This window comes from Pristis pectinata, chromosome 1, assembly GCF_009764475.1.
Source record: "Pristis pectinata isolate sPriPec2 chromosome 1, sPriPec2.1.pri, whole genome shotgun sequence".
In the NCBI taxonomy this organism is placed as follows: Eukaryota; Metazoa; Chordata; class Chondrichthyes; order Rhinopristiformes; family Pristidae; genus Pristis; species Pristis pectinata.
This window is the reverse complement of record NC_067405.1, coordinates 135,502,806-135,646,984: the sequence shown is the minus strand read 5'-3', so window position 1 is coordinate 135,646,984 and position 144,179 is coordinate 135,502,806. Positions and strand designations below refer to the sequence as shown.

Sequence of the window (144,179 nt, the reverse complement as noted above, 5' to 3'; positions counted from 1 at the left end):
ACTGGATCTAAATTCTGGAACACGTTGTAGGAATACATTTACCTGGACTTCAAAGATTTAAATGATTGCTCACTACCACCTCTCAAAGGTGTTTAGGGATTGGCAATAAATGCTGGCTTAGCCAGTGACACCCTCATCCTGAAAAATGACAACTTTTGAAATTGCATCTTGTGAAAATGTAGTACTGTGCCAGCTATTGCAGTTGACTGGTTGCATGCTGCAGTTATTGATGAATTCACAAATTTCAGGTGTAACCTATTTTGTGCTAAAATGATGAGGTGCACTGTAATTCCAGCACACATTTTCTAGTGCAACCCAATTACTCTTAAAGATACGTTGATATATGCTGTAGCTATTTGGTGACCAATTTCAAAAAAGCATCTGAAACAGCTAAGAGGCCCCAACATACATACACACTAGTCTTGATGGCAGATTCAATTTTGTACTCAGGACACCAACTGAACAGCCTTAATTAATATGATGGAGCAGAATACATTTTACATCCAATGTGTATGCCCACACTGCTACAATATTTGACTCATATGCTTCCATTTTATGCCTGTAAAACAATAGCAGGATTATCCAGTTTTTAGACCAATGTTATCTTCAGAAATATTTTCTCAAATTAATTTATTGCTTTGCCAATCCTCACCATGATATAGCATAGTGGACTTCTTGGGTGATTTTCAAACAAAGGATTATCAAACTGCAATCTTTACTCACAAAGAAAATTAATTTTTGTCATTAAAATGTGCACCTTTTTAATTTTAGTTTAGGAGGCAGTGCTGAAATAACAGAAGTTTATGAAGATAGTGGGAATCGGCATTTCTTGGCTGTTGCCGTTGCAATGATTGTGGTTCCATATCATGCAGAACCTTTTTACAGAAGGATTTTAATGAACAAGTTGCTTATTGTTAAAAGAGGGGATACATATCATCTTGAACTGTTGGATGCTGGTAAGGAACTGTTTAACTAAACCTATTTAATGGAACTTTGCCTTGAATTTTATTTCCTTTACATTATTTCCTCCTAAAGTTTTGTTACACTTTGAACTGTTCTTCAGTTTGCAGGTAAGGCAAGAAGGACATTATCTTCTTGGTCACTGTAGAACTTTCAGGTCTGCATATGATTGTTCAGAATATGCTTGAAAAATAACAGCAAATTCATTTTTTCCATGGTTATTAGTCGTAAATGAGTAGTTCACAATGTTTTTCGTGGGGAATGCCAGATTGACAATTTGGAACACAACTGAGAACCACCTGTGCAAATTCAAAAATGTCAAAGTTCTTTGAAACTTCCTCAGCATTGTTATTATGTTACTATGCTCCAAAGTTGGTCTGCTCATGTAGTTTCCCAGAAGTTTTGCTGAGAAACCTTGGTGCTAAGCCGATGCCAGATGCAGGTTAAATGGCTCCATTCATTTCAAAGGAGTAGAATATATCCAAGGGAGATGGGCAGGTTTCAGGTACCTTACATTTTTGAAATTAATGAATTAATTTAAATGTATTTAATTGTTAATTAAATGTATTTGAATTGTTTCATGTGTTTTCCAGTTTATGATTGTTTTTGTTTTAATTAAGTGTTATTATTTTAAAAATTAATACTTTTAAAATATTTTAGTAGGATTAGTTTGTAATAACTTTTGAAGTTTATAATGTTTGAAAATGTTCAAAGCATTTCTGGGGACGATCTTGGTCTTTCAGTGGAAAGGTCTTGCACTGCACAGAGGGTTTCAGTGATTAGGAGCCAGTTTTGGAGATAAATGGTAGGGTAGATAGGGAAACGGTCAGTATTGGTAGGGGAGCAGTGAGTCTGGATTACTCATCTTTTACTGAGCAGGGCTGAATTACTCCACAGATTGGCCTGGCCCATGAGGCATACATTTTGTACAATCATTTTAAATAAACCGAGATTCATGGTGAGGAAGGGATATGCCATTTATTACAAGTCACTGCAAATTTTTGACAACTTGCTTCATAGGTCCTCTTACATAAATGGGAGTTTGCCTTCATATTTCCTGTAGCATCAAGGAACTGTGATGCAGCTGCCACTTAAGCTCATTGCAGAAGTTAGATCTGGCATTTCATGTTAAGATGAAAATGATTAATGATTAGAGTTATGATTAAATGCCCACTTGTAAATGATTGAAACATAAAATATGTGTGCTTAATGAGTTCTTAGCTCCAACATAAAGTCTATTACAAAAGGTACTGATTTACAAGCATGAGACATAAGGAGCCCAAAGTGTATGTAGTTCTACAGACTGAATTTAGAACTCTACAAAACATTATTGCAACCCAAAAAACAGTTAGTCATGTGACACAGTGCTGAAATAGGTTGGGTCTTAAATTAACAATCCTTGTTCTTCACCATTATTACATATTCTACGCTGCTTCACCATTCTATCAATAAAGGAAGCATAAACTGATTTAACACATTACAAATTTTACAAATTTAACTGAGTCACTGGATTCCGCATTCTTTGTGATCTTTAGGAAGGTGGCGGTGTTAATCACGTTGAAGTCATAGATTTACCAGGTATTGTTGGAATTTCATTCATCTCTGGACTTAACAATATCGTCTCACCTTAATTGTGACTGGGAGCATCATGAACGGTGGTTAGATTCACTTCAGAAGCATCTTTGATTTCACATTCTACTTTGCAATTCTCCTAAGTATTATTCGCTAGGATTAAATGGTAAACATGGACTTTACAGAATTCCTCTCCAATTTTCATACGACCTGTATAACTCTGCTTTCTCCCCAGTACCCCATCTCCTCACCTCCTACATGTCATGAGGTCTCAGTACACAAACTCAATCTTGCACACCTACTGGCTAAGCATTATGCATCTTTGTCAATGCCTAGCCAATGGACAATTTCTCTGGGCATTGCAGTAGTATTTACCCTTAGCAAAGTGTCCTGCATGTAGTTCTCCTATGATCTTCCTTTGCAATTCCTTAGATGTCACTACCCTGTCTCCACTTTATACAATCCTGTTTAGTAAACAATTCATGAAGTTTACATTGAATCAATTTCACATCTTCATTCAGATCTGTGTCTCAATCTGTTCATCCACCTAATGTGTATTCACACCCTTGTTTCAAAACACATCATTTTATTTAACTTTAGCTATTTCCATGGCTGGGACAGGAAGATCACCTTCAATTGACCACAGAGTATAAATTTTGTTTTCAATATTTGTCTTCATTTCCTCGACAAGACATCCACTGTGGTATATTGCTGAGATGCTTCGCATTCAATGAGAATATGATATCCCCGCCTAGAGGTAACCCTAAGATCCCAGCGATCATTTGCTTTGGCACAGGGCCCAGTGACGCTGATGCTTCAGTTCCGCTGTCATTCTATGAGTGGAATAGGCCATAAGTGCCAACCAAGCCTCTGGACGTCACATCCTTTGGTCCCACCCTCAGCACTATACTGACTGCTCAGTTGATACTATAACATCCAAAACACTAACTCTGTTTCTCCCTTCACAAATGCTAGCTGAACTGCTGACTATTTTCAACATTTTCCATTTTTAGGTGAGTTAGTACTATAATGTGTTCATTAAGATTACAGGGTTCAGGGTTCTTAAGATCACAGGATCTACAAGGGACTTGGTGGCAAATCAAGAATGGCCTGAAGTAATTTCAGCTATCTTTAGAACTTCAGACCTGTTCTCATCTTGCAGCAGTTTGGTAGATGAGATATATTAGAAGAACCTTCCAACATAATGGTTAGTCAGGCTATAATTAGTAATGATGTTACTGATGCTCTGGAGACAATCTCCTCTAGCAAGATGTGCCTTCATCAGCCAAAAAGAACTACAGTGGATAGAAAGAACTATTTCCTATGGTGGGGAGAGTGATGGCCATAATCTTAAAATTAGATCTACATAGGTCAGAAATGATAGCAGGAATCACTTCACAGAATCATGTAATCATTCAGCACAGAAACAGGCCCTTTGGGTACATCTCATCCATGCTGACCATGATGACCATCTGCACCAATCCCATTTGTTGCATTAGGCCCAAATACTTCTATGCCTTTCCTATCCAAGTACTTGTCCAAATACCTTTTAATCTTAATTGTATCTTTTAATTTTAATTGTATCTGCTACCACTACTTCCTCTGGCAGCTCATTCCAGATGTTCATCACCATCTGTGTAAAACACTTATCCCTCAAATCTCCTTTAAATTTCTCCCCTGTCACCTTAAACCTGCACCTTTTAGTTCGTCTCCTCTGCTCTGCGAAATAGGTTCTTGACTATTAGCCTATTTAAAAACCCTCATTCAGAAGGTGCAGTAGAGATAAAGCCAGGAAACTACAGGCCAGTAAGCCTTACATCAATGGTAGGAAAGTTGTTGGAGAAGATTCTGAGGGACAGGATTTGTATTCACTTGGAAAGGCAGGTACTGATTAGAGGAAGTTAGTGTTATTTTGTGAAGGGGAAATCCTGTCTCACAAACCTGTTGTGAGATTTTTGGGAAGGTAACTAAGAAAAATTCATGAAGGCAGGGCAATAGACTTGGTATATGTGGACTTCAGCAAGGTTTTTGACAAAGTCCCACATGGTATGCTCATCCAGAAGGTTAAGGCAAAAGGAATCCAAGGTATATTGGCAAACTGTATCCAAAATTAGCTTGGTGATAGGAGGCAGAGGGTAATGGTGTAGGGTTGTGTCCAGCAGTGTAACGTAGGGATCAATGCTGGGACCTTTGCTGTTTGTCATATACAGTATATATAAATGACTTTGATGAGAATGTAGGTGGTATGTTTAGTAAGTTTGGTGGAGCCGTGAATAGCGAAGAAGGCTGTCTAAGGATACAGCAAGACATAGATCAGCTAGAAAGTTTGATGAATCTGTGGCAGATGGGATTTAATTCAGGCAAGTGTGAGATGATGAACTTTGGGATGTCAAATTCTGGAGGAAATATACAGTAAATGGCAGGAACCTGATGTCTTGCATAGAAACCTTGGGGTGCAAATTCATAGTTCCCTAAAAATAGCAGCACAGTGAATATGGTAGTGAAGAAGGCATTTGGCATACTTGCCTTCATAGCTCAAGGAATTGAGTATAAGAGCTGGTACATGATGTTGGAGCTGTACAAAAACTGCACAAGCTGCACTTGGATTATTGTGCACAATTCTGATTGCCACACTACAGGAAGGATGTGATAGCATTGATCAAAGTGTGCAAAAGAAATTCACCAGGATGTTGCCAGGACTGGAGGGCTTTAGTTACAAGGAGACTGAGTCCTGGAGACTGGAGCATTGGAAGCTGAGGAGTGACCTTATAGAGGTTTATAAGACTTTGAGGGGTATCGAAAAAGTGGATGGTCATGGTCTTTTTCCCAGGGCAGGGGAATCTAAAACAAGATGGCATATGTTTAATGTGAGAGGAGAAAAACTTAAAGGAGATCTGAGGATCAAATTTTTCACCCAGAGGGTGGTAGTTACAGAGTATGAACTGCCAGAGGAGGTGGTAGAGGCAGATACAATTACAGTGGTTAAAAGGCATTCGGACAGGTACTTGGATAGGAAAGGAGTAGAGGAATATAGCCTAATGCACGAAAATGGAATTAGCAAAGATAGGCATCACAATCAGCATGGACAAGTTGAGCTGAAAGGCCAGTTTCCATGCTGTACAACTCTATGACTCTATGACATGGAAAACCTCCTGGAAAGAAGGGAGTACAACAGTCTAGCATAAATAAGAAGTATTAAGGAATTAGGATTTGTAAAAGAAAACGTATGGGAGAAATTAATGTAACTGAAAGCTAACAAGTCCCTATAATCTGGTGACTTGCCTTCTAAGGTTTTAAAAGAAATGACTATGGAGTTAGTCAGTGTACTGATTGTCAGCTTTAGACATTGCATAGATTCTAGAATGGTTAAAAGGTTGGAGACAGAAAGTGGTAAATACAGACCTGTTAGTTTGCTGTTAGAAATAGTGAAAATACTTATGTTATTGAGGAAGTGGTAACAGGTGACGTAGAAAGTAATAATAAGTTTGGGTGTTATCTTCATGGATTTATGAAAGGAAATTCCTGTTTGATAAGTCAGTCAGTTTTTTTTTGAGTTTGTAGCTGGTAGAATATGCAGGGGAAAACCAGTACATATGATGCATTTGGACTTTCAGAAGCCCTTCAATGCAACTTGCTGTTATACATAATTAAAGCTTGTGTTGGGATTGAGGGTTGGTTAGTTGAAAGTAAACAGTGTGCAGGAATAAAGGGATCATTTTGAGTTTGGAAGGGTGCTACAGGAATCTATTTTGGGGCCCCAGCTGTTCACATCTGTATAATGATTTGGATGAGGATGTCAGCTGTATTATATGCAACTTTGCTGATTACAAAGCTTAGTAGTAGAATGGATCTTGAGGAGAACACAGAGAGTTTTCAAGGGAATATAGACAAGTTAAGGAAAGGGTAAAGAAATGGCAGATGGCAAATCGAAACGAGAAGTATTCATTTAAGGCCAAGCCCATCTTTGTGGCACCACACATAGATGACACACTGATCCTTAACTGGACTCTCACCTCTTTATACAGGCTCTCCTCTGCACTGTTAGTCCTGATGCAGGGTCTTGACCCAAAACATTGACCATCCCTTTGCCTCTACTGATGCTGCCTGGCCTGCTGAGTATTTCTCGCCTTTCTGCTTCAATCTGAAAATAAGGGATTACCATTCAGGACTCAGAAGATAATTCTTCACCCAGAGGGTAGTGTACGTTTGGAGTTCTCTGATGAAGAGGTCTGTGGAAACTCAATAATTCAAAAGGTTTCTTCTCATCTCAGTCCTAAAATATCAACCCATAACACAGAGACAATTCTACCTATTTTATAATCCATGAAGTTTGAGGAAATAAATTAGCAACATCTATACAAGAGCCTGAGGGCACACACCACCAGGCTCAAGGACAGCTTCTATCCTGCTGTTATAAGACTATTGAACGGTTCCCTTATACAATGAGATGGACTCTTGACCTCATAATCTACCTTGTTATGACCTTGCACCTTATTGTATTTCTGTACTGCACTTACTCTGTAGCTGTGACACTTTATTCTGTATTCTGTCATTGTTTTTAGCCTGTACTACCTCAGTACACTGCATAATGAATTGATCTATATGAACAGTATGCAAGACAAGTTTTGCACTGTACCTCGGTACAAATGACAGTTATAAACCAATACCAATACCTTGTCAATCTCTCTCAGGACCTTATATTTCTTAATGAGATCATCTTATAAAAAGGGGTTTGACATTCAGGACAGAGAAGAGATTTTTTTTCACCCAGAGGGTAGTAAGTATTTGGAATTTTCTGCAAAAAGGCAGTGGATGCTCAGTCACTGAGTATCTTGAAAAACAGAGGTCAATAGATTTTTAGATATTAAAGGAACCAACTGGGGTTAGTGCTAGAAAGTGGTGCTGAGGTAAAAGATCAGCCATGATTTCACTGACTGACAAAACTGGCACTAGCAGCCCAATGACCTTTTCCTGCTTCTCTCTTATGTTCTCATGTGAGTGTTGCTATGGGAGTTGGGCTGAATTCAAAACGCTTGTTTCTTTCAACAGAATATGGCTTTATTGCTGATGATTTTGAGAAAACGGTGGTTGTTCCTGGATTCAGCAGTTTTCTGATAATTCGAGTAAATAGCACTAACCTTGTCTTAGCACATGCTACAATGCCGGAACTAACTTCAGACTATTTCCTAATTGAAGAAAGAAAATGGTTTATCTATGACTTTAGTTCAAAGAATGGCACATGGGCTATAGTTGAAAATAAGTGTGCTACCCGCATTGAAGATCTCAGCAATCTACACCCAAATCCTGTTATATTTCTTGATATTAACGATACAGTCAAGTTGGAACTCAAATCCACAAGCTCCAGATTAGGTTAGTAATTCTAATATAATTTATCATGAATGTTAAAGCGGTAGAAATTACTGAACTGCAGCCATGCTTTACATACAGAACCTGCAATTAATATGGATCTATTTTTGAAATGTGCTTAAGTGTAGCTCTATTCCATTTCAAACTAGATTACAGATTCCTATAATGCAATAGAGCCATTGAGTCATACAACACAGAGACAGGCCCTTTGGCCTAACTGATCCATGCCAACCAAGATTCCCATCTAAGCTAGTCCCATATGACCGTACTTGGTCCATATCCCTCCAAACCTTTCTTATCCGTGTACCTGTCCAAGTACCCTTTAAATGTTGTTAATGTACCTGTCTCAATCACTTCCTCTGGAAGCTCATTCCATATACTGACCACTCTCTGCGTGAAAAATTTGCCCCTCAGGTTCCTATTAAATCTCTCCCCTCTCACCTTAAACCTATGCCCTCTAGTTCTTGATTCCCCAACCCTGGGAAAAAGACTGTCCATATTCACCCTATCTATGCCCCTCATAATTTTATACACCTCTAATTCTCCTACACTCCAATGAAAAAAGTCCCAACCTGCTCAATCTCTCTCCATAACTCAATCCCTCGAGTCCTGGCAACATCCTCGTAAATCTCCTCGGCACTCTTTCCAACTTAATGGCATCTTTCCTATAGCAGGGTGACCAAAACTGAACACAATATTCCAAATGTGGCCTCACCGTCTTGTACAACTGCAACATAACATCCCCACTTCTATACTCAGTGCCCTGACTGATGAAGGCCAGCGTGCCAGAAGCCTTCTTTACTACCCTGTCTACTTGTGCTGCCACTTTCAGGGAACCATGTACTTGTACTCCTAGATCTCTCTGTTCTACAACACTCCTCAAGGCCCTACCATTGACTGTGAATGTCCTACCCAGATTTGTCTTCCCAAAATGCAACACTTTGCACTTATCTGAATTAAACTCCATTTGCCACTCCTTGACCCACTTACCCAACTGATCAAGATCCCTCTGTAAGTGCCAATAACCATCTTCACTGTCAATGGCACCACCTGTTTTAGTGTCATCTGCAAACTTACTAACTATGCCTTGTACATTCTCATCCAAATCATTGATATAGATGACAAATAGCAACGGGCCCAGCACCAAGCCCTGGGAACACTACTAGTCTTGGGCCTCCAGTCCAAGAAACAACATTCCATCATCAGCCTCTGCTTCCCACCATCAAGCCTATTCTGTATCCAATTAGCTAGTTCTCCCTGGATCCAGTGCGATCTAAATTTCCACAGCAGTCTACCATGCAGAACCTTATCAAAGGCTTACCGATGTCTACAGCCCTGCCGTCATCGATCTTTTTGGTTACTTCTTCAAAAAACTCAATTAAATTTGGAGACATGATCTCCCACACACAAAGCCATGTTGACTACCTCTACTCAACCCCTGTCGTTCCAAATGCTTGTGTATCTCATCCCTTAGAATCCCCTCTAGTGTTAGGCTTACTGGTCCATAGTTCCCAAGTTTTTCTTTACATCCCTTCTCAAATAAAGGCACAACATTAGTCACCCTCCAGTCTTCAAGCACTTCACCCGTTGCTAATGATGATGCATATATCTCAGCCAGGAGGAGTTTGGCAGAGCATGTAGTGCTTGATAGTGTCTAATGTGATCTAGCCAAATCTTGCAATGTATGCCTAAATATGTTGTGTATTATATGTACACAGTTCCACATCCCATGGACTTTGTGAGCAAAGGAGTGACTATATAAGGAAAATGATCAAGGTAGATAAGTGTGAGGGTTTTACTAGGCTCAGGGGGATTGTTGGCTGGAGCTGGGATGTGATTAAGTAGAGGTGAAAAGAGGAAAATATCAAAAGTTAATGCCAGAAGACATGTGGTACAATGAGGTTGATTTGTAAGTAGTATGTAGCTATAGCAAAGCAAAGATAAACAAATTCACAGACAGGTGTGGGAGGTGAATTTAGTAACACTGGGCACCCTTTTCCCCCAGCTGACAATATTACTCATGATCCCTTGACCCAATGATCTCCTGTCTTCCTAACCTGCCAGTCACTGTATTTATAATTCAATTCCTAAATCTATGTGACAATTGTGTCAATTAACAGATATTTCCATGGATAGATTGTTTGTGATGTGAAAATAAAACCAAAGTAGTGCAGAATGGACTGTTCTTCTGAGATGGGATTTGCAATATTTTGTGGAGGCAGGGTGAAGCTTTCCATCAAATTTTTCATCTTGATTTGAGAGTGCTTGATCCTAAATGTTAAGTGTTCTATTCTTTTCCACTGACTTCCTCTTCCCACTTCGTGTCAAAAGTTGCTAATAAATTTACCAAACGGATCTTCTCTAATTTTTTTTTGCAGTTGGTTCACAAACATTCGAAGTGGCCATTGGGAATCCAGTCCTGTTAAGTATAGAATCTGAAATTTACAGGGATAACTCTGGCACAGGTTTCCTAAATCTCTTTGTTAACAGCATTTTTAACGTCAGGGTAAGGCTATTATTTTGAAAGAAAGCAATCTTGGGAGGTTGTTTCAAAATGTTGTCTTCACTTAATTAGTTTAAAGAGAAAAGGGTTGCAATATAAATGAAATTATGCTTGGATGTTTGATGTTCCAGTAATCTATGGTAATGTAAAAACCTTTGTAATTAGGGTTGACGAAGCTGTCTGAGAGCAGACACGGATAATTTTCCATCAATTGTTTGGGAAATATTTTTAATACAGCCTCAGTTATTCACTTTCCCATTGTCTGTACATCAATTCATTCAGATTAATCCTGGAAGAGACAGATGAGACTTAGAAACTGTAGTGCACTATTATAGGCGCATTATGTGGTTATTGAACAGCACACCAACACTAGACCTTGGGAGTGACTGGACAACTTCTACTTTTTCCTTTGTGTGCTGCAGAACACATAATGGAAGAACTACAATTCAGAATCAAGGTCATATTTGGAGGAATCGGGGAGAGCCAGCCACCAAGGCCCATTTGACCTGAGTGTGGTGAGACAAGTCTAATTGGCCATCTGAGGTTTGGGGTCAGTGGTCTGAGGGCTAGAGATCAGGGCTCCTGTTGATGTTCTTGAGGTTGAAAATCTCATTGCAGATGCATTTTGCTTGTAGCAGTACTGCTGATATTATTTGGGAAAGTCTTACACCAGAAGAAGAATGCCAGGGAGAACAAAAATCTCATAAATAAATGAGGAAACAATCTTTTTCAAATGCAGTTCAGGCACCCAGAAATGTGCACAGAACTGGTCTACTCCAGCTTTGTCAATTTTCCTGTGCACATACAAATTTTGTTTGGAGTCGTGTGAACAAATTTCTAGCCCTTATATCCATAGTTTGCATTAAATCTACAGAGTTGATACTGGAGACCTGCAGCTTGCGGTTCTGGGCAGAGCTGTTGCCATACCAAGCTGTGATGAATCCAGATAGGATGCTTTCTATGGTGCATCAATAAAAGTTGGTGAGTGTCAAAGGGGACATACAGAATTTCTTTAGCCTCCTGAGGAAGTAGAGGTGCTGGTGAGCTTTCTTGGCCTTGGCGTCTTCGTGATTGGACCAGGACAGGCTATTAGTGATGTTCAATCCCAGGAACTTGAAGCTCTCAACCCTCTTGACCTCAGCACCATTGATGTAGACAGGTGCATGTACACCGCCCCCTTTCCTGAAGTTAATGACCAGCTCTTTTGCTTTGTTGACATTGAGGGAAAGGTTGTTGTCATGACACCATATCACTAAGCTCTATATCTCCTTCCTGTACCCCGACTCATCGTTGTTTGGGATACAGCCGACAATGGTGGTATCATCTGCAAACTTGTAGATGGAGTTAGAGCAGAATCTGGCCACACAGTCATGAGTATATAGGGTGTAGAGTAGAGGGCTGAGGACACAGCCTTGTGGGGCGCCAGTGTTGAGAATAATCGTGCTGGAGGTATTGCTGCCTATCCTCACTGATTGCAGTCTGTTGGTCAGAAAGTCAAGGATCCAGTTACAGAGGGAGGTGTTGAGTCCCAGGTCTCAGAGTCTGGTGACGGGTTTGCTTGGAATTATAGTATTAAAGGTGGAGCTGTAGCCAATAAACAATAGTCTACGTAGGTGTCTTTACTGTCCAGATGCTCCAGAGCTGAGTGTAGGGCCAGGGAGATGGCATCCGCTATAGACCTGTTTCGGCAATAGGTGAATTGCAGTGGGTCGAGGTTCTCTGGGAGTCTGGAGTTGATGCATGCTGTGACCAGCCTCTCAAAGCACTTCATGATGGCACTTAGGTTTTCATACATTCCAACAGCTTTCATAGCTACTTTCTTTTGTAGCTTTCCACAAATTAATAGATTTACAATAGATGATTTTCATCTTGTTTTTGGGAAGGAATATGACATAGGTGAGTTCAACTGGGGAGGAGCAAAGGTTATTTTCATTTTCAGTTAGAGCGACTAACATTTTGGTGAGGACATTAAAATAGTCTGTAAGTAGTTAGTAGTCTCATTATTCCCATGCAAATCAGGGTTCTAGGATATCAAGGAGCTTATATATTTTGAAATAACAGTAAGCAAATTGGGGGCTCCTTCACCTATTGGTACTTGACAACAATTGGCTCAACCATTGGCTTCTTAAAGAATCAGTTCAAACTGATCCAAAAAGACTTCTAAAATAGATTTTCTAATATTTCTTTCGGCCCCAGAAGTATAGATTTTGCCCCAGCCTTCCAGCACTTTCCCCACACACTCTGCTCTATTTTATGTGAATAGTTCAAAGATTCATAGAGTTATATAGCATGGAAGCAAACCCTTCCATGCCGAACAATGTGCCTTCCTGAGCATATGGCACATATCTCTCTAAGCCTTTCCTATCCATGAACCTGTCCAAACGTGTTTAAACATTGTAGTTCTACCTGCCTCTAGCACTTTTTTTCTGGCAGCTCATTTCACACCACCCTCTTGTGTGAAAAACTTTCCCCTCAGTTCCTCTTTCAATCTTTTCCCTCTCACCTTAAATCTATGCCCGCTAGTTTTAGATTCCTCTACTCTGGGAAAAAGAGTGTGATCATTCCACCATATCTCTGCCCCCTCACGATTTTATAAAGCTCTATAAGGTCACCCCTCAGCCTCCTTTGCTACAGAGAAAACAGTCCCAGCCTATGCAGTCTCTCCTCATAACTCAAGCCCTCCAGTCCTGGTAACAGCCTGGTGAATCTTTTCTGCACCATCACGTCCTCACTGTAGTATGGTGACTGGAACTGCACACAGTATTCCAAGTGTGGTCTCATCAATGTCCTGTGCAGCTATTACATGATGTCCCAACTCTTGTACTCAATGCCCCCTCCAGTGAAGGCAAGCGTGCCATATGCCTTCTTTACCACTTTGTCAACATGTGTCATCACTTTCAGGGAACTATGTAGTTGTACCCCCCAGGTCTCTGTTCTGCAACACTCTCCAGGGCTCTGTCATTTCCCGTGCAAGTCCTGCCCTGGTTTAACTTCCTAAAATGCATCACTCTACACTTGTCTAAGTTAAATTCCTTCTGCCATTCCTTTACCCACTTTCCCAGATCCCGTTGTAACCTTACACAACTTTCTTCACCGTACACCACACCACCAATTTTGGTGTCATTTGCAAATGTAATAATCGTGCCACCCATATTCTAATCCAAATCATTAATATATGTGATAAACAATAGGGGACCCAGCCCTGATCCTTGCAGCACACCACTGGTTGGAGGTCTCCAATCTGAAAAACCACCCTCCACTACCACCCTCTGACTCCTTCCACCAAGCCAATTTTGTATCCAACTGGCTAGCTCACCCTGGATCCCATGTGATCTCACCTTCTAGACCAGCCCACCACACAGGACCATGTCAAAAGCCTTGCTAAAACCTATGTAGACAACACTTACTATCCTGCCTTATCAATCCTCCTGGTAACCTCTTCAAAAAACTCAATTGAATTTGTGAGCCACAATTTCCCACGTTCAATGGGATTTCCTGCCCTCCCTTAATGGGGAGCTGCACTGAATGTATGAGCACCTTGTTGGTGGTATTTAATGTACAATTATAAAAATGGTTTAGACCTCCAATTATTTTTATCAGATAAGTGGTGGGTTCAGAACTCTTTCATTAGCATCACTTGAGTCATCATCTGGGAAGGGTGATCTTTGTTCATTGCGCATCTCCGGACATTGAGATGAAGTTACCTAACTGCAAATATTTCCAGCAGTTTGTTGAAAAAATAATGTCTTTTCTCACTATTTCAGGGATATACTACGGTGTCCATTTCTATTCCTGAAGCATCGTTGTTGTGTCCAGTCGTTAGCATTCCCATTGTTATGTATTGCAGTTGTCCAGCTGGAAAAATGATCCTCTATAAAGAACCTATATCAATCAGTCCCAGTGAGTGGTTGTATGGTAATCCAAAAGATGCAGATACTCAAGCTCCTCTTCTGAAGACCTTGCCTGTAAGTAGTATTTAGAAAACTAAGTCCTAAATGGTGCTTTAGAAAAATAGGATTATCAAAGTTGCTGTAAGAAGAATCTCTGTTCTGCTCTGAATCTTAAATAGAATCTTACTCGTTGGAACTTACAATAAGTATTATGAGAGCAAATTGTTTGCAAGTGATGTCATCCTCTATCTCACAAAACTGTGGGGCTGTTCATGGTATTGGATTCTTTCAGGACAGACACATGTGCCTACACAGAAGATCATTGTGTTCCTTTCTCCTGCATTTTCCTTCACCTTAATTGTAACTCTTAATGCGGTTGTTTTGTGGTTTTCATGGGATGAACTCGTTTAAGGTCTGATACTCTTCCTAGTGCATAACACAGCAAGGACATGGCAGTTGCAAACTTTTCATGCAATTCTTGTTGGGAGCTGCACATCTCCCTTTGTACTGCATGATCCTAGCTGTGTGCTGGCATAGTACTGTCCATAATTTTTGGCTAATTTCACTATTTTGTGGTGGTAAATCCAATTGTGCATTAGTGTTGTGCTTATTGCACCAAAAAAAATGAAATCTAATATCTGGGCTGCTGATTCATAGTATTATGATTGAACTTAAAACGAGCCAAATGAGTGATCACTGACGAAACCCTATGCTCAACCTTGAAAGCTGCAAGCGTATAAAAGTAGCTCAGATAAAGCAGTTTTGTAACACTGGAACTCTTTATTTTAAACCTGAAAAAGAAAGTGCCAAGATTAAACAAAATGGTAGTGAACCAATTTAAAATTTAGTTCCAAATTGATCACTAATTTTGTGGGAAAAAGTATACAAGCAATAAGTTATAAGCAGGAAGGTAATGTCTGGATAAAAGACAATTCATAATTGTTTACAAAGTTCAAAGGCTCTGCTTTTCTGAGGTTCACCAGGACATTGTCATTTAACTCATTGATACTAGTTTTAATAGGAAAGCAAATGTGAAGAAATTATGTTTCTGTAGCTCTGGTCATGTGTTATTAAAATTACTGAGGGTTGTGCACTGGAGACCAGTCCTAGAAAACGTTATCCTTGTGCATGAACCAAGGTGAGCTTTTGGTATGACTACGCTTCAACTGACTTTCAGGTTGTAGTGCATTTCTGTACTTGCTTATTTTCTGACTGGGAATGAAACATCTTTGTTACTGGCAGAAAAAATAATGTAATCTTGACACAAGACAGAAAAGTAAACCTGAAGCAATGTCTTCAGATATGTCAAGATCAAAGGACTAATTGAAATATTTTAGAGTGAAACAAAATTAAAATGTAAGGAAATATTTCTTAACCTAGAGGGTGATGAATCTTTGGATTTGGTAGTCAGGAAGAATTGTTGAGACTAGGACAATGGATACATTTAAAATCATATTAAATATCAGGGTGGCGACCAATCTGCTGAAGGAACAGTGTGTCAAGCAGCATCTGTGGGGGGGAAGGAATTGTCGACGTTGTGAATCGAAACCTTGCATCAGGACTGATGCAGTCTTGACCTGGAATGTCGACAATTTCATTTTCTCACATAGATGCTGCTCAACTTGCAGAATTCCTCCAGCAGGTTGTTTATTTCTCCAGATTCCGGCATCTGTAGTCTCTTGTGTCTCAAAATATCAGGGTGAGCAATCTGGAAAATATATGCTAAAGGGCTACCTTCATACAAAATGATTTTGTGATATATTCATTCTACTTATCCAATATACCAATTCTCAATTTACATTATACAAAAATACCAACATGGTAGTAGAAGTTCTGTTTTTTTGTTTATAATAGGTGAATTACAGACCACCATCCATGCTTGGAATCAACATTCCTACAACTGATAACATCTATAATGCGGATCCAAGTAAACCAAAATTTCGAAACTTTTACAAAGTCTCAAAGGTGAGTATTTTATATGTAGTAGTGTGATTTTAAAATAGGAGTCCTGAGATAATATTGAGCTACCCTTGTAACTGGAAGAGTATTGCAGCATGTCCCTCTAAGAATTGGCATAAGAGATTGAACCTTTTAGGATATGTGCTGAGAATTGCAAAAGTTTGTGTCACATTCAAAAGGAATGCTGCACTGAAACTGAAAGCTCTATCCTGTGAACCTTGCAAATGAAATTCCTGCTTTTTACATGAGTTTCATAAACCGTGTTGAGGTGACCCACAGGGCTGTATGAATGCAAACAAAAGAGGTCTGAAGGTATTCTGGTCCTGTAACGTTCACATTTTAAGTACAAATCTTAAGTTCCACATGCATATCAATATCACAATAGCCACTGTCCTTAGTTTGTGATACCCTGTATTTCTGAGGCTAACCATTTATGCTGACTATAAAGGAACACGCTTCCCATTTAGTAAATTAACTTGAAATTAAAATACCACACTTAGCCCTGATCTTAATTACAGGAAACTGGACGCTACAAGCAATGTGCAGGGAAACGTTCAATCCAGGAATGCGGCTGCACTGAAGCAATGAGGTTATCTTCCTTTGCTGAATATTCAGACTGCAGACAAAGGGTAAGGTTCACCTAGAATGGAATCACTTCAGCTACATTTTGTCCCTCAATTAAAAAAAGAAAATATTCATTTTAGGGTACAATAATGTACATTAAATCACCATGATATTTAGCAGTACCCAAATCAGTACCTAGATAATTAGTATATAGTTAACAGGACTTTGCATGCTGAACTAATAACATAGCAATCATTGAAAATCTCTATCATAATTAATTTTAAGACTGATCAGGGTGAAAAGCTGGTTAATAGTTGAGAGTTATCATATATTACCAATATTTAACTGCTTAGACTTAAACATTTAATGTAAAGCAATAACACTTTGCAACAAAACTACACATGTATTGTTATAAGGCTAAAATCATCTCCATGATCAAATCTTAAATGGTGCATTATAGCAAAAGGGAATGAGAAAGAATTCTGGCAAACCATGGCTTTTGTTTATTCATCGGTGGATGAAGGACTTTCTAGCAACTTCCTCCTGCTTCACTTTACTTCCAAATTATATTCTGGATTGTTTGTATTTGCTGAGTAATATTAGTTTAAGCTATTGATTTTCTGATCCTTACAGGGTGTTTGCTCCTTTAAATGACCCATTATCTTTTCAGGTGCTATAATGGTTGAATTTTGCAGCAGGCACTAATTGTCTCCTTCATAGCTGCTGAAAACCTGTTGTGGATCAGGACTATGGGGACATATTGGAGAGATAGCCGAACACTTGGTGTAAAACTCTGCCCCAATGATGATAATTCAACTCTTTGTGTTTACTTATTGATATCTTAAATTTTTACTTTACAGTCAGCGAGGTCTGAGTAGGAGTGAGTTAGGGAATTAAAATAACATGAACCATAATATAATGGTTATACTTGCAAACTTGAAGATATTCAGAAGACCAATCACCCAGTCCGTGTTTAGTTTGCACTGTAGAGAAGGCTATTACATCATTATGTCAGTGCTGGATATTGTTTAACATGACAAAAATTACTATTTCAACTAGAAAGAGTATTTGGGTCCCTGATTGGTGGGAATAGAGGGGTGAAACAACATGTATGGCATTTCCTGCAGTTTCAAGGGAACACAGCACAGGCAGGTGGGCTGGAAGTGATGGAAGAATGGACCAGGGTGCCACTGAGAGAACAGTTCCCTTGCAATGCTGAAAAGGAAGGAGAAATAAATATGGATTTAGTAGTGGAATTGCACTGAAGGTAACGGTGGCTGCTGGGCTGAAAGATAAGGTTGAAGAACACTGTATCATGTTTCTGGGAGAAGAGTGAAGGAAACAGTGAGAGGGAAAATATGGCAAATGGAGGAGATTCTGTGGTAGAGAAAGCCATTTCACAAGACCCAACATTATAGTAATGATTAATGAGCCTAAATTCAACAGAGACTTGGTTTCCATTCTGGATATCTTTTTCATGAGTATTATGTGTTATATTGTCATTCTGTGGGCTGCCTATTCTAATTGTAATAATTCTTTACTTTGAAAAACAATAAAACCTATCTTTCACATTGGAACTCATGCCTATTAATATAATCTTGTTTGATCAATAATAACTTTTTCTGCCTAATTGCACTCATCCTGTTTGTCAATGATGCACCTTTAGCAATATACTGTAATTGCTTTTTCAACTATGTCACTATCTCTATTTCTAAAGGTTTATCGGGTTTTATACCCCATCTATGATTTAAACATCACTCTTTTGCTGAGGAAGTCAAACCAACAAGATCAGATTTTAAGTTCTCCTTTCTTTGTTACGATCACTGAACTGAACAACCGGACTAACTGGAGAGCGACTAGTAAGTGAAATATAAGCATATCAATCGAAATTCATTCATAAAAGTGGAAAATGAAAATAAAAAATAATCCACAGATACTGGAAATCTGAAATAAAAATACTCAGCAGGTCAAGTAGTATCTGTGTAAGGAAATAACAATTCATGTCCGATGAAGGGTCCCTCCCCCAGCCTCTCACAAACTTCAAATCCTTTGTCTGATGAACAGATATTACACTAGGATTTCAACAAGACCCCATGCAATGGGTGGATGCACAAGGCAGTATTTGTTATACCATCGGTTGATTCAACATAACTGAAACTGGCAATAGTGGCCACTGACCAAAACAGTTACTGGCACCATGTTGTAGCAAACCAATTGGAATGCACTAGAATCTCTAGGCCTATATTTCCACTGAACATACTGACCTGTTCTGCTATGATTCCTTCTCAGAACAATGACTAGAAATGCAGAAAGAAATGTTGGATTCTGGCAAATGTCTCTCTATTGCTTTTTTTGCTCAGCATTGTGCTTGGAAAATAGACACATACAAAATGTAGTGGAAATTTCACTTAGAACAAACAAATCATTTGTAACCAATCCAATAGATTTCTTCTTGAATTGTGAATGAATGCCTTCTGTTATGGAAAGTTTTAGGAAAGTGAAGGTTTTGAAGTGAATCGCCCTTAATCATGTCAGAGGGCCACAAAGGGATCAAATTTCACAACTTAGAATTCTTTAACAGCAGAGAAGTTACTTCCAGATTGTTCCAGCTGAGGAAAGCACACAGACCTCATGGAATATTGAGTAGGCAACATTTATCTTGCTGGATCATTGACTGACTCATATGGGATAAATCTTGACCAAAGCAGAGACCTAGAACCCCTTATTCCCCAAAAGTGAATTATGAACTAGACAGAGAGGATAAAATTGCCTGTTCTATCTATTGATGGTATGTCACTTGCAGAGGTGTATTACAGGATGGCCTTCTGAAAATAATATGGACAATAGACGAGTGCTACAGATTATTGAGAAAATAGTTGAAATGATCATGTGAAAAATAAGTTACATTATATGTAATTGAATCTCTATATCTGGAAATAAGGATGACCTAAAGCAAATCATGGTAATTATATGATAAGATTTCTTTTGTTTTTGTTTAGGTACGAAAATTAATCTAAGCTTTACCAAATTAAGAAATTTCTATAAAAACAATTTAACCATTCACAACCCAGACGGGCTCGTCATTAGCTTATTTGTAAGTAAATCATTTCGACTGTAAATCTTCATCAAAATGCCTTTAAGTTAGAATTTCAATGTTCAAATCCTTCAGAAACAGAAAATTATTTTTATAAATTTATTCCTTTTTAATCATTTATTCATTTTTCAGGATGCACCAAAACCAACGACTATTGCCCATCATTAACTGCCCTTGAAAAAATGCCACAACAGAATTTGTGCTGGGTCTTAGCTGGTGAGGCAAGAGACAGAGTTTCCAGACAGTCCTACAAATGCTTCCAAACTACTGCATGATTATGTGGGATGGATCAAAGGTGCACCAAAGTCACTGCATTAGTAATTAGTTGAGTCTCAGGCATGGTAGTTGGGGGTGAGGAGTTGGTATTGTATTATCAGTACAATGATAATATAGGGAGGATATCCTAGAAGGCTTTTCAAATGATGCCACATTGGTAAAGAAATAAAATCGGAGTGATCACTTTGCTGGGATTATACTACAGGCCTCCGAGTGGTCAGTGGGAGACAGAGGAGCTGCTGTGTAGGCATATTACAGAGAGTTGCAAGGAATAGGGTTGTAGTAGTATGGATTTAAACTTCCCCAATATTAACTGGGATTGCCTTAGTTGAAAGGATTAGACAGGATATCATTTTTAAAGTGCATCCAGGAGATCTTTTTGTGCCAGTACATAGATCTGATGGGGCAATGCTAAACCTAAACCAAGAGAATGAAGTTGGGCAAGTGCATTTTAGGGATAGTGATCATACTTCACTATGTTTCAAAGCAGTTACGCAAAAGGATAAGGATAATTTGGAAATTATGTGTCTGAATTGGGGGAAGGCCGGTTTTAATATCATTAGACAGGACTTGGGAGTAGCTACTTGCAGGTAAATCTTCATTCAGAATGTTAGAGTCTTTTAAAAGTGAAATAATGAGAGTTCAGGGCCAGCCCATTCCCATAAAGGTGAAGGGTGAGGAAGGCAAGTCCAGGAACTCTGGATGTCAAGGGATATTAAGGGTTTTATAATGAAACAAAGGAAACATGTGGTAGGTAAACATATGAGGGAGGCCCTTCAGGGGTATAAAAAGTATAGAAGGGGTGCTTAAAAAATAGGTCATGGAGGGGCCATAAAACATCACTGGCAGATAAGATTAAAGAAGATGCCAAAGCATTTTATGTGTATTAAAGCAAGAGGGTAACCTGTGAAATAATGTATGTGGAGTATAGGGTAGTGGATATTGTATACATAGACTTTAGTAAAGCCTTTGACAAGGTCTCTCTTAGTAGGCTGATCTAGAAGATTAAGGCAAGTGGGATCCAAGGAGATTTGGTAGATTGGATTCAAAATTGGCTTGGCCATAGATGATAGAATGTAGTGATGAAGAGGTATTATTCTGTCTCGAGGCCAATGACCAATGGTGTTCCATAATGATTAGTGCTAGGACCTCTGTTGTTTGTGATATTGATTTGGATGGAAATGTAAGTGGGCTAATTAGTAAGTTTGACATGAAAATTGGAGGAGTTATGGATAGTGAGGAAAGTTGTCAAAGGATTCAACAGGATCTAGACCAGTTGGAGATGTAGGCAGAGAAATGGCAGATGGAATTTAATCCAGACAAGTGCGAGATGAATATGGAATCACAACAGGATTATGTTATTCTGTTAATGTATGAACATCATTTGCTTGCCTGCATAATTTCCAAGTCCCTTCATTTCTCCTTTCTTCAACTACCTGTCTAACCCATTCTTAAACCAGCAATTGCTTACTTTTAAAGAATTAATGCATGGTTTATGTGCAATATACATCTCTTTAAGGCAAAAAACTATGCAGAAAAAGGGTTTGGCTGTGGCAATCCAGGGAAATTAAAAGTTGTATTAGATCAAAGGAAAAGACTTCTAATGTTGCCAAAAAAAGCAGTAAGCTTAAGAAATGAGAAAGTTTGAGAATTTGGCCAAGGAGCACCATGGTTCTGATACGGAAAGATAAAAGTAAAATACAAAGATAGGCTTGTGAGAAGTATAAAACCAGATTGTAAGAGCTTCTATAGGTATGTACTTCCTATGTTCTCCTATTTCTTATGTACTTGTGCTTCTATTTTCAGGTAGGGTAGTGATGGCCAATAGGTGCAGTAAGGATCATTGCTGGGTTCAGATGTCCACAATCTACATCAATGAATTGGATGAAATTGTGGAAGAACGGGCAAAGGCTGGCAGCAGGTGGTTAAGGGTAGAGATATTCAGTAACAAATTTCCTTGGGGAAGTTCCAACCTAGGAGGAATCCTAAAATTCAGAGCATGTTATCTCCAAAAGCACCTTCCAATTTCTGCAATTAGCTGCAAATGCGTGGAAGCCAGATTTTTGTGTCTAATTTATAATGGCTGTTGGCGTTAGCCTTGTTGATATTCTTACTGCAAAATTTGACAGAATCTCACAAACTATTTTTTTCTGCAAATAGGGTTCGGAATTGTACCATTTCAGAGTAACAGTCATTCCTGGAGTGTCTCTCTGTGACTTGGTTACTGAATTTCAGGTAATATCACTTTGTTTCGATGCTTCAAGTACCCTTTGTTAGAGGGACAAAATATAAAGAAGGAAGGACTCCTTATGTAAAGTTTATAGAAATATTAAATTAAAGAGAATTTTTGACTGATGTTAACTTTTTTTTAAACTGTTTGAATGCCATCTATTTGAGTTTCTCTCCCGGTTAAATTATTCCAGTAGAATTAGTGATAGTAAGCATTTAGCAGTATACAGAAGAGACAAGAGACTGCAGATACTGGAACCTGGAGCCTGATGCAGGGTTTTGATCTGAAAAGTTGACAATTTCTTGCCTCCCCCCCCTCCCCCCACAGATGCTACTCGACCCACTAAGTTCCTCCAGCAGGTTGTTTGTTGCTTTTAGCAGTATATATTCCGGTGACCAGCACTTAAGCCACATTTATGGCCATTGGCTTGTTACAGACTCAGTGAATGTCCCTTTAAGATAGAGTGTGTGTGTGTGTGTGGGGGGCGTGCTTACGTCAATAGAAGATAAAGGACGTAATGACGTTGTTGAAGAAGGCAGAAGAAGAAGAGAGAGAGAAAGAAGGGAGAGAGACACCAGCCTGCTAGTTTTCTCTATCGATGGATGAGAAACAATAACTGTGTCTGCCACTAAAATCCATGTATGGAAGTTGGAAGTAATCCAGTGGAGTTCACTTTGTTGCTGACCTGGAGAAGGAAACAGGTATTTTTGTGTGGACGACCACGATTCGGATGCTTTTCGGGGTGAGGAAGTCACTACCGAGTAAACACTGAAGTGTCGTTTGGGTTCCATCGTGAAACATTTGGACTTCGTAATTACTCTCTCTCTGTTTCTCTACATCTACGTCTTATCTTCAGACAACGGTGGTTGTTGAAGAAGCCCTTGCTCATGTTTCACCTTATGGCTTGCGGAACTGAACTTTAAGAACCATTCCTGAACTTGGAGTTTGGGACTTTGTCACACACACACACGAAGAGTTTAGTTTTGGGGTTAACGTTCAAGGTTTAACATTTTTGAATTCTAACATACTAACATTTTTACTTTTATTTTACGTATTATCATAAGTAGTGATTAATAAAATAGTTTTTAACACTGAATCATGCTCAGTGTGTTTCTTTTGTTGCTGGTTCGTGACAGGCTTCAGTTAAAGTTTGTGACTTCATAGTTATTAGTCTGGAACGAATCAAATATTTGTTGTAAATAGTATTTTGTTGCTGCACTTATTACAGAATATTGTGACGGATTGGCATACGTACCAGACACAGAGTCTCTGGCCTTCATTAAAGTTCTTGTGGCTCCTTGTAAAGGGCAAAGCTTCTAGTCATCCAGTTCAGGGACAACCTAATCAGATTGAGTGGACTTGGAATGGGTCTTCTAGCATTTGGGATTTTCCTGGCTTAGTTACAGATTGGGGCATAAATAGTGACTGATACAGCCAGTGAGAAACAGCATACCTCTTGCCCTGCTCAGATATGTGTGTGGAAAATTGTCAGAAGTTGTATTCAATTTAGTTTGGTTCTGTCAAGAATCACACAGGTCTTGTTTTACCATATATTTCTGGGTGGTAACCTATCATATTGCACTTACTAATGGACTTTTAGTCAATTTTGCACTTTTTTTTGCAGGAAGTCCCTATGAAACCCCTTGAAAATCAAAGTGGGTGTTCTCTCCCCTCTTTGGAATTTGAGTATCTTACAATAGGGGTCATCCAGCTAATGGTGCCTGTACAGACCCTTTGAAAAGCTATGCAATTAGCTGCTCTTTACCTGTTTTTTTTTAACCCTGTAAAATGCTCCTTTTCCAGTAATTATTCAATTCCATATAGCATTTCACAAGGATGTTCTCCTAAAATCTGATATAATCATGACTTCTTCCAATACATAATTTTAAAGTTTGTAGAATGCAATTGAAAAAACTAGTATCTAATCAATCATTTCTTTGACACAGCCAGGCCTACTTTGGCCTTTATTGAACAGTATTAATTCAGCCATACATTTCTTCCAATGGAAATAAAAACAAGAAGGAATGTATAAAGGGCAGTTGAATCATTACAGATGACTATATATTATTCAAATTAAAATTGCCCTCATCTTTTTAACTTCAACAGATATTTTTTCTGAACCCTTTTTTACAATTTCTTCTCAATTCCCAAAATTACTTGAAAGAAAATATATGGACTGGAAACTACATATTATATTAGATCTGATTTGTTGTTAAGGCACATTGGAAAATTAAGCAGTACTTTACTCACTGATCCTCAAGTCTAATTTTGTTACTATCATAAATTCTGAACCTCTAACAACAAAGGTGTCACATTAAGAATAAATATTGTAAAATATGTATTTTCAAGTGTTAAGATTGCACATAAACCAATATTTGATTTCAGTTACTGACAAAAATAGCGTGCAATTGATGTCTTTTAGAAAACAGTGTTCAAATTATGGGAGCTGGTGATTTTGACAGTACTGTCATGGGATTGAATATTCTATTTTTAAAACAGGGGATTTGGCTTCTCTTAACATCTAAAATATGTCAAAATAATAATACAAATATAATGAGTTTTTATGACACTTGCATTCACTCTATCAAATTTGATGTAGAATGGATTGTTCAAATTATAAGTGCTCTTTGAGATCAAAAAGTCCCCATTAAGCAGGAGTGCTTGTGATAGTGTATATATATTTTTCATGTGATGTTTATCCAAACTAAATGGAAGTAATTCCAGCCTACACCATTTTACATTTATGTGCTCAATGTGGGAAACAGAATAGTCCATATTTCATAGTTAATAGTGAAACAACAGCATTCTTTGCTGGCCTCAAAGGAAGCTATCCACAAATATCTTGTGATGTCTGTACCATGATCTCCCCCTGTTCCATTAATTATTCCTATCAGGCATGAATTGAACATGGTCCTTCACATCCTGCACCAAATCATATTAAAGCATACATCCAGGCAACAAATCAGGAAGGAAAAGGCATAACTTTTAATTATCTTTTAAAATATTTTACAGAGTGCCAATTAAAGATTGGAAGGTACACAAATAATTAAAATAGAACATGAAATATCTTCAAAAATATATTTTGATCTATATATCCACATATCATTTAATATATTTAGAACATAGAACAGTACAGCACAGGAACAGACCCTTTGGCCCATGGTGTTTGGCCGACCATGATGTGAGATTAAGCTAATTCCATCAGTTTCCTCATGGTCAATGTCCCTCCATTCCCTGTCTCTTCATGTGCCTGTCTAAATGCCTCATAAATGTTGCTTCCACCACCTGAACTGGCAGCACGTTGCAGGCATCTTCCACTCTCTATGTAAAAAAACTTACCTCGCAGATCTCCGTTAAATTTTTCCTCTCTCACCTTATAGCTATGCACTCTGGTATTTGACATTTCAACTGTGGGGATAAAGACTCTGATTATCTACCTTGTCTATACCCCTCATAATTTTATATATGCCTATCAAGTCATCCCTCAGCTTCTGACATTCCAGAGAAAACAATCCATGTTTGTCCAACCTTTCCTTATAGCTAATACTCACTAATCCAGGCAACATCCTGGTCATAGAGTCACAGAGCAATACAGCGTGGATACAGGACCTTCGGCCCAATATGAGTCCATGCCCACCATGGTGCCCACCCAGCTAGCCCCAACTTTCTGCATTCAGCCCATACCCTCTAAGCCCCACCCCTCCATGTACCTATCCAAATGCTTCTTAAATGATACTATTGTACCTGCCTCAACCACTTCCTCTGGCAGCTCATTCCATATACTCACCACCCTCTTTGTGAAAAAGTTGCCCCCCTCAAGTCCATTTTACATCTTTCCCCTCTTGCACTAAATCTATGCCCCCTAGTTTTGGAGTTCCCTACCCTGGGGAAAAGACTGTTACTGTCCACCTTATCTATGTGTCTCATAATTTTAAACATTTCTATAAGGTCGCCCCTCATTCTCCTATGTTCTAAGGAATAAAGACCTAGCCTGGCCAACCTCTCCCTATAACTCAGGCCCTCTATCCTGGCCATGTCCTTGTACATCTTTTCTGTACTCTTTCCAGTTTAACCACATCTTTCCTATAACAGGGTGACCAAAACTGTACACAGTACTCCAAGTGCGGCTTCACCAATGACTTATACAACTGCAACATAATGTCCCAACTCCTGTACTCAATGCCCTGACTGATGAAGGTGTGCTAAACGCCTTTTTCGCCATCCTGTCTACCTGTGATGCCGCTTTCAATGAACTATGTACTTGTACTCTTAGGTCCCTCTGTTCCATGACACTCCCTAGTGCCATACCATTCATAGTATAGGACTTCTCCCCTCTGTAATGAATTGACCTGTACGATCGGTATACAAGACCAGTTTTTCACTGTACCTCGGTACAAGTAACAATAATAAACCAATACCAATACCCCTTTTATTCTGGTTTTTGCCCTCCTCTTTCTTTCCAGTCCTGATGAAGGGTCTCGGCCTAAAACGTCAACTGTTCATATCTCTCCAATAGATGCTGTCTGACCTGCTGAATTCCTCCAGCATTTCATGTATGTTGCTCCAGATCTCCAGCATCTGCAGTCTCTCTTGTGTCTCCACTTTTGCCTTCCATTCTATTTCTGTCTGCACATTTACACTTCTGGCATTTTTCAACATCATTGATGCATCCCACAAATGAATGGCATCAATCAATGGTTTTTATGGGAATATTGAAGCCATTTGTGGTATTCATGAGTTTTATAAGTGGGGAACCTGTTACGAACCAGCAACAAAAGAAACACACCGAGTCATTATTCAGTGTTAAAAACTACTTTATTAATAGCTACTTATGATAATAAGAAAAATAAAAGTAAGAATGTCAGAATGTTAGAAGTAAAAATGTTAAACCTTGAACATTAACCCCAAAACTAAACCTGTAGTGTGTGTGTGGCAAACTCCCAAACTCCAAGTCCAGGAATGGTTCTTAAAGTTCAGTTCAGCGAGCTATAAGGTGAAATGTGAGTAAAGGCTTCTTCAACAACCACTGTTGACTGAAGACAAGATGTAGTTGTAGGGAGAAAATAGAGAGTAGTTACGAAATCCAAATGTTCCACTTTGGAACCCAAACGACACCTCAGTGTTTATTCAGTAGTGACTTCCTCACTCCAAAAGGCAGTCAAATCATGGCCGTCCACACCAATACCTGCTCCCTTCTACAGGCCAGCAACAAAGTGAACACCACTGCTTCGTTCCGAAGTATCTGCCACCCTGAAAAGCATCCGAGACGTGGCGGTCCACACAAATACCTGTTTCCCTCTACAGTCACTGTTTTTCATCCATCGATAGAGACTAGCAAGCTGCTCTCTCTCTCTCTCCTCTCTCTCTCTTCTGACTGACTGCTTCAACACATCATTACGTCGTTTATCTTCTGTTGTCATAACCGCGCCAACAGAGACACACACACACACACACACACACACACACACACACACACACACACACACACACACACACACACACACACACACACACACACACACACACACACCACTATGCTCTATCTTAAAGGACATTCACCAATAGTAACCTAGTCCGTAACAAACCAAAAAGCAGTTCTTTAGATAATTATCTAGTGTATGTTTTGTTCTGGTTTTCTTTGGTCAAAATTGAACAATTCATGTCCTAAATGTATTTTATTGTCTACCTATGTCATTTTTTTTCATCCTGATCTATATTGGCATTCAGAACATGTTTTAAAAAGTACTTAATAATCCTGAGATTTAGAAATCTTATATGACATAAAAGGACGACATTTAGCTCATGTGCTGGTTTTCAGACCTTTCCCATGTCCCATTCCCTCACTTATTTCCCTAAAACATTCTCTCTCATATGCCTATCATCTCCTTCCAATTCTCCTGCCATCCATTTACAGCAGGATAAATTTATAGTAGCTAATTAACCTACCAACCACCATGCCAAAAACATACCCAATTAAAAATTAAAGTATTAAAATTTTTGAAAAATGAAGATTTTAAGAAAAAAGTTGAAATACTTAAAACACTTAAAAATTAGAATTTTAAATTACCTCAATTAGTTAAAACAGTTTTTAAAAATATCAACATTTATCTTAATGTTGCTTTCTTCCATTGAATTCAATGAAGGTTGTTTGGCAGATTCCCCTGAGGAAATAATAGGATAGCAGGGATCCATAGGCTATCCATAGGGATAGCAAGGACATAAAAAAAATTGTACCACAGTATCTGGAAGTTTAGACCTTCCATGTTTGAGGACATGTGTTCAATCCTCATCTTCCTGGCACCCATGTGTGAATTTGCTCTCAGAACTGCCAACAATTCCCAGGAAAAACACAGAGCAATGGTCCATATTTTACAGGGAAATATTAGTGAAGCTGATGACATTTCTCTATGTGACTGCCAGCGATTTGGAATTTCTGGGCTTGTGATATGAACAGAGAAGATCCAAAGTTGCAATCATTGTTTTCCTGCAGCTTTGCTAAGAGGGCAGTGTGGAATGGAAAGCAGTGAGATTTGTCTGAAATGTTATGAGTTTTTACATTTATATATGAAAAAATTGTTAATCATTTACAATAGCTTTGGAATGTCTGAAACAGACATTCATATGTTAAAAGTCCTCTGCACTCAATAATGCTGAAGCTACTTCACGGCATTGTTAGGGAGTTGTATTCTGAGTCTGAAATTCATTCCATTGACTTCAATTGATTTAATTTGAAAGAATTTCAAAGGCAGAATTCAACTTGCTAATGCTGCCAAACAGTGCAGTTAGTGCTACCTACTGGGAATTAATGTCTAGGGATCAAGTCTTTGACCATTCTAGCTAAGTAAAGTGATATAATTTAGGCCAGCAGACAAAGTATTTTTTCAATTCTATGTTTGGGACTTGTTTTGACTCCCCCATGATCCCATTATACAAGAGATGATTTTTTTTTAAATGGTGCAGGATCTCACCATAAAAGATTGGGCTGGCTTGTCCTTGTAAAATTGTTTGAGGTGAGTTTGTTACAGTCACTGGTGGGTGTTTGCCACTGAGTGTTTCCCATTACCTGATGTAATATATAAATTTTAAACGTCTTTCTTTTGAGGAGTAATTGTGCAACATAATCCACTTGTACTTCAGTCAATATTTCAGATCTTTGTTTCAAAACTGGACATTTTGCTAAGCTGAATTAAACTGTACACTCGGATAGCTTTTTAAAAGGAAGATTTTTTTTTCCTTAATTACCATTACCTATTTAGATGGTTTGTATTTATGGTTTAAGTGTATGTTATTTCAAAATGATTTAATGCAAACTGCCAACATTCTGGTTGTAATGTTATTTGCTGGTGTATTTAATTTTTCTAACTTTTCTTTTCAGATTTATGTTGATGACCCACCAATGGCATATCCATTCCACTATTTAGTCAGTATGATAACTGCCATCATTCTTGGAGCTATCATTATGATTTATTTCCTTTTACAGCATTACCATTGTATCTCTAATGTTAGTCCATGTTGGAAGTCTATCAGAATAACACCATTTTCAGGAAAGAAGCTGTTACAAAGAAAATAATAAATCTAAATTAAAGATGCAATTTTGCAACTTATTATCTATTTTAATAGATAACTAATTAAGCCATGACGGTTGGAGTTGAGCAGCCTTGACAAAATTAAAACCAAGCATTGTATTCATGAAGGAACAATGGAATAGGCTATTCTGGATCTTGTGCTGTGCAGTGAGAAAGGGTTAATTAATAATCTTGTTGTAGAAGGGTCACTAAGAAAGACTGATCATAATATGATAAAATTATACATTTAAATTTGAAATAGATATCAATCTGAAACTGGGATCTTTATACTGGCTATCTTCCCTCTCCATTCTCAGTTCTGATGCAGGGTTGCGATCTGATATATGCCAACAACTTGTTTTCCTCCACGGATGCCTCTGGACCCGCTGAGTTCCTCCAGCAGATTGTTTGTTGCTAGAGGTGTATAAGGACTGGACATCCATTGTGAAGATGAGGCAGTGGGAGTTAGTGTATCGGAAGTTGTCAAAATAGTGGAGGGCATGCGTGGTGTCCTGGAAGTAGGTGGGAAGGGGCTGGACCACTGGAGACAGGATAGAGTCGAAGTATGAGGAAATAAGTTCAGTAGGGCAAGAACAGGCAGAAACAATGGGCATACCAGGACAATCCTGTTTGTGGATCATGGGTAAGAGATAGAAGTAGGAAGTGCAGGGTTGGGGCACTATCAGGTTGGAAGCCGTGAAGGGGAGATCTCCTGATGTGATGAGATTTGCGACAGTATGGGCAAGAGTGGCCAGAACACCAGAACACTGGGACTGTTTTCCCTGGAGCGAAGGGGGCTGAGGGATGACCTTTAAAGGTTTATAAAATCATGACGGGCCTGAACAAGGTGGATTGTCACAGTTTTTTTCCCCAGAATAGGGGAGTCTAAAACTGTAGGGCATAGTTTTAAGGTGAGAGGGGAAAGATTTAAAGGAGATCTGAAAGGTAAGTTTTTCCAAACGGAGGGTGGTGGGTACAATTACAATGTTTAAAAGACATTTGGACAGGTACATGGATAGGAAAGGTTTAGAAGGATATGGGCCAAACGCAGGCAAGTGGAACTGCTCAGATAAGCACTCAAGCTAAGGAGGTTGTGCGGCAGGGAGGGCTTCAGATTTTTGGATCATTGGGCTCTCTTCCAGGGCAGGTGGGACCTGTGCAAACAGGATGGTTTGCATCTGAACTGGAGGGGGGGGACCAACATCCTTGTGGGATGGTTTGCTAGTGCTGCTTGGGGGGGGTTTAAACTAGAGTTGCCGGGGGTTGGGAACCAGAGTGGCAGGACAGCAAGTGGAGAGGCCGTGGGGAAAGTAGATGTAAAGCCTACAAGCAAAGACAGAAATCAACAGGTTGATGAGCACGGTAGGACTAAGGTTCTGAGATGCGTCTATTTCAATGCAAGGAGTATTGTAGGTAAGGCAGATGAACTTAGAACATGGATTGGCATGTGGAATAATGATGTTTTAGCCATTAGTGAGACTTGATTGCAGGAGGGGCAGGACTGGCAGCTCAATGTTCTGGGGTTCCAATGTTTTAGACATGATAGAGAGGGAGGTATTAAAGGGGGAGGGTTGGCAGGGAAAATGTCACAGGAGTGCTCAGAGAGGGCATACTGGAGGACTCACCTACTGAGGCAATATGGATAGAACTGAGGAATAAGAAAGGGATAAGAAATAAGGGATAAGAAATGAGGAATAAGAAAGGGATCACCATGTTAATGGGACTATATTGTACAGTATTATAAATCCCAATATTCAATGGGATTTAGAGGAACAAATTTGTAGAGAGATAGCTGACAGCTGCAAGAAAAATAAGGTTGTGATAGTAGGTGATTTTAACTTCCCACATATTGACTGGGACCCCCATATTGTAAAGGGATTAGATGGGATAGAGTTTGTCAAATGTGTTCAAGAAAGTTTCCTTAATCAATGTGTAGAGGTCCCAACTAGAGAGAGCGTGATACTGGATCTCCTCTTAAAGGACAAGACAGGGCAGGTGACAGAAGTGTGTGTAGGGGAACACTTCGGATCTAGTGCTCATAATTCCATCAGTTTCAGGATAATTATGGAGAAGGATAGAATTGGTCCTCGGGTTGAGATTCTAAATTGGAGTAAGGCCAATTTTAATGGCATCAGAAGGTAACTGGCAGGCGTGGATTCAGATCGGCTGTTTTCCGGCAAAGAGATGCTTAGCAGGTGGGAGGCTTTCAAAAGTGAAATATTGAGAGTACAGAATCTGTATGTTCCTGTTAAAATAAAAGACAAGGCTAGCAGGTTTAGAGAACCTTGTTATCAAAAGATATTGAGGCCCTAGTAAAGAAAAAGAAGGTGGCGCATATCAAGTATAGGCAGTTAGGATCAAATGAGGCACTTGAGGAGTATAAGAAATGCAAGAGAACGCTTAAGAGAGAAATCAGGAGAGCAAAAAGAGGACATGACTTTGCTCTTGCAGACAGGGTGAAAGAGAATCCCAAGGGTTTCTATAGCTATGTTAAAAGCAAAAGGGTAGCAAGGGACAAAATTTGTCCCCTTGAAGATCAGCATGGTCATGTATGCATAGAGCCAAGAGAGATGGGTGAGGTCTTAAATGGATTTTTTTATACTCTGGAGACAGACACAGAGACTACAGAACTGAGGCAAATGAGTAGTGAGGTCATAGACTGTATTGGATCATGGAAGAGGAGGTGCTGGCTGTCTTGAGGCAAATTAAAATGGATAAATCCCCAGGGTCTGACAAGGTGTCCCCTCGGACCTTGTGGGAGGCTAGTGCAGAAATTGCAGGGACCCTAGCAGAGATATTTAAAACGTCCTTAGCCACAGGTGAGGTACTGGAGGACTGGAGGATAGTTAATGTTGTTCCATTGTTCAAGAGAAGCTCTAATAATAAGCTGGGAAATTATAAGCTAGTGAGCCTGATGTCAGTCATGGGTAAATTATTGGAAGGCATTCTAAGGAACAGGATATATAAGTATTTGGATAGACAGGGCCTGGTTAGGGATAGTAAGACATGGCTTCGTGTGTGGTAGGTCACATCTAACCAATCTTATAGAGTTTTTTAAGGAGGTTACAAAGACGGTCGATGAGGGAAAGGCAGTGGATGTTGTCTACATGGACTTCAGCAAGACTTGACAAAGTCCCACATGGGAGGCTGGTCCAGAAGGTTAAGTCACTTGGCATTCAGGATGAAGTAGTCAATTGGATTCAACATTGGCTTAGGGGGAAAAGCCAGAGAGTAGCAGTGGATAGTTGGCTCTCTGACTGGAGGCCTGTGACTAGTGGTGTGCCACAGGGATTGGTGTTGGGTCCATTGTTATTTATCATCTATATTAATGATTTAGATGATAATGTGATAAACCGGATCAGCAAATTTGCGGATGACACCAAGATTGGGGGCATAGTGGACAGCAAGGAAGGCTATCAAAGCTTGCTGCGTGATCTTGACCAGATAGGAAAATAGGCTGAAAAATGGCTGATGGAATTTAATGCAGACGAGTGTGAGGTGTTGCACTTTGGGAGGACAAACCAGGATAGGACTTACACAGTGAATGGTAGGGCTCTGAGGTGTGCAGTAGAACAAAGGGACCTGGGAATACAGGTCCAAAGTTCCTTGAAAGTGGCATCACAGGTATATAGGGCCATAAAGAGAGCTTTTGGCACTTTGGTCTTCATAAATCTGGGCATTGAATACAGGAGTTGGGATGTTATGCTGAAGTTATACAAGACGTTGGTGAGGCCAGATTTAGAGTATTGTGTGCAGTTCTGGTCACCTACGTTCAGGAAAGATATCAATAAGCTTGAAAGAGTGTAGAGAAAATTTACAAGGATTTTGCTGGGACTTGAGGACCTGAGTTATAGGGAAAGGTTGAATAGGTTAGGACTTTATTCCCTGGAGCGCGGGAGAATGAGGGGAGATCTCATAGAGGTATACAAAATTATGAGGGGTATAGATAGGGTGAATGCATGCAGGTTTTTTCCCCTAAGGTTGGGTGAGACTAGAACTAGAAGATATGGGTTTAGGGTGAGAGGTGAAATATTTAAGGAGAATCTGAGGGGAAACTTCTTCACTCCATGGTACGAGTGTGGAACGAACTGCCAACGGAAGTGGTAGATGCAGGTTTAATTGTAACATTTAAGGGAGGTTTGGATAGGTACATGGATGGGAGGGGTTTGGAGGGATATGGTCTCGGTGCAGGTAGTTGGGACTAGGCAGAAGATCAGGTCAGCATGGACTAGATGGGCCAAAGGCCCTGTTTCGGTGCTGTACGACTCTATGGCTCTTTGTTTGTGTTTTGTTTGAATTTTATAACTGTTTTAATTGTTTCTGTAGTCATAGAGTCAGAGTCAAAGAGTCATACAGCACCAAAACTGGCCATTTAGTCCAGCCTGACCATTAAACGCCCATTTACACTAATCCTATACAAATCCCATTTTATTCTTCCCATGTTCCCATTGAAATACACCTACCTCATGCCTGTCTCTCCACTAGATTCTACCATTTGCCTACACACAAGGGACAATTTAGAGTGGCCAACCCTTATATCTGGAATGTGGGAGAAAACTGGAGCACCCAGAAAAAAACAATGCAATCAAAGGGAGCAGAATCAGAATCAGGTTTATTATCACTGACATATGTGGTGAAATTTGTTGTTTTATGGCAGCAACATACAAAAATTACTATGTCACAAAAATAAATAAATAATGCAAAAGAGGAATAACGAGGTAGTGTTCATGGACCTTTCAGAAATCTGATGGTGGAGGGGAGCAAGCTGTTCCTAAAACATTGAGTGTGGGTCTTCAGGCTCCTGTACCTCCTCCCCGATGGTAATAATGTGAAGAGGACACGTGGTCTGATAAGTAACAAGTAACGTGTGTCACAGAAGTGCCAGGCAATGGCCATCCCCAACAGTGGAGAGTCTAACCACCTACCCTTGGCACTCAATGCATTACCGCCATCAACATCCTGGGGTAACCATTGACCGAAAACTCAGCTGGACCAGGCATATAACTAAAGTGGCTACAAGAGAAGGTAGAGGCTGTCTATCCTGTAGCCCGACAGACCAAAGCCTTTCCACCATCTACAAGGCAAAGGTCAGGAGTGTGATGAAATACTGTTCAGTTGCTTGGATGAGTGCAGTTCCAACAATTTTCAAGTAACTCAAACCATCCAAGGCAAAGCAGCCTGCTTGATTGGCACTCAATCAATCATACTAAAATTAATTCCCTCCACCATTGGTGCAGTATTCACCAACTTCAAAATGTACTGCAGTTACTTGCCTAGGCTATTTCAACAACATCTCCCAAACCTGTGACCACTACCAACAAAGATAAGGGCCCTTGCATATCAAAACACCACCACTGCATGTTCCCTTCCAAGCCATACATCATTTGGATTTGGAAATATATTGCTGGCACTTCTTCATTGCTGGGTCTAAATTCTGGAATTCCCTATCCAACAACACTGTGGGAATACCTTCACCAGAAGGACTACTGCAGCTCAAGAAGGTGGTTCAAGCACAGTTAGAGATGGGCAATAAATGCTAGTGCTGTCAGTGATAGTCAGATCCTGGAAAATGTATTCTAAAGAGCTTAAACATCCTCAAATACTCTTGCTATCAGACCACCACTGCAAACTTCAGTCTTGGATAGGAATGTAGAAGGTATGATGGTAAGTTTACAGATGACACAAACATTGGTGGTGTTGTTGATAGGAGGACAGTTGAAGGCTACGGAATGATATCGATCAGGTAGAGCAATGGCAGCTGGAATTTAGTCCTTAAGAGCGTGAGGTGATACACTTTGGGAGGACTAATAAGGGTAGGACATACAAATCAATGGTAGATTTAGAAACAGAGGACCCTAAGTGTACAAGTCCAAAGATCTCTAAAGGTGGTAGCACAAGTAGAAAAGATGATGAAGAAGGCATACAAGGTATTTGCCTTCATTAAGTACTGTCATTTAAGGATTATCTAGACAAGCACTTGAATCACCAAGGCAAAGAAGGCTGTAGCCAAGTACTGGTAAATGAATTAGTATAGCTGAGCAGGGCTAGTCAATTACCTAATGGTTGGCATGGACATAGTCGGCCGAAGGGCCTGTCTCTGTGCTGTATAACTATGACTCCAATCTAGATTAGCTAATAGAGTTCAGATTAAGTATCAAACCTGATGTTTTGCTGTCTGTGGGTTTGGGTGGTGGTTTTCCCAGGCGTCTGCTGCGTTTGTCCTTCTTGATGGTACAGGATGTGGGTTTAGGAGCTGCTGTCAGGGCTGAGGACTTTGATGGTGCAAGGTTTGGGGGAGGAGTGGGAGGGCAAGAAGGAATGTTACATATGTGCTTTCATTTGATTTAACTGCTCATTCTTTTCAATGTGGGTTATCAATTGATGATGCCAGGATCTCCTTTTGCCATAGTTTACATTCCATTTCACAAGGAGCACAAATTTGGCAATCTAAATTGGCAAATCTTAAAATGACATTGATGCAACAGAGTAAAACACTATAATCATAGCTGACGTATGAAAGCTCCAGTAGATCCGGCTTGAGTAAGACTTGAGAAGTGAACTTTCATATCTCATGATCACAGTACAAAGCTGAATGCCATCCCCTCCCTGTGAAAACAAACCAACACACCCATGGTAACATCCTTATTTTGGCCTGGCATTTGTGTTGCACAACTTGAATATGTACTGCACTAATTCAACTGGAAGCAACAACTGAATTGAGGCAAAATGTAATCAAAGTAACGGTATGATTGGATTAGTAATGGAAGGTTTTCAGGATACTTCTGGGTGAGTTACCTCCAGAATTCTGCCTGCAATCAACTTCAATTGTCACTCTTAGGTGGGTGGTGGTTAACAGTAGGATCTGTTTTCAAGTATGTAGATTAAGGTTACATTTCACTAATGGGGCCCAAGTACAATTTTAACTCAGGCCTGAGCAGGTAAAGGAGCAGAGAAAGGATCTGAAATCAGAGTAGCTATCTCTGGTTAGCTTTTATTACTTGCTTTGTGGAGTCCGGGGAACCAGAGCACCACAAACCCACAAAATTCTCTATGTAAGAATCTCTCCCTTTTGCAACTAACTGTTCTATCTCACCCTCTAATTGTACAGATGGTACAGTATTGATCCTTCCTTCTGGGCTGGACAGGGGCAACCTGCTGGCTAAACTTCTGTCAGCAGCCAGCAAGTGGCTATTGCTGATCACATTTCATAGCTCAGCAGCCATCTCTGAGTGAAATTGGACATCAGTGATGAAATTCGCCATTACCTCCTGTGTGCCAGCTCAGCCTTCTGCCTGAGGAAAAGGGTGTTCAAAGACTAACATCTCAAATCTGGCATCAAGCTCACAGTCTACTGAACAGAGATCCCTGCATCCTTGTATGTTTTGGAGTCATGGAGAACAAACATTTGGTGTGTCAAAGAAATGCTACCTCTGCAAAATCTTCCCAATCCACAGGAAGGACAGGACAATCAATGTCTGTGTCCTCCTCTGGGACAGCACACTACATTGTCCCACATGTCCAGCACCAGACTGCAGTAATAAGCAATTTGCTTTGAGCTCTATCGTGGGAAGAGAGAGACAAGGATATTCTTTCTTCTTTCTTTTTCAATATTTTTATTAATTCCAAACAGAAAATACAAAGTACACGAAACAAAAGAAAAGACAAAATGTTACAAAATACCTTGTATTGAATCACACTTGAAATCACAATACTTCATATTGATAAACAGAAATGATAACTAATTAATATTAATAAATTGGAATAATTTTATTATAAAAAAATCTAACCCCACTACCAAAACCGAAGCTGTTCGGTAAGAAAAAAAACAAAAAAAAACACCCTAAAGACATAATAGTATTGGCCAATATCTGTACTTTAAGCACCAAATCAGTGGTTTTGAAAGTAGTTCAAAAAAGGTCCCCATGATATTTGAAAGTTCAGAATAGATCCAGAAATAGAACAATGGATACAAGGATATTCTTAAAGTTTACTCAGAAAACTGAAACCATCTCAGCAATTCTTGAAAATTCCCACTCTGGAGATGAGATGCTGATGGAGCACTTGGGGGGCAACTGAGCACCTTACATCACATTCATCAACAGTGGGAAGAGCACACAACTTTCTGAACTATCTATCTACGTGTTCCATCAAGCACCTATTGTCCATCTATGGCAGAGTCTGTGGATCCACATTGGCCTTATCAACCTCCTCAGAAGTTACAGGGGTGGAGTGGAAGCAAGTCATCCTCAACCCAAGGGACTGCCTAAATAAAAAAGATTATTTCCCTTTCACTTTGAACTCTGGCGTCTCTCACATTTCTTCACCTTACCCACTGTATCCTACTCTATGGAGGAATCTCTCCCTTTTAAAACTAACTGTTCTATCTCACTCTCTAATTGTATAGATGGTACAGTATTGAGCCACATACAGCACGCTTCGTATTGAATTTGCTGATTCCAACTAGGATGTATTTTGGTGGGGTCTTGGGCTATATCAGCTGGACTCCCTAGCTTAGAGCAAACTTGTCCAATGTTCCTACATGGATTCCTAAAGTCAAGGTTGTTGGGAACTAGATTGCAGGCTTTGTTTGTTGAGATCCACGTTAGTCTGTATCCAACTAAAAGAGATTACACAAGTGAAAGGGAAATGTTTTTCAAGAACCTAACAAAGTTTGTACTTGTCTTAATGAGTTTTGTCTTTCTGCTTATGATGCCAATTGCCACATCACTGCAATTTAGCCAACTTCTGGGTGCTTGTGGTTTTACTTCAGTTGACTCTGTTTTGGGTGGAAATTACTGTTCATTGCCTTGCAATCTTTTACCTCTTTCATCACTTACTTTGTGTGTACAATAACATGTCCAAATAAAAACAAACTCTAGAGTAAAATTGTTTTACAAAGCAACTGTTGCCGCAGGAATGTACACACACACACAAAAGCAACAAACAAAAGAGAGAATAATGGTTGGTTTAACTTAGATGTGGGTGAGACAACAGGGGTAATTTGAAAAGTTCAGTGAGGAAAGGGAAGTAATGAGTAGATTTTCCTGATCTGTAGGGCCCAATGCAAGATTACTTGGTTTTACTTTTATTTGTGTATGGGATAAGGATATTAGTGGGAACACTGCCATCTATATCTCCCCTAATTATGCCTGTACTAAGGAAACAGTCACCTTGGTCAAAACCAAAATTAGATTTATTATCACTGGCTTGTATGATGTGAAACTTGTTGTTTTGCAGCAGCAGTACAATGCAAAGACATAAATTTACTATAAATTACAAAAACAAATAATGCAATAAAAAAAGAATAATGTGGTAGTGTTCATGGGTTCATGGACCATTCAGAAATCTGATGGCGGAGCAGAAGAAGCTGTTCCTGAAACACTGAGTGTGGGTCTTCAGGCTCCTGTACCTCCTCCCCGATGGTAGTAATGAGAAGAGGGCGTCCCGGATGGTGAGGGTCCTTAATGATGGATGCCACCTTCTTGAGTCACCGCCTCTTGAAGATGCCCTCAATGGTGGGGAGGGTTGTTCCTGTGATGGAGCTGGCTGAGCCTATAACTCTCTAAAGCCTCTTGCAATCCTGCATATTGGAGCCTGCATACCAGGCTATGATGCAACTAGTCAGGATGCTCTGCACTGTATATCTATAGAAATTTGCAAGAGTCTTTGATGACATATCAAATCTCCTCAAACTCCTAACGAAGTATAGCCACTGGCGTGCCTCCTTCATGATTGGATCAATGTGTTGGGCCCAGGATAGATCCTCTAAGATGTTGACACCCAAGAACTTGAAGCTGCTCACCCTTTCCACCACTAAATCCTCAATGAGGACCCTTCCTGCAATCCACAATCAACTCCTTGGTCTTGCTGACATTGAGTGCGAGGTTGTTGTTGTTGTTACACCACTCAACCAGCTGATCTATCTCACTCCTGTAAGCCTCCTCATCTGAGCCATCTGAAATTTTACCAACAACAGTGGTCTCCTCGGTGAATTCATAGATGGCATTTGAGCTGTGCCTAGCCACACAGTCATGAGTGTAGAGAGAGTAGAGCGTTGGGCTAAGGATACATCCTTGAGATGCACCTGTGTTGCTTGTCAGTGAGGAGGAGATGTTACTACCGATCTGCACTGACTGGTCTCCCGATAAGGAAGTCGAGGATCCACTTGCAGAGGAAGGTATGGAGACCCAGGTTTTGAAGTTGTCTGATTAGTACTGATGGGATGATGGTGTTCACTGCTGAGCTGTAATTGATGAACAGCAGCCTGACATACATTTCGCTGTTGTCTAGGTGCTCCAAAGCAGAGTGGAGAGCCAGTGAGGTTGCATCTGATGTAAACCTGTTGTGGCAGTAGACAAATTGCAGTGGGTCCAGGTCCTTGCTCAGGCAGGAGTTAATTCCAGTCATAACCAACCTTTCAAAGCACTTTATTACTTTGGAGGCTTTGGCATTACATTTGGCCAGACCAGGTTCAGGTAATGAAGCAAAGTGATGAGGGTGTTGTGGTTGGGGCATTTTACATGGTTTTCAGTAGCGCCTTTCACAAGATCCCACATGGAAGATTGGTCCAAAGTTGGCAAGTTGACAAATTGGATCCAAAATTGGCTTAGTAGTAGGAGGCATAGGATGACGATGGAGGGTTGTTTTGTGATTGGAAGCCTGTCACCAGTGGTGCACTGCAGGGATCAGTGCTGGGACCCTTACTGTTTGTTGGTACAGTAATGGTTTGGATGTGGGTGTGTAGGAGGTATGGTTAGTAAGTTCTCAAATGATACAAAAACTGGTGGTGATGTTGACAATGAAGAAGGTGGTCATAGTCTCTAGGACAACATAGATGAGTTGGTAAGATGGACAGAACAATGTAAGATGGGATTCAATTCTAATAAGTTTGAGGTGATACGTTTTAGTGGACTAACAACGGTAGGACACATTCGATGAATGGTAGTGCTCTGGAAAGTATTGAGGAACAGAGGGACCTTAGTGTGCAAATCCAAGGATCCCTGAATGTGGCAGCATAGGTAGATAAGGTGGTTAAGGAGCCACATGGGATCTTGCCTTGAGTAGCCAGCTATAAAAATATAAGAGATGGGAAGTTATGAAATAACTTTATATAACACTGATTAGGCCACAGCTGATATACTGTGTGCAATTCTGGTCACCGCACCATAGGAAGAAAATGATTCCACCGGAATGTTGCCCGAGATGGAATGTTTCAATTATAAGAGACTGGATAGGCCATTTTCATTGGAGTAGTGGAGGCCTAAAGGGGATCAGATTAAGTTTAACAAAATTCTGAGAGGCATAGATGGGTAGACAGTTAGAAAATTTCTTCCATAGTGGAACTGTATAAAACCAGAGGGTAAAGTTTAGAGGGGATCTGAGGAAGGACTTCTTCTCCCAGAGGGTGGTTGGAATTTGGAACAAATTGCCTGAGCGGGTGGTGCTGACAAATGCTCTCACAACACTTAAGAAGTATCTAGACGAACACTTGAATCTCCAAGGTATAGAAGGATACAGACCAAATGCTGGAAAATGGGATTAGCGCAGATGGTCAGCATGGAAATGTTGGGCTGAAGAACTTGTTTCTGTGCTATACATCTCATGACTCTAATGCCACAGTATCAAGGAAGCTCAATTTCAGGATGGGTTGTTTCCATCATTGTGGCACATGCTGATCCAGTGTTTGTTCCTTGGTCTGACTTTGCACAACTGGAGCAAGAAACTCCCTGATATCTTCCACACCCCTTCCCAGTGCACTTAATTCCATGTCAGGCCTGCATAAGTGAAAAGAGCTGTATTGTTGCTAAAAGTTGCAAATGCTAATGTCATTGAATTCACACTGTTCTAGAAACTGCTCTCCCTCCAAACAGAAACAGTGAAAGAATTGGCCAAAAGTGAGGTAATCACCAAATTTATCTTGCTAAAGACTTTTATTTTAAATGTTCAGTGATAATAAATCCATGCTTCATTCAAAAAGTTGGTAAAGCAAGTCAAAATGTAGCATTTTATATGATATTCCATATTAAACCTAGAGTTAATGAAATTAATTGCGCAGGCCATTTATATTTACTATGGGTGGTGCAGATGAATTGCCTGGGCTGTGGTGGTTATCAGCAGGTACACTGTAGGTTATCCTTGTCAGCTCCTACAGGGTCAGTAGCCAGTCCGGACTCTCCCGCCTGCCGTCTTCCAAAATCTCTGGGATGGCAGACAGGAAGGTCTGAGCGGCTGTGCTGTCTATGGGCTTTTTGTTGTTCAGACCCCCAGATAAGAATCCTGTGTCTGGCTGTGGAGATGTTACTGAGCTGTCATCTCCCTTCAGGCCGTAGATCACAGAGCTCCCCGTGAACCTTTTGGTAGAATAACGTGAGGACACTCATTCCTGTTCTACGATGATCATGGAGGATTCCAAAGCAAAGAACAAGGCTTTCATCTCCGAGCTACTCCTTCACATCTTCTCCTTTGACTGTAGCTTCTGCATGCTTTTCTGAAGTTGATGCAATTCCCTCTGACTCTGTCTTGCTTTCTGAACATTGTTGAGGATGAAGAAGCTCTTGATGTTCTCCCCAATTGCTTTCCACCAGTGCATTGGAGAGTCAAAGAGGGGCCTCACAGTCCTCTAACCTGTGTAATCCTTCTTTTAGTTGCTCGATGTTTTCTGGTATCAGCAGCTTGATGTTCAACTTGCATATCCTCCTGCCAGCCCCCTGGTGTTCCTATTGATGACAATGAGCCTGAAGGAGGCAGTGGTCAGAAAAGAACACCGGTGTGACAATGGTAGAGGTGACCATGACTGCCTTGGACACAAAGAAGTCTATCCAGGACCAGACTGAGCCACCTGGTCTCAACCAGGTGAATTGCTGCAAAGCTCCAGCTGTAGGGTTGCTGAAGACTTCACAAATTTGGTGTCTTTTACCATTTTCATCAGGACTCTGGAGGTGCATTAAAAGTAACCTTGTCCAACTTCTTCGTGTAAAAAATTTGGCAAAGAATTCCAGCACTGTGACATAATAGCACTGTAAGGTTGTAAAATTGTAGATCACAACACTCCTGCCAGAACAAGAGACTGAGTAATGTAACCATGTGTAGTATGAAAGGCCAGGGGTCAGAAGACAGTGATAACACTACTGACCCCCATGGTCGGAATATAGCATTGCCTATCAGGTCGGAGGCTACACCACTGTCAATCAAGGGTCCAGCTCCGCTCCATCCATTAAAGAGCACACCTGAGGATTGGCTTGTAACTCACCTTTGTTCTTGACCCTGAATCATTGGCTTGTTTCACCTGAGCGGGCTCCACCCCACTACAGCCCTATAAAAGATGGGCTCTCTTTCTCTTTTCCGATTGCTGCTGGGGTTGAGACCACAGGAGAGAGGCTGCACTTCCACAGGGGTCTAGGAGCATCCTGAGTAGATTTCCAGCAGCGTAGAGTTGTTGTTTGTCCCGATTCAGGGGGTCCAGCCAATGTATTTGTTCATTCTCTGATCGTTTTAACTAGTTTGTTGTGTGTGAGAGAGAGAGAGAGAGAGAAAGAGAAAGAGAGAACGTGGGCGCACTTCACCCCTGTTGCGACTCCCCTCACGTTTCGTGATCACCCTAGTGCGAGTGTGCATTTGTTCCTTCACATTCTGTTCCTGCATCGGTCTTTGTGAATAAAATCCTCCTTTTAAAGTACAAAGACTGTGTGTCCAGATACCTCTATCTTTAAGATTCCGAAAGAACCTTTCTTATAACACCATGGAAAGATGATTCTGACCTTTATATATTTCCACATGAAGTGGAGGCCTTCATGCAGAATCTGGGTGCAGATATCCATTAAAGATGATCACTTCACCTGTTGGCTGAACTCCTTGACCTCCCCTTCCAGTCTCTCCTTCATCACCCTCTCCCTGGATCCTGATGCAGGTTTCGACTTGAAATATCAACAATCCCTTCCCCCACCCCCCCACCCATAGATGCTGCTTGACCCACTGAGTTTCTCCAGCAGATTGTTCATTGCTCCAGATTCCAGCATTTGCAGTCTCTTGAGCTCACATCCAATTCCCTGCCATTGCCAGCACTTCTGCCTTTCCCGGCCTCCTCGGCTGTACTGTGACTACTTAACCCTATCCTGCCAGTTCTTGTTCATTTCAATAACCAGCCCTATCCTCCAACATTTATTAGTCTCACACCCACTTGCATATTATGCTTCTAACCTGCTTTTCATCACCATAGAGTACTCCTCCCAGAATCACCAGTTCCTGAATTAGTAGAGGGATAACAGACACAAATTATTAGACAAATCCTTTGCTTTAGTAATGTAATAGTTTTAGTAATGTAATTCCTTTGACTGGCTGAGATCTTCATTGATAGTTGAAAATGTTGATTTGAGCAAGTTTATATTCATGTTGTTTCTGCTTTGGGAATTATTTTTTTATTGTCAATGGTTTCTCAGCCTTAATAGTCAGAATCATCCTGGAAGTTCCAAGGTTTCAACTCAAGTCTGTTGGTAAACAATGGACTGCAGAATAATTATCACTTACAAAACTACTGCATCCAAAGTAAACACTGTGAAATCCTGTCATATTTAAAAAGAAAGGAAGGTTTGAGCTGTTGTTTGCTCTGGTCATTGACATCCTGGAACCCACAGCAGTGTGTAATTAATTCACAAAGAGAAAGTAAGAGCAAGTTCAATAGGAATTTTCAACAGCTGGTGTACACAATCAATCTCATTGTAAAACTATGAGAATCATCAATGGTACTCTCAAAAGTAGACAGCTGCTGCCATTAGAAGTCAGGCATCTCCATTCTTTCTTATGAAATCCTGATATAGTTGGGGGTGGGGAGATTTCCTCTGCTTTTCACTAGTAGCAAAATCAAAAACCAAAGAATGAAGAGCAATGGTCATTTTCTCAAAAGAAAGGCTTTAATGACTCCTCAATGTGGCAGTGCTTCATAGTCAATAATGTATGGTTGAGGTGCTGTTACTGTTCAAATGCAGGATATAACAGCTAACTTGCATCTGCAAGATCCCACAGTGACGTTACCATCTGCTTTTGATGATAGTTGGCTAGGTGATCAGGAAAAAATGCTGCCGCTCTTTTTTCATTAGCGCCCTGGCATCTTTTACATCCACTCAAGGGGTAGATATTTTTGTCTTTCCCTGCATTCCTCTGTGGTTTGAAGAATATTGTGCAAGACTTGGGTAAGATTATATTATAGGATAATTTGAGATCCATGGCTGCTCTTGGTGTTTTTTCTTGGTTTCCATTCAGCATTAGCTGTTGTGGAACAGAGACCTAGGGCCTAAGTTCATAGTTCTCTGAAAGGAGGCATATGACATGCTTGCTTTCTTTGGTCAGGGCATAGAGTATAAGAGTTGGAACATCATGTTGCAACTTCCCAAAACACTGATTAGGCCATACATGGAGCACTGCTTGCAGTTCTGGTCACCACACAATAGGAAAGATGTAATTGTACTGGAGAGAATGCAGGGGAGATTCACCAGGATGTTGTCTGGATTGGAGGACTTTAGTTTATGAGGAGAGATCAGAAAGGCTGGGCTTGTTTTACTTGGAGTGAAGGAGGCTGAGGGGTGACAAGATAGAAGCATGTATAAGATTATGAGAGGCATAGATAGGGTAGATAGTCAGGCAATGAGGGCTGGTTTGAGAAAAAACATGCAAATTTCAATGTACACCACCTTCAGCTGCTCTATTACAAGGTCAGAAGTGGGGATGTTCAAAGATGATCGAACAATGTTCTATTTCACTTGCATCTCCTCAGAAAACAAAGCAGTCTTTGCCTGTGTGCAACAAGATCTAGACAACATTCAAGCATTCGCTGATAATTTGCAATTAACATTCACATCACAGTTATTGTCTTCTATTTCCAACAAGAGGGAATTTAACCACTTTCTCCTGATATTCAAAGCATTTGCCATTGCCAACTCCTCCGTCATTAACCTCTTGGGGGTGATCATTGACCAGGAGCTCAACCAGCCACATAAATACCATAGTTACAAAGGTACTGATCAAGCAACCTGCAATGTTGTGGATTGTGACAGGCTTCTTAAGAGTTGACTTGTGCTTTGGGGTGTGAGGAGGCAAGTCACCCACCACAGGATGCCTAGCCTATGACCTACTCTCAACCACCACTGTAAACATTCAATCCTTTCACCAAAGTGCACAGTGGCTGCAGAGTGTACCATCTACAAAATGGATTGCAGTTACTCTGACAGCACTTCCCAAACCAGTGACTTCTACCACAAAGAAGGACAAGGGCAGCAGCTGCATAGGACCACCACCACCTGAAGGTTCCCTTTAAATCAACCAAAACCATGACTTGCAAACAGCTGGAGACACGAGGCTGCAGTTCAGATGAAGGGTCTCGATCCAAGATTTCAACTGTCCATTTCCCTCCACAGATGCTGCCTGACCTGTTGAGTTCCTCGAGCACTTCTTGTTTGTTGATTTGACACAACATGCTGTTCCTTAGAACCATAGCTGTTTCCATCTCTTGAGATGGGCAACCTCAGTAGGGACACAACCAAGTCATAACCTTACATTGGCCACAGGAACTCTCAGGACAGATGGTGCACTGCTGTTGCAGCAAAACAGCCTTCTCTGCACTTGTTTAAATTCACTGTAGAAGACTGGTCATGTGAATAAGGTATTGTACTTAGCTGGATTCAAGACCTCAGCACACTTAGAAATAAGGAGCAAAGCATGGAGGAAGAAAATATATTGTTCCACTTTCACCTACGTGGCAGGTGTTTGTAAACTGGTATTGTGGTAACTGTCCTAAATATAGCTTGTTTTATTTTATGTGTATGATCTTAATAGTTCAATAAACTCTTAATTGGGAAGTTTAAGGCCTCATTACATCAAGGTAATTGAAATCAGGAGCCAAGCCTGTGCTTTGCAGACACTTGGCAGGGCTAGTTATTCACAAGCCAAACACATTTCATCACAGAGTTTAATTAGGTTTGCTTTAATGCTTCAGACAATAACGTCTTGTGGATCAAGTTTCCAGCCATTTAGATCGACACAGGGATGGGCCTCTATTCTGTGAAACTGAAGTATAACCAGAGATCACAAGTACATAGAGTTTACTCCCTTGTTGTTCCAAGATTAATTAATGTTTTCCAAATCCAGAGGTGTACATATGAAAAATGCCCGTCTTTGACTCAAGACTGTAGAAGTGAAGCTTGCACATGATGTCACAGCTTGGTACAGCTTAGTGTTTCCCATCAGATCAAACGTTGCTACATCATCTTTTGGGGAGTGTAAATCCTTAATAACGTAAATTCAAGGAAGCTAAAAATTCCCTGACGCATCATCAACAATTGCTTTCTTGAATTGCTTTCTCAAGTGGTGAAACTGACTAATCCTGTACCTGTCAGACTAATGGGTGCACAAGCTTTCTCTCCTTGCAACATTGATATTTCGAGAATATAAAGGAATGTGGGGACACTCTGACTGGCACAGGACAGTTATTAATCTAGTTAGCAGGACTTTTGTAATAAGCAAAGACTAAATAAAAAAGGGGTTAAGTCACCATATTCAGGTCTGGAACTATTGATGCAGTAATTATGGAGAGACAGATACAGTATGTCTCTTTTCCTTTTCGCCATTAACAAACACTGAGGAATAGTTTATGACAGCCAATTAACCTACCAGCACTTCTTTGGGGTGTGGTAAGAAACCAAAGAACCCAAAGGAAATCCACAGAGAGAGCATGCAAGCTCCACACAAACAGCACCAGAGGTCAGGATTGAACCCAAGTCCCCAGAGCTATGAGGCAGAGCTAACTGCTGCACCACCATGCCACCGTCATTGTAAAACTGGCCATTGTTCAGGGTTTAATATTATAAGAAATAGAAGCAGAAGTAGCTATACAGCCCCACAGACCTCTCTCGTCATTCAATAGGATCAGGGCAGATTTGATTCAAGCTTCAGTCACAGGCATGTACAGAAATTTAAATTGACTGCTTTTGTCAGAGCATTTTATATATTCTATGTTCTATATCTATACTGTACAGAAAACATTTGTTCCTAATGCATATAATGACTGCTGAAGGGACTTGTGGCCCAGTTGGACAACTCTCTGCACACGACACCGTTTTAAAATATATGGATATTAAATTATATACTTTCTTTCTCTAAGATGCCTAATGTCATTTTTCTGCCTGGGCCCTATAACCCTCAATTCTCCTGGTGGACAAAATCCATCCCAGCCTTGAACATACTCAATGACTCATCCCTTGGGCTGGAGCAATCCAGAGATTTGTAATCATCCTCACCTCAGTCCTAAATATTATGAAGCCACACCTCACAGTACAGCATAATACAGGCCCTTCGACCCACAATGTTGTGCCGACCTTTAAACCTCGCCTAAGACTATCTAACTCCTTCCTCCCACATACCCCTCTATTTTAAATTCCTCCATATGCCTATCTAGTAACTCTTGAATTTGACCAATGTACCTGCCTCCACCACTGCCCCAGGCAGCGCATTCCATGCACCAACTACTCTCTGGGTAAAAAACCTTCCTTTGATACCTCCCTTGAACTTCCCACCCATTGCTTTAAAGCCATGCCCTCTTGTATTGAGCATTGGTGCCCTGGGAAAGAGGTGCTGGCTGTCTATCTATTCCTCTTAATATTTTGTACACCTCTATCATGTCTCCTTTCACCCTCCTTCTCTCCAAAGAGTAAAGCCCTGGCTCCCTTAGTCTCTCCTCATAATGCATACTCTCTAAACCAGGCAGCATCTTGGTAAATCTCCTCTGCACCCTTTCTAACGCTTCCACATCCTTCCTATAATGAGGCAACCAGAACTGGACACAGTACTCCAAGTGTGGTCCAACCAAAGTTTTATAGTGCTGCGTTATTACCTCGCGGCTCTTAAACTCAATCCGTCAATTTATGAAAGCTAACACTTCATAAGCTTCCTTAACTACCTTATCCACCTGTGAGGCAACTTTCAGGGATCTGTGGATATGGACCCCCAGATTCCTCTGCTCCTCCACACTACCCAGAATCCTGCCATTAACTTTGTACTCTGCCTTGGAGTTTGTCCTTCCAAAGTGCACCATCTCACACTTCTCTGGATTGAACTCCATCTGTCACTCCTCAGCCCAGCTCTGCATCTGATCAATGTCCTTCTGCAATCTTCGACAATCCTCCACACTATCCACAACACCACCAACCTTTGTGTCGTCTGCAAACTTGCCAACCCACCCTTCTACCCCCTCATACAAGTCATTAATAAAAATAACGAACAACAGAGGTCCCAGAACCGATCCTTGTGGGACACTGCTAGTCACAGCCCTCCAATCTGGATGCACTCCCTCCACCACAACCCTCTGCTTTCTACAGGCAAGCCAATTCTGAATCCACATGGCTAAGCTACCCTGGATCCCATGCCCTTTGACCTTTTGAAGAAGGCTACCATGTGGAAACTTGTCAAATGCCTTACTAAAATCTATGTAGATCACATCTACTGCACTACCCTCATCAATCTGCCTGGTCAGCTCCTCAAAAGAACACTATCAGGCTTGTGAGACATGATCTGCCCTTCACAAAGCTATGCTGGCTGTCCCTGATCAGACCATGATTCTCTATATGCCCGCAGATCCTATTTCTAAGAATCCTTTCCAACAGCTTGCCCACCACCGACGTAAGGCTCACTGGCCTATAATTCCCTGGACTACCCCACTACCTTTTTTGAATAAGGGGATAACATTTGCCACCCTCCAATCCTCCGGTACCATTCCCGTGGACAACGAGGACACAAAGATCCTAGCCAACGGTTCAGCAATCTCCTCCCTCACCTTGCGGAGCAGCCTGGGGAATACTCTGTCAGGCCCTGGGGACTTAACTGTCCAAATATTTTCTAACAGCTCCAACACATCCTCTCTCTTAATATCAACATGCTCTACAACCTTAACCTTACCAACACTGTCCTCAGCGTCATCAAGGCCCCTCTCCTTGGTGAATAATGAAGAGAAGTATTCATTGAGGACCTCACCCACTTCCACGGCTTCCAGGCACATCTTACCACCTTTATCCCTAAACAGTCCTACCTTTACTCCCGTCATCCTTCTGCTCTTCACATGTGAAAAATGCCTTGGGGTTTTCCTTAACCCTACTCGCCAAAGCCTTTTCATGTCCCCTTCTTGCTCTCCTCAGCCCCTTCTTAAGTTCCTTCCTTGCTACCCTATATTCCTCAAGAGACCTATCTGATGCTTGCTGCCTTCTTCCTCCTAACTAGATGTTCCACCTCACTTGTCAACCATGGCTCCTTCACCCTGCCATTCTTTCTCTGCCTCACCAGGACAAATTTATCCCTAACGTCCTGCAAGAGATCCCTGAACAATGACCATATCTCCAGAAACACTTCCCTCAAAAATATTATCCCATTTCACACTCTCAAGTTCTAGCCTTATAGCCTCATAATTTGCCCTTCTCCAATTAAATATCTTTCTGTCCTGTTTGCTCCTATCCTTGTCCATGACAATGCTAAAGGTTAGGGAGCGGTGGTCACTATCCCCCAAATGCTCACCCACTGAGAGATCTACCACCTGACCCAGTTCATTACCTAATACTAGATCTAATATGGCATTCCCTCCAGTCGGCCTGTCAACATACTGTGACAGGAATCCGTCCTGGACACACTTGACAAACTCTGCCCCATCTAAACCTTTGGTACTAAGCAGGTGCCAATCAATATTTGGGAAGTTGAAGTCTCCCATGATAACAACACCATTATTTTTGCACCTTTCCAAAATCTGCCTCCCGATCTGCTCCTCCGTATCCTTGCTGCTACCAGGGGGCCTATAGAATACTCCTAGTAACTGGGAGTAACTGCTCCTTTCTTGTTCCTAACTTCCACCCATACTGACTCTAGAGAGGATCCTGCTACATTATCCACCCTTTCTGCAGCTGTAATAGTATCCCTGACCAGTAACGCCACCCCTCCTCCTCTTCTGTGCCCCCCCACCCCAGCCATCCCTTTTAAAACACTGAAATCCAGGAATATTCAGTATCCATTCCTGCCCTGGTGACAGCCAAGTCTCTGCGAGAGCCACAATATCATAGTTCCATGTATTTATCCAAGCTCTCAGTTCATCACCCTTATTCCTGATGCTTCTTGCATTTAAGTAAATGCACTTTAGCCCATCCACCTTTCTACTTTTATACTCCAACTCTGCTTCTCCTTCCTCAAAGCCTCTCTATATGTTAGATCTGGCTTTACTCCAATCACTTCTTCCACTGACCTATCCCTCCGGCTCCCATCCCCCTTTGCAAACTAGTTTAAACCCTCCCGAACCACACTAGCAAACCTGCCTGCAAGGATATTGGCCCCCCTTGAGTTCAAGTGTAACCCATCCACTCTGTACAGGTCTCCAGAAGAGATCCCAATGATCCAAAACTCTAAAACCTTGCCCCCTGCACCAACTCCTCAGCCATGCATTTATCTGCCATCTCCTCTTATTCTTACCTTCACTATCAGATGGCAGTGGCAGCAATCCTGAGATTGCTACCCCTGAGGTCCTGTTATTCAGCCTTCTGCCTAGCTCCCGGACCTCATCCCTTTTTCTACCCATGTCATTGGTGTCAACATGTACCACGACTTCTGGCTGCTTTCCCTCCCGCACAAGAATTCAGTGGACCTGATCAAAGACATCCTGGACCCTGGCACCTGGGAGGCAACATACTATTTGGGATTCTCGCTCACATCCACAGAACCTCCTGTCTGTTCCCCTATCGAACCCCCTATCACTATTGCCCTCCTCTTCTCCTCCCTTCCCTTCTGAGCAGCAGGACCAGTCCCAGAGCCAGAGACCTGGCTACTGCTGCTTGATCCCTGTAGGTCATCCCCCTCAACAGCATCCAAAGCGGAATACCTGTTACTGAGGGGAACAGCCTCCGGGGTCCTCTGCTCTGTCTGCCCGTTCCCTTTCTCTTTCTCTCCCCTGACAGTCACCCATCTATCTGCCTCCTGGACCCTAGAAGTACCTGCTCTCAGGGGGGTGACTGCCTCCCAATGCACAGCATCTACATAACTCTCTCCCTCCCTGATGCTCTGCAGTGTTTGAAGCTGCAACTCCAGCTCATCAATTCTGAGCCGAAGTTCCTCCAGCCTCAAGCACTTACTGCAGATGTGGTAACTGTGCACCACAGCAGGGTGCACTAGCTCCCACATCATGCAGCTACAGCACATCACCTCGCCCTCCATCTGAACTACTTTTTTCTTACCTAGCTGTAGTCAACTAAAAAGTTATAACAATAACAGTAAACCTTACCTTTATTTACCAGCTACTCACCAGTGTTGTTACAGATGGCATCCGCCTCTTGATGCCGAAGCCTGTTGTGCCAAAGCCACTCACTCTGACTCTGTCCCCTCCGACAATAGCCCCTCCGCTTGACACAACCTCCTTTTTATTGGCCCTTCTGAATTAGCCCGGACCTGTGAGGGACCCCGTGCTCCTTGGTCTCTCAGCTCCTGATTCACTCCTAAGTAAAAAGCCCGCCTAATTCTATACTCAGCAGAGGGAACATCCTCACAGCGTTTCCCCTGTCAGTGTCCTCTCCAAATCTTCTGAATTTTGTCTGTAGATTTCTTAAGCCCAACATCTCCTTCTGTTCACAGACCAGCGGGAGCGGTACTGGTGACTAGTGAAAAGTGCAAACTTGGACTTGAATAAAAATAATAGAGGTATACTTGAATAGAGGTAAGTTTTTTTACTCAGAGAGTGGTGAGTGCATGGAATGGGCTGCCGGAGATGGTGGTGGAGGCGGATACGATAGGGTCTTTCAAAAGACTGTTAGATAGGTACATGGAGCTGAGTAAAATAGAGGGCTATGGGTAAGCCTAGTAATTTCTAGGGTAGGGACATGTTCGGCACAGCTTTGTGGGCCGGAGGGCCTGAATTGTGCTGTAATTGTTCTATGTTCTATAAGAGTAAACTGCTATATGATTTTAAATAACTTAGAACTTAGAGAGCATAAACAGCCATAAAATTATTATTTATAAAAAGACAGCAGCCAATGGCCCACTATCAAAATAAAACTAAAACGGAGCAATCAGGGTTATGAATAAATATTTAAAAATGAATAAATCAAAAGGAGGCTGATTCTTTTCATTCCAATAATAAGCAAGCTTTCCACCTCAGTGTATCCTGCTGATAATCCTTCGCCCCTCTACAATGCCAGTCGATGAGATAAATGATCAATACTTCACCATTAGTAAAGGCGACATGTCACATCAAGGTCATACCGGCAGTGAGGCCACATGGGCTGCCCATGGCCAATAAACCAGTCACAGGTCTGCCACTGACGCCGGAGCTGCAGGCCTTTGGAGATCGATGACAATAACTAATGGAGACTTTCCCCTCATCCTGACACTTCTGCACAATGGAGGGGACGCCACAGGATTGATGAGGTTTAGGCCGACGGCTGTGGGAGAAATTGATGACAAACTTCTTCAGGCTAAATCCAAAACTTACCGTGTCCAAATAGATACTCACGTTTAACTTAATAGCAGTGATATATTTTGGTCAGGTGCCTGATCGAAATGTTTTAGAGCAGGACAGCAACCATTGGCCAAATAAATCTGAAATGCCTTTATAATAAGTAACAAAATGGGCAGCTCAAGTGACAAAGTTATCCTGGAAACAGGAATAATATTCTTATGTTTTTAAATGTAGTGGATTATTTAACAATGTACATCTGTGCATTACTGGGAAGGGAATCATTACCGCTTTGCTTCTTAATGGGGGCACAATTTTAGTCTGTTTAACAAGTCCTCCAAGGGGCAGGCCCCTCGAGAGTTAATCACCTCACCAATCTGAATAGTGGCACAGCCCACTTCTTGAGCAGAAGGTACATGGAACTTGCAAGGTATATTCACTATAGCTTACTAAAATCCCCTTTGAATTAATGTACTGTTGTAGCGGTTGCTACCGCAGAATAAAACAAGACTCTACTCGGAGGATTGCCAAACAGAACTGGTTTATTTTCCCGCCTTGCGCGGGCCCTTTAAGGGAGAATGTTCCCGCCCAAAACAACTGGCAATGACGTAAGTCCTATGTCATCAGAACTTTCCCGCGCGCGGGTTCTCCCCGTCGCTCGGAAAGACGAGGCCCACCGCCATCTTGGGCCTCGTCGCTCCGACGCCGCGCGACCCGACTGCCGAGCCGGTTCGCCCGACTAGACGGTGAATCGCCACACAACCCCCCCCAGAACCGGCGAGACAGTCCCCAAGGTCTGTGGGCTGTGCCAGCTGCCGCTTAGGGGGGCGGCCTCTGCGTCGCGGCGTGGCAACCTCGACAGGCTGTTGCAGATCCAAATGGGCCGGTTTGAGGCGGTCCGCCGTGAAAACCTGTTCCCTGCCTCCAATGTCCAAAATAAAAGTGGATCCGTTATTCCGTATGACTCGGAACGGTCCCTCATATGGTCGTTGCAATGGCGCCCGAGGTGTGCCCCTGCGAACGAAAACAAACTTACAGTCCCGTAGTTCCTTGGGCTGGCAGGATGGGGCTTGACCGTGCCGTGAGGTGGGAATCGGGGCCAAGGCGCCAAGCTTCTCGCGCAGTCTTTGTAGGACTGCTGGGGGTTGTTCCCCTTGGTCCCGAAGGGCAGGTATGAAATCCCCGGGGACAACTAGTGGCGCCCCGTATACAAGCTCAGTTGACGAAGTGCGGAGGTCTTCTTTGGGGGCAGTGCGTATGTCGAGCAGGACCCAAGGCAGCTCGTCAACCCAGTTAGGACCCTTCAGGCGGGCCATCAAGGCCGATTTCAGATGGCAGTGAAAACGTTCCACCAACCCGTTTGATTGAGGATGGTAGGCCGTGGTGGTGTGCAGCTGCGTCCCTAGCAGGTTCGCCAATGCAGCCCAGAGACTGGAAGTGAATTGGGTGCCTCTGTCTGAAGTGATGTGGGCCGGAACGCCAAAACGTGAGACCCAAGTTGTGAGCAGCGCCCGGGCGCAGGAATCAGTTGTGATGTCGGTCGGGGGGTTGCCTCAGACCACCTCGTGAACCGGTCCACGATGGTAAAGAGGTACCGGGCTCCTCTTGAAACCGGCAGAGGGCCCACGAGGTCGACGTGTATGTGGTCGAACCTCCTACGGGTAGGCTCGAACTGCTGTGGTGGGACCTTGGTGTGTCGCTGGATTTTTGACGTCTGGCAGTGCGGACAAGTCCTGGCCCACTCACTGACCTGTTTGCGCAGGCCATGCTAGACAAACTTGCTGGCGACCAGTCGGACAGTAGATCTGATGGACGGGTGCGCCAACCCATGTACCGAGTCAAAAACCCGTCTCCGCCAGGCTGCAGGGACAATAGGGCGGGGCTGACCAGTCGCAACGTCGCAAAGTAGGGTCCGCTGACCTGGACCAACCAAGAAATCTCAGAGCTGCAGACCCGAGACTGCGGTTCTGTAGCTGGGCAGTTCGTCGTCGGCTTGCTGTGCGTCAGCTAGGGCCGTGTAGTCGACACCCAAGGATAGGTTGTGGATGGTTGGTCTGGAAAGTGCATCAGCAACGACATTATCCTTTCCGGAGACATGTTGGATGTCAGTTGTGAACTCGGAAATGTAGGATAAATGTCTCTGCTGACGAGCTGACCAGGGATCGGAGACTTTGGAGAAGGCAAAGGACAGAGGCTTATGATCGGTGAAAGCGGTGAAAGGCCTGCCTTCTAGAAAGTATCGGAAATGCCGGACCGCCGGATACAGCGCTAGAAGTTCCCTATCAAAAGCGCTGTACTTCAGTTTGGGTGGTCTAAGGTGCTTGCTGAAAAATGCCAAGGGTTGCCAGCGGCCTTCGAGTAGCTGTTCCAGTACCCCACCCACCGCGGTGTTGGACGCATCTACCGTGAGGGCAGTCGGGACGTCAGTCCTGGGATGTACCAGTATCGTGGCGTCTGCCAGGGCGTCTTTGGCCTTAACGAAAGCAGCCGCAGCCTCGTCAGTCCAGGTGATGTCCTTGCCCTTACCAGCCAGCAGCGAGAACAGAGGGCGCATGATACGGGCTGCTGCAGGGATGAAACGATGGTAAAAGTTGACCATCCCAAGGAATTCCTGTAGGCCTTTGACTGTGTCGGGGCGGGCAAAATGGCGGATAGCATCCACCTTGGCGGGTAGGGGTGTTGTCCCGTCGCTGGTGATTTTGTGGCCGAGGAAATCGATAGAGTCAAGCCCGAATTGACACTTGGACGGGTTGATCGTGAGGCCGAAATCGCGGAGGCGGGAATACAGCTGGCGGAGGTGGGAAAGGTGTTCCTGGCGGTTACGGCTGGTGATCAGTATGTCGTCCAAGTAAATGAACACGAAGTCCAGGTCTCGGCCTACCGCGTCCATCAGCCGCTGGAAGGTCTGCGCGGCGTTCTTAAGGCCGAATGGCATCCGAAGGAATTCGAACAGGCCGAATGGGGTGATAATCACAGTTTTGGGGACGTCATCCGGATGGACCGGGATTTGGTGGTATCCCCTAACGAGGTCCACTTTGGAAAAGATACGGGCCCCGTGTAAGTTCGCTGCGAAGTCCTGGATGTGAGGGATGGGATAGCGGTCCGGGGTGGTGGCGTCATTCAGCCTGCGGTAGTCGCCGCAGGGCCTCCACCCTCCGGTGGCTTTGGGGACCATGTGCAGGGGGGAGGCCCAGGGGCTGTCTGACCTGTGAACAATCCCCAGCTCCTCCATGTGACGGGACTCTTCCTTTGCCAGGCGGAGCTTGTCTGGAGGTAATCGTCGTGCTTGGGCATGAAGGGGTGGCCCTGTGGTAATGATGTGGTGTCGTACCCCGTGTGTGGGCCTAGAATTTGTAAACCAAGGTGCCAAAATTGATGGGAATTCGGCTAGGAGCTTGGCGAAATCGTCGCCAGAAAGGGAAATGGAGTCCAGGCGCAGGGCTGGTGGGCTGATTTCTCCCAGGGGATAGGTCCGGAGAGTGCTAGAGTGGACTAACCGCTTCCTTCGCAGGTCGACTAACAGGTTGTGGGCCCGAAGGAAATCGGCTCCTAGGAGTGGTTGGGCGACGGTGGCAAGGGTAAAGGTCCAGGTAAAACGGCTGCCGCCAAAGTGCAATTGAAGCGTACGGGTGCTGAAAGACCGTATCGTTGTACCGTTGGCGGCATTGAGTAGAGGACCTGGTGGCCTGTCACGAGTGTCGCAGCCTGTCGGGGGCAAAATACTGACCTCCGCTCCAGTATCAACGAGGAAACGCCGTCCAGATTTCTTGTCCTGAACGAAGAGGAGGCTCTGTCGGCGGCCAGCCGCCATAGCCATTAGCGGCGGCTGGCCCTGGCGTTTCCCTGAAACTTGCAGGGTGGGCGGCATCGACGGGCCTCCGCACCCCACCTCTGATGGTAGAAGCACAGCTGGTCACCCGTGTCGTCGTCTGCGTTCCTGGGGCATGGCTGCTCGGTTGCTGGGGCCGGGCGAGGCGGGCGTTGGGCTCGTGGCCTGGTGATTTGACTGACGGACGAACTGCTCTCGCGCTTGGCCCTCCACAGGACATCTGCCCGGGCGGCCACCTCACGGGGGTTGCTGAAGTCGGCGTCAGCTAACAACAAGTGGATGTCATCGGAGAGCTGTTCGAGGAAGGCCTGTTTGAACATCAGGCATGGCTTGTGTCCCTCGGCCAATGCCAGCATCTCATTCATTAGGGCGGATGGGGATCTGTCCCCCAGGCCATCCAGATGAAGCAGGCGGGCGGCGCGCTCACGACGGGAGAGGCCGAAGGTCCGGATCAAAAGGTCTTTGAAAGCCGGGTACTTATCTTCCTCCGGAGGCGACTGGATGAAGTCTCCAACCTGGGCGGCTGTCTCCTGGTCCAGAGAGCTAACCACATGGTAGTACTTCGTGGAGTCGGAGGTGATCTGCAGAAGGTGGAATTGCGCTTCCGCCTGGTCAAACCAGACGCTGGGCCGAAGTGTCCAAAAGGTGGGCAGCTTGAGGGCCACTGCGTTGGCTGCTGCGCTGTCGTCCATTTCGCGGGTCCAAAAGCTGTTTGGACCGTCGGGGTCACCAATGTAGCGGTTGCTACCGCGGAATAAAACAAGACTCTACTCGGAGGATTGCCAAACAGAACTGGTTTTTTTCCCGCCTTGCGCGGGCCCTTTAAGGGAGAATGTTCCCGCCCAAAACAACCGGCAATGATGTAAGTCCTACGTCATCAGGACTTTCCCGCGCGCGGGTTCTCCCCGTCACTCGGAAAGACTAGGCCCGCCGCCATCTTGGGCCTCGTCGCTCCGACGCCGCGCGACCCGACTGCCGAGCCGGTTTGCCCGACTAGATGGTGAGTCGCCACACTGTGGACATTTTCCTTACCATTGGTGATACTGATTCACCATAAAGGGCTCTTGAAGATGCTGATGTTAGATAAGGATGTCCAGTGGTGGAATTTATCATCTTCCTACTGTTGCTCAGGCTTCACCTCATGGTTCTGGGCCTCCTTGTTGCTCTTCCTAGGCACTGGCTGCTGCCTACAGTTTTTAAGATTGTGGAGCATGCACCACACACCAATGAAGTCTCCACACCTGCTGGGCATGGCCCACAGGATGGCCCAGACCGATGCTGGGAAGGAAACTCTCATCTTGAGGAGAACAACAGTGTTTACCACTGGCTACTTTGGAAGTTGCTATTGAATTGGCACTCAGCTGGCCTGGGAGGATCGCGAACTGGTGCGAGAAACCATAGAGTGGAAAGCAGCCCTTATCCCCCAGGACTCAGGTCAACGCTGCCTGTTGAAATTATCCCACAGTTTGTTTTCCCGCGGGGTGATGGAATCTGGGAGTTGCCATGAGTTGTGATCTTCACCGTCATGCAGTTGCACCCTCTGCAAGAGGGTGCAAGCCTCACCTATTGATAAAAATGTCTAGGTTATTAAAGGGACCCTTATTGGGTTGTGCGTGCCGTTAATGCCTGCCTTCACTCCTGGGTAACCAGCAATGTTGGCAAGTCCCAGTGCTCAAGATGTCACTCTCTCCTCAACAAAATGAAAAGAGATGAACTTACTTTCCAATCACCAAGTCTCAGTGGAATCTTTGCTACTGCGGAAACCAAGAACTAAGGCACAGGTCAGTAGCTACCATCTGAAATAATCTAGTGGACAGGAAGTTTGGAGTCACTATCACTATAGAGAGCAGTCCAGGAGAGAGCACTCGTCTGAAGGTTATCCGGCAAACTGCCACATGGCTCTAAGATGACACACTTTGGAAACCTGAGCATGTGAACACATTGCCATTCAGGCAGGTTTAGATAGGGTGGAGCGTTGCCAGCTGCATCACTGCTGAGACACCCATCAAATGAATAGCTCACCAGCTCCCAGTGAGAGAATGCACTCCCTATAGTTGTAGCACACCTCCTGGACATTGGAAGGAGTTTGAGCAGCCGGCATTCAGTTCTACATCTGCCCAGTCAAGTATCCCGATATCAGCAGAAAATCACTTTAAGTACAAGAGAGAGTGCGCTTCCAAGTAACTGTTGAAAAGAACTTTGGGAAGTACTGAAAGGTGTTAAATAAACATGTTCTTTTTGTATAAGATTAATGACTAAAAAAACTAAATTTCTACATTTTCCAGACAATGTTGGCAAAAGAAAATGAGATTGGCAGTAAGTATTTTCATAAGATTCATTTCCTCCCTTTTATTAGCATAGCAAATAGCACCAATACGGTTCTTTTTAATCCAATTTGTGCAATAAATTTAAAGAAAGAGGACATTTAATAATGAGTTTACAGAAAATACATTGTTTAGATCTGGTGTGAATGTGGATCAAGATTTTCAGCATCGAATGTGTGCTTTTATTAACAAAAGCTAATTGCTCCAAATCCTGGCCTTCACATTTTGTCTTGTCCATTTCTGAAGCATAGTGAGGAGGGTATAGTCTGAAAATCAGTGGTCAACTTCCAGACGTGTTTTCACCAAGGCTGTGTATCACTTCCTATAGATTTCCATCACAAACTCAGAGTTTGAATGAATGCAATTAGAAATTTATTTTTCATTAAGTAATTAAACACTGAAATTTACACAAGCTGAGATCTACATATAGATAATTTTTCCAAGAAACTTATGGTGCTAGAAGGTAAAGTTTAGAACTCACCAGATTCAATGAATGATGACAAAGATAAAATTCAACTGAAATCGGATGTTATGGTGCCTTGAACCTTCGAAGCCATAAGCACCAACTGTAATTGTACTGCCACTCCACTAGTATGGGTTCCCACAACCCACAAGCACATTTACACACTCCTGTTGAAATCTGAAACTAAAAGATTGTTGTGAATGACCAGGAGATTGGAGGTTGGGTGATCACCTGCTGGGGTGAGAGAATGGAGATTGTGGGCGTGTTTAGTGGGGGGAGGGAAGCCAACAAAGTTGGTGGAGGGGGCAGAATCATTGGGTTGGGGATGGTGGAAGACACCTTGAGATTGGGGGTCTGGGTGTCATTCTAAAGGAGGGGGGTGGTTCAAATGTGCCAGTGATTACTTCCTGAGAAATTGCACCAAAGAAGTTGAAACGAAATGGTGTGATTTACATCTGCCAGCGCCGTGGAAATCACATCAGGTTCACAAGTATAACAGGAATACAGTACTCAGTTGAATCTTCTAAGTGATGATAAAATTACCTGGTAAGAATTGTTAATATGATTCATTTTGGAATCAATGAAATTGTTTTTGAATTGCACAACACTGAAAAAACAGTATTATGTGATTGGATTTCCAGGCAAGAGGTAAGGGCATTCTCTGAAATTCAAATCACTTGTTGTCAAAGGTTTTTTATCACTTATCACTGGTTTTAACAGGCTAAGTACTGGACTAAAACTGCAATCACTTTAACACTGGAATAGTGGTGGTGGGGAGCGTGATGTAGTTAATGGGGTGGGTACTGCAATCATCTCAAGGCTCTTGCTGCTTTGTGATCATTAATGTGGTGGAAACTCTGTAACTTGAATTTGCGCAAGAATATTAAGGTTCTGACAAGGGTGTGTAAGGTGCCCTGATGAAATAGTTCACCTAATCTGGATCAAGAGTTCCTCAGTTGTAATCCTTGCAATTGCCAATCATAATTGATCCGATCTCCTGAGTGGGGCCAGAATTCACCCAATTGTAGACCCTGTGTGCCTCCATCCTAAAATGAGGCCCCCTCTAATCCCAGGTCAAGGAACCTCTATATCTGTAGTGAAAAAAAAAAATCACAGAGGCAGTGTGTAAAAAGTTAATTAGATTGTCAAATAAAATGTTGACCTTGCCAGACAGAAAGATCTGATAGTGCAGACATGGTTCCTAGGCAGCAAATGGAAACAAACAGGGAACTGAGATAATTCCAACCACCAATGCCAGGGGCTATAGAAACACAATGGTGTTGAACAAATTTAACTGGCACATCCAAGTCATTACTCAATCAAATATTATGCAATGGAGCATTTTCTTAATCCAGATTGTTTGATAGATGGTCTTACTATTTGCTGTTTGGAGGGAGGAGGACAGATCTTCATAAAGGGTGGAGATTTCATCCATAGCTCTCAGAGAATGGCAGGACCCTTTAGAGCACTGATGTACAGAGGGATCTTGGAGTGCAAGTCTATGGCTCCCTGAAAGTGGCAACACAAGTAGATAGGGTGGTAAAGAAGGCATATGGCATATGGCAGACTTGCCTTTAATTGGTCAGGGCATTGAGTATAAAAGTCAGTAAGTCATGTTGCAGCTGTATATAACTTTGGTTAGGCCACATTTAGAGCATTGTGTACAGTTCTGGTTGTCCCATTACAGGAAGGAGGTGGAGGCTTTGGAGAGGGTGCAGAAGAGGATTAGAGAGTATTAGCTATAAGGAGAGGTTGGATAAACTTGGATTGTTTTCTCTGGAGTGTTGGAGGCTGAGGGGTGACTTGATAGAGGTTTATAAAACTATGAGAGGCATAGATAGAATAGACAGGTTTTTTTTTCCTGGGGTGGAAATGTCAAATACTAGAGGGCATAGCTTTATTGTGAGAGGGGGAAAGTTTAAAGGAGATGTACAAGGCAAGTTTTGTTTTTACACAGAGAGTGGTAGGTGCCTGGAACAAGCTGCCAGAAGAGGTGTAGAAGCAGCTACAATAGCAACGTTTATGAGGTATTTAGACACATGAACAGGCAGGGAATGGCGGGATATTGACCATATGCAGGAAGATGGGATTAGTTTAAAATGGCATCACGCTCAGTGCAGACATGGTGGGCCAAAGGGCCTATTCCTGTGCTGTACCGTTCTATGTTCTAAAGGCACAATTGTAGTGAGAATATGTCAACTATTGATGTTGCCATTAAATGACCCAAAAGGAGGTGCATTTCCAAGAACCAAGCTGCACAACTGAAGGGATACGAATGAGATTCAAGAGGAGCTGAATAAGTACAGTGAAATTTAGTGGGGAAAATATATACAGGATCAGCAACAGAAAAACTGCACACAAGTAAAAAAAAAGAGCCCATTCTGGATTATTTTTTTGTCTATTTGGAAAGCTGGATGAGGAAGGGAAATGAAGATCATTCACTGAAACCTTCCCATTGATGTAAAGCATTGCTTTACCCTCCATGAACATAGGTGCAATCAGCTTTTTAGAAAAAAAACGTGCCAAAAGTCAGGGAGAGTTGAAGAAAGTTGCCATGGAAAATTAAGTGGGATTTCTCTTACAGGTGCCCTATGAGATGAAGTGCACAGTGGGTTAATTATTTAAGTATTGTGTGTGCTTGTGTAACTAGGAGGATGAATACAGTGTTAGCAGATATGAAATGACAGATCTATAGAATTATTGATTGGTTAAAACAGAGAACATGATTTAAGGCTACAAGAAAAAAAAACATGAAGATAAAAATCCTTTGAGGAATAATGTATGGGCTACTGGGATTATGCAGCAAATCTGGCGCTGACGAGTGTGACTGATGTGCAATAAGAAATCAATATCCTGGAGGTTTGGAAGATTAGATTAGGTAATTGTGGAGTGTTATCTTCATAAATGTTTTACTCAGTTAGTCATTTTTTTAAGCAGAGCAGCCTGCACAGTAAACTGTGTAAGGAACAATATCATAGGTCAAATGCAACCTGTTAATCTGTGTCAGTTATGTTATAAACCCACCCATCATACTCCATACTAACGTGGTCATTTTCCTACTTTAATTAGTGGCTGAATTTCAAAGTACTTCAATGATTGGAAAACAAATCCTTAGGTCATGAGATAAGGCTAATGAACATCTCAACAGGGTAAGGAGAAAGTCAACTTTGAGGGAGACTAACCTGGCACATGAGTAACACATCTTCCCACAGTGGCCTCTGCTCCCTTACTCATCTCAGAATTTAGAATGCACCCCTGGCTCATTTGCAGGCCCCATTCTGGGCTCTGATAGCTCTCCATAGCAACTGCACTAGCCTAGGCCCAACTTGCACAGAGGTGGGAGAGGGAGGGTTCTGGGTAGAATTTCACCAGTTGCTATGGGAATGCTGAATTTACTTAGACCTTGCTGTCAGATTGCAGCCTTAGCCTTCCTCCGCACTGCAGACAGTCCTTTTATTTTTGGGGACACAGCACACTTTTCAGCCCCACATGCCCCAGCCAGTTGTTGGTTCTAAGGACTTTTCTGAAATGCCTCTACTTACAGAGTATATGACCCAGTTTTCACAGCTGTAAAATACGAAGGTCACACACCCGATAGACAAATATTCTTGTGTTCAAGATAGGCATTCATTTGGACACAAGGTAAATTTATCAAACATGACAAAAGCTTTGTTGATTTTCACATTGGCTTGCTTATGAAGGCCAAGTGAGCTGGTTAAGAGTTGAGCCAACAAAGCAGAAATTGTCCAGCGATTTATTAAGTATTATTAGACATCAAGGAATATGAGGTTAGTGCAGGATAGTGGCACTGAGGTAAAACATCAGCCATGATATTGAAAGACATAAGGGGCCTACATCTATGTTCGTATTATTCAGTTACGAAAGAACTAATGTAAACATATCTACTTTCTAACACAAAGCAGTGATTAAAAATGCAAAAATCTTAATATTGAAGTTCCTCCTCTTCTACTAGAGATGGGAAGGACTTTTTATTGCTTTTCAAGCTAATCACAACTGAGGAATACCATCCGATTTACTGTAAATTGACTTGCAGGCATTTCTTGTTTTACATATTCCTGGAACATATTTCAGTGAGTGAAGTTTCATAAATCAAAAAGCAGGGAGGAAGATAGTGAGAGTCTGTTGGTAATGCTAATTGTTTATAGTGAAAAATGACTTTGTAAATTCAGGACATGTAACCCAGAGTCAAAGATATGAAAGCAAATATGTGTAAACAGAATGTCCTGTATTGTCAATTCAGATCAATAGAGACAGAGAAAAAAAAGAAATTGAAATATTGTGTGAAAAAATGACATTAGCAAGTAAAATAGATTTAGCTTCTTGTAGTGGATGTGTACCAGTATGAAGCAGCACACATTCAAGCCAAGCTAGTTGCAACAACTAAGCCTTCCCTTTCTTAGTGTATCAATACTGTCTGCACTTATTACTGGATTCCATCTGCCAGAGTTGCACTGTATACATGAAAGATGGTCTGGTGTAGAAACATGTGAAGTGTAAGCATATGCACATTAAGTTAAGTTATCTTGTCCAAAAGCTACGGAAGTCCAGTAATGTTGTCTGTGTAGCAGCCCGAAATTAAAACATACAGACGTATAAATAACAAATTCAGAAATATCATTTTCGATAGCTGGTATCAAACCTAAAGGGGATACATAATGGGAAAAAAGCTTCAGACAAATACACTTATATCACTACGAAACTACCATCAAGTTTAAAAGCAATTCCTACTTCAATTTACTTACAGGACAATGGTTATAACAATTTGGAGTGTATGCTGTTGTCAATACTTCATTTTCTATTAGGAGTGAATGTGCTAATACCTCAATGAACGGGTGACATTTTATTGGTGAAAAACATCTTCCTCATTCTTAACATGGAGATCCTTTTACCCTTCGTTAATAAATTTCGAGTCTTTGATCTCTAAAATTCTGGGGTCATGCAATAAATGCCCAAGTTGTGCTGAAAAGTGAAAACTCAAACTCAGGGCCTTCAACTCACATAAAAGATGCATTTTCAAAGCCATTACTTATAATAAATACACACTAACATACAAACTGCAATAGTCCCCTCTTAAATACACTGAAATTAATTAGAACATTATTGATATCCGTTGTTAATCAATTGGCATAATAAATGAAGAAAGCTTTAACTAGATGATGACCTTGAAACAAAAGAGACAATGGCAAGTATTATGACTTTGTGTACTATCATTGGAGCAGATTACAAGCCAGTTAAAATAGTTCCAAAGGCTTAGGAAGTGACTATCCCAAATCCCTGGGCAACTTCAAACACGATCTGTTATATGCTCCAAAGTTTTTTGTATTCCATGCTTGAACAAGTCTCAGGTTTTACAAATTAAGAATGCAACGTTATCATATTAATGTTTCCTGTGAACCTACTTATAAAAGACCCAATTCAATAATATTTCAGTTCCAGTCTAACCAGGAAAGGTACAGTTCAACTCGGTGTGGCGGCTTCAGGTGAGGCTCAGACTGTGCCACTTGATAACAACTTTCTCTGGGTTGGCACTTGTATCCTGCCACTGTTCCAAAGCCACTCCAGTGCTGTCCCAACCGATCACCATCTAAAAATAATTTAAATGCAAAAAAAAAGGCACCTTGGTCAGCCAAACACAGGCAACAGACAGTCAAACCCATCTCTTTGTATCAATTAACTGAATTGTTATCACAAAGTTGTTTCCATTCCAGTTAAACTGACCAATTTGGATTTCTCATGATACAAGGTTGTTTTTAAGAAAGCCTTCAAAAAGGTTTCAAAAATATGAGCTGAAGATCTCTTTACTCCCCCTCCACTAAAGGTCACATCTCATTACACAAAGATCCTTTCAGGACAGGGATTTGTGCAGGATGTTACTGCGTTTTGGAGCAATGGACTCGTGTCCTTATTTTATGGAGGAAGTACAATTGCTCACAGCTAATCTCACAGCTTTGAAATGACTTGTCTGGGTGACCCAAGCCCTGCCTGCCACCTGTTCTTCCCTCTGTAACCTAGACCCTCCTTCCATGATGTAAGACTGTATGGCCAGAATCCCTCAATTTTAGCAATGTTGTTTCAGAGGATGTTAGTGGAGACATGTGAACAGAGTAACATCTCCTGGCTTGGAGATGCAAGAAACTGCGGATGCCGGAATCTGGGGCAATGCAATCTGCTGGAGGAACTCAGTGGGTCGAGTAGCATCTGTGGGGACCTGACACAGGGTTTTGTCTTGAAACGTCGACAGTTCCCTTACCCCCACATGGACAATAAACTACTGCTTCCAACCACTTTCTTCCTAAACGTCACTTTTTTTCATTCTTAAATCAAATGAGAGGGGCTAAGTTTTCATCAGTTCACTTGTCAAGACTTTCCTTCACCTTCCTGCTCAAGTTTCACTGACATCAATGTCTCCCCCTTCACGGTCTGTCTCCCACGCTGCAAAAATCTGACCTTTAAATCCAAACATCCTGGTACAATCTCCCTTTGTCTGTCAGTCTTCAATGTTATCCCAGGCATATGACAAGTTCTAGTTGTGTTTCATTTGCTGTGGATCTTTTGTCTGCAGTATTTTTCTCAATTAATACTTAATAGTATTTCTGCTGACTGTTAAAATAGCAAACTTCTGGTGCAATAAAAGCTTTACTGCAAATCATTCTATATTAGAACACTTTCAACACACAAAAGAAAACATTAACCAACATGCCTTACTTAAGCAGCAGGGAACTACAGACATGGTTCATATTACCAGAGTCACTAAGATTTCTTTATTAGTCACATGTACATCGAAACACAGTGAAACGTATCTTTGCGTAGAATGTTCCGGGGGCAGCCCGCAAGTGTCGCCACGCTTCCGGCGCCAACATAGCATGCCCACAACTTCCTAACCATATGCCTTTGGAATGAGGGAGGAAACCGGAGCACCCAGAGGAAACCCACGCAGATACGGGGAGAACATACAGACTCCTCACAGACAGCGGCTGGAATTGAACCTGAGTCGCTGGCACTGTAATGGTGTTACGCTAACCACTACACCACTGTGCATGCCCTACAAAGGGAATTGGTGATTTAGGTCATCAATAAGCAGGACCAACAAGGGAACAGAGGCAGGAGAGTTGTGCAGGCTCAGAGTTCTTGCCACTTAACCAACTTTAAGGAAAGGAATTTTTTCGAATCTCCTCTAAACCTCTCCACCTTGCACATCCATCTGGATGCTCCTTTAATATTGTCTCCTTGATCATATTTCTAGCTACTGGCCAGAATAGTGGCAGCACCATCCATTACACTTATACATGACAGCATATTTTCTGTTACAATTGGGGGTAATCCCACAATATGAAGCACCGTCCACTGATGACTAGGGACTTGCTTGAATGAGGAAATACTGAAGAATCCATAATTCTAGTACAGTATAGTTCAGGCACAAGTTAGAAGGGTTAACTCATGGCTTTATGACGGATGTGATTGGGAACTGAATGTCCAGGGGTACACAGTGTATAGGAAGGATAGGCGGGTAGGCAGAGGGGGTGGCGTGGCCCTGATGGTTAGTAATAATAATAAAATCAATAGAAAGGAAGGACATTGGGTCAGAAGAAGTGGGATCCTTATGGGTGGAGCAAGGGTAAAAGGGCAATAATAACAGTTATATATAGGCTCCCTAACAGCAGTCAGGATATGCTCTATAAGTTACAGTTAGAAATAGAAAAAGCGTGTCAGAGAGACAACGTTAAGATAATTATGGGGGATTTTAACATGAAGGTGGATTGGGAAAGTCAGCAAGGCAGTGGATCTCAGGAGAGCGAGTTTGTGGAATGTCTACGGGACGATTTTTTGGAGCAACTTGTTGATGAGCCCACCAGGGGATCAGCTGTTTTGGATTGGGTGCTGTGTAACGAACTGGAGGTGATTAGGGAACTAAAGGTAAAGGAACCATTAGGAACTAGCGATCACAATATGATCAAGTTCAGTTTCAAATTTGAGAAGGAGAAGCTAATAACTGGTGTATCGATATTTGTGGAACAAAGGAAACTACAGTGGCATGAGAGAGGAACTGGCCTGAATTGATTGGAAGAGTAAGCTAGCTGGAGGGACGGCAGAGCAGGAATGGATAAAATTTCTAAAAGAAATAAGGAAAATGCAGGATAGATATATTCCAAGAAAAAAAGGTTTTGAATGGAAAAAAGGCACAAATGTGGATAATGAGAGAGGTTAAGGCTAAAATAAGAGCAAAAGGGAGGGCATACAAGGAAGCAAAAATTAGTGGGAAAACGGAAGACTGGGAAACTTTTAAAAACCTGCAGAAAGAAACTAAGAAGGTCATTAGGAAAGAAAAGATGAATTATGGAAGTTGGCAGATAACATTCAAAAGGATACTAAGAGTTTTTTTAACTATATGAAGAGTAAAAGAGAGACATGGGTTGATATAGGACCAATCGATACAGCGCAGGAGAGATTACAATGGATGATAAAGAGATGGCAGAGGAACTAAATTAGTATTTTGCATCAGTCTTCACTGTGGAGGATATCAGCAATATACCGGATAGTCAGGGGTCTCAAGGGATGGAACTGAGTTCAGTTAAGATTACTAGAGAGGTGCTGGGGAAACTAAATGGACTAAAGACTGATAAGTCTCCTGGACCGGATGAGGTGCATTCCTGGGTTCTGAAGGAGGTGGCTTTAGAGATTGCGGAGGCATTGGTGATAATTTTCCAGGAATCGACAGACTCCAGCATGGTTCCGGAGGACTGGAGGGTCGCAAATGTAGTTCCGCTGTATAAGAAAGGTGGGAGGCAGCATAAAGGAAATTACAGACCTATTAGTCTGACCGGTGGTGGGAAAGATATTGGAATCGATCCTCAAGGATGAGGTTATGGAATACCTAGAGGTGCAAGGCAAGATAGGTCCAAGCCAGCATGGTTTCGTGAAGGGAAGATCCTGCCTGACCAACCTATTGGAGTTTTTTTGAGGACATCTCAGGTAGGGTGGATAAGGGAGAGGTAGTAGATGTTGTGTATTTAGACTTTCAAAAGGACTTCGACAAGGTGCCGCACAAGAGGCTGATTAATAAGATGAGAGCTCACGGAATTACAGGTAGGATATTGGAATGGGTGGAGCATTGGCTGGTAGGCAGAAAGCAAAGGGTGGGAATAAAGGGATCCCGTTCTGGTTGGCTACCGGTTACTAGTGGTGTTCCACAGGGGTCGGTGTTGGGGCCGCTTCTTTTTACTTTGTACATTAACAATTTGGATGATGGAGTAAATGGTTTTGTGGCTAAGGTTGCAGATGACACCAAGATAGCTGGAGGAGTAGGGAGTATTGAAGAAACAGGAAGGTTGCAGAGAGACTTAGATAGTTTAGGAGAATGGGCAAAGAAATGGCAGATGAGATTCAATGTTGAGAAATGTGCAGTTGTACACTTTGGAAAAAGAAATAAGCGGGCAGATTATCATCTAGAAGGGGAGAAAATTCAAAGTACAGAAGTACAAAGGGACTTGGGGGTACTCCTGAAGGATACCCTAAAGTTTAACCAACAGGTCGGATCGGCAGTAAGGTAGCGAATGCTATGTTGGCATTCATTTCGAGAGGTATAGTGTGTAAAAGTAGGGAGGTGTTGATGAGGCTCTATGGGGCACTGGTGAGGCCTCATTTGGAATACTGTGTGCAGTTTTGAGCCCCATATCTTAGGAAGGACGTACCCTGATGTTGGAGAGAGTTCAGAGGAGATTTACGAGGATGATTCCCGGAATGAAAGGGCTTACATATGATGAGCGTTTGTCGGCTCTTGGCCTGTACTCACTGGAGTACAGAAGGATGAGAGAGGACCTCATAGTAACATTTAGAATGTTGAAAGGACTGGACAGAGTAGATGTGGCCAAGCTGTTTCCCTTGGTGGGTGAGTCCAGGACTAGAGGGCACAATCTTAGAATTGGAGGGTACTGGTTTAAAATAGAGATGAGGAGAAATTTCTTTAGCCAGAGGGTAGTGAAATTATGGAATTCTTTGCCACGTACAGCTGTGGAGGCCCAATCATTGGAGGCGTTTAAGGAGGCGATAGATAGGTATCTAATTAGTCAAGGCATCAAGGCATATGGGGATAAAGCTAGAAATTGAGGCTAGCTAGGAATAGTTTTTTTTCCTCATGGAGCAGACTCGATGGGCTGAATGGCCTACTTTTGATCCTTTGTCGTGTGATCTTGTGAACTCGGTTTCCAATCATGGATCAAATATGAAACTGACAAAAAAAGGAAAATGAGAGCATGTGATAAATAGGCAGAATGGAAAAAGTAAATGAAAAACACCAATTGTTAAAGTCCTTTTACAATTTTAACAATCTGAAAGAATGAGACTCCACACCTACATAACAGGTTAATCTATCAGTCCATTGGTTAGTTGTCAGAAATAACAACTTACTGTTAAAAATTCACTGAGATTGGAATGGAGATTGGAATGCATTTAGTGTGGAACCATCATGGAAAGTAGCAACTTCATGTTCTTCCACTTAATTCCAAATGTCTCAGTGAAACCTTCCGATGCAACAGAAGCAGGATGTGCTGCCAGCAGTTTCCCAATTTCCACATTCAAGTCTAATTGCTAGAAGTTGGTATCTGATTTACCCATTAATAATGGAGAATGCTGATGGCTTCATCATTTACCCCAAAATCCATGCCAACATATTATTACAGGGGCTGTGAAAGATTTTACCAAGGGACAGGCACAGTATGTGGAGACAGTCAACTGCAAAGGAAATGTGGGTGGGGGGGGGGGAAGGGGGAGGGAAGAACAAAGGAATAAAAGTCTTAGTGCTGGTGTGGGCAGGTCATTGTAGCTTACAATCTAAGATGTTTAATGAGATGTTTCCATGAGAGGACACAGTTTGGCAAAACAGCAGAGGAGGGAATGAAGAGATTTTCCTTTATGCAGCAGTGTCCTGTCGCAAGCTGGAGAGGAGGTAAAGGGTGGGAGCAGGTCAATCTATAGTTTCAACTAAGGATAGGATATAGCGGTGAAATGGAAAATCTGGGTAAAGTATAGGAGACTAGTTCTCACAAAGAATTGACACGGGCAGGCTGGTCTGAACGGCCACCTGCCTGTGCTTTATGATTCTATGATAGTCCTTAAAACTCTTCTTGATGAATTTACAGTGCAGTGCCCTGGCTTTTCAAAGTTCAGGGAAACTAGTCTGTATCCTTTCTTAAATTGCTGGTTTCCAAAGAATGGAAATTAGATGCAGTTCAATTGAACAATCACTGATCTTAGTTTTCTGGAAGCTGGCTTAGTCCCAGACCTATGAAAATAGTCCTAATATTGACAGTATGTTTCCTTTTGGAAGGCTGAGTCATCGATATAACAGCGATGAAAATGCTGAGCGTCACCTTAAAGCAATGACGGAAGAATAGAAACTGGAATTCCATTAATGAAGTCCCCATCTTCACATATAAACACAGAGTGCAGTGAGTGTTGGACACTGTAACACGAGAACCGTAATTTTAAACCAAGGTGATGCATCAGATTCAGCTCCACACCAGTGAAAACCATAGCAGTGGAGGGCGTCATACAGTCCACAGAGACCAGCCAGTCCACAAGGGATTCCAAGTCCCAGATCTTAGGCTGCAGCCCAGAAGCCTTGCCCACAAAAGAAATAGTCTCCATTTATGTCCTCTTGCATGGAAGCTGTGATCCCAAGCATTGTGTCCACAATAGATGCAGACTCAAGCAAGCCTGCATCAACACCCAAACACATTTATCACCACAATGCTGGACCTAACCTTCAACAAGCTTCCTGCTGGAATCGAGCTAATCTACATGACAAATGGGAAATTATTCAGCCTAAATTACCTCCAGAACCAAGGTCACCCCAATTTCATTCATAGACAATGCTTCGGCAATTGTTCAGAGGCCAAGCTCCAAGTTGTCAACAAATCATTCACTAAAATGTAAAATAAGCCTTACACTCATCTCCAAAACAAAAGCCCTCTATCAACCTGATCCCACTGCACAAATCTGCCCCCTGACAACACAGGTGACCTGGGAAATGTGGACCATTCCCCATCTATCAGTGAAAGGAGACATCAGTGACTAATATCCCCATCACCTCCAATGTACCTGCACAGCCTTAAAGTCATCTGTTTGTTGATCAAGACCTCAAACCCAGCAGAAAGCTCACAGCCTGTTGGGCAGTGATCACCACTCTCTTGTATGCTTCAGAGATATGGATCACAACAAGCACCTCACAGCACTGGAGAGATACCACCAACCTTACCTCTGCAAGATCCTTCGTATCTACTGGCAGGATAAGCAAACCAGTCAGTGCCCTCCTCCAGGCTAACATGCCCAACACAGAGGCCTTAGTACACTTGGTCAGGTCCAAGGGGCCGGCCACTTCACTCACAGGCCTGAAACCAAACTTCCAAAACAGATCTACTCCAAGCTCAGTCACAGCAAAAGATTTTCAGGTGAACAGAGCAAAAGATCCAAGGTTGTCGTCAAAGCCTCCTTGTGGGAATCTCTGGCACTTGATCATTCAAAATGGAGGAGCAACATTGGGATTCAATGGAGATCTTAAAGACCATTCGAGCACACAGCAGTCCAGCGTAAAGGGAGATTCAGATTTAGTTAAAATAAATACAGCCTTTCTTGGGTTTAGGAATCAGGCTGCTAGTTCTAGGACCCTGGATTAGCAACAGTATCCTTAACAGTGGGAAAAAGGCAACTTCTTTCCTGAAGTATTCAGTACAGATGACCCCTGCGTTATGACTGTTTGGGTAACAGAAATTCACCCTTACAAATCACTACCTAAAAATTTGAGATACAGAATAAAATTCACTCTCACGGAATTTGTGAAGTAAATAAAATAATTTTTTTTTCAACTTGCATTTCTTGATGCACGCGCCGATGACGATGCTTCGCATTAAGGAAAATTGTGATACGGACCGGTTTCTAGGAACACAGTCCCCCTGTATCACAGGGGTTGCCTGTACTGGAATGAATGCAAGTCAAGGGTCTCCTGCAACTGGATTCAGACACTTCACTCCAAGATTCCGTTTTTCATTGGTGTTCAGAACCATTCTGCTTTAAACTGGTGAAGGAGGATTCCCAAAACAATCCCAGCACTGTGCCTGATTAAAGCCTGGAAGCTAGTCCTGTGTAAGAGGAGGGAGGTTACCATATGTCTTTGTCAGTAATATCCTCCCACCTGCACCTCCTGGGCCAACTCCCTCATGGATTCTAACCATCCCACCTCCTGAGTGACAAGTTCCTGAAGTCTGGAAAGTCTGCTCAGCTGTGAGCTAAACTTGAATGGTTGTTAAAATTAAGGTAGGTGACCTCATTGAGACATATTAATGACCGTGACCACCCCCCTTCCTCATCGCACAATTGATAAAATAAATAAAGTGGGCAGGTCTTGCTCAAGCCATCTTCCTCCCCTATTTTACCCTCTGAGCCACCACATTATAGGAGTTCAGTGCTACATTTCTTGATGCAACTTCCAGAGTTCTGAACTAAACCTGTAATTCAAGCCCTTTCAGATTTATTTGGGTAGTAATCCGAGAGGCCTTGGCCTACAAAGACTTCTTTGGCTTCTGAGAGGAAACCCAGTTTTGGAAACTTAAGAACAAATGGTCTAACGTGTGCCAGTGAAAGTGATACTCGGACGTTGGTCACTTTTCTGTGACTGAGGATTTTACTCAGAGTACAGTAATTGATAACCCACCTGACAGTGACCTTGCCCATTGTAATTGAAACCTTAATGAAAAACATCTTTGTGGTTAAGCAAAATGGCTAGAGGGAAAGTTATAATACGAAAGTATTTTAATGATGACTTCATAAAGGGTGTAATTCTTGCATTGCACAATGCAAACAATCAACTGGTTTGTTGAAGCAAAACTGAGCCCAGTAAAATTGTGTGACTTCTTCCCCACCCCTCAGACTTATTTATGGTGACTTAATCTGTCACCAGCTGTAGCTATGTTACATTCACAGGTCAGAAATCACCAACCAAAGAGCTGGTGAGGGATTGGTATGCCCACATGCAGGAAATAGATCAAGCAGATTTAAAAGGAGGTGAGGCCACAGATGTACAGACAATCAACAGTCTACGCCAGCAGCAAGACTGTGATAACAGGTGGAAATACACTGATCTTCCATAGAGCAAGTGCTCAAAGTCTACTCTCCCGGAAAGTTTTGTGTTTTGGAAAACAAACCTGTAAACCTGGGTGGCACAGTAGCGTAGCGGTTAGCGCGACGCTATTACAGCGCCAGCGATCGGGGTTCGATTCCCGTCGCTGTCTGTAAGGAGTTCGTACGTTCTCCCGTGTCTGTGTGGGTTTCCGCCGGGTGCTCTGGTTTCCGCCCACATGCTAAAGATGTACGGGTAGGTTAATTTGGGGTTTAACATGGATGGCGTGGACTCGTTGGGCCGGAAGGGCCTGTTACCATGCTGTAAATAAAAACTTAAAAATTTAAATGAACGCAACGCATTTGTTTTAACTCAGGGATTGCCTCTGGGAGGACTGACAGTTGCTACCACCGTTTTAGCAGCAACTGGCTACTTTTTCAGTCCTAGAATCTGAAAACATCAATGCCTAGCTCCTCTGCCCCAGGAGGTGACACATTAAATGGCGATATGTAGTGGGCCAACAAACCCAAAGCATCATACCATGTAATATTGGCCTTCTGTACATTCTGTCCTCAAAGGCTCTCCCTCCACCAGCTCCAAGAGCAGGGAGTCTCCAGATTACAATAGGGTTCTGTTCATGAGAACTGTTCGTGGCCCGAACTGTCAGTATGTTAGAAATTAAGAACAGTGTGTGGGAGAGGATCACAGAAACAGAAGTGACGAGAGAATGGACGTGTGGGAAGAGTGGCCGCCAGCTGGCCTCACTGAGTGAGTGAGTGAGTGAGCGAGCAAGTCTGCTCAGCGTTTCCCAGCTCTGCTCGGCTTGACCCAGCCCTCGACTGTTGTGGCTTGGGTGGTGCGGGGCGTTTGTAGCGGGGAGAGAAGGTACGTGGAATTGCTCTGTTCCCACCCAGCAGAAAATGCCTGCAGCCGCCAGCAGCAGCCAGCAAATCCATCGTCATCCAAGCCACCGGTCTCCCAAATGCTCTTTCATATGCACGGCGGTGCCCATACGTTGTGCGCTTGTAACCTGGGGAGGACATGTAGAAGGAACTCTGTAGGTTCTGGGTCACAGGAGGGTTGTCATCAACGGAGAGAGGCCTGGAGTGTCAAGCAGGAAGTGGTCAGGACCTCGAAGGTTCGGTCACAATCAGCTGTTGTGGGGCATTCAGGTTTGTAGACAGAGGGGGGGAGAGGGAAGGATGATGGAGAGGTGGTGAGTTGGGCGGGGGAAGGTAGGGAAGTTGGGCTGGAGTAGAAGGGTGTTTTGTTGGAGGTTGCAGATACAGGGTCGAAAGTTCAAGGGACACCTGCAGTGAGAGGCAGGTCTTTAAAGAAGTGGTCACCCCCACCCCCTGCTGGGTTCCTGAGAGCTGCTCCAGATCCTCCAAAATATGCCCACAACAGCCCTCACAGTCGCAGTGAAGGCCTGCAGAATGGGTCTGTATGAGCAGCTCTCACCAGCTGCAGACCGCACCAGCGTGAGTGAATTTTGCCAAATATGTGTTGTACAGTGTCAGAGACCACCGCACGTGCCCATGCACTTCCACATGTTAACATGCACACCCACACACAGATCCCAGTGCAGCAAGTACCCATTCCCACTGGACATTCACAAGCAGTGCAGTACGTGATTGAAGTTCCAAGGTTTAGGGCAGGAATACTGGGGCATCATCTGTGCTTTGAGACAACAGCAGAACAAAGGAAGGTTTAATCCCAGATCCGAAAAATACCTTCTACCTTCAGCATTGCGCAAAGGTCCCAGGAATGTGCTGCAGGAGTTTCCTAAGATCTTGATTATAAATCCCATTTCAAAGCACTGCAGCCACTCAATAAATCAAATATGTTTAACAAGTGCAACAGATAAGGAAATGATTCAGTGGGTAAATTTTGGACCATGTCCAACAGTACGGCAGCTTCTATTATACGTTGCATTGTTCTTATAACTCCACCTGTTCTTGCTCACATCACTCCCTTCCGTATTGTACACCTTCAGATTAAGAGTAGGTTGATGTGTCCCTTCTGGAACAGTCAAAGAAGAACCCCTCTCTCAGCAACTTCCACCAGCAACCCCCTTCCCACCCAGCTAACCACAAATCTTCCAAAAACAAACTCTGGATATGACACCACCCACTAACCCAGAAGGGAAAAGACTGTAGCAAAATACTGGAGATCTGAAGTAAAACCTCTATTGAGTATATTCAACATTTAACTGTTTAATTTTCCTAAAGTAGGAAATCCAAGTGCGAGTGGATTCAATGCCCCAGTTAACGTCCACGTTAACGAGTTGGATGCACAACTCTCTTCCTGAAAGCAAGTTTAGGAGCAAGACTCTGAAAAACTATACTTGAGTGTCTCTGCCATCAGTAGATAATCCCAGCTTGTGGAATTAGTAGAACGTACCTGGCCCAAGTGGTGTTTTCTTCTGACAGAACTCTTGCTGTAGAGTTTCAGGGTGAAACTGACTCTCTGGAGATGGAGCTCATTTTGAACGACGGGAAATAGAAATGTTTCTCCCCACTTCACTTGGCCACTCACAGCTTTCAGAGGGCGAGTCTTCTTTTTGTCAAACAGCCCATCCTTCGTCTCCATTATTATCTTCACGTAGAAAGCTGGACAGGGAAAGCAGACGCGTAGAAAGGTAGCAGGAAATGGCTGTATCTTTCTGGCTCAGAGAAGCACAAAGCCATAGAACAACACTCGCCCTTCTCCCCTTAGATTCCCTCTCATAAAGCCACATAAAATGTTGATGTGCGTTTCTGGTGAACCCTAAAGAAAATATTAAGTCCAAACTTTGAGAAGGGTACAATCAAGTAATGTCCTAGGTAAGCTACTTAAATCAGTTCCATCTTATTTAACTCTAATGAAGCTCAGTTCCAAATCAGCTGTTGGCAACTTACAGACATGTTCCTAGAAGTTCCACTGGATGCTCTTCTTACACCTGTATTGCTGCTACTTTGTACTCACTGCTGGAGTCCATGTGCTATTCAATGTCAGATTGCAATTGGGAAACATTCAAGACTTTGCACACAAGGTTGGGGAATCTAGAACTAGAGGGCATAGGTTTAAAGTGAGAGGGGAGAGATTTAACAGGAACCTGAGGGGCAAATTTTTCACCCAGAAGGTGGTCAGTACATGGAAAGGGCTGCCAAAGGAAGTGGTTGAGGCAGGTACATTAACAATTAAAAAGGTACTTGGACAGGTTCATGGATAGGAAAAGTTTAGAGGAATATGAGCCAAACGCTGGCAAATGGGACTAACTTAGATGGGAATCTTGGTTGGCGTGGACCAGTTGGGCTGAAGGGCCTGTTTCCATGCTGTATGACTTTACGACAAGCTTCCCAAACTTTGCCAGCATTTCCCTGTAAGAGTGCCACATTGTCCAAAGGAACAGCCAGCTATTTCCCCTGAAAAGCTGGCCCTTTGATTCTGCTGTCCCCATTTATATCTTCCATGTACCCGTTACCCTGGAAACCTCCAGTGCTAGATGGTTGCAGCAGTAGACCGCTGAAAAGATATTGCACATTTGTCAAAAATATGCTGTCCAAATCAAAAACGCTACTCAGTGAATCAAGGCCTTCAAACATTCACACAGCGCCCATCTTTCAGGCATTAACTAATCTATTTAGATCACAAGATGGCCAGCGGGAAGTATGGACCCATCTACAGCTAGGATTGTGCCACATGCCGTGATGGACAAGTAGAACCCCATTATTTAAGCAAGGAGGGAGCGAGAAGACAGGACGGTATAGTCCAGTTTGTCTGAGAGGTTACGAATTCAGGGTCTATTCTCGAGTTTGCAAGAATGAGAGGATCTCAATGAAACAAAGAAAATTCTTACAAGGTAGATGCAGATCCTGGCTGAGGCGTCTCAAACCAGGGGCAAGAGCCTGAAAATAAGGGGTTGGCCATTCAAGGGAGAACTGAGAAGTTTCTTCACCCAGAGCGGTGTGCATCTTTGTAATTTTCTCCCCATGAGGGCTGTGAAGGCTCATTTGCTGAGTACAATCAAGACAGAGACTGTTGGATTTTTAGATGCTGTGTGAATCGAGGGGCATTGGGCTTCTGCAGGAATGTGGTGCTGAGGTAAAAAGAAAATGAGCCATGATCTTGCTGAATAATAGAGCAGGCATGAGGAGCTGAATGGTCTCATGATTCTATTTCTTATATTGTCATTGTTGGACTTACAAGTTGCCGCCTTTGGAACCCAACTCCTACCAATAAGAAGCATCTGGACAAGCACTTGAATTGTCAAGGTGTAGAAGGCCATGAATCAAGTACTGGTAAATGGGACTAGAGGAGGTGACTGGCACAGACACGGTAGGCCGAAGGCCTGTTCCGGTGCTGTTTCACTCTATGACTCTAATGAGGGTTTCTTTGTGTGGAAGACACAGTCCCCAAGGGCACTGCCACATTTAAGGAATGCAGGGAATCTGTCCCCCTAATCCCCGCTGCTCCGTCACCTCACTGATCTCTGCCACCCACTTACACAAGCTTTCATTAACCCTCTGTTGCACTGCTCCGATGTGTAACATTGCACCTCGGGCCCTCACGATCAAGGCGAATGGATCCTACCCTGTGGCCGATCCCACTACTTTGTCTCCCCAAAAATGGACATGTCTGAAATTCTCCCCATGCCTATTCCCACAACCCCATTGCACCCCACCACCTACACACCCTGGTATTTTAAAGTTTACTGCAAGAACACCTTAAAACCTCGACCATCAACGTTTTTAGGATTCCCCAGAGCAAACAAAACCTACTTAGTGCCAAAGGAATCGAGGAACTTGGCAGATTCTGGACCTCCAGGACTTGTAGCTGGACCCGATTGCTGACAGCTTGGAAACAAGTTCCCACCCGGAGAAGAGCGTGGCAGGGCTGGGTGAAAATATAGAGAAAGGAAACAACTTATACATCAGCAGTCAATCCATTGAAACTCATGGAAAAGGTTATGACTTAGCTCCCATTTTTCATTGGCAATCCCTCCAACAAAAAGGGCTTGCATTCACATCAGTTCCATGGGTTGAAGTGGCTGAAGGATTCGCAGACTCTGCTGTTTGATGGATTGGGTGACTGGGTGGACTGTTTGGGAGGTTGTGTGCTCTCCATCCACTGTTTGCACTGGAGGTGGGCTTAGCTGGATTACATGGAATCAATACGAACTCAATGGATTGAATCAACGTACAAAGGAGCTGGAGGAACTCAGCAGGTCAGACATGGGAGTCAGATGGGAGTCATGTCCTTCGTTGATGCTGCCTGACCTACTGAGTCCTCCAGCTCCTTGTTTTGCTCCAGATTTCCAGCATCTGCAGAATCTCGTCTCTCAATGGATTGATGGTCTTCTGTGCTGCAACAATTCTACCATTCATAAAATCCTTCATTGGATGGCAAGCTTGATTAATTGTTAAATTATCCCACAAATTAGCTTCCTTGGAGCCCAGATTATTCAGGATTAGGATCCGTAAATCAGATGGAGAGGAAATTACTAAATCCGAATAGTTACTGTAAGAAGCTGCTCAAATACAACAGTTTGAACAGACCTTTTAAATCAAGAGTGGTTTCTATTCCCAGCTCCCCTTGGCCAACCAGCTTTGCAGGTTTTCTGACCAGTTACTGTAACACTCAAAGTATTAATGCAATTCACTTCCTTCAATGTAGGAACATCACTGCTATATTAACGTGGAAGTTACAATTACATGAATAAATTCAAACTCCACTCACACTAGGGGTTTTTTTAGATGTAGCTCAGAAGGTTGCAATTTGTTCCTCATTCAGAGGGTTGTGAACTCAAGTCTCCAGACCATTTGAACACAATTATTTAGGTTGAATGCTGCATTGTCAGACACACCGTCTTTCTGATGAGATCAGACAAGTGCGAAGTGAGGCAGTTTGGAGAGTTAAACCAGGGCAGGACATAGACAGTGAATGGCAGGGCCCCGGGGAGCATTGTGGAACAGGGAGGTCTAGGGGTACAAGTACATAGTTCCCCAAGAGTGGCGATACAGTTAGACAGGGTGGTGAGGGAGGCATATGGCACTCTGGCCTTCATCAGTTGGGACACTTGAGTATAGATCCCACACAGCTTACGAACACCCAACCTGTGTACAGCCTGTACATACGAATGAGTGTTTAGGAGAACGTCAGTACGGATGTCAGTACAGATTTGGTGGCTGCTGCGGGGCTGCACCTCTGACTTGTGAACTGTCTGTATTATGAACAATTCTCGGGAACGGAACCCTGCCGTAACCTTGGGAAGACCTGTACAAGAGTTGGGATGTCATGTTACAGCTGTACAAGATAGCACCTAGAATACTGTACGTGGTTCTGGTCGATATACTCTAGGAAAGATGTGATTAAGCTAGAGGGCACAGAAAGGATTCACAAGGCTGTTGCTGAGACTGGAGGGTTTGAGTTATAAGTGGAGACTGGATAGGCTGGGACTGTTCTCCCTGGAGCAAAGGAGGCCAAGGGTGACCTTCCAGAGGTTTATAAAATCATGAGGGGCAGAGATAAGGTGGATGGCCACAGTCTCTTTCCCTGGGCAGGAAAATCTAAAACTAGAGGGCATAGGTTGAAGGTGAGAGGGAAAGGATTTAAAGGGGACCCAAGGGGTAAGATTCTCCACACAGAGGGTGGTGGGTATGTGGAACAAGCTCCCAGAAGTGGTAGAGGCAGGTACAATTAAAGCATTTTAAAAAACATTTATATGGGTACACAGAAAAGGAAAGATTTAGAGGAATATAGGCCAAACGCAGGCAAATGGGACTAGCTCAGGTAGGCACCTTGGTCAGAATGGAAGAGTTGGGCCAAAGGGCCTCGTTCCCATGCCACATAACTCTGAGATGCGATTGAAGCCCTGCCTTCCCTTGTGAGTAAATCCAAATGATCCAAGGCACTCATCTGAAGAGCAGGGGAGTCCTACCTGATATACTTGCCAGGATTATCTGGTGATTATCACATTGTGGGATCTTGCTTTGCATTAATTCACTGTCACATACCCTATGCTATAACAGTGACTATACTTAGAAACTAATCATTGGCCACAAAGCACTGAGAGGATCTGTACTTGTCGAAGGCACCATATAAGTAGAGGGCTCTCTTTATTTTGGCTCACTCTATTTTTATTCTTTTCTTTTACTATTATAGTCCCTGCCTTCATTTTCACTGGCATCCTTCAGGTTTCAACAAGAGAGTTGAGATGCTCCAAGCCTTCCCAAGTGTGATCAAAGGCCAGGCACTCTCATGAGTCAGTGGGGTCATTACATTTTTTTTCCCAGGGTGGTTTTTAAGGACAAACCTCAAAGGTGGTATCTAGAACTAGGGGGCATCATTTCAGAATAAGGGATCACCCATTTAAAACCCAGATGAGGAGGAATTTCTTGTCTCAGAATCACAAACCTTTGGAATTCTCTTTCTGTGAAGGCAGAGCCACTGAAATATATTCAAGGTGGAGATTAATTGATATTTGAATGACAAGGGACAAGGGGAGAGAGGGGGGGAAAGTGATGTTGAGGGCAAGGTTGGATCAGCCATGATCTTATTGAATGGCAGAGCAGGCTTGAGGGGCAGGTAGCCTGTGCATTGTGTTGTTAACGTTGTAAAGTCTGTATAATGTTGTATAGTCTGGTTTACAGGCGAATGGCCAGCAGGCCAACCTATTGGTATTGCTATTGCTATTGGTTTATTATTGTCACTTGTACCGAGGTACAGTGAAAAACTTGTCTTGCAAACCAATCGTACAGGTCAATTCATTACACAGTGCAGTTACATTGAGTTAGTATAGAGTCCATTGATGTAGTACAGGTAAAAACAGTAACAGAATACAGAGTAAAGTGTCACAGATACAGATGAAGTGCAGTGCAGGTAGACAATAAGGTGCAAGGTCAAAATAAGGTAGATTGTGAGGTCAAGAGCCCATCTCATCGTATAAGGAACTATTCAATAGTCTTATCACAGTAGGATAGAAGCTGTCCTTGAGCCTGGTGGTATGTGCCCTCAGGCTCCTGTATTTTCTGCCTGATGGGAGAGGAGAGAAGAGACGATGACCCGGGTGGATGGGGTCTTTGATTATGCTGGCTGCTTCACCAAGGCAGCGAGAGGTATAGACAAGAGTCAATGGAGGGGAGGCTGGTTTCCGTGAGGTGCTGGGATGTGTCCACAACTCTCTGCAGTTTCTTGCGGTCCTGGGCAGAGCAGTTGACATACAAAGCTGTGATGCATCTGGATGAGATGTTTTCTGTGGTGCATCGATAAAAGTTGGTGAGTGTCAAAGGGGACATGCCAAATTTCTTTAGCCTCCTGAGGAAGTAGAGGTGCTGGTGAGCTTTCTTGGCCGTGGGGTCTACATGATTGGACCAGGACAGGCTATTGGTGATATTCACTCCTAGGAACTTGAAGCTCTCAACCCTCTTGACCTCAGCACCATCGATGTAGACAGGTGCATGTTACACCACCCCCTTTCCTTAAGTCAATGACCAGCTCTTTTGTTTTGTTGACATTGAGGGAAAGGTTGTTGTCATGATACCATGTCACTAAGCTCTCTATCTCCTTCCTGTACCCTGACTCATCGTTATTTGAGATATGACCTACTACGGTGGTATGATGGTAGGGAAAAATGGCCTATTCTCAAACCAACAGAAGAGCAAGTTATCTAAAGTCGGAGAATATGATATTGAGTCCTGCAAGCTGCCAGAGGCCCAGACAGAAGATGAGCCGTTCTTCCTCAAGCTTGTGCTGGGCCTCATTGTAACAGTACAGGAGGTTGCAGACCGATAGGTCAGAGTGGGAACGGGATGGGGACTTAACATGGCAAGCAACGGGAAGCTCAGGGTTACTCCTGTGGACTGAACAAATTCTTTTTGTTTCATCCATCACCCTTCTCAGCTTGTTTCTCTTCCTCAGTTCTGATGAAGAATCCCAGACCCGAAATGCTAACCGTATCTCTTTTCATAGATACTGCCGGCCCTGCTGAATTTTTCCAGCTTTTTCTCTTTTTAATGTCAGCATAGATTACACGCCGTGTAGGAACCCAGTCCAGGTCGAGCAATAGATCACCAAGTTCATAGTCAAGGTAAACTCACCGGGATCTTTGATGGTGGATTAATATTCAGCCAGAGGTCTGACTCCACATTACTCAATTCTCTAAGTGACATCGAGCATTCACCAATGACCCTCTTCCGAGGCAGCTGAGTAACAACTTTGATTACCAGGCCATGCGTTTGAAGAATGGGCAGTTTGATATTAAACACAAAGGTTTCCATGAACACCAAAAACTGGAAAAGCAGAGGGAAAACAGTGAGTTAATCTCTAACCAACAAGCTGTGGAATTTCCGGAGTATCGTGTGGTCAGTAACCCTGCCACACACAGCTGATATCGTGCCTTGATACACACAGTACAATAGCATAATGGTCGTTAAGTGGACTTGTATCCACTATGGCAAAAAGCCACGATGGTATTCAAGTAATTTAGATATAGTTGGATTTTAAAACCTGGTATTGGTAACGGTGTACATGAAACTATTGGATCGCTGTTCAAACCCATCAAAATCTCCAAGGGCCTTTGGTGAAGGAAGACTGACATTCCAAGTCCAGCCTACGTGACTCCAGGCCTACAACGTTGTGATTGATTTAAAAGTGTCCTCTGAAGCAGGCTGGCAAATCACTCAATGCAGGGCAATTTAGGAATGGCCAATAAATGCCCTTGTTCAGTGAGTAAAAATATTAAACAACTTCTCCTAACCCATCTTATTGACAGTTGTAGCCTCTTGCCTTCCACACCACCAGCTGTAATGCAAATTTTACCTCATTAAAATGCAGCTTCCCTCAGTTAAAAAAAATAAATTACATTTAAATTATGATCACGCCTGCTTCTCGAACTGCCATGTCCCCATCTCCTTGTATTCCTGCTGTAATGATCTCCCTCCTCCGTTCCCCAAGCTCTGATCTTTTGCTGCCTCCTTCTGCCTGGTCTTTCCCCCAATTTCTCCTGCCATTCTCTCCCTGCATAATGCCTTCTCTCAGAAATAGAAGCAGGGAGAGGCTATTCGGCCCTTCGTGCCTGCTCTACCATTCAATTAGAACATGGTCGATCTTTCACCTCAGCGCCACTTTGCTGTACCAACCCCACATCCTCCACTCCCTTAATATCCAACATGATCAATCTACTCTCCCTCATCTCTCATTGTGGCACCTTCCCAGCCCAGATGCCTTACTGCCTCCATTATCCTGGTTACTGGGGTCTTTCCACCTGGGACATCACTAGTGCTGGTTTACCTAGACTGGTTAACAGATCCCAGGCCTGGTCAGGTTTCCCCTGCTTCCACTCTCCTTCCTTATGACTGACAGGGAAAACAGGTCTGCTCAACTGCCTGTGATTGCAAGAGTCTAAATTCCTAATGGAACATATTTCAAATTCCAGACTTTGCAAACAATGATTGAAAATTAGCCAGGTTGAGCAAGCGTGGGATTATGAATGCACACATTACATCAGAGGAAATGGCACCAGCTTTAATTGCCTGGGCTTAAGGAATGGTTGTGACTGGTAATTTGACGCAAAGAGCCCCCACTTTCCGCAGAACAGCAGCACTGGCACATCAGTACAATACTGGCGTTCCTTTAGGATGCAATGTCTTTTGTGCCTTTTAATGAAGTAACAAATAATATAGTTGGGTACACCTTCTGTGGAACTCCACATGCTTTTTATTGGAAATTCAACCCTTCTAGCCCTCATTGCTATCCACTTATGTGAATTGCAGAACTCCTGACATGCATGCTCTTAATGTGAAGTGTTGCATAAGAAATGCACGGTAGTGTAGCGGTTAACTTAACGCTATTACAGCGCCAGCATCCCGGGTTCAATTCCGGCCGCTGTCTATAAGGAGTTTGTACATTCTCCCTGTGTCTGCGTGGGTTTCCTCCAGGTGCTCCGGTTTCCTCCCACACTCCAAAGATGTACGGTTAGGAATTTGTGGGCATGCTATGTTGGCGTCGGAAGTGTGGCGACACTTTCAGGCTGTCCCCAGAACACTCTACGCAAAAGACGTATTTCACTGTATCTTGTCTTATATTTACTTCTTTTAACATGCAATTTCCTTCTTTCTTTCAGCAAAACAAAATGCGTGTACAAAAGATCATGTCAGCAACTTGATATTAAGTTAGCAGGCCATAAACCTGTAACACTGAAGACTTACAATCACTCATTTGGAAAGAAATACACTTGCTTGATACAATTGTCCATACAAACTTAATCATCTCTTGGTTCAGGTTAATATTTTACTTCACCTGAAGTACAAGGAATTCATTGTACCCGTACCTCACCGTACTTGTGCATGTGACAATAAACTCCACTTAACTGTTAAGCACAGAAACAGGAGGACTAACTGAATCTCCATGTGATGTAACTGGTCTACTCCCCATTTGCTTCTCAATATGATCTCTTCAAACCAATTATTCTAGCATTCACGCTAGTGTTTAAAATAGCGTCTTGAAAATATGTGCACACCCAACAGCTACATCTGCGCTTTTAAATTAATAGAGTTCCAATTTATTTGATCACTCTTTGAATCATGAATGTTAAATTTTCTTTTTGTCTTACTGAAGGTGATTCTTATTCAATTTGGATCTGAACTCTCAATGCCAGCCCTGCCCTACACATCCAATGGGTATCACCACTGCTTCTTCCCCTCCACCATCAGATTTCTGAACGGTTGATGAACCCATGAACACTACCTCGTTATTCCTTTTTTTGCACTATTTTTGTAATTTATAGTAATTTTATGTCTTTGCACTGTACTGCTGCCACAAAGCAACAAATCTCACATCATATAAGTCACTGATAATAAATCTGATTCTGAAAGAAGAGTCCCAGGCAATTACTTGCAACCCCAATGCAAAGATGATGGCACCCTACAACACAACCCTCCACTGACTAAGAAGGATTAAGCAAACATAAATGAGGAATCAAACCCATGATCGTTCCAATCTGTATGATACACCAATTTGTGCTTGGAGCTACTGAACCAAGTCAAACTGAGCATTAAGCTTTACTAGAAATTGCTAATTCAGGGAGGGCAGTACTTGGTGTCAAACTGAGCCAAGCGGTGAATGGGACCAGCGTTCTGTCGAGGTTGTGACTTGCACTTAAGCAGCACAGTAAAAACAGAGGCCACAGCTCTCTGTTCATCAGCAGACTCACTCCCAGGGGCCCAATACCCACCTCTCACCATCAGCGTCACCCCTAGAACCAGTGGCCATCTACACAACTCACTGTTATCCCCACTCCCTGGGCTGGAGATCCTGTTCCCACTCTGAACCAGCCCTATTCCCAGGACCAGAGGTCCCATTCCTACCTCTCCCTGACCCTGATCCATCTCACCATCAATCCCACTCTCAGGGACAGGGGCCTAGTCTCATCTCTTCATCAGAAGTACCTACATGAGGCGTTGCCTCAAGAAGGCAACATCAAAGATCCCCACCATCTGGGCCATGCCACCTTCTCGCAGCTACCATCAGGCAGGAGGTACAGAAGCCTGAAGTCTCACACCAATAACAGCTACTTCCCTTCAACCATTCGGTTCTTGAACCAACCTGCACAACCCTAATTACTGCCTCAGTATAGCAATAACGTGACCACTTTGCACTGCAATGGACTGTTTTTTTTGTTCAAATTGTGTTCCTTCTTGTAAAAATTGTGTATAATTTATGTTTAACATGTTTTTCTTGTGTATGCTGCTTATCTGATGCTATGTGCCTGTGATACTGCATTAAGTAAGTTTTTCATTGAACCCAGACATACATGTATGTGTGGTTATAGCTTCGACCCCCAATCCCTGGGCCAGGAACCCGATTCCCATCTTAATCACCCCAATCCATAGGCTAGAGGCTCTGTTCCCATTCTCTATCCTCCCACAACCATTCTCCAATTGAATCAATCAGTGTCAATGTATCATGTTAGACGATAATCCATGGTGGCATATTGTAATAACAATACATTTAATAATTCCACAATATTAAGAGGAATAGATAGAATGGATAGCCAGTGCCTCTTCCCCAGGGCACCAATGCTCAATACAAGAGGGCATGACTTTAAAGTAATGGGTGGGAAGTTCAAGGGAGATATCAGAGGGAGGTTTTTTTACCCAGAGTGTGGTTGGGGCATGGAATGCGCTGCCTGGGGTGGTGGTGGAGGCAGGTAGATTGGTCAAATTCAAGAGATTACTAGGTAAGCATATGGAGGAATTTAAAATAAAGGGATATGTGGGAGGAAGGGGTTAGATAGTCTTAGGCGAGGTTTAAAGGTCAGCACAACATTGTGGGCTGAAGGGCCTGTATTGTGCTGTACTGTTCTATGTTCTATGTTCTTAATCCTACTGCAGAGTTCATGATTAGTTAGGTATTTGTTAAAGAATACTTACTGTGTCACCATCTTTCACAGAAGACTTAAAGTGCACTGGCTTTGGTATCGTTATTGTTCCCTTAAGATACACATTAACTTTATCTGTGGGCTTGCAGTGCAGATACAAATCCCTAACCTGTTAAAAAGGGTGAGAAAACAATTTGCTCAGTGGACTGACAAGCAAAAAATATGCACATTATATATTCCCTTTAAAGTAACCCAGAATAGGAACGTTTTCGCACTCTGTTTTATCTTATTCCTTTTAAAGGTTTGCATGATTATTGGTGTAGAAAAAGAACTTAGTTGAGCTCACCCAGCTACAGGAAGGATGTCATTAAGTTGGAAAGGGTGCAGGAAGGATTCACAAGGATATTACCAGGACTGAAGAGCTTGGGTTAGAAGGGGAGACTGGATAGTCTGGGACTGTTTTCCCTGGAGCGAAGGAGGCTGAGGGGTGACCTTATAGGTTTATAAAATCATGAGGGGCATAGATAAGGTGAATGGTCAAACTTTTTTCCCAGGGTAGGGGAGTCTAAAACTAGAATACATAGGCTTAAGGTGAGAGGGGAAAACATTTAAAGGGACCCGAGGAGCAAGTTTTTCCACATACATGGTGGGTATGTGGAACGAGCTGCCAGAGGAAGTGATAGAGCTGGGTACATTTACAACTTTTAAGAGATACTTGGACAGGTTCATGGATAGGAAAGGTTTAGAAGGATATGGGCCAAACACAGGCAAATGGGACTAGCCTAGGTAGGCAACTTCGTTGGCACTGATGAGTTGGGTTGAAGGGCTTGTTTCCGTGCTGTTTAACTCTCTCTTTTAGAATCAGATGCATTTGACCCCATTCCCCCTTCAGGGTTACACAAAAACAACTTCAGAAACAGAACAGAAAAACCTAGAACACCAAACCCCACAAGAACAGGCCCTTTGGCCCACTATGTCTGTGCCGACCATGATGCCATTTAAACTAATCCCATCTGACTGCACATGGCCTATATCCCTCCTTTCCCTGCGTGTCTGAATGCCTCTTAAAACTTTGTTCAAAGCAATTCCAATTTATTTGCTACTGCTATTGTTTGGTTTTCCATCAGAGATTAACTATTTCAAATGTTCATTAGCCATCTGCTTGTCACGCGGAAACAAAGTTTTACACAGCAGCTGTCCATGAAGCTTAGTCCACGAAGCTGACTGACCTAACATTGCACTTTAGTCATTGGCTAAAACTCTGCAATCTTGACTATAAAATCCACAGGTCCTTCTGTGTATCTACGTTAAGAAATGTGGACTGATTGCATAATGTGGTGAAAGAAGAGACAATAGTCCCAGGAAACAGATAGATGAAATGAAGTGGAAATTCATGTGAAGCCAAGATGAAGGAACTCAAGGTTGATTTCCCTTCGCAAAGAACTGAGAAGTGGCTAGACGTGGTCATCCAGAAGAGATACACAAAGTGGGAGCAAAACAAGCGAGGTTCCAGCTTTCACAGGGCATGGTTAGAACTCACCTGTACCACAGTGATCCAGATCTGTTCCACGTCTGGTCTGTAACTAAGTTGCAAATTGAGCTTTCCAAATTCATCAGGGAATCCATCTGGAGAAAATCATTCATTTTAAAGAGGTTTATATTTGGAAACCAAGGTGTATGGACAAAACTGGAACGCCCTACTTTCTCCCTCTTTATATTGATTTCAGCAGTCCATTCATGGGACATTGGGGAGGCCGGCGTTTATTGGCCATCTGCAAGTGGCCCCAGTTCAGGAGATAGTTAAGATTCAACTATATTGGTGGATCTCAGAGCCACACACAAGCCAGACAGGGCAAGAACATGGGTAAATCAGACAGGGCTTCACCATAATTTCATGATTTACATTACTGATGAAGTCTCTTGCATATGAATGATCAGATAGAAATAGTATTTCTCTTGCCCAAATCAATTCCTGTAAGGTGATCCAGGTTCAGAGAGTTAGATTGTGCTTGAGTAGTCATGCTACATGTCCCCATCACCACCACCACTTGGTCAAAACAAACAGCTTCTAGGCAAACATCCAATGCATTGTGGCTTTGAAAAGCCAAGATTGGTAAAAAGAATGGAGATACACGTTACTCATGATCCAACTGAACGTCGGAGCTTACCTGAGGAACTGAGCAGCTCCTTGTTGCTTTACAAGCAATATAGTTAAAACCCAGATCCAGTAACCTAGATCATCATATCACAGCAACGTATGGCACATGAGGAGGCTGATTAGCCATCATGTACATGCCAGCTAAAAGAAAGCATCTTACTGGAATCTTAACCTTTATCGAGGGAGAAGTTTCATACTTGCTCCTCAAACCAGTGGGGCAGGTAATGCAAATAAAAGGGTATAAATAGGACATGGCTAAAACATAATACCTAGCACAATGTATTTCAATGGCTTTATTCAATAGAGCTATTGCTAAGATAACAATTTTATTCTAAAGAGGAGAAGATTTCCATGTTATGTAGTTTACAATGTCAGGTTTCCAGTTTAATATTTCTCAGATCTTAAAGCATTTTAACCATATTTGTTCCTCCAAAGGAAGATGGGGGAGAGGGGGCTGGAGGACAGACCATTTTAACCATGATTGATTAAAACAGGGATAGGGGAGGAGGTAACTTGGCCATAATTCCACCCCCCCCCCCCCCCCCGCCACATTATTCCTGCTGGGTCAGTTTGGTTACAATCCACTCCAATGACTCAAGTCTTGCCATGTTCAGGAGCAGAACTAATCAGCTGCCACTCCTTTAAAAATTAAAATAGTAAGCGTCATGAATTTGTTTATTTTCTTTTAAATATTCCAGGTATCCACCCATCAATTAGCTAGGAGCCAGTCAACATGCATCAGTGACTCAAAGCACATTCTGAGGACTCAAGGGCACCAAACTGCTGCCGGCGGGATCCAAGTAGAAAAGCATGTGTTGGCTGGAGCCAGCTGTTTGCACAGATAAGCACTGGTTATGTGCTCGCATGAGAAGCAGGTGCCTGAACTCTTACTGGTGTGAAACAATGACAATTACACAAGAGAAAATGTGTGTTCAGACCAAGTAATCATCCAGATTTATTTGAAACAGACAGAGCGCCAAGGGTAGGAGATTTTCCAAAGTCATCGCTCACCTAGACTGCGGGAGCTTCCCAAAGAATCCATCAAAGAGGATGCAGTGCTGTTTAGACTGGATGTCGAACTGAATCTCTGTGTGTAGAAAGAAATAGACACATTTAGTGTTAAGCTGGGAATAAGCAGAGACAATTCAGCTCTTCAAGTCTAAAGCAGAAAGCCCACGGAAACATCCATAGTCTCCATAGTAGATGGGCAAAATGCAGGCAAATGGGAATAGCTCTGGAAGGCACCTTGGTTGGCATGGATGAGGTGAGCTGAAGGGCCGGTTCTGTGCTGTATAACTACAACCATCTATTTTGCTCACATCAATTGAAAGGATAGATACTGGCCAGGATTGACCGGCGACTTCAATAAGTACAGTGGAGTACTTCTAGGTCCTGAAAGATGCTGTGAAATTCCAAGTCTTTTTACTCAGGAGGCAGAAACCATCCCCAAAACATGATATACATCCAAGGAATTTATTTATAGGACCAATGTTCTACTTAACACAATGAGTGTTGGAATTTGGAGGAGAATTTCAAAATATGAATAGTAATTGATCTAAAAAAATTTAACACCCGAAGTCAAATCCTGAGGACCTGAATGTAGTACTGGATGAAGTTCAATAACTTTGCTTGAGCCATCAGGACAAGTGAATAATGGTGCCCTCAAGCATCATATTGTGTGGAACCACAAAGCTGAGAGTCTGCTTGAACCAACCCAGCTCCAATAGTTTCCCAAAACTCTCCAATAAAAACAATGTGAATATCTGATACAACAACAGAAAATGAGGGAAACACTCCACAGTTTGGGCAGGACAGGCGGAAAGAGACAATTTTTCAGGCCAATGACTGTTTGTCAGTTCTAAAGATCTAAAGTGTTATCCATTTCTTTCGCCTCCAATGCTGTCTGACCTGCTGAGCATTTCCCTCATTTTGTGTTTTTATATCAAATTTACAGCATCCACAGTATCTTGGCTCAGGCAAAAATCTGTCAGTGTTCATACTTAAGCTTCATGTGTTTCATTTCACACATGCACAACACACGCACACACCCCAGAGACAGCATGGCACTCACTGTGTGTCTTCAGTGGTACAGACTCGGGGAGGCGTACATGACCCAGCTATGAGACAAGCTTGACTGCACGTCCGTGCCCACATGGCGGAGACAGTGCTGCCCGTTAATGACATGGCCAGCAGTGGTGCTGAAACCACTGATGACGACAGGACCCCCACATCTGATCCTCCTCCAAATGTCACATTATATCTCCTGCTGCTACGTTACTGACAGCAGAGACAAGCACCCCCTACTCTCCCCTGTCCCCAAGAGGAAGAACCGCAAAGTGACCAGGCAAGCATGATGCAGATGCCTCGGTGCTCCTCTTCACACACTCAACTGGTGTTAATTTAGCATTCAGGCCAAACGACTGCCTGTTCTGCCTACCCCAAGAGTGCACCCTGCACCAGCTAACACCTTTGCCAGTGTGGCAATGCATTGCAGCTTTCCCCACAAGTTTATGTGTGAGACATTTTGGTTCAATGAGGAATGGAATAAAAAGGGAAGTCTTGCTACAACTGCACAGAGTGTTGGTGAGACCACACGTGGAGTACAACTTATGTCTCTTAATTTAAAAGGAATATCAGTATATCAGAGGGAATTCAGTGAACGTTGATATTCGAGCTGAAGGAGCTGTGCAGTAAGAAAAGGTTGAACACGTTGGGCTAGGGTTCGGCAAAATGAGGGGTGATCTTATTGAAAAGAATAATATTCTGCAGGGGCTTAACAGTGTAGTACAGAGCTGCTGCCTCACTACACCAGTGACCCGGGTTTAATCTTGACCTCTAGTGCAGTCCATGTGGAGTTTGCATGTTCTCCTTGTGACCACATGGCTTTATTCTAGGGGCTCTGGTTTCCTCCCACATCCCAAAGGTGTGCAGGGTGGCAGATTAATTCGCCACTGTAAATGGCTCCTAGTGTGTAAGGTGAGTTGTAGAATTAGGGAGCGAGGAGGCAGTGTGTGGGGGGGGGGGGGGGGGGAGAGAGTTGATCAGAATATCGGGAAAATAAAATAAAATGAGCATTTGATGGTTTGTGCAACTCAGTGAACTGAGAGCCATTTCTGTGCTGTGTGATTATAAGGTAGATGCTGATTCTATGTTCTAGGGGATTGGAATATAAGTTTCCAAGGCCTTAAACACTGGATCACCAGTCAAAGTAAGTTAACTCTGATATCACCATAGCCTGATACCACCAAGCAAACTGGATCAGGGATTGAATTTGAGAGAAGGGTGTAAATTTGTAAATTTGTTTGTTATTGTCTCATGTACTGAGGTACAGTGAAAAACTTTATTTTTGCATGCCACCTACACAGATCATTTCATCACAGAATGCAGAATAAGGTGTTACAGACAAAGTGCAGTGCAGGCAGACAATAAGGTACAATGCCATGACGAGACAGACTGAGGTCAAGAGTCCTTCTCATCATACTAGGAGACTGTTTAATAGTCTTATAACGGCAGGATAGAAGCTGTCCTCGAGTCTGGTAGTACGTGCTTTCAAGCTTTTGTATCTCCAGCCCAATGGAAGGGGGGAGAAGACAGAATGTCTGGGGTAGGTGGGGTCTTCGATTATGTTGGCTGCTTTACTGAGGCAGCAAGAAGTGTAGACAAAGTCCACACCAAATTGAGCCAAACCAAGTGTTGGATCTGGTTATTTATTTTCGAATCCACAGGTTCTTTTAGGAGTCCAGGAATGAACTGAAAACAACTTGGTGCTTCAAAGTTTTATTGGAAAAGTTTAAAACAAAGAAACAGTCACAGAGCACATGGCACTAGCTTTGATGAGCCGAGACAAGGGAACAAAAGAAAGCTCAGGCCAGGGGAGACAAGCAAGAGCAAGAGAGATTAACAAAAAGACGACACCTTTTATACCTGAGATAAAAGATACTTTTTAGCTAACAATAGTCCAATCAGGAAACCCATTAGATACTTGTGGCCAAACCAACCAATGAAAAAAACCACATTCACCTGATGGACGAACCAATAAACTAGTAAGTGGCCATTCCTTGTGCAGCCACTGGAGGTGTATTAAACACTATACATGTTAAAAAGCTAATTAAAAACAGTCGAATCCAACACAAGTCAGCTTGGACATTTCACTGGCTAAAAGTCATTTTGTTTTCAAAAGAAATAAACATTGCTCAAACTGAAAGGAGTAAAGAGGGAATGGTTAATCCCAATACCAACTGCTTCCCTCCCCCCCCGGGAAGAGGTTACTAAATCAGGGTGCTGAATCATCCAAGGAAACAATGGAGTGGATTCCTCCCTCATCCAAGGTAAATAAATCCTTCCACTGCACACCTGTCTATTGAAACCTTGTCAAATCACAACATTAAAAATAAATAAACACCAGAAACAGAATTAAAGCTGTCATGAAGGAGCAGCCATGTACAATATGGACGTCTGATTGAGAGGAGCAATTTCTTTCCAAGCCAAAAAAATGTTTTCATTGATCATCACTGAACTTTCATTTCTGAAGCACGCACTGAAAGGCAATCTCTTTCTTCTTTCCTTTAGAAAATTAGCGAAAGCTGAATCCACAGTTCAGTGGGTAGTTCTGACCTCTCTCAATCAGCGGCTTCAAATTCCACTCCAGAGACTCAGGTACAAAAATGCTGCTTGACCTTTGAGTGTAGTACTGAGGAAGTGCTGAACCATCAGAGGAATCATCCACTGTAATGCTAAACTGAAAGCTTAGAACCGATCTGCCTCAATGAGCTGCTAAATTAATGCTCTGTCTATTCTCTCAGAGAGATACAAAAAAAACCAACATCCCACAACATTATAACAGAGAGGAAGGGAAGTTCTCCTTAATATTTTAGTCAACATCCATTCCTTCTATCAATGTCACTAAAAACTGGGGATAATCACAATTGCTGTTTGTGGGGACTTTGGCACAAAGCTAACTGCAGCACTGCAACATTTACTCCACTTCCAAAGCACTGCATTACTGCAAAGCTTTTTGAGCTGTCCCGTGGTTATGAAAAGGTGCGATATAATTGCAAATCATTTCCATCTCCTTTTAAACTGAAGCAGCCAAATCCATAGAACCATACAGCACAAAACAGGCCCTTCGGCCCACCATGTTGTGCCATCCATCAAACCACCCTCACACTACCTAACCCCTTCCTCCCGCATATCCCTCTATCTCACGTTCCTCCATATGCCTATCCAACAAGCTCTTGAACCTGTTCAATGTATCTGCCTCCACCACCACCCAGGCAGTGCATTCCATGCACCAACCACTCTCTGGGTGAAAAACCTCCCCCTGACATCTCCCCTGAACCTCCCACCCATAACCTTAAAGCCATGACCTCTCATCTTGAGCATTGGTGCCCTGGGAAGGAGGCGCTGACTGTCTATCTATTCCTCTCAATATTTTATATACCTCTATCATGTCTCCTCTCATCCTCCTCCTTTCCAGTGAATAAAGCCCTAGCACCTTAAGCCTCTCCTCATATTCAATACTCTAATCCAGGCAGCATCTTGGTAAATCTCCTCTGCACCCTCTCCAATGCCTCCACATCCTTCCTATAGTGAGGCGACCAGAACTGAACACAGCTGAACAGAACTGAATCCTGCTGCATTTTACGGTCAATCCCTCTGATAAACGAATGGTTGTTATGAAACTAAACACAGTTCAAAATTGTTCAGTAAATGAGGGCTAGCACTAGAAAAGTAACTAGAGATTTTTCAATTTGTTCTTGCAGCTGAAGTTTCCAAGAAAGAAACACTCCGCCACTCCCTGGCTCACATTCACTCCACTGTCACAATACCTGCGTAACATGAATCCCAATGACACTGAAGCAGACCAACAAGTTGCAAAGTTACAATGGAAATATATTCCTTCCCTGATGTCATTGTGGGATTACCCACACCTTGGAGATATCCAAAACATGAACACCCCCACTGGAGAAGCACCCTAACAGCAGCAGCACACCCACACAGCAGGAATATTTACAACATGGGAACATTCTTGGAGTGGAAGTAGCTCCACCATGCGACCTGCAATGGTTCATGGAAAGGGGTGGGGGGGGGGGCTACATTTTGGCAGACGTGCTTTTGAAATATTGTATGCACCACTTGATATACCTAACATATCTCACATAAGCCAGCCACTAATTCTCAGGGATTTTCCCAGTGGACTTTAGGGTCAACTCCACTCAGAGTCAGAACTTTAAACGAAAAGGCCTTGAACCTTCACAGGATCCAGTTGCTTCACTGATGGAAACCCCATTTTTGAAGCATTTGGCCATATACTACAAGTCTGTGCCCTGTATCTGGAAACCAGAGTTTACACTAACACAGGGGCTTACTGGCTATAAAAGTGAAGGACAACACTGTGGTACAGCAAGCCTCAGAGCACCAGAGAGCCAGGTTTAACCCTGACCTCTGGTGTTGTCTACATAGGGTTGTACATTCTCCCCGTGACCATGTGGGCTTCTTCTAGGTGTTCTGGTTTCCTCCCACATCCCAAAGACGTACCGTACAGGTGGTTAACTTAATTGCCCACTGTAAATTGTCCCTAGTGTATAGGTGAGCTGTAGAATGTCGGGGGTGTTGATGAGATAGTGGAGAATAAAAATGGGATTACTGTAGAATTAGTGTAAATGGGTGGTTGATGGCCACATGGACTCAGTGGGCCAAAGGGTTTGTTTCTGTGCTATATCTTATGATTCTATGACTGACCCTGCACCATGGTGTGTAAAGCATCAAATCCCCACTGTCCCCATCCTGAAAAACTAGATGCTACAGTGAAGCAGAATGGAGATGTTTAGGTAAATTTCCAATCAGGCTTGCTGACCAAATAGAAGCAAGATCAAATTTATGAAAGTAATTTTAAATACAACCATCCCCCATTCTCTGCGTTTTTCTGCAGAAATTACCTTTTTTATACGGAGAACTTGCTGCAGTTCTTGTTTCTTCCTCTTGTTAAAAATACTTTGTTTTCCAAGTAAATAGACCTTGCTTGCTGCATGATATAGACTGTTTGCTGGAGGTGGCATGAATCATACACCCCACTCCAAGTCACTTACTGTTGTCAATAGACATGCTGCTTCCAGATCAAAATTCCTATCAAATTTAAAAAGTAAATTGTGACCCGTTCAAGCCTAGGAGAAGATTTACCAATGGGTGTGCAGGTTTGCAAGGTTCAGTCCTTACACACCGTTAGCCTTTTGTACAAGAGCACCTGTTTAGCAAGTTCTGAGAAGCTATATACCTCTTCTCTATTATTGACAATAGATTTTAACAAGGTCATCAAGAGTGGTTGCTGAGCTCCGATGTAGAGACAATACCTGTGTTCGCTGGGAACAAGAGAGGTCCAACATGGAACTGCTTAAACCTTGTGCATTGCTCAGTTTTGGACTTCTCAATTCCCACACTGAAACGAGAGGAACATATTTGGTTTTGTAAGATGAGGTAACCACATTGTAAAACAATCATAAGATCGTACAGCTATATATAACTGCCCGTGTTGTCTTCAAACATATTTGGTCTCCTGAAGGAAACTGCTGCACACAATTTCTTCCAAATGACCAGATGGCAAAGTGAAACACCCCATAGATCTAGCCACCCTTACACAATAGAACTTCAATTCTGGAGCCCAGGGCAGATGATTTGTAAAGATGGTATTAATCCTGAACCAGCATTGAATGTGTGATGTATGAACTATTTCAAATTATTCCAGGTCAACTTACTTTGAATTTTTTTTTATTAGCCACACATACCACCAATGGCATTTGTCCAAAGTGTTTAATTACTGACCACAAAGATCATTAGGTGTTAGACAAATTAAACTCTTCCACTTTTCTGAACCTTCCCCGACATTGCAAAAGTAGCCATGTATCCTGGTATTTTGGCACAAGGGAGTTGATAGGTGGCACTGGAATCCAGCTGCCTTGGTGATACTTGGTGTTGTGGTTACACTTTGCAAGTAAGAGGGGAAAAAAAGGATAAAAAATTACACTACTGGCAGCGATAGTTCAGTCACTCCTCTTTGCTTTGGTATAGTAAAACTTCGGTAATCCAGAATCCAACTGTTTAGAAGTCCTGATGGTTTTGTATTTAACTCGCTCTTTAGTCCAGAATGTGAGCCAAGGGTCCTGAGTGCAATTGGGTGAGTGGTGGTCTGGAGTGTAGTGGGGGCTGAGGTTCAGGTTGTGGGCCAACGTTGGCTGGAGCCAGGGTCTGGTACACTAGGGGTCAGGATTGAGGGCAAGTTTGCAACCAGAACCAGAGTCTGGAGTGCGTGTGTATTTCCCACGCTCATTAAACTCATTAGAAAATTTATTATACTGCTGCATAGCATGTAATAAAAGTGGAATAAAAGTGTGTGTTTGGGTATAACATCCAATAGTTCAGAAAGTCTACTAGTCCTGCACTACCAAAATACTGAGGATGGCATATTGAGTTTTAATGTAACGTATGGACTTGAGGAATGACAATACCTCATGTATAATTCCAGGTCATTCTCTCTTCTCCCCTCTCCCTTCAGGCAGGGGATGCAGGAGCCCGAGGGCACATACCACAGGCTCAAGGATAGCTTCTATCCCACTGTGATAAGACTATTGAACAGTTCCCTTATATGATGATGTGGACTTTTGACCTCAGAATCTACCTTATTGTGACCTTGCACATTATTGTCTGCAGGACTGCACTTCCCTGTAGCTGTGATACTTTACTCTGTATTCTGTTATTGTTTTTACCCTGTACTACCTCAACGCACTGTGTAATGAATTGATCTGTATGAATGGTACGCAAGACAAGTTTTTCACTGCACCTCAGTACAAGTGACAATAATAAACCAATACCAATAATCCATCAGGTGCATGGTGTACACATTGAGGGGCCCTTTTGCAGCAGAGAACTATTTTCTGTACTGTTCAGGAATCCTGTTAGTGTGTCATGGGCCAGAGGAAAGGACAATGCACTGGTTGGGAGAAAGTGACACTGTTTTAGATTTGGATGGCTGCAGTTGCAAGGAAGACAAAGCAAGGGAAGCAAGATATTTGGGGTACAAAATTGTTTCCAGTCAAACCACAAAATTCATAGTAGTTAGAAAGAATGTATCTCAGTTGAACTGGTTTTGGGTGCAATAGTCATGGAAGAAAGAAGAGGAAGAGAAGCATGAAAAAGAGGGAAAGAAAGTTAAGAACAGAAAAAGAAAAACTTGCATATATTTATAAGCTCAGGACCATCCATCACCCACATTCTCTGTGCCTCAAATGTAATTTGAGCCAATAAATTACATTTGAGGAGCAATCACTCTTTATTATAGGAAAATAAAAAGCAATGTGATTAATTAGCTGTTTGCTCACACTGGTTGAGGGATAAAAAAAAAATGACATAGCATTCCTCAAATAATGCTACAGGATTATTATAACCACCTGAAAGGGAAAATGTTGGTTCAAAGTTTCATCAGGAAGAAAAACAACATCTGACAACGCAGTACTCCCTCAGTGCTGCATTAAAATGACAAATTTACATTAAACACCTCAAGATTCTGTGCTTCCATTTTTCCTTACAAGAGATACTAGATTGGGTCTCAAAGCCATTACTGCCTGAATCAGACAACAGTACCTTCACCGATTAAAGGATTTGTTTCAATTGTGCTACAGATTACTTTTGCTTAGCTTATTGCAATTAAGGCATCATACCTGATATTGGTTTGTGTTTTCTGTCGTTATGGGTAGCTGTATGTTTTGATACATGTAATATCGTCTGAAGCAAATTTGTTGAATAACTTTGGTATGTAACATCAAATAATGGCACATTATTCTCCAGGGCTATGTTGAGCCAACCATGTCCTTAACGCACAGTGCAAATGGGCAAGATACAGGTAACGGGTAGAAGATACAGGAGCCTGAGGGCACATACCACCAGACTTAAGGACAGCTTCTACCCACTGTGATAAGACTATTGAACGGTTCCCTTATACGATGAGATGGACTCTGACCTCACAATCTACCTTGTTGTGACCTTGCACCTTATTGCACTGCAGTTTCTCTGTAGCTGTGACACTTTGCTCTGTACTGTCATTGTTTTCACCTGTACTACATCAATGGACTCTGTACTAACTCAATGTAACTGCACTGTGTAATGAATTGACCTGTATGATCAGTATGCAAGACAAGTTTTTCACTGTACCTCGGTACAAGTGACAATAAAACAATATCAATACCAACATAATCTCTTGCATTTTGAATCTGAGGAAATCTTCAATATTGCAACTTGTGTTACTTTTGCAAGCCAGCGTTAATACTTAGAGGACCTCCCCACATTTCTTCATAGAATTCCCAAAGTCCAGTGTGAAATTTAGCATTTTCCACTACAAGAAATCAGTCCACCGAGCCTAGGTCAAGAGGGTGTACAGCAGCCCCGATGACATGAATGGGAAAAGATCAGTAAGTGGACCTTTATATTTGATTTAATTCAATTAGTTTTGCTATTAATTTTTTTTTTAAATGTTACTTTTATCTTTTGAAACTACCTGGGTGTTTTTGAAGATGCCTGGATGTCAGAGGTAGTCAGGGGCAATCAACTGCAGTGACAGCTTTGATGGCCAGTGAGTCTTGCTGGGAATACACTTCCATCAGAAAAGGCCCTGATCTGGACCATGCTAGTGATCTGGGAGGTGTCCACCCAGCACAAGACCGTGCCTGAAACCATGCTGAACAGCATAGCTCAAGGGCATGTGGCCAGAAACAGAGGCCAATGGAAAATCTGCCTTTTAGGAATGTTAAAGTAGCCAAAGGGAAACCAAGTTTCCACCAAATTGAAAACACTGTCTACTAACGCATCCCTGGCCAGTAGCGTTAAGCTTGCTATATTGTGGAGCAAGAGCAGTTGTCCATCTCCAAAATTGATTCCATTAAAGTTTAATGTTGTAACATGACTATATAATGTGGCTATAGCAACTGGGGTTATAGACACATTCTTCAATTTCAGTTCATGCCCACAACCAGTTCAAATGCCCAATGTATTCATAAATGCTACAGGGTTGAAATTTGTCCCAACTGGGTTAAATCTATAACATAGCAACATGTGCATAATTTTTATTCCTTTTTTGGGATCTCGGCAGGAGTGACAAGGCCAACATTTATTTCCCACCAGCCACCATCTCCTTACCCTATCCCTTCCCCTCCCCCACCTGGCTCCATCTGCTCATCATCCCCCTCCTCACCTGGTTCCACTTTTTGCCTGACAGCCCCTCCCTCACCCCTCCCTCTCAGCTCTGTAAGATAAGATATCTTTATTAGTCACATGTACATCGAAACACACAGTGAAGTGCATCTTTTACATAGCGTTCTGGGGGCAGCCAGCAAGTGTCAGCACACATCCGGCGCCAACATAGCATGCCCACAACTTCCTAACCCGTATGTCTTTTGGAATGTGGGAGGAAGCCGGAGCAGCCGGAGGAAACCCACGCAAACGTGGAGAGAACGTACAAAGTCCTTACAGACAGCGGCCAGGATTGAACCCGGGTCGCTGGTGCTGTAAAGCATTACACTAACCGCTACACTACCGTGGCCATCTCCCCTCTACATTCAGTTCTGCTGCTGCTCTACCTGAAACATCAACTATCCCACTGCCTCTGATTGACCCACTAATTTCCTCCAGCAGTTTTTTGCAACATTTATTGCCGATCCCCAACTATCCTCAAACTGAACAGCTATTTCAGAGGGCATTTAAGAGTCAAATACTGGTGAGTCAGGTGTCAAATATAAGCTCGTTCAGAAGAGGATAGCGGATTTCTAAAGGACATTACTGGATTGTTGTAAAAACTGATCACTAGATTTCTGGTCATAAAGCAAAAGGAGAACTCTGCGAGTTAAGCAGTATCAATGATTGTTGCTTGACCTGCTGAGTTTCTCCAACAGATGGATTTTTTTGCTCCAGATCCCAGCACCTGCAGTCTCTCATCTCCCCAAATTTCTCATCATGACCGCTTTAAATTCCGCAATGATGAGATTTGAACTCGGGTGTCCCTATTATTAGTCCAGGGGTCTGAATTACCATTTGAGAACTGAATTCTGAAAGTGCAGTACAACACATTTAGCACAAGCTAGAATGCAAATGGCTTACAAAATTGGGTGTGTGCACCATTAACAACTGTAGCATGTAACCAGCTGACTCTCTGTATACGTGGCAATCATTTTTAAGTAGATGCAACAATGTTTGGCGAGAAGCTTCCATAAAGTCCCCCTGTATAAAAGCTGCTCGCTTGTGTCTGTGAGCGGTCACACAGAAAGCAAAATGCTCTCTTGATTCCTGAGAGTTTGTTAAATAAAGCAAATTGCTAATTTAGCTTAATGGCTAGCCTCCAGTATCTTAGAAATTGATACTGACATATGGTGCCATAAGGACTGGTGAATAAAATAATACAATTTAGAACCCCTGCCTGAAAACGGAAGTAACACATGGACATGCACCAGAAGCAACAGGCTATGGGAGACAGTGCGTAATGGAGCAAATAAAGCCACGAGCCATTGGATTCCAGGCGATTAACCTGCCTAAGGAATAGACAGAATGCAAGAAGAGTTTACACCCTGTTATAAGCTGGCTACATAAGAAAGACTGGAACTGACACAAAGATGCAATTGTCTATGATAGGCTACGAGGACAGAGAATGGTAGCATACAATTAAGTCTTCAAATGAGACCATGGGCAATGCATTAGACTCTTAAATTGCAAGATGGTGCCTGAGCGTGGCGACTCGTTGCAAGCTGCTCTCTACAGATCTACTCATGACCCTTACTATAATCGTTCTACACTTTTAAATTTAAACTCCATGTACATCAATGCACTCTGTACTAACCCAATGCAACTGCACTGTGTAATGAATCGACCTGTACGATCCGTATGCAAGACAAGTTTTTCCACTGTACCTCGGTACAAGTGACAATAATAAACCAATACCAAACATCAGTCTGTGCAAAAATAAGCAGTCAACCGTTACTGGCTCTTCTCTCACAATCAGAAGCAAGCACAATCCTTTCATAGTTTTCTTCTGGAGCTGAGACCATTACCAGATAACCGCAGTTTTGCACATTTTTTCACTAGAGATTGATAGTTTGTACTGTCTGGGGGCTGTCCCACCTGAGAGAACAGGTATAACTCCAGAAAGATGAGTGTTATCCAAAGCTAAACCGTGAACATTGGACGACCAACAGCAGAAGCCATATACAGTGAAGGGCAAGACAAAAGGCAGAACAGGGGAAGTCCAACCAAGGTAGTTTAGGTGATGCAAGTAATATTATACAGTAACACAAGTGGCTGAAAAACAACCACCCTGGTATTTGATAAGGAGTGTGCAAGATGTGGATTGGGAAATCATTTCTACAAACAGTGCACAATGAAGACACCAGATGTTCATGCAGTGACAGAGACAGGGTCAGATTCAGATCATCAGTTAAACACAATGGAACTGGTGATACAGCCACTAGGTGTATCTACACCAAAATGATGGTGAAAAACTAACCAGTGACATTTCATATCGACTCGGGAGCAACGTTTAACATCCTCCTAAAGCAAACCAACAACACAGAGGTGGTGCAGTAAAAAGCAATGAGTTGGGTGCTATCGATGCACAAGGCTCCACTGGAGCCAGTTGGGGATATGCTGGTGAACCCAAAGAACCTAGAGAAATATGATGAGGTGTTCATCATAGATGACCAGGATGATGTTACATCTGTGCTCGGAAGTACTGCAGTCCAGCAGATGGGGGCTCTAGACATCCAAAAGACTACCACAGAGTGCCAAAGACCTGCCACTTCTGAAAGTCTTGGACACAGCAAGACACATCAGACCAATATCAGAAGTGGCAGAAGGCACAGGCAACTTGACAGACATTAACATCCCAGACCATAAAAGAGCGCACCAAAGAAGTGTATCCCATCTCAGAGGAATGGGTATAGTCTCTGACCTAGGAGGACAGTCTATCAACCCAGCTGTTTAGAGGACTAAAATAAAGTACACAACGACCAGTTATTTTGGAAATGATTTTTGTTTTTAAATTATTACAAGAATATAACATACAGTATGTGGTTTATGTACTGTTGGGTACATACTCTTCAAGAACTGTGGTAGATGACCAACTGTCTCTGCACTTGCTGTTTAGGGAGAAGCCTCTGGGAAGTCTCTCTCCTTCTCTGGATAGAAGCTGCCCATTTGTCTCTGCAAGTGGGCACGTAGTAAACAAAATGCTCTGATTCTCAGTTTGTTGAATAAATCACTTTGTTAGTTTAATTTAATTTGAAAAGGTACTTGAACAGGTACATGGGTAGGGAAGGTTTAGAGGGATATGGGCCAAATGGGACTAGCTCAGATGGGAATCTTGGTCACCATGGACCAGTTTGGCCAAAAGGCCTGTCTCCATGCTGTACGACTCCACTGGCTGTCCTCCAGTATCTTAGAAAGTGATGCCATAAACAAACAGCCAAGGACAAATCCCTTCCCCTATATCCTGGCCCAGTCACTCCCCTCTGAACTCTTCCTTTACAGTTCTGTTTAATCTTATCTTTGCTATCCATTTCTGCTATCTAGTCTTCAGGCATCTCCCTCCATGACACTTATCCTCATTACTGTTTTAAACTACTTCACCTTCTATACCCATTTCCTAAGTAACTCAAATATATGCCTTACCTGATCCACTGGGGCTTCCCGGTTTCCCCTTGGGTAGGACGTGTCTACCGGGTGCTGGAGTGATGGAAGGGATCATATAATTGGGGTTGTACACTTCATCTATATCTGGCACATGTTGCAGTGAATTGGACAGCTCCAGTTTTCTTTCATTATACTGAGCCCTTGAGAGACCTATCAATCAAAATAAATAAGCATTAGAAAACTGCATCTATTCCACCAGTGTCCACTAATCACACTGATCCAACTGACAGATTGCTTTGGATCAGCCCTCCCCGAGGATGGACCCTCCTCAAGTCATTGTTTAAAATTCCCATTCTTATGTTTAAAAACCACAGCATCCACACCTCTGCCCCTCCATCCAATGTCACAATCTTCCTCTGCAAACTCTGTATTCTTCCATCTGATGTCTAGTCCTCCCCCTCATTCAATCTTTCCCACCCCATTGACAATCTTGCCTTCAGCCCCCCTGCATCTCAAACTCAGAGATATCTTCTCTAACCCTCTCCATCTCCCCAGTTAAGACTAAACTTTGGATCACTCTAAATACCTCCTTTGGGTTAGTAGTAATTACTGTTTCTCCTTGCCACCAGTGAGGAGAAACAAATAAAATCATCTTTAGATTCATTGAGTTGTACAGCTCGAAAACAGGCCCTTCAGCTCAACTCATCCATGGAGACCATGTGGCCTAACTGAGCTATTCCCATTTGCCTGTACTTGACCGATATTCCTCTCAACCTTTTCAATCAATGTAACTGGCTAACTGTCTTTCAGCTTGTTCCATACACCCACCACCCTGTGTGGAAAATATTGCCTCTCAGGTCCCTTTTAAATGTTTCCTTTTTCACCTTAAACCTACGGCCTCTAGTTTTGGACTCTCCTACCCAGGGGTAAAGACTGTGACCGTTCACCTTATCTGTGCCCCTCATGATTTTATAATCCTTTATAAGGTTGTCCCTCGGCCTCCTACACTCCAGGGAAAAAGGTTCCAGCCTATCTAGTCTCTCCTTATAACTAAAACCCTCCAGTCCTGGCAACATCCTTATAAATCTCTTTGTGCCTTTTCCAGTTTAATGAAATTCATTATTTATTATACACAAATTATTGATGTTACAATTGTTATTATTTACAGAATTAGGCTCAAAAAAGTAAAGCTTAAGAACATTCAACAATTCAATTAAAAGAAAATCAGAGTTGGTCTGAAGCCTGTGGTGTGGACTACCTGATATGGCTTCCTCATAGCTCCAGCGAAAATTGGGTTGTACATAGGTGGTTTTCAGATTTGGAACCACAAAGGGAACCTCCTTGCCATTGGGAGGTAGCTTTGAGAGCAAAACATCCTCGGTAAATCCAACCTTCTTAGATCCCAAGTTGGTCTCTGGTTTTGAAGATGGACTTGCAATTTCAGAAGGAACTAAGAATAATTAAAAATAAAATAATTGTCACTGGTAAATATCATCAACGTACTTAAACTGATTTAAAGTTGCTGTGGTATTTATAATCAGCAGATGAATTCCTGAAAAATAAGGGAAAATGAGATTAAACAAGATTTCAGAATTCATGGAAATTCAGCGGTTACACCCATGATTGGACTCTCAGTACAGTGGGACAGGGGTTGGTCATGCAGGGTTGCCTTGTTCTCTGGAGATTTTAGTTCCCAGATCTTGTTTCATGACCAGCATCAGTCACCCACCGATCCCCAGAAGGGGAGGAGGCAACAGTTGACTGGAGGTAAAGAGCAGGGTTTCAGGTGACACAAGATACAATGGATGATGCGCCGTCAGTAAGGGAACTGATTTTGAGGAGGTTTGAAGGGTTTTGTGACTGTGGGGCTGATCGGAGATCAAATAAAAAAAAATGTACCTGTTGAAGCATAGGGCCTAGCTGAATACTTTGTACAGGGTCCAGTCAGAACAGATAGAAACTGATCCCAAGGGCAGACTGTGAACAACCAAAAGACGAGGAGAAATGGTGATTGACAAAAGAGATAAATAGGTACAAAGAAAGATTTCTCCAAGCAGTGAAGGGTTGGGACCTGGGATGCACTGCCAGCTCAGTAGTGGAGACAGTCGTAGCATTCAAAAAGGAACTGGTTAAGTATCTGAAATGAATTGCAGGGTATAGGGAGAGAAGAGTGGAACAAGCTGGATTTCTCTTGCATAGAACCAACAGGCACTTGGCAATCAAATAGCCTCCTTCATTACTCTAACCTGTGAGTTTTGTGAAAATCGAATCACAATGCATTTATTAAATCACACACAAGAATACATGTGCAAAACCTCCCCCAACTGCTATTTAAAGGGATCCCCAATAACTGCGTTTGTTGGCGAGTGACTGGAAGGAAACTTGGTCGTGAACACATAGTGGACTTTCATTATACTGTTTGAACTTTGCAAGTTGCTATAGAGTGCTACCCTTTAAGACTGGGTTTTATATGAAACTACACCAGTTCCTTCTGGACATGGAAAAATTGTCCTCATTACCAGGTTATGTCTTCCATGAATATCACACCAAGAAATCAGAACTCAACAGCCAACGATAGGTGAGTTGGTAATGTCTTAACTGTGTGATCATAAATATTGCCATCCTGAGAAAGGACAGTTAATTCTTTATCAACTAAGCTACTGCCATCCCTCCAAGTACCTCAGGGGTCCCACTAACCTCAAGATCTTTCCAGTGAATGATGTTACCCAAAACCATGAAGGCAGAATGTTACCAAAGCTATGATGCCACAAATTGCCAGGGTGTGCTGTGGTTTACAGGAAAGCATTACTTGAAACTACATATGTTCCCTTCAGACATGCAAGTCTGAGATTGCTATTTTCCCCCTACAGCACTCAGACCTTCAGTTGCTTCTGCTTGTGTTGTAACTAGTAGACACCACATGCCCTCAGACACCACATTACAGTTGGGTCTGCAAGTGTTAACATGGAGTTGGGCACCACTCTTATTGAAAGTATGGGGCTGGGGTTCCCCATGTTCCTTGGCATTTTACAAATGTCTCCAGGAGATGCCCCAAGCATTTAGTTGACCATTCCCACCAGCCTTCATATGTAGGCTGCCCAATTGATGTCCTCAACCTTATCCTCTGGAGCAGAACTTGTGCCATCTCACCTTCTGGGTTTCTATTTTACCCTCCCCTGGGCACAGTCCATTTTGCACAGGTTGGATATTGTTCAGATTTCAATCAGGTGGGAACATGGATTGTGTGTGCATCCTGCACTCAATCAAATGGACATAGGGCAGTCAATGGGTAAGCCGTGTCACTTGCATGTATGACACCAGACTCCGAAAACAGACAGACCATCCCAAGCTGTCTAGGGAGGAGATGACCAGGCAGAGAAGGAAAAAAAAATTGAGAATGTCACAAAGTCTTCTAAAGTGCAACATCCCCACCGACTCCTGGGAATCTCTGGAACACAAATGCTCAAAGTGGAGGAGGAGCATTTGGGATGCTATTGAGAACAGAAGCCATGCATTAGGAGCACACAGAAGCCCTGCAGAAGCAGTGGAAGGAATGTACCACATCACAAACTACCCATCCCCTTGCCTCAACTGTGGAAGAGTCAGCAGTTCCCACATTGGCCTCATCAGTCACCTTAGAACCCACAAAACCAGAGTGAAAGCAAGTCATCCTCGATCCCGGGGACTGCCTCAGAAGATAGGTTCATTGTTTATTGCAATCATTTTCCCATTTTATCCAATTTTATCTCAAAGTATTTTAAGAGTGGAAGTTATAAAGTAGATTTTGAGCCCTTGAAAGAAACTAAAAATCATTGATGTGATGTGTAACCAAGAAGCTGATTACAGCAAGTTGCAAATTTTACCATACTGCCCATTACCATACTGTCTCTGCATCTACCATACCATAAACCCTGATTTTACCACACTACACAAGACAAAATTTACTGCGGAAAGCAACAAGAATACTTACTTTTTTGTTTGGTGTCACCTTTCCCTTTTGACATGGCTTCCTTGCAGCAATTCTTTAGAAACTCTGTAGTGAGCCCCAGTACAACACTAAACAGCAATCCAATAAAAACTGGAACCAGCAACCAAAGTGATGCTGAAAGAGATGGGAAGGGTGAGGTTTAATAGGACTTCCATAAAAGCTACAAAAGAGTGGGCTTCCAAGTACGATGACAGAGTGCCAGAGCTACAGGGAAAGACCACCAAATGAGCAAGATAAACTGGGTAACTCTCACAGAATGAATACAGCAACAAAGGGCCTCCTGTATTCTATTATACTCAGTTTAAAAGCTAATTGTACAGCATTGCCACTTCAGGTTGGCTCACTCACCTATCTCACGATAGGTCCATGGTGGCTACCAGCTCATTTGAACCGAACTAGTGTGAGCAGGTCAGTTTTAGTGGTTCCTTGTACTGGAAATAACAAATGCAAAATATGTCACCTTTATTTAGTCTAAATTAAAAAGCAAATATAAATCATCTTTTCTCATTGTCGGTGTTCCCTTTAGTAGGGTGTTCAGTATTGTATTCAACTCATTGCTTCAGTCAGGGAGTACATAGTCATTTTTGCTAAGCCTCTCACTAAGAGCTGCTCACATCTTGAAGTCTGGTCAAGCTAGAATAGCTGTGAATGTCATTATTTGGCTGTAACAAAAGGGGAGGGCGGTTGTCGGGAACTGAGGAGGAAACAGGACATCTAATGGATGTGCAGCCAAGGTGTCCCCAGCTCCTTTGTCATATATCACGACAATTCCTGGAGGTTGCATGACCCTACTTGACGTTACAGGAGGTGGTTCTGAACTTAGGTGGGAAGTTAAATAGGGATTCCCAACAACATGCAGTCTGAAGTCAAACAGCTACAGACCCAAGCCTGGTTACTTTGGGTCTCCAAAATAACGAGTTATTGGAAAACTGTAAAACTTTCTGTAATTTGTTGTCTGACTAATAAACTTGCATTTAAACAACACATTGGAGCCTGAAGCAGGAGAACCACTCAATTGTTTAAAGAGAATTCCTTACCATCAGCACATTCAAGTGCCACTCAGCTAGCATTCATAGTGGACCCAGAATCAGGTTTATTATCACTGACATATGTCGTGAAATTTGTTGCTTTGTGGCAGCAGTACAATGAAAGACATAAAAATTACTACAAGTTACAAAAATAAATAAATAGTGCAAAAGAGGAATAATGAGGTGGTGTTCATGGGCCATTCAGAAATCTGATGGCAGACGGGAAGAAGCCGAGGACTGCTTGACAATGACTCAAAGGAGGTCTTCAATGATCAAAAGGGAAGAATTATAATTAAATAGCATGGACTTTGAATGAAGAGGGTTTGCCTTTCAACCCTATTGGAACTCTTTGCTTGGCAGAATTAACAAAGGTTTTGAAAGGACTGTTGAGAGTCAAGATTCTGTGAAGTAATGACAGATTAGTTTACTGGATTGCAAATGGGATCAACAGTGATAGAGGCAAAAAAGAAAAACTGCTAATATTGTGCTTTTTACAACCTCCACACTTCACAGCCATTGATGCACTTTGGATGAGTTGTCAGGGAGAGAAATGTGGCAAACAATTTGTGCACGTTAAATAACTAATAAAAAACTAATACTAAATAACAGGACTGAGAAGATTTTGTGGATGGAAGTTTAGAGAGGGGAATTGGAGAGCAAAGTGGAGCTCAACAGCGATCTATTTTGCAGCATTTATTTTCCATAAACAATGGCCTTGTTTTGGTCAGCTGTGAAGTGATGGCATATGCCACTGCCCATTTGGATCCATTGGTCTTTGTAGCTTGGACTTGTTTTTTCCTTAATTATCAGTGACCATCAGATATCATTTCCCCAGCATCCAATAGCCTTGTCATCATTAGACTGGCTGAGATTTATCAGATAATTCTCAGTGACAACAAATCAGGAAAGAAAAAGCACAATTTGTGTTTATTATTAGAAGCATTTTATAGAACACTGATTAAACAACATATAATTAAGGATAATGTAGAAGTTGCAATGTCAAAAAACAAACTTTTGAAACTAAAGTCAATGTTAAAAATTCATTATATTTTGACATTTACACAAAGGAAGTACATTCCACATACACAAGATTAGTTTAGGGCCAGAAATTTTGCTAAGTGGTAATAAAACTTAATTTGCCATTAAAATCTTGAACTAGACTTGATATAAGAAAGCATAACATTTTCAGGGCATTTTGTACAGAGTCTAGTTTGTAAGTTGCTTAAGTTCATGCCAATTAATTTCCCCCATAATTGAATGGGAGAAGGCTACATATTGTGCAGCTGGTAGAAGAGGGCTGAGTCACTGCCAGAAACCAAGATTTCTGGCTTATGACACCAATAGTTTCACTATTTACAAAGGCAAAACCTGGGCCAAAATGGAGAGCTACCAATGTTTCATTTTCTGTCATATGAAGGCTTAGGGGCAAACTTTCAAAATACCCATTAGCAAAAAGGAAAACAGAAAGAGAGATAGATGTCATTGGATTATTGAAATGTTCACCAAAATTATGTCAATCTGAGGCGGGTGCTGTTATGCTTCAAATTTTAATGCACCTGAAAGGAACTGCAATCAAAATCAATATAAACTATATTGATCATATATTATCAAATATTTTCAATATTGTGGAACAATTTTGGTACTGCCTCTGCAGAGAGGGAACACAGGTATTGATCAACAATTTCCTGAAATGCAAGGGCTCACTTAGAAGTAAATAATCAATTCTAATTTACATTCAACCATTTCTACACTGTACAGGTCCTCCCCAGCTTATGAACACCTGACTTATGTACGGCCCGTACATCTGAGTAAGTGCTTGGAAGACTGGTGGAGTGGGTTTGCTGGCTGCTATGGGGCTGCAGGCATCTGTGGGAACTCTGCTCGCAAGTCAGAAATGCAGGCTGCAAACTGTCTGGGTTACAAACAATTCGCAGGAATGGAACCTCGTCATAACCTGGGGAGGAACTGCACTGGTTTGTTTCTGTGATGGCCTAATGGTTATCACTAGGTCACCTGAACAATATGGAGACTGCTCAGTTCCCGATTAAAAATACTTTGAATGGCAGCAGAACAGAATCAAGTCATTATAGTTGTGGCACAAGGAGGCCCTTCGTCCCATCGAATCTGTGTCAGCTCTGAGTAGAACAAACCCATCAGTTTCTTTCCATTGCTCTTCCCCCAGCTGCCCTACAAATTATTTTCCTCATATGTAGCTAACCAATTCCTTCTCAAAAACCCTGACTGACTCCATACTACTGCAATTAGTCATTTATTTCACCTCCTTCCCAAAGTTACAGGTCATTTTACAATTATTACCAAACTATTACCACTAAAAACTCTAACAGTAAAGCAACAGACTTTCTAAGCATTTCTAATAACTTACAACTACTTGGTCTGGTACCAGACAATAAAAAGATGGATAGTAAATGTGTTCTGTAATAATACAGTTGCTCAGTGGAGAAGTGCAGTAACATGCAATGATATGTATATGTAACTTTTGAATAAATAAGCTTTTGTTTAATTTACCGGTAGAATTCATGAAAGTCTTGATTTATGCAACTATGAATAATTCTCCTATGAATACAGAACACTTTGAAATTCATAATTAGTCACAAAGTATTTAACTGAGCCAGCAATCAATGGCAAAGGGGAAAGCATTTAATGCAGTTAATCACTGCACTCCAGAGGAAGAAACAGCCAATATCAAAAGACGTGCATCATTAAAATGGAACACCAGCTAACATTCTGGTTACCTTTGCAGTTTACACACACCCACCTGTTGTGGACGGATCTACCTCCAAAGCTGCCATTCTTTCAATTACTCGGGTGCAAAATTATTGGAAGGTCTTTCTTCTGAAAGTTGTGAGTGCTCGAGTCACAGGATTCCTGCACAAATAAAGAGATGTTACTTTAGTAAAAGATAAACATATGCATTTTCAGAGACATAGAAGAGATTAGTTAATGTGACAAAGAGGATACAATCCATAGTGAAAACAAAAACTTGCATTTTTATAGCACCTTTCGAACGCATCCCAATATGTTTCACAGCCAATGAAGTACTTAGAACAGGACGATTTCTTTTTGACATGTCATCACTGCTGTAATGTACGAAATGAGGCAGTTCACACACAGCAAACTTCCTTAAACTGGACGGTATCATGACTAGATAACAGCTTAGGAATTATTCAGTGGTTAAGACAGGAATTGCGTGAGTCTTGCTGGTGGCAATATTCTATCATGCAAAGGCCCCAAAGCAAGATAGAACAAACCTGCATGGAAAGTTGCAGGCAAGGACCTTTCCTCCACTGGTTCTGCCCTTGCAGCCTCCCTGAGATAACACATCATATCCATGGAACACTTGGACCAAACTTTCAAAACTGCACCACCCACATGAAAATGACCCAAATTACATTTAGGAGACAGAAGAATTTGCAGATACTGGAATATGGAGCAACACACAAAAAGCTGGAGGAACTCAGTAGGTCAGGCAGCACCTATGGAGGGAAATGGGCAATTGATGTTTTGGGTCAAGACCTTTCATCAGGATAAGTGCAGATGAAGGGTTTCAACATGAAATGTCAACTGTCCATTTCCCTCCATAGAAGCTGACTGACCTGCTGAGTTCCTCCAGCTTTTTGTGTGTTGCTGCCAGTTACATTTAGTTTACATTGAATTTTTTTGGTGCTCAAAGATGTTGCACTACTCAAAAGAATTTCTTGTTGGCAATGTTGCATAAAGGATAGATATTGGCCAGGGTACCAGAACCACCTTCCCCAATATTCTTCAAAAGAAAGTCATGAAATTGCTTGCTTCCCCCAACACTGAAGAACTGCCTCTCCTCTACATTGTTGTGTCATTTTAGGCAGTTGTCTTTGGAGTGCCACTACCCCAAAACTTACGATAATGTGTAGACATTAACCAAATAGACTGTATCCATCCCTAAATCAGCAATCCCCCATTGAGTTAAAATTTAGATATGTTTAATCCTAATTTTACATCAAGTTTTGTTTCCCTTTCCTCTATTTTTAATCTCTAAATCAATTGCCTTTGATAATATCACCACACCCTACTGCTTCAAGCACAGTAAATTGGAACCTTTAACACAGGAAAAGACTAACAAAAATGGACTTAATTGATGCCAATCAAAAATAATCAGGGGTGTAGCAGATTGGCAACAGAAACAAGGAAATCATTCTCCTGCAAAATTGCACAGTACTTAGGCAAAGAAATATTTCCAGTCATATGGTTAATGAAAGAGCCACTGCCGTAAATCCAATAGTGTACAGTTAACAGCCCAATGCAGAATGCAGGTGACAAGAGAACAGACAAAGCCATTAGTGTTTCCTCTTCAATGGTTTGCCATAAGTGCTGTAATAGAAAGTTGTATATAACTTAATTATCATGGCATTTCTGAAATAATCCACAGCTGGTGTTTGTGTGTATTATCTGCAATTTATTTACTTAACTTCAGCGATCAAAAGCTTCAGTGCTCACAAGTACAAGATGTCAACTTCTCAAAGAATGAGGAAACAATTGTCCCTACATCCTTGTTTAGAGTAAATATAGCTATCTATCTTCTAAATCAACTACTCCACTTTCCAAAGCTGAACAAGAAGCCAAGTTTTTTCCAATTCTAGTTTGGCTTTTAAACAGGATCAGTTTATTTTTGGTGGCTCACTTGCTGATGTTTTCACAGAGCAGTCTTTAACTGGCAAATACTGGAGCTCAATATCCTTAATTAAAACAAGGAAGGAACTCAAATGGACTTTGGTACCTACCCACCATAATGCTAGGGAAGAAATAACCAAGCACAATTTGAGTTGTTAATTGTGAGCTAGCTAGTCTGTTTATTCATTTTCAGATTTTATAATGCATGGTTTATTGCACTTTTACATTTTATTTTAAACAAAGGCCAGCTTTCCATGAGAATACTTTCTTGATTGAATTTTATTTAATATATATTCAAATGATAAGTGTTTAGAAGTGAGTGATAATAAGTCTATTTGGCACTTTGCAATTCCTGGCAAGGCTTGTCGGAGGACAACATTCACCAGAAATGTTTAACTTCCGCCTTGGCTTAGTGGTAGGAGTGTCACCTTTGAAAACCATGGGTTCAAACTCCACAAATATATAATCTAAACCAACACTCTAGCACAGGACAGTTCTGTATCAGGAGATTCTATCATTGGATGAGGTATTAAGCTGAGATCCCAACTGCCCTCTCATAGCTGTAAAGGATCCCATGGAGCTAAATGAAGTAGATCAGGGAAGTTCTTCATGGCTTCCAGATCCTTAAAATAAATATTCTGACCATCTCCTCATTGACATTTGTGGGAGCTTGCTGTGTGCCAATAGGCTCTATTACAATGGTGTCTTTGGACAGCCCAGGGACATGAGGGTTGGTTGGTTGGTTTCAGACGTTAAATTTCCCAGTCTGACACTGAAGTACCACCCATGCTGGTTCCACATCCCTCCCTCACTTCCAGTAACGTAAGCACTATGTCGATGTGCCCAGCTCATGGGGAGGAATGTGGCAGAGTGAAGCTACTGGACCAGCAGCCAGAGCCCTGAAACTTTAACCCACAGACAAGAGTTGAATGAATCCCACCCAAGCATTTAAATTCAAATCATTGAAGAAATAAAGCCATAACAGTAGCACTGAACCACTGGATTATTGTCGAATCCCATCAGGTTCAGTAATGTCCTTCTCGAAAGGAACTCTGCCATCTCCATCAACCCAGCAGTCGAGTTGCTTGAGTTCGGGTCAGATCAAGTGGAGAATAAATGTGGCTTTGCCAGCAATGTCCACATTCCACAAAGGAAAGCTGGAAAGAAACATTGCCACTCCACGGTCACTACCATCCCTAAACATGCTTCCCTTCACTTATTTCATTTCACAGGCCTTAAAGGAGAAACACTGATCCTTCAAGAGCAAAATATTGCTTGATGGGACACCAAGCTTCATTCTGGAATGTTAAATGAGTGGAAGTTAAAATAAAAACTTCAGTTATTGGGAATCTTAAATAAAAACAGTTGTTGGACATAGAGGAGCAGTTAACATCTCGTAAAGGGCAGGGACAGGTTTAGGATTTGTGTGCCCAAGCTTCTCGATAAACATTCCAAGTGCCAACACCATCCATCCTTTCCTTGGAAGGAGGTAGAGGACTTCCTGTCTTGTCAGCTTCTCCAATTTGTTAAATAGCTTACATTCCCAAAGTGGAAACCTGCTTCCTGTCTGGTTTCCTGGTCCGGAAATTGGAGAGATCCGGGAACAGAAATTCTCACAGCACCAGACAGTAGCCCAGATAAGTAATCAGGATTGTCTCCAACTCAAATCAGCTAATACATGACATCTGTTCAATGTCCAGGAATAGGGACTGAACTTGCATTGGTAACTTGGGCAGACAGCATAAATCATCGTAAATTTTGAAGCTGCAGTTATCAGAGTGAATATATTTCCATGGAACTGAATGAAGTGTGTCCACATTAACTGTATAGAAGCAGCAGCACAGAAACTGGCTAGATTTTATGCCCCACATCAGATTACTTCCATCCAGTTTCATCCAGTCCCTTCAACATATTCCCTTCTCTCCTAACTTTCCCTAAAGCACATCTATGCTATTCCATGCAGTAACACAATCCACGTTCTAACCAGTCTCTAAGAGAAATGCCATCTTAATTCTCTCAAGTTTTGGGCCCCTTATTGAAGAAAGGATATACTAGTATTGGAGGCAGTCCAGAGAGATTCACCAGGATAGATTCTGGGATGAGAGGGTTGTCCCATCATGAATGGTTAAAAAAAGGTAGTATTATTGAAACATATAAAATTCCCAGTGGGTATGACAGGGTAGATGTTGGGGTGTTTCCACTGTTGGAAGAGTCTCATATAAGGGGACATAGTTACAAGAGAAGGGGGCAGTCATTTAAAACCAAAGTACATAGGAAATTCTTCTCATAGAGGGTGGTGAATCTCAGGAATTCACTACCTTGGAGGTTGTGTAGACTAGATCATTGGAGGTATTAAAGAGGAGGTACAGGAGTAAAGAGGAAGGCAGGCACAGTAGTGTAGTGGTTAGCATAACACTATTACAGCACCAGTGACCCGAGTTCAATTCCCTCCGCTGTTTGTAAGGAGTTTGTACGTTCTCCCTGTGTCTGCGTGGGTTTCCCCTGGGTGCTCCGGTTTCCTCCCACATTCCAAAGACGTATGGGGTAGGAAGTTGTAGACATGCTATGTTGGCACCAGAAGCATGGCGACACTTGCGGGCTGCCCCCTGAACACTCTACGCAAAAAGATGCATTTCACTGTGTGTTTCGATGTACACGTGACTAATAAAGATATCTTACCTTATACATTTTTGAAAGATGGAGGGGGATTGAGGGTCATGGGGACCTGACACTGAAGAGGAGTTGATGCCTGGGACAGATTAGCCATGAGCACATTGGGCAGAAAGGCAGTCTTGAGGGACCAAATGGTCTCTTCCTGTTCATATCTTCTGTCCCTTATTGGACTTATTGCCGATTAACTTCTTGCACCAAATTTTGGACTTACCTCATATTGGGTTTGTAATTTGTAGTAGGAGCTTTTACAAACTATTATAAAGGAGGAAATCCATAGGACACATACGCAGTTAAACAATCTGCTGACAGTGACCTTTCCACAAGGAGTGCTACCTTATAGACCGCTCCAGGGGACTGGAAGAGGCCAGTGAACTGTTGAGAATTAAAAGTATTCTAGCTGTAAAATTAATACCAGAAACTGTTCTGCTTTGTTGCATAAGGTTTGGCCAAGTTGTTAGCAACATTCTCACCTTTAATTTCTACTTAACAGATTTGAACTTACTCATCACATTACCAAAGGTGGCCATTAGGCCCATCAGATCTGTGCTAGCTTCCTCCAGGGCAATCCCATCAGTCCCATTCCCCCTTATTTTCCTGTAGCCCTATAGCTTATTCTCTCTCACATGTCCATTAACTTTCCTTTGATTCTTACACCACTCACCTGCACCAAGGGAGAATTTACAGTGGCCAATTAACCTACCTGCACGTCTCTGGGGAGAGAAAGGAACCTGGAGCAGCAGGTGGAAACCCACATGGTTACAAGGACAACGCGAAAGCCCTGCACAGACAGCATCTCAAGTCAGGATTCAACCCAGGTTCCCTAGAACTTAAAGCAGCAGCACTAACCTCTGCTTCACTAGACTCCAGAACAAAAATGCATGTGGATTGTCATAACCCAAATATTTCAAAATTGAACAAAATAAAAATTATTTTAATTTCGTTATGATTTTTCAGGTTTACTTAATCACTCGAGCATGTTATAATCTCAATTTTACACTCCGTAGAGCCCAAAATGTTAAGTGAAACATAAGCTTCTTGTTTCCTTGTACGTTATCACTGCTGGGCATCAAAGTCATTTAGTCAGAGAGGTAGAGCACAGAAGCAGGCCCTTGGCTCCCAACAACCTTTGGTTGGAGGCCAAGATCTGACTGCAATCAATGCCAGAGAGTTGAAATGCATGACACAACATATAGATTTTAAGTACACTCTTTCGAGAGCAGCAACAAGTCAACCACCACAATCCAAGCCACCTTCTCTGCAGTTGCCCTAACTAATCACTACGAAACAGCAAATTTCCTTAGCCAAGCTCTCAACCTCTGTTTTCACAAAGTCACTAGCCTAGATATTATATTGTTTAACGCAATGTTATCATGTACTACAGAATGACATTGTTTTAAAAACCTCAGCTATACATTGGCAGCAACTTCCAGAGTTTTGGTCCTGGTCCTCCGTGTCAAACAGCATGCGAGGCTCATCCTGATGTACTGCACAAAATTCTACCACAATTTCAGGCTCACACTATTGGCGGCCTTTGAACACTGAAGCAGAGGGTGTGGGCCTGTTTCAGCATTTGTTAGATTGCCTGAAAATTCCTAACCAGTGATGGGCAGTTCAAGGTAGCTTCCTTCCTTAGTTTTTCCGTTTTAAACAATTGACCCCACACAGACAGCCCAAACTAATATCCACAATCATATCCAAAGTTCCCTCAACCTCAATTCATCACTTCTATAGCACCCAACCCAACATTCCCTGTTACTTACACATCCAATGAACAAATAAATAAAATAAGCAACGACTATGTGCACAATGGTGCCTCATCTGATCATCTTGATAGACTCGCAATAAAAAAATGTAATTTTTTTTTTACTGGTGAGTCATTTGAAATGACATTCCACCAGTAGAGAATGCCAAAGGCAGAAGGGAAAATAGTTACTATTGTCAGAGAATGCTCACTGGTGCAAAACGTGAGAACAGTGTGTGCGAATGAAGTGTCTTTGGGTCTCCTGGCACACTGCAACTTGGCACCTGCGGGTAGCCCACATGTTGGAACTGAGACGCAACCTGGTCAGTTTCAACGTGTCCTAAAGTTCCACATTGGAACTCTGCTGCACTTCCAGTGGGAAAACCTATTGGAGGGATTTAATGAAAGCACAGCTAATTCAGATTAGTTTGAAAACAAAAAATAAAAGCACAAGTAATGCTGTCCCTTGGATAGGCACACCCAAAGTTGCCTACGCCATTTAGATGGCAATCATAACAATACTATAGCCAGGTGACTAGAGAGAAGGAGGTCAAAGAGTAACCTGATAGAAGTATACAAGATTATGAGAGACATAGATGAGGTAGATAGTCAGGGTTTTTTGCCCCCATGGTAGGGGTATTAAAAGAGGGCATAGGTTTAAGGCAAGCAGTAGGAAATTTAATGAGGATCTTAAGGTTCAGTTTTGCTAAAAACAGACAGTGGTTGATATCAGGAACTCACTGCCAGAGGAGTTGGTGGAATCAGATACAATTACTAAGTTTAAGGAGCGTTTAAACAGACACTGAAATAGGCAAGGCATAAAACGATATAGTCCCAATGCGATCAAATGGGATCAGTGTAGATAGGCAAAATGGTTGGCATGGATATAATAGGCCAGAGTCCGCTGCTGTGCTGTATAACTCTATGCCTTAGAGATTGTTATCTTTCATAGAGATCTGGAAAACTTAAATGTCTGTGGTCAGGCATAGCAACCTGATCTCCAATTAAATTCCTCCTTTAAATGTAAAAAGAAAGCTAAACATATTGAAAAGCCTAATTAGACAAAACTTACAAAGATCCAACTTTGATCAAATGTTTGGCCAAAGAGCCAGCTTTAAGGTAGATCTTAAAGGTGGTCATGAGGTGCAAAAGATCAGTCAAATTTCACAAGGAAATTCCAAAGATGGATTGCCAGCTGGAGTCACAGGCAACAGTAAATGCCAAATACACTTCAGAGAATGGGTGGTAGAGAAAGAAAAAACAAAACTCGGGCTTTTTTTTTAAAAAATGGTATATAGTGTGCAGAGTGCAGCACTGTTAACTTTCATAGTTTAATACAGAAATTTTGCAGAACCTTCAGTGAATAGTCAGACTCCATTAGGAGGAGAGCAGGCCATGACCTTTCAGAATGCAATGATGGGCACTTCATCCATTGTTCTAATTTTAGATTTACCACAAATGTGAAAGACAAACATAAATTGATGAATTAAGCCCAAGTAAACTTCAGATGCTCCCTGAGATCACAAAGTTTTGGAAGAGGTGGCGCATAATGCTTCTCCTAATGTTCTTGGGAGTTGGGCAACGTGGCACCCGTTACTCGCTCCACCTGCCCATTATAGTGAGCAGGTGACCCACAGTGTGGAACATGTAGATTTGACTGAGTGAGGGTGGCAAGTGGCCTCCCAACACTAACAGACCAGTTGAAAGGTCTTAAAAATCCATCAGCCACTACTGTTTCTTAATTACCAGATTTATTAAATTCACAATTTACCAAAATGAAATTTGAACTCACAGGTTTTACATCACAATCAGTTGACCCAACAAGACGAAAAACTTTTTTCTCATCACACAGCAAATAAAAAAGTCGATCTGGAGCCACTGCCTCACTCCCCTCTTATAACCCCATAACACAACCAAATGGCCAACACAATCAGCTCAAATATACTCAGCTTGCCAAATTTCTGTAACTTCTCATCAATCATTTGCTCTGCACTCTCTTTATACTGAATGACTGAAAAGGTGGGGAAAAACACCAGTTTAAAAAACAGAAGCCAGCTAGTCAGTCACCAGCTCAAAGCTTCGAATTGCTGGTACATCCCTACTGTATCCCTGACCATGTGGGAGAGCAGTTTTCCAAAGTGGAGTCACCCAGTTATTCCAGTATTTCTCTGGGATTTGGAGAAGAACCATATGAGATGCACCCATCCCCTGCAGGACGAGGAGTGTAACACTATAGGGTACACAGTACATGGTACAACTTTCAATGAAATGAAAACCCAGATTCAGAATACACTTGTGGAGTCCTGAACTTTTTATTGAATCTGAGCCATGCTATTATTAAGTACACCGAGATTAAATACTGTATGGACTAGGCATGTATCTGGAAGATGAAGGGGTGATCAAAGATAGTTATAGGTTTGGATTGTATGCACCATTGAAGATTTAGTAGCTAGAAGGTAACAGCAGACAGATTGTACTGAACTGGGGAGATACTCAGAGGTAGAATTGTACTCATGTGGCAATGCTAGAAGTGTAGACAGCAACACAGTGGGGCTTGTACATGAGGGAAAAAGAATAGGGAAGACAATTTAAAAAAAAACTTCAGAGTTAAAAGAAAATAGATTCCTTCTATGTATTTTGAAAGTAGCCATTTTGACCATATTGCATCAGCAATTATCATTATATCAGACGTGCTGAGAAAGTTTTCAGTAACAGTTTGCCCAAGTACTTTCCACTCACTCAACAATACCACTGATATCCTGCACATAATGGATACTTGAGCAGTAATCTTATCAGAGAATTCAACTGACGTCAAGGCAGTCAAACAAAGCAATTAGAAACGGTCATCTGAATCCTAAAGACAGATTACAGTTTAGATTTTTCCTCCTCTATTTCTACCTGAAAGCATTATCAATTGTTACTGCGATTACAGTCAGTTTTTGCTCAACAGGTGGCCAACTTGTCTCTGAGGGAGGAGCTTGCGACCTCAGGTTTCATCACAAGATTCCCTGCTGCTACTGTGATGGAGTGATCCATCACTGGAGTTGGTGAGTTCTGGACAATTCATTAAATTGAAGCCCACAGGTGGGCAAAACAATAAGCCCTCTGGCACAAAGAGTCAAAGATCATGGAAACAGGCCCTTCGGCTCAACTCGTCCATGCTGACCAAGTTGCCTAACTGAGCTAGTTCCATCTTTGTTTAGCTCATATCACTTTTTCCACAAAGAGCATGCAGTTTCCTCTGGACTGATGAAGGGTCTCAACCCAAAACATCAAATGTCCATTTCCTCCACAGATGCTGCCTGACCCACTGAGTTCCTCCAGTGTTTTGTTTGCTGCATTTGTGAGATGCTTTATGTCTGCAAGTACTTGGTTTGCGCAGCTCTACCTCATTTTGTGCCTACATTGTTTGAAGGATGGCAGCATCTCAGCCACACGATGGGTCTGCCAATTTAGTGTTAGTATAAATACGTATAGATAAGGAGCTGGAGGAATGACTGAATCATTTACTCAAAGGCCAAATATGTGATAGTAGAGAAACAAAGGACTGCAGATGCTGGAATCTAGATGAAAAACATGATGATGCTGGAGGAATTCAGCAGGCCAGGCAGCATCTGTGGAGACAAGCAGGCGGTCAATGTTTCGGGTCAGGACCCTTCTTCAGAACTGAAGATAGGAAAAGGGGAAGCCCAATAAATGGGGGGGGGGGGGGGAAGCAGAGTAGTGATTGGTGGACAAAAGTGGGGAGGTGGAGTGGGCACAACGTGGTGATAGGTAGATGCAGGTAAGAGACAGTGTTAAGTAGGTGTGGGGGAGGACGAGAGAGCAGATCCACCAGGGGATGGGTCAAAGGCAAGGAGGAAAATAGGGTAGAAAAAAAAGAGGTAGAAAAAAGAGAAGAGGGTCATATCATGTGATAGTATGGGACATTCTGGAGGTCAAATGGAGACACATCCGACCTCTTGCTCCATCTCTGGGCTCATGGATTTACATTCACATGAATTGACCTGCTGACCAATTAAAACCAAGTTTACCCAAGTTTATCTGCGTTTCTGTATATGCTTATGTTTTAACTTACAGTAGCCCAGAGCAATTTAAAAAAAATGATCAAAATAAAAATTAATTTATTTTTGTTAGAAACCCAGCGGGGCAGTGCCTCGGGATGTGACAGCTGGAGGCTCAGGTCCACAAGTGGCTCAATCTGCTCACGGCAATGAGATGAGCATAGGAGGGGATGGTGGGGTGGCGCATGCAAGCATGGGGTCGGATTGGGAGTGATCCTGTCCAACTTGGTGATGCCAATGCATGGAAAATTGAGATTATTGTCATATGCACCAGGGTGCAATGAAATTCCGTGCCTGCCTGAAGCTCACAGAGTAAACAGTATACATGGTAATAATAAACACAACAGTGAGCTCAAAACATAATAGGTTTAAGGTGCTGGGGAGTAGGTATAGAGGAGATGTCAGGGGTAAGTTTTTTTACTCAGAGTGGTGAGTGCGTGGAATGGGCTGCCGGCAACGGTGGTGGAGGCTGATACGATAGGGTCTTTCAAGACACTGTTAGATAGGTACATGGAGCTGAGTAAAATAGAGGGCTATGGGTAAGCCTAGTAATTTCTAGGGTAGGGACATGTTCGGCACAGCTTTGTGGGCTGAAGGGCCTGAATTGTGCTGTAGTTGTTCTATGTTCTAACAGCAGAATGGTGCAAACATTGTAGTGCAATAAAAAGTACTAAAGTGATAACAGCAGAATAATCGAGAGAGGTAGGATTAAGAGTATGAGAACGTGGCAACACCACCAGGAAGGGGAATATGAAAGAGGTGATTGGCTCGGGAGTCTGTCAGCAGTAGGAAAGAAGCTGTTCTTATGTCTGGACTTAAGGCTTTCAAGAATAACACAACTACTGCCATGTTCACCTCCTGAAGTGGCACCTGCAATGTGTTGGACTCTTAAGTGCCTTACAAAATGTTCCAGCAAACCACTCCATTCAAGAGCAATTAGGGAAGGCAAGAGTTCTTCGAAAGCACTGAAGATCTGCAGTACTTTCATCAACAATAGAGGCTTTTTAAAACTCATTAACATGGGGTTCTCAATCAAAAGGCAATTATTTTTATTCACTCACAGAATGTGGTCATTATTGGCAAAGCTACCAGTCCTTGAACTGAGCAGTTTACTGGACCATTTCACAAGGCACTTAAGGATCAAACACATTGCTGTGGGTCTGCAGTCTATTTACCCAGATTGGCTAAGGACGACAGATTTCCTTCCCTAAAGTGAGTGAGATGGGTCGTCTAATGACAATCTGATGATTTCATGGTCACCACTCATGATAACATTTCAGTTCCACTTTTTTTTTAAAAAATGAAATTAATTCCTATGCTGCCACAATGGGATTTGAATTCTTGCAAATGGACTCTTAATTATTAGCCAAGGAACACAATGCTATTGTGACTCTACGAGAGAAAAGGTGGCTGGTAATAGAATTGTTGATGTCTTTGCTAAGCTTTAACAGCAGTGATACGATGAAGGATGGTTAAAAGTGAGAAGAGCAAATAATTTCCACTTTTTAAATACTTTAGAAAATAGATAAAACCAATCTTGTGTAGGTATTTAATATTAACTGTCAACATTTATCCTCCATTGTTTTTAACTATGTTGCTCAGACTATAATCAGTTATCTAGGTTAAGGCACCAACTGCTTGCTTAGCCATAGGACAGAGGCCATTTGAATGCCATGGGCATAGCAGTCTCAACAATTGAATTAATGTCAAGCATTTGGGCAGATCCAATGAAAGGTTGCTGGCCAGAAACATCAATTCTTTGCTCTCTAGAGATGCCACCTGCCGCGCTGGTTGTCTGTGGCGTTATCTGTTTTAATTTCAGATTTCCAGCGATGCCATGATTTTGTTCATCTTAGAATGCATGGGTTTGATTTACTTATGTTGTCATTTGATCATTGGAGTTGCCTCAAATAGTTACAAGATGCACTGTGTGATTTTTAATTGCTCAGGTACATTCCATCAATTATATTCCCCACCCCCCCCCCCACTTGACAAATATTTTCCGTGAAAATCCTGAGAGAACAAATTGATAACAGCATCAAAATCATTTCTGTGGGGCCATGGTGAACAAAGGGATTAACAGGGCACCTCTGTATCTCCGTCTAAGGATACGGAAAGATACTGGAGAATTAGTCAAATTAGGCAGTGGAATAAATGAAAAAAAATTGGATTCCAAGGTAAAAAAACCAAGGAGAAGGAAGGAAAAAATGCATAAATGCATTTCAATGTGCAGGAATGGGTTTCTGCAATTTCCATCGTTTCCTTTCTGGGCCTCCAGAACTGAATAGCTTTCTGCTACATAAGTCTCATTATTAAAAGAAACTCCTTATGTAATTAAATACTAACTTTTTGCACAAGGTTCAGTTTGTTTCAAGAGCGCATCCATCAAGTTCTTGACTCTCTGAGGAAGGTCAAGAACGAGCTCCCGAGTTTGCAAGGAGTGGAGTGCCACTATCATCCAACAATTTGCAACTTGTGGCAATTTCAATCCATTGCAGTTTACTCTGCTTTCTTTTTAAGCACAAAGACATGTAATAATTTGTTGCCATTTCTCAGGCAAATTCTGGGCCAATGTGCTGTTTTAATACAACTTCTCCTGCTTTTTTCAGCAGATGTATTACTAATCATTTCCAAGTGGTTAAAGCTGCTATGACAGTAGAAAATACAAGGAAAGAAGACCAACGTATTAAGCAGTTATATAATCAGGTTTCCTGGGGTTACCATCCACCTGCTTTGAATGAAGTTACTACTACATCTGGCAGAAACAAATCATACGGTACATTTGGAGTAACAGGGCCATTCACCCCCACCCACACAATAAAATACTGCTTAAACACTTGTTTAATTGAAGTCACTGACAGTGACGTCTCTGGAGAGGCAACTCCAGGAAACATAAAACCACATGTCCAGTACATCGCTAGTGAAGTCACTATGAAAGTGTGCAGGATTTGACTGCTTTTAGAAGGGCCATGCAAGTGTTTTTAATGATATGGGAGGGGTCAGAAGGCATATGTCACACACATAACCTCACATTGAACTAATTTTTTTTAAAAAAGGCATTTGAGGGGGTTTGTGAGATCCCCTGTCATTCTTCGAACCTCTGGAGTAGAGATCTAGCCTACTCAGCGTGAACTCCTTCTATAGTTCGTCTCTTTTTTAAAAAAAAATGCAAGGAGACCAAATTGTATACAACACTCCAGATATGGTTTCACCCAGACTCCACATAATTGTAATAATCCTGATTAACAGCACAATATTTCAAACACTTCTCTTGCTCTAGACAATGCATCTTGTTACTCTACCATCATTGACACATCTTCAGTGATGGTCTTTCTTACAACCCTTATTTTTGTCAGGTCACATTTCTTGCCCCTACATCTTAAGTTTTCTCAGAATTTCACCCTGACCCAACCATCTGGGAAACCTCCCTTACTTCCCATTCAACACCCAACTTCTCTCCCCAACACTTTATGAAGTATTTTAGGTACATTAAATTGTTGCTGCTGTTGATGGGCTAACCACAGAGAGGCTCTACTTTTAACTGTGAATAACACAGCAGGGTCGAACTAATGAAACCTCCCATTAACTGTCGCAGAGCTTGGGGTAGTTATCACCTAGGCAACCAGGACCAAGGGAATGTTGAGTCTACAGTTGGACATGTAACCAATACACCCCCACAGACAGCTAGAACAAAAGATGTGCAGAGTATAAACCAGCAGGACTGGGGTACAATGAAGAGACAGGAGTCTCTTACTGCCTCTGCATAGTAGAGTCTGACAGAATGCATCACCTGCCCGGGACCACAAGAAACTGCAGAGAGTTGTGGACACAGCTCAGCACATCATGGAGACCAACCTCCATGGACTCTGTCTACACTCCTCACTGCCTTGGTAAAGCACCAACGTAATCAAAGACCCCACCTACCCTGGACATTCTCTCTTCTCCCCCCTCCCATCAGACAGAAGATACAAAAGTCTGAAAGCACATACCACCAGGCTCAAGGACAGCTTCTATCCCGCTGTTATAAGACTACTGAACAGTCCCCTAGTACGATAAGATGGACTCTTGACCTCACAGTCTTCCTCATTATGGCTTTGCACCTTACTGTCTGCACTTTCTCTGTAACTGTAACACTATTCTGCATTCTGTTATTACTTTCCCTTATACTACCTCAACGTGATGAAATGATCTGTATGGATGGCATGCAAACCAAAGTTTTTCACTGTACTTTGGTACATGTGACAATAATAAACCAATTTATTTACCCATTTAATTGTTCCTTTCACACTCACTGCTGCATGAGAAGACTCGTCAGTATGACATTTCTGAAATGTCAACCTCATCATTCTCTCCCCCCAAAAAATGAACTTCACTTTGTTCCATACTCCATGAAACACTTGGCCTTGGGGCAGAATTGACACTTAGTAGCTGGATGAACTTGTTCAGCAGAATTACAAGACCAACGTTATAGAGTGCAAGGAGGAGGACACCACCACCCAAAGTAAGGGAAGCTCTTACGTTTCAACAGGGCTTGGGCTGGACCTTAACGTACACCAGCTACAGAGAGGAGAGAAACGCAAGGGCACCAAGCTGAACTATCACCTGAAACTCTGGTTCCAACTCCATAGATGCTGCCCGACACGCTGAATATTATCAGCATAGACTTCCCCGCAGTGATTTACGTTTGAATGCTCAGTCCCACAAAGAGGGAACCTTCTTTTTAAAAAAAACTCGAAATAAACTAAGGCAGCTTGCACAGAAATATCTGAGACCTGGCGCCAGTGTGGGTTCCCCCAACAAGAGCCACAGGGCGTCCGATAAGACCAAGCACAGAGATAGTGCGCTGTACTCAACGAAGAAACTTACCTTCTGCTGGTCGGCGGCACTTGTTCGGGTCCCGGGACGTTCTGTACAGAGAGAGGGGATCAGTCCCACACACACACACACACAAACACACACCAGTCACTGGAACGGGTGGGCACAAACCTTCAATTCTCTGGCTCCACAAAGACTTTTGCTTTTGAAACAATGTACAGTTGCTTTGATTATGAAGATTAAAGTTGGGGGTTTTAATTCTTTCCCATCAGTTTCCCCAGATCCAGAAGGAGTTCAGATTTGCCTCGCTCTTCAGCGCAGGCAGCCCTTGTATGGAAGCTGCTGTCACAGACCTCGTCCCCATCCCCGTGTCCCGGTTACCGTCCCTCTGCCTGGCACCATTCCTCCTCCCCGGAGCACAGCAACCTCCACAGTCCTTACGACATCTCTCTTATCCTCGTTTTATCGACGGCAGAATAAAGGTGTCCGCTGGGTCCTAGAGCTCCTCACAATTTAGTGGCGCGCTCCTATTAACCCTTCCAGCGCTAGATACTGCCACTTTGCAACATTGCAACCTACAAATATAACAACAATCATTGCATTAGAATCAGGTTTATTATCACTGACATATGTCGTGAAATTTGTTGTTTTGCGGCAGCAGTATAGTGCAAGACATAAATACATAAAAATGACTATGTTACAAAAATAAATAAATAGTGCAAAAGAGGAATAACGAGGTAGTGTTCATGGGTTCATGGACTGTTCAGAAATCTGATGACGGAGGGGAAGAAGCTGTTCCTGAAGCGTTGAGTGTGGGTTTTCAAGCTCCTGTACCTCCTCCCTGATGGTAGTAAAATGAAGAGGGCATGTCCCAGAGGGTGAGGGTCCTTAATGATGGATGCCACCCTCTTGAGACACCGCCTCTTGAAAGTGTCCTCGATGGTGGGGAGAGTTGTGTGTGTGATGGAGCTGGCTGAGTCTACAACCCTCTGCAGTCTCTTTTGATCCTGTGTATTGGAGCCTCCATACCAGGTGGTGATGCAACCAGTCTGAATGTTTTCCACTCCACATCTGTAGAAATTTGCAAGAGTCTTTGATGACAAACCAAATCTTCTCACACTCCTAATGAAGTAAAGCCGCTGGCGTGCCTTCTTTGTGATTGCATCAATGTGTTGGGCCCAAGATAGATCCTGAGATGTTGATGCCCAGGAACTTGAAGCTGTTCACCCTTTCCACTGCTGACCTCTCAATGAGGACTGGTGTGTGTTCTCCCGACTTCCCCTTCATGAAGTCCACAATCAGTTCCTTGGTCTTGCTGACGTTTAGTGCGAGGTTATTGTTGCAACACCACTCAACCAGCCGATCTACCTCACTCCTGTACGCCTCCTCATCGGCATCTGAGATTCTGCCAACAACGGTGGTGTCGTCGGTGAATTTATACAGTAGATGGTGTTTGAGCTGTGCCTAGCCACAGAGTCATGAGTGTAGAGGGAGTAGAGCAGTGGCTAAGCATGCACCCTTGAGGTGCACCTGTGTTGATTGTAAGCGAGGAGTTACTACTGATCCGCACTGACTGTAGTTTCCCGATGAGGAAGTCAAGGATCCAGTTACGGACGGAGGTACAGAGGCCCAGGTTTTGAAGCTTGTTGATTAGTACCGAGGGGACAATGGCATTGAACGCCAAGCTGTAGTTGATAAACAGCAGCCTGGTGTATGTTTTGCTATTGTCTTGGTTCTCCAAAGCCGAGTGTAGAGCCAGTGAGATTGTTTCCGCTGTAGACCTGTTGTGGCGGTAGGCAAATTGCAGTTGGTCCAAGTCCTTGCTCAGGCAGGAGTTAATTCTAGCCATGACCAACCTCTCAAGTCACTTCATCACAGTAGATGTGAGTGCTACCGGGCAATAGTCGTTGAGGCAGCTCACTCAGCTCTTCTTGGGGACCGGTATAATTGATGCCCTTTTAAAGTAGGTTGGAACCTCCGACTGCAGCAGTGAGAGGTTGAAGATGAACACTCCAGACAGTTGGTTGGCACAGATTTTCAGTACGCTGCCAGCTACACTGTCGGGGCCTAACGCCCTGCAAATGTTCACCCTCTTGAAGGATATTCTGACGTCAGCCTCCGAGACACAGGGTCACCAGATGCTGTGGGGATTTGCACAGGTGTAGTGTTATTCTCCCTTGCAAAGTGTGTATAGAAGGTGTTGAGCTCATCAGGGAGTGAAGTATCGCTGCTATTTATGCTATTAGGTTTTACCTTATAGGAATTAATGGCATGCAAACCCTGCCACAGCTGTCGTGCATCCAATTGTGTCTCTAACTTCACACGGAATTGCCTTTTCGCTCTCACGATGGCTTTCCATAGGTCATACGAGTTCTTGTAGGGTTCTGAATTGCCAGTCTTGAACGCCACAGATCTAGCCCTCAGCAGACTGCAAGTCTCCTGGTTCATCCAGGGCTTCTGGTTTGGGAAAACTCGGTATGTTCTCAACAGCACACACTCATCCACTCAGGTCTTAATGAAGTCAGTGACGGCCATGGCATATTCATTCAGATCCAAAGATGAATCCCTGAATATGGTCCAGTCCACCGATTCAACGCTCTTCTGCCTCCCCTTGACCATTCCTCCGCGATCCTCACCACTGATGCTGCGGTCTTCAGTCTCTGCCGATGTGTCGGGAGTAGAAGTACTGCCAGGTGATCGGACTTGCCAAAGTGCGGGTGCGGGATGGCACAGTAAGCATTCTTGATGGAGGTGTAACAGTGATAGTGTGTGTTGGCTCCTCTGGTTCTACAGGTGACATGTTGGTGGTAGTTTGTCAGAGACTTCAAGCTGGCCTGGTTGAAGTCCCCTGTGATGATCGAGAAGGCATCAGGGTGTGCTGTCTCGTGACTGTTGATCACAGTGCTCAGCTTCTCCAGTGCCAGCTTGACATTGTCACATAGACAATTAACTCAGTAAACATATCTGATTGATAGACTTTCTAGTTTGCAAGCAATTGAAAATAAACAGACTAGCCTTTCAATTTAATGTCAACAATCTCTAGCAAATATTTTGCTCACTTGCACTGTAAATTTCATTGTTTTAAAAAATAATAGAAGTGCAAAGTACTGTGAATACTGAGTTCAGATGTAATTTTCAAAAATCAGGACTTACTTCAGAGCATAACAAGTGTCACAGCTGCTCCCTCACGGCTCCAGCGACCCACATTCAATCCTGACCTCTGGTTCTGTCTGTGTGGGGTTTGCATGTTCTCCCTGTGACTGCGTGAGTTTCCTCTGGGTGCTCCAGTCTCCTGCCACATCCAAAGACATGTGAGTCGCTAGGTTAATTGGTCACTGTAAGGACTCTGGGGGGAATAAAATGGTATTTGTGTAGAATGCATACTTGATAGTCAACACTGGACTCAATAGGTTGAAGGCTTGTTTCCATAATGTACGACTCGTGATGACTTATTATAACTCACTGTGAATTAAGAAATTGGAGTATGCAGTGCATTGTGGGCCTTGTTGAGCAGGTCTCAAGATCAAACCAGGGTAGGCCTTTCACAGTGAATGATGAGGACCTGGGGAGTGCTGTGGATTGGAGGTCCTAGTTCCCTGAAAGTGGCAGCACAAGTAGACAGGGTGGTGAAGAAGGTGTTTGGCATGCTGGCATTGAGTATAGGAGTTAGGACATTATGTTGCAGTTGTACAAGATGTTGGTGAGGCCACACCTGGAGTATTGCACACAGTTTTGGTTACCCTATTATAGGAAAGATGTCACTAAGCTGGAAGGAATTCAAAGAAGATTTATGAGAACGTTGCCAGGACTCAAGAGCCTGAGTTATAGAGAGGGGTCGGGAAGGTTAGAACTTTATTTATTGGGGCATAGGACACTGAGGGGTGACCTTATAGAGGCAAATAAAATCATGAAGGGCATAGAGGAATCTAAAACTACGGGGCATAGGTTTAGGGTGAGAGGGGAAAGATTTAAAAGGGACCCGATGGGTAACTTCTTCACAGAGGATGGTGAGTATATGGAACGAGTTGCCAGAAGAAGCGGTTGAGGCATGTACAATTAGAACATTTAAAAGACAGTTGGACAGGTACATGGATAGGAAAGGTTTAGAGAGAGATAGCCAAATGTAGACAACTGGGACTTACTTAGGTGGGCATCCTGGTTGTCATGGACAAGTTGGGCCAAATGGCCTGTTTCCGTACTGTATGACTCCATGACTCTCTGACTCTTGAGCTATTACTGTTATTCATTCATTCCTTTAGACACAGAGCATCAAGAAAACACAAATGCTAACTGCAGCAATCAGTGAATATGAGAGCATCTGGACCATCTGTGAACTCTGAAAGGGATGGCTAGCTCTATCCATTTCTTCCAGAGATATAACAACTACTGGAAGCAATGGCTCATTAGCTGAATGGCACTTGATTCCGTGGGACTGGATGGGACCAGTTTACAATACCATGCTTCCAGCTGTCAGAACCTGTCAAGAAGGGCGTCATCCCGCTCATCAATAAGCAGAATAGGGAGAGGAAAGACATCAAAATTGGCAAGCCATCTCACTGCTTAATGTGGATAACGAGATTCTGTCCCAGATCATCCTCAGTCGAGCCAAGACTTCTCTGGGACTGGTGATCTACCTGGTTCCTGACAGGAAGATCTTTGCTGAGGAATTCAGAATCAGAATCAGAATCAGATTTATATGACATGAAATTTATTGTTTTGCAGCAGCAGTACTGTGCAAAGAAATAAAATTACTATAAATTACAAATAAATTGTGCAAATAAAAAGGAATAATGAAGTAGTGTTCATGGACTGCTCAGAAATCTGATGGTGGAGGGGAAGAAGCTGTTCCTGAATCGTTGAGTGTGGGTCTTCAGGCTCCTGTACCTCCTCCCCGATGGTAGTAACGAGAAGAGGGTATGTCCTGGATAGTGAAGGTCCTTAGTGATGGCTGCCACCTTCTTGCAGCACCACCTCTTGAAGACGTCCTCAATGGTGGGGAGGGTTGTGCCTGTGATGGAGCTGGCTGAGTCTACAACCTTCTGCAGCCTCTTACGATCCTGTGCATTGGAGTCTCCATACCAGGTGGTGATGCAACCAGTCAGAATGCTCTCCACCGTACATCTGTAGAAATTTGCAAGACTCTTTGGTGACATACCAAACCTCCACAAACTCCTAATGAAGTGGAACCGCTGGTGTGTCTTCTTCATGATTGCATCAATGTGTTGGGCCCAGGAACACCCAGGAGCTTAAAGCTGCTCACTCTTTCACCCGCTGACCCCTCAATGAGGACTGGTGTGTGTTCTCCCGACTTCCCCTTCCTGAAGTCCACAATCAATTCCTCGGTATCACTGATATTAAGTGTGAGGTTGTTGTTTCAACACCACTCAACCAGCCGATCTATCTCACTCCTGTACACCTCCTCATCGCCATCTGAGATTTTACCAACAACAGTAGTGTCATCTGTGAATTTGTGGATGGCGTTTGAACTGTGCTTAGCCACACAGTCATGAGTTTAGAGAAAGTAGAGCAGTGGGCTAAGGATACATCCTTGAGATGCACCTGTGTTGATGGTCAGCAAGGAGGAGATGTTATCACTGATCTGTACTGACTGTGGTCTCTCAATGAGGAAGTCAAGGATCTAGTTGCAGAAGGAGGTACAGAAGCCCAGGTTTAGAAGTTTGGTCATTAATACTGAGGGTTCATTCATTCACCCATGTGCCAGACCAAGTCAGGAGAAGGGCTTTGACAGAACAGCGTGCACATATGTGATGGATATGCTCTAGAAATTGGGATGTTTGGGAATCTGCAATTGAATATGACTTGGCCACAGACCAAATGCTGGTAAAATGGGATTAGTATAGATAGGGAATTGATGGTCAGCATGGATCTATCTATCCCCCTACAAGACATTGGTGAGACCACACTTGGAGTATTGTGTGCTCATGGCAACATAAATTTCTCAAATTCAGGTTCAAGTTCAAATTTACTGTTGTCACAGGCATACATACACAGGGTATAAGTGCCATGAAAATTAACTTTTTGCAGCAACAGCACAGTACATTACAAACCGAGGACAAACATAAGTTAGCATAAACTTAAATTAACATAAATTATATATAACTTACATAAGTTCCACATTCTCAATTCTCTTTGGGTAAAGAAGTTTTGTCTACATTCTCTATTGAATTTCTGGGTGACTACTTTAAACTGACAGCCTCTGGTTTTGCTCTTCCCCACATGTGGACAGGCACGGTAGTGTAGCGGTTAGCGTAACGTTATTACAGTGTCAGCGACCCGGGTTCAGTTCGGCCGCTGTCTGTAAGGAGTTTGTACGTTCTCCCCGTGTCTGTGTGGGTTTCCTCCGGGTGCTCCAGTTTCCTCCCACATTCCAAAGATGTACGAATTAGGAAGTTGTGGGCATGCTATGTTGATGCCGGAAGCGCGGCGACACTTGCGGCTGCCCCCAGAGCACTCTACGCAAAAGATATATTTCACTGTGTGTTTCGATGTACATATGACTGATAAAGATATCTTACAAGTGGAAACTCTCGCTACATCTACATTATCAAAGTCCTTCATAATTTTAAAGACCTTCATAGGTCTTTCTTCTTCCCTCCTCAATTCATTCTTCTCTCCTCAAGAAAAAAAGAGACCCCTTCTGCTCGTCCTTTCCTGACGTGTATGCCTCACATTCCTGGTCTCATCCTCATAAGTCTCCTTGTATCCTCTGCAATGTCTGTGTTATAATGTGGCAAGCAGATCTGCACGCCTTGTTCCAAGAATGACCTCACCAAGGTTCAGTGCTGCTTTAGCATTCCTTCCCTATTTTTCAATTCTCTCACTCCAGAAATAAACCCTAGTGCTTGATTTGCTTTGTTAACCACCTTGCTAACCTGTGGCGCAACTTTTAGAGATTGGTGTATTTGTATTTGTTCCTCTGCTCCACCTAAACTTTCACCTTATAAATAATAAATGACCTATGGAGGTGTAGGCCACTCCTGCACAAGAAGGCTTCCAGCACACCTGTAAAGCATGTTTCTGTGAGGCTTGGAGGATCCTGCCTGAATAGATATTGGGAACACAACACTTTAAGTTACTCACCAGTTCTCCGACACAATCCCTATCCCGTCCCCAAGGTGTTGACTTCCAGCCCACTCACAATGCTCATAATCTTTGTCCAACTTGATTGTCCCCCACCCATCAATCACATTATCGCCCTTTCCTGATTGGTAGTTGCAATTCATTGGCACACCCTCCATTCCCCACCCACGGCCTGTGATCACAACATCCTGCCCCCCGTCCGAATAATCAACACACCACCAATACTTGGTAACCAGTCAGTCTGCCATCTGTGGACCCCCAGCACCCCTCTGCTTCTGCACAATGTAAAGGCCTTTTCTCACATAGGGACGATCTGGAGACGTCTGAAGTTGAAGTTCTGAACATCCTTATCAAGCTGGTGTTGGGTGCTCTGGGTTTTCACTTGGATATATTTGTAGGGCCGAGAGGATGCCTTTTCCTGCCTTGAACAAAAATCTTCCACCCCTTCCTTGTCCCAGCACTCTTGGCTTAATGTTGGAACCAACAGATTTCCAGATGAATGGTTTCCGAACACCTGAACTGTGCTTGTAGCCCACTGGGATTTTGGAAATTACACTGGGAAGCTCAGTCCTCCCACAAGGATGTTGGATGGGCACTGTCAAGGCCTCTCCCATCATCTGACTTTGGTCCATCCAATATTAACATCAAGGGCATTTCACAGTGCTTTTGGATTCTAATATTGTGAGGTGGGATGCAATAATCTGGTGTTACCTTCCACTTCTACGTACATGCTGCCTGCTGTTGGACAGATCATTATCAGTCTTTAAGCATAGAGTCATTGAGGAATACAGCAGGGATATAGGCCCTTCAGTCCACCAAGTCTGCACCAACCATCAAGGACCCATTTTGTACACTAATCCTACGCTGACCTATTTTATTAGAGTCATAGAGTCATACAGCAAAGAAACAGGCCATTTGGCCCACAACATCCTTGCCGACCAGTGAGCCCATCTTCCAGCATTTGGTCTGTAGCCTTCTATGCCTGGACAATTTAAGTGCTTGTCTAATCACTTGTTAGATGCTGTCAGCGATTCTTTCCGGCAGCGCATTCCAGGTACTCACCACTCTCTGGATGGAAGAGATCCCCTCTAAACCCCTTACCCTAAATCTACATCTACTAGTTTTATTCACCTCTGATATTCTCCCTACATTCCCATCAACTCCTCCCAGATTCTACCATTCATCTACATACTGGGGGCAATTTGCAGTGGCCAATTAATCTACAGACCCTCAGGTGGTTGGAATGTGCATGGAAATCAGAGCACCTGGAGTCACAGGCTCAATGTACAACTTCCACGCAGACAGCACCGGAGTTCAGGATTGAACCTGGGTCATTGGAACTGTGAGGCAGCATCTCTACTAGCTGTGCCACTGTGCCACCTGTCCTTAATTTTCGCCCTGATAATCAATTCCATTTTCTCACACATTGTTGGTTAGTGGATGTATAGATGCTTGAAGATGCCTTGTTACACTTATCTTATGGGCATCATGCTGCAATGTGTCAAACCTAGTAAGACAAGCCCATTGTTTATTGGTTCCCTTATAATGACAATTAATGCTTCACAATTTTCATTACTCATACCTCCTAGTACACCTGAATTTATTTGTTTTGAGTTCTATTAACTCATCCAGAGCTTCCCTCACAATTATTCCAACATACTGGGTCCTCCATGTTCTATCTTCCATGATTTAAGGGCATCCAAAACTGTGTTGCCCACTTCTTAACCCATGCCGTCTACTTCATCCTCATGTCTATTCACCTGATTTGGTTCTTTCAGCAGAAAAGTCTTGTCCCTCTGGTTCTGAACTCTGCCCATCACTTCACTCCCCCACCCCCCCCCCCCCCATCTCTGTTTTCCTTCAATCCTGTCAAGTTCTAAAAAACACTGTGTGTTCCTTTAAGGTGAACCTCTTGAGCATCCTTCCCAATTGAATGTTCCCCTCCAGGTGTGCACCCACGCTAAATTGGAAATGTATTGATGTTCCTTTGTTGTAACTGGGTCAGCATCCTGCCACACCCTCCCCAACAACACCAGAAACACTGCAGCAATTCAAGAAGGCAGCTCACCACTACTTTCCCAGTTGGAGATGAACAGTTGCCAGCCTTGCAGATGAAGGCCCCATTGCATAAATGAATAAATTCAGATGTTGGGTCTATTGGCCTTTGTGATGTTTTGGCTTATCTAAAGATTCTGTCATTCTGAACAGAGCTGAACCAAACAGAGCTGGGGAGAGATCTCCTAACATTCACCCACTCTGTCAATGCAAGCATGACCCTTACACCTCGTAGCTTTTGGCACACATCCAGAGCATACTCTGCTGTGAGAGACAGACCAAAATAAACCAAGTGTAAAGAAAAGACACCATGCTGCAAATTAACAATAAAAATAAATGTAAAAATATCATGAAGGCGATTCAACCCACCTATGGTTGCTTCTGTCCTTCAGAAGCAGAGTATTCAATTGCAATTGAACTTCCATCTCTATGGGGTATGTGCTTTCAATTTATGAAGCTATTTTTCACATAACAAATAGTGCGCTACTCCATGTACAACGATACATATACAGCAATACACTGTGCCAAAGTATCTACAAAGCATTTCACCCAACCCTTTCGATTTAGGACCTTCTGTTTAATAAAATGTTTTCCAGAAATGTAGGCCTTTCACAAATTCAGGAAAAGACTGTATCTGTAACTATTTAAATAAACATTTCTCAGATCTGTCCACTTACTTCTCAATGAAAATTGTGCATCTGGAAGTAACTTGTTATAATGTAATTTTATACCTTTCCTGTAAGCTAAAGAATTTAAACTTCTTTCAGCCAGCTTCATAGGTCACCCTTTAGATCTGTTGATCTGCTTTGATTGTTGTGCAATTCACCAGAGTTCTTTTTGAAAGATAATTGTCAGAATTGTTCACATACTTCAAATCTGGTTCCTTCAGCACTTTCAGCCAGGGAACTATACTCTCTGTTTACTAATTGCTTCTCTACATTATCTTGACACTGAAAGTGACTCCTCCCATTCAAATCCCATGGTGGTCCCACTGCTCTCTATCTCTGTGAACTTCTCCAAACATACAGCCAGGGTAGTAGTTGTTACTTACAGCTCTGAGGATCTGGGTTCAATCCCGAGTTCGGGGTTTGCATGTTCTCCCTGTGACCAAGTGGTTTCTGCTAGGTGCTCTGGTTTCCTCCCGCATCCCTGGAGGTGTGCTGGCAGGTCAATTAGCTACTGTAAATTATCCTTAGAACATAGAACAGTACAGCACAGGAACTGGCCCTTCGGCCCACGATGCCTGTGCTGAACACAATGCTAAATTAAACTAAATCTCTTCTGCCCTTCTTTCTCTGCATATTCATGTGTCTATCTAAAAGCCTCCTAAATGCCACTGTCATATCTGCTTCCACCACTACTAGTGGCAGCCTGTTCCAGGCACCCACCACCCTCTGTGTAAAAAACTTGCCCTATGCATCTCCTTTAAACTCCCCCCCCCCCCTCACCTTAAATGCATGTTCTCTGGTATTTGTGGGGGTAACTGGTGAAAGAATGAAAAGGGAATCGATGGGAATGTGAGAGGGAATAAGATGCAGAGGTACAGGGAAATAAGGAGAGGGGAAATTGGACTGATGGGATTTCTCTGCTAAGTGTTGGCATAGACCCAATAGGCTGAATGGCCTCCTTCTGTGTTGCAATAAGTTAGTAGCCCTGAGAACTCCATGGGAGCTAGCAGAGGAAAACAGGTTTGGGATTTATGGTTAATCCATGCCCATTTGACCTGCTGCAGGACAAACAAAATGTTAATTATTATCATGGTACAGCAATAAAAATAAGAGCTTGCTAGAAATATTCAGCAAGTCAGGCAGCATCTATAGAGGAAGAAACAATGTCTCAGATCAACGAGCTTTTATCAGAACTGGGCAAACTTAGAGATAAAACAGGTTTTAAGAGACTGAGGGGGGAGGGAGGAGCAGAAGGAACACATGGGCAGTTCTGTGATTGGGTGGTAAGCAGGAGAGTCCAAATGGGATGATCGAGCTAGGTGAGGGAAATTTAAAATGCTGGATCTGCTGCAAATGCTGATTATCAGAAACTGCTGAACTTTCTCTGTGTCTTACAATCTGCTTACCTCTAACTTTTCCAGTTCCAATGAAGAATCATTGACCTGAAACATTAACTCTGTTTCTCCCTCCATAGAGGCTTTCTGCTCTGCTGAGTATTTCCAGCATTTTCTGTTTTATTGCAGATATCCAGAATCCGCAGTACTTTCATGTTATGTCACGATTTCAGCATTCAGAAAGAGCTAGTCTCTCTGTTTACTGCTTTGAAACATATGTACAGTCCCAAATGAATTACTACCACTTGAAGTTACTGAAGCTGGTTGAAGCCACGTTTCTACCTGATGAAAAAGAGGTGCTCATTGCCTGAAATAAATGAAAAAAATCATTCCATTGGCTTTCGAAGGTAGAAGCAGACCTTAGTAGAGCACAGGAGAAGCAGGCGCACTAACTTTCATGGGGCCCTGGGTGTACTTTTGTGGACAAGTTGGAGAAGAGAGATCCTGTACTCACAAGCATCCTCCACTAACAGTGTGAGGGGGTCAGCGTCAGGTGTGAACCTTCAAGAAAATTGTCCAAATGCTGCAGAAAGTTTAATGACCTCGAACATGCAGTCAAGGTCAGTACAGACATCAAATCTCACTTCTTACCTACTCAATACTTGACTCTCACACTGATTACAACACATAAATAACATTCATGTGCTCCACCACACCCTCAAACACTTATAACTAGCCCAGGCTAAGGAATCACATGTTCTAATATCTCTGGACCAAAGTCAATTTAACCTGATAATGTTTCTGTGCAGCGCATTAGCAAATGGACCTACATCAGAGACACATGCTGTTATTGTGGTATTTCTCCGGCTCCATGTGCTAATCTTCCTTCATTTAGAGGCAAAACTTTCCTTGAGACTGTTCCTTTCTGTAACTTCCAAGACGTGCATGGAAACCCGAGACAGATGTTTAAAGGCACAACAATTCTCTCAGAGTGCCGGACAAATTCCTTTGCTACATCAATATTATCACTTTGGAAATCTGCTACAGTTGGCCACAGAACAGCGGCACCAAACCTCCAAATACTGGTATTGGTATTGGTATTGGTTTATTATTCTCACTTGTTCCGAGGTACAGTGAAAAACTTGTCTTGAATACCGTTCGTACAAGTCAATTCATTACACAGTGCATTGAGATAGTACAGGGTAAAAATAATAACAGATAAGATACAGAGTAAAGTGTCACAGCTACAGAGGAAGTGCATTGCAGGTAGACAATAAGGTGCAATGTCATAACAAGGTAGATTGTGAAGTCAAGAGTCCATCTCATTATATTAGGGAACCGTTCAATAGTCTTATCGCCGTGGGATAGAAGCTGTCCTTGAGCCTGGTGGTATGTGCCCTCAGGATCCTGTATCTTCTACCTGATGGGAGAGGGGAGAAGAGGGAATGACCCGGGTGGGCGTGGTCTTTGATTATGCTGGCTGCTTCACCAAGACAGCGAGAGGTAAAGACAGAGTCCATGGAGGGGAGGCCGGTTTCCGTGACGTGCTGGGCTGTGTCGACAACTCTGCAGTTTCTTGGGGTCCTGGGCAGAGCAGTCGCCATACCAAGCCGTGATGCATCCAGATAGGATGCTTTCTATGGTGCATCGATAAAAGTTGGTGAGTGTCAAAGGGGACGTGCCAAATTTCTTTCCATATGAAATGCTTTGAGACATACATAATGACTGCTCTTTCTTTCCCCTTTCCTTCCCTGCTTTTGTTCACTAGTATGTAGTTTCTGTACTCAGCTACCTCGATTAGAAGCAGCAAAACTTCAATCCCTGTGCTGCTCCAATCAGTAGATTGGGTCTACCACCTTTACAAATTAACTACCTTTTATGCAACATTCATGCTCTATCCTTTATTCCCACAGTATTTTTCATTAGACTTAATCAAAAATACTTTGAAAGTAAGCTATCACACTAAGTTCCATTACCTACACCATTGGTAAAGTCTTCAATTATTGTATGTTCTTTTGTTTGCTTGTTTAGATAAAGCAGCATTAAATGTACCTTTCTGACCCCTTCCAGCACACTCCAGGCTTACAACACATTACACAGACCAAGAAGCTTCATGTGCCGGTAACTGCTGCCATTAAACCACTTGAACCCACCCTATCACAGACATTGTCCTACTTAAACCAACTTGCATCTCTCTCTTTTGCAGTTCTGATAAAGGGTCAGAGCCCTGAACTGTTGACTGTTTCTCTTTCCATATATGCCATCTGACCAGCTGAGTTTTTCTAGCATTTTCTGCTTTTATGTCAGATTTCTAGCATCTGCAGTTTTTTTTTGATTTTTCACAGGTTTTCTACAACACTGTTTGTTCTTCATGGCCTACACAACATCTGGGATGTGGATCTATTAATGTCCCTTTCCATTAATTGGCTCGGTAAAGCAGCCAACATAATCAAAGACCACACCCACCCTGACATTCTCTCTTCTCCCCCCTCCCATTGGACAGAAGACACAAAAGCCTGAAAGCACGTACCACCAGGCTCAAGGACAGTTTCTATCCCACAGCTTTAAGACTATTGAATGGACCTGTTGCACAATAAGATGGACTCGTGACCCCACAATCTACCTTGTCATGGCCTTGCACCTTATTGTCTGCCTGCACTGCACTTTCTTTGTAGCTGTGACACTTTATTCTGCATTCTGTTATTGCTTTGTCCTTGTACAACCTTGATGTACTGATGGGATGAATTGATCTGTATGGATGGCATGCAGAACAATGATTTTCATTGTACCTTGGTACATGGAAAAATAATAAACCAATTCACCAATTTGTATCTTCTCTCTGGCTTCAAATTCCTCTGAGTCAGTTACTATATCATAACAATAAGTGGGTGAGTGGGGTCTTTGATTATGCTGGCAGCTTCACCAAGGCAGCGAGAGGTATAGACAGAGTCCAAGGAGGGGAGGCTGGTTTCCGTGACACGCTGGGCTGTGTCCACAACTCTCTGCAGTTTCTTGTGGTCCTGGGCAGAGCAGTTGCCGTACCAAGCCATGATGCATCCAGATAGGATGCTTTCTATGGTGCATTGATAAAAGTCTATGGTATGAGCTGTTGTATTCACCTGATCCTGATTTATGAACTGGGCTCAATGATTCTGTGTAACTACAAGATGATCAGCAGCTGAGCTCGAGTTGCAAATACACCATAATGTTGGAAACTTGATCGAACTCAATGTGCTGCTGAAAAGATCTGGTGTCCTCAGAAATAATGCCAGCATGCACTGCTCAGAAGACAAAAGCAGATGTGACAAGGTGAAAGGCAGCTTTATAGGCCAAGCCCACATTGTTTTGTAACGCTGCTTTCAAAAGGGGAACATTTCCCTCATGCTGATACAATGTTCTAATCTCAATAAACAAAATGTGGCACCTTGTCTTGAGGAAAATGATCCAACAGAATAACAAAGTAAGCTGTTCCAAGATTATATTGAATGCAAAATAACTTCTCCTAAAGGGAAATAAAAGCATCGAAAACATTGATGTAAAACTTTGGGACTTTATAAATAAGTAAAACTCTGTTAACCTGGCACTCTTGGGACATGGTGGTGTTGGACTCATAGATCTTCTGGATGAATGGATTGTATTCCTATGGATAACCACACATACATATTTTTCACCTTTTTTACATGCTATGCTCCAGTATAATAATTTTTCAAATAAATTTGGTGGGTTTAAATGGAGCAGAAAATATATACACACTCCCGACCCTGGCTCTGGTCACAAACCTATCGTCCTCCTGAGCCCTTGTGTTTCAGATTCCAACCCTGGCTCCGGCTGCACACCCAGCTCACAGTTCAGACCCTGACCTTGCCCACACTCCGGGGCCCTGGGTCCAGTGCATGCCCTGATTTCTCTCTGGACTCCTGCTGGACAATCAGGATTTCTGAACAGAATCAGAATCAGGTTTATTATCACTGACTTATATGTCATGAAATTTGTTGTTTTGCGGCAGCTGTACGGTGCAAGCATAAAATTATTATAAATTACAAAATAAATAAATAATACAAAGAAAAGGAACAATAAGGTAGTGTGCATGGGTTCATGGACCATTCAGAAATCTGATGGCGGAGGGGAAGAAGCTGTTCCTAAATCATTGAGTTTGTGTCTTCAGGCTCCTGTACCTCCTCCCCAACATTAATAATGAGAAGAAGGCATGTCACGGATGGTGAGGGTTCTTAGTGATAGATGCCGCTTTCTTGAGGCACCACCTCTTGAAGATATCCCCAATGGTTTTCCATCGATCTAGTTTCATCTAGCTTCCATCCTCGATCTAGTTTTAGGTAATGAAACGGGACAGGTGACAGATCTATCGGTGGGTGAGCATTTTGGGGACAGTGACCATTGCTCCATAACCTTTAGCATTGTCATGGACAGGAATAGGAGAAAAGAGGATGGGAAGATATTTAATTGGGGAAAGGTGAATTATGAGGCCATAAGGCAAGAACTTGGGAGTGTAAATTGGGGTGACATTTTTGAAGGGAAATGTACTATGGAGATGTGGTCGATGTTCAAGGATCTTTTGCAGGATGTTAGGGATAAATTTGTCCTGGTGAGGCAGAGAAGGAATGGTAGGGTGAAGAAACCCTGGGTGATGAGAGAGGTGGAACAACTAGTTAGGAAGAAGAAGGCAGCATACATAAGGTGTAAGCAGCAAGGATTGGACAGGGCTCATGAGGAATATAGAGTAGCAAGGAAGGAACTTAAGAAAGGGCTGAGAAGAGCGAGAAGGGGACATGAAAAGGCTTTGGTGAGTAGGGTTAAGGAGAATCCCAAGGCTTTTTTCTCGTACGTGAAGAGCAGAAGGATGGCTAGGGTAAAGGTAGGTCCGACTAAAGACAAAGGTGGGAGGATGTCCCTGGAAGCTGTGGAAGTGGGTGAGGTTCTCAATGAATACTTCTCTTCAGTATTCACCAAGGAGAGGGGTCTTGATGACACTGAGGACAGCGTTGGTGAGGGTAATGTTCTAGAGTATGTAGATATTAAGAGAGAGGATGTGTTGGAGTTGTTAGAAAATATTAGGACAGATAAGTCCCCGGGGCCTGACGGAATATTCCCCAGGCTGCTTTGTGAGGCGAGGGAGGAGATTACTGAACCGTTGGTTAGGATCTTTGAGTCCTCGTTGTCCACGGGGATGGTACCAGAGGATTGGAGGGTGGCGAATATTGTCCCCTTATTCAAGAAAGGTAGTGGGGATAGTCCAGGGAATTACAGGCTGGTGAGCCTTACGTCTGTGGTGGGTAAGCTGTTAGAAAGGAGTCTAAGAGATAGGATCTATGAGCATTTAGAGAATCATGGACTGATTAGGGACAGCCAGCATGGATTTGTGAAGGGAAGATCTTGCCTCACAAGCCTGATAGGGTTCTTTGAGGAGGTGACCAGGAAGATTGATGAGGGTAGTGCAGTGGATGTGGTCTACATGGATTTTAGTAAGGCGTTTGATAAGGTTCCGCATGGTAGGCTTCTTCAGAAGGTCAGAGACCAAGGGATTCAGGGAGGCTTGGCCATGTGGATTCAGAATTGGCTTGCCTGTAGAAAGCAGAGGGTTGTAGTGGAGCGAGTGCCTTCGGATTGGAGGGCTGTGACTAGTGGTGTCCCACAGGGATCGGTTCTGGGACCTCTACTTTTTGTG

The 144,179-nt window shown here is 42.6% G+C and overlaps 1 protein-coding gene across 1 annotated transcript; it reads right to left on the bottom strand.

Annotated features, from left to right (window-relative positions):
- Positions 1-59,626: 59,626 nt before the first annotated feature.
- LOC127575678 (tandem C2 domains nuclear protein) lies at positions 59,627-127,773 on the bottom strand. The gene is made up of 13 exons (XM_052025574.1): positions 127,510-127,773; positions 112,154-112,263; positions 108,332-108,463; positions 105,620-105,811; positions 104,401-104,571; positions 97,053-97,138; positions 90,715-90,790; positions 89,086-89,171; positions 87,598-87,714; positions 83,266-83,457; positions 78,949-79,063; positions 76,589-76,797; positions 59,627-65,659 (listed from the first exon to the last, which is right to left on the bottom strand). Exons 2-13 carry the CDS (start codon positions 112,185-112,187, stop codon positions 65,552-65,554), a joined length of 1,518 nt encoding a protein of 505 aa, XP_051881534.1. The 5' UTR covers positions 112,188-112,263; positions 127,510-127,773; the 3' UTR covers positions 59,627-65,551.
- Positions 127,774-144,179: the final 16,406 nt, after the last annotated feature.

Bases quoted from the DNA above. Each gene is read 5' to 3' on its own strand.
- LOC127575678 (XM_052025574.1), bottom strand. From the start codon at position 112,187: ATGGCAGCTTTGGAGGTAGATCCGTCCACAACAG. The intron at 89,172-90,714 runs GTGAGCGATGAC...GATTTTCTCCAG, and splicing joins GGGAAGCTCCCGCAGTCTAG to ATGGATTCCCTGATGAATTT. The intron at 76,798-78,948 runs GTAGGTTTTGTT...TTCCCTGTCCAG, and splicing joins CTCGATTCCTTTGGCACTAA to CTTTCTACGTGAAGATAATA.